The sequence below is a fragment of the Chelmon rostratus genome, chromosome 1, assembly GCF_017976325.1.
Source record: "Chelmon rostratus isolate fCheRos1 chromosome 1, fCheRos1.pri, whole genome shotgun sequence".
Lineage (NCBI taxonomy): Eukaryota > Metazoa > Chordata > Actinopteri > Chaetodontiformes > Chaetodontidae > Chelmon > Chelmon rostratus.
In genome coordinates, this window is record NC_055658.1 from 3,215,066 (window position 1) to 3,359,244 (window position 144,179).

Genomic DNA, 144,179 nt, shown 5'->3' on the forward strand with positions numbered 1-144,179 from the left:
TTCCAAAACACATGTGCTATGCTTTATATGTGAGGTACAAATAATTGTTTTTGTTGTCATTTTACATTACAAAAAAAGATAAAAAGTATTAACATGTAGAATTTCAGCAAACGCAGCATGTCTCCCAGCCAGCTCTCTGGTCTCGAGCTCCCCCATGTGGTTGCAGTCGTGTACAGCAACCTGTTGTGTGGTTGTGTTTCTCTGGGTATGTGTAGTGTGTATTGGCATTTTTTAGTGGTGACTCCCTTGTCTACTTACCTGCCGGCACATGCATATAAAATAGAAGACTGGCGGTATTATATATTTTTCTTGCCTAAACCAGCAATGACTATACTTACCAACAAAGTCTTCAGGATCTTAAAAACTATGAATTTAACCAATATTCAAATTGGATTCTCATACCAGAAAATCAACACAGTCTACTACATGTTCATAAAGAAGATAGCATGTATGCTCACACTGCTGCTACTAATCTTAAATCACTGGGTATTATTTACCACTATCATTCACGCATTACTTGAGACAGCTATCAAACTTGGCACAGTGATTTTATGAAAAGATCAGAGGTTGTCACTGACATCTCTCTTCATTTATAATGTTTTGCCATGCTGAGATATTAAACATCCTTGGTTGAGTTTAAAGTGAACAACCTTGCTTTAAAAGTTCCTCATACCACTTGTGAACTAGGACAGACTGGCTAACTGTCATAATTTGGGGCTTCCAGGACCCCCAACCTACAAAGCACACTCTGCTTTAACGGCCATTTCAATCGACATTTTGTTTTAGTGTTTGAAATTCCGAAACAAATTGGGGTTTTTGCATTGAGTCACTGGAAAACCTGGTCTAGATTTTCTTTGTAATTCTGGCCCATCTACAAGACAGGGCCTCCAGACTACATAATAATGCAGGTCCTGCCTTACTGACCCTCTCATTTCCAAATTCAGAAACAAATTAGCAGTTATTTTAAGTTAACCTGTGGAATATTTGACCACTGTAATGCTCTGATGCTGATGTGGGTGCCGAGTTTCAGGGTTCATGTACTTCGTGCCGATGGTTTCACACTATTTCACAGATGGCTGGTAGTGCTCCAAAAATGCAGCAATAATAGCAGTGAAGAACAAGACTGGTAGCTAGTAAACATGGGCGTTAACCAGGCAAGTTTCAAACCTTTAAGAAAAATCTGCTTTTGGAGATGCTTTATGAAGGACATACATTCAAATTGTTTGACAGACATCAAGAATACACACAATGATCCCTTGGGATCTGGGACCCCGGTGCAGTTCCACACTTTGGAAGCTTGGTAATGGTCCCTGGTGTGTTTTGTGACTGACAGTTGTTGTTCTGATGTTGTAAATATGCAGTTTGTTCACAGATCTTTACCTCAATGAGACTTCCTGGACTAAATTATGTTTAAGAAGTGTACACCCACTCTGCATGTTGCACTTTCACACCACTTTCAGGTGCTTGTGATTCCCATTTAGACAAATACAAACTCCCTGTGATCATGTCTTTATTGCATAAAAATGTGTGTAACGTATAGACATACCCTCCTTACATTTTTAGAGATCAAAAATGTTTGCAACTATATAATCAGAATATACCATTTCTAGTAATTAAGCACATGTCCACCAGCTGCAGCTGCTGAAGTAATGTCAACTCTAAAGCTATGGTGGTACACACTGATGAGCATAAAAGAACATATCAGGAAAAAAACAACACACTGACTGTGAATTCATCAGCCAAATCCACTGGTTATGCACCATTTACAGAAATGGCTTCATTACAAGCTTTCAATGCCAAAATATATTTACCCCTAACAGAATGACTCCTGATAATCACATTATCTTTTATGCTTAACAGGGCAACAGAACAGAGAGGTTATAGAGTAAATAGTGGAGGAAATCAAACAGGATAGCAGGTATATGCTGTTAATGATGCTAATTGATCGAAATCCATTAGAGGTATAGTGCAAGCTAAAAAACAAGCTGTTAATAAAGTGTGGCCTTGATGACATTGTCAGCTTGGTTCAGTCAGTCAGTGTGCACATCAGAATGTCAGAGGTCAAAGGTCATACAGACCAACGTCTCTGACTTTCTTTAACCTCATCCACCAGATGACGGCCCTCTCCTGCCAGGTCTCCAGGAGCAGGAGCCTCCTCCCTGTCCACTCAGGGGATTGTAGTCTGAAACACACACAGCAGAACAGAATGCAGACTTCTGGTACAGGACTCACACAGTGTTACTCTTCTATCAAGACCTCCTAACGATCCAGCTGGCAGAGGAATTACAGAGAGGGAATGTATATATACCCCATGGAAATTTATCTGAGGATAAAAGAGCTAGAAATGCAGACATGTCTTTTGAATTTTACAGTGGGTGCATCATCCGACCATTTTATTCTGAAAGCAGTTTGTCAAAATATAACAAAAGCTAAAATATGGCCAGTACTAATGGAAGGTGCACGTTACTTGACTTAAACATGCAAAACCACTGCTGAGTTCCAGTGGTTTAACTTTGCACCTTTCTGCAGGGATGTAGAATTGGATTCCAGCATTACTGTGGCATCACTGTTGGGTGTGGTTACAGACACAACAGAGCACATCCATCCACACTCAGCAGCGGTCCTGGGGTCCGTTTCACAAAGCAGGTTCAACAAACTCTGAGTGTAACCCTGAACTCTGAGTTGATCTACTCTGAGATAGGAAACTCTGAGTTTTCGATTCCACAACAGCAGATTTGAGTTAGTTTGATTAACTCAGAGTAGGTTCACCTCGAGTTAAGCGCGTGCACCGCAACTTTAAAAAGACAGCATCAATGGAACCCCGATTTAAGGATTCACCATGGCAACGGGGAAGCGGAAGGCTGCGTACTTCACGCCACTGGAATTAGACATTTTAATGCGCTCATACAGCGAATATGAACACGTTTTTAGACGGAAGTCCAACACCGCTGCAGCTGCGAAGCAGAGGGAGACGGCGTGGGAGAACATTGCTGCTCGGGTCAATGTGTGAGTATAAATGTAGTCCTTTGAAATCACAATAATATTACAGGGCAAAACTGCTTGAATGGTTGCCTATTAATTTATTCCATTTAGGTGCAATCCCGCGGGGGAGAAGCGCACTTGGCAGCAGCTTAAAATGAAATATAAAAACATGGTTGAAACAGGTAAGACCTCTGCATGATCTCATGGAGGTAGCTACCTCATTTTGATCATGTTTTACATTGTAAAGTAAATATTAAGTGGCTCCCTTTCATTGTAAAATTGGTTATATTGTGTTCATATAATGTTTTGTTTTTTGTTAACGAATGAAATAAAATTTAAAAATGAAAAAAGTGTTCTCATCTATATCATGTTATGTTAAATAATTAAGCCTATATTTAAACTAACACAGACTTTTACTCAGCCAACAGAAAGAAGGCAGATGCACGAAGAACGGGTGGTGGCCTAGAACCGATAACTGTCTGGAAAAGCAAGAACATCGTGGTCTGATAACTATCTACCGACGAATATTTAATTCTCTGCGCAGTATCGCTGCACCTTCATCCACGGGATCATGATCAAAAGACGTTAACATGCCATGTTAACGAAAAAAGTCACCACCTACTGTGCCTAATGGACTTCTCACTGACTGATATTTTTAATGATTTTTTTTAATAACAGACGGCAGAACTATGCCAAAACTCGTCTGCCGACTGAATGAATGAATGAGGAAGTGAATGCGGTGTGCGGTTGAAAGAGGGCGGAGACACAGAGAAACTCGAGGTTCCTTGAGTAAAACCTGGTCCCGACCAGGTTAGGTTCATAGAGTCAGTTACTGCGGTAACTGACTCGGAGTTTAACTTACCTCTGTCTGTGAAACAGGCTTGAGTTACCCCTCTTTCTCTGGTTTGACTTACCTTCCTATGTGAAACGGAAAACTCAGAGTTTCCCTCATTTCAGGGTTAACATACTCAGAGTTTTCAGTAAACCTGCTTTGTGAAACGGACCTCTGGCTGTATTCAGAGGTGAAACAGACCTGAAACTACCAGGGAGGATGGTGAAACACTGCTGTTCAGTCTGGTCTAAAGTGAGTCTCTAACACTGATCAAAAAGAGCACAGTTGAAGCAACAGGAAATAACTGGTGAATGTGAACAGTATGGGTGTTAAGAGGACAGACACAGAGCCATACCTCTAGTTACTGTGGTAAGACTCCTCATACTCCCAAATGAAATTTGTCTAACATACACTTATGGTGCGTGTATGTAAGCGTGTGTGTGATGTACTACTGTGTTACTTTGCATCATGCATCTTGAGAGACTCTAAATGAAGGTTAGCTTTAAGCTAACTCTGGTAGAACACATAATGGGCTGACTTTTATGATTAATATGGTACACAGTCCCTTCCAGCTACATTGTGTAGATGACAGGACATAGTACTAAAAATGAAAACAAGTTTGAAAAAAAATAAATGAACTTCCTGCTCTGCTGAATACTGGAAGTGTCAGTGAGTGTGTGCAGGCTGTTTCAGTTCCTGTGAAGTACACACCTGCACTGCGAAGAGGCTTCTTGTCCGTCTTTGGTTTCAGCACTGTCGTTGATGAGCTGGCCTCTTCGGTTGTCTGCAGTGATATGTGTGAATGTGGTTAGCCTTGGTTAACAGACTATACAACCCTTGATCAAATCACTATTTTATACTCAAGTATTCCTCTGATAGCAGATACAGAGACGCATGTCAGTGACCACAGTTGTGTAATCAATTGAACAAAATCACACTCAAGTGATCTCAGGGTCAAGAGACCAAATGGATCTTTAACCTGCTGACAGCAAACAGAGTCATTTAATGGCTACATTAGCCGAGTTTACATTAAAAGCACTGAATTGGCAAAACATGGGGTGGCTTTTATTGTTCCAGCACATCACTTTTAAACATTGCAAGGAGTACTGGAGCATTCAGCAGCAGCCACAGGAGCATCTGAAGAGCTGCAGGCAGGCAACAAGCTGCACATCTTTTACTCTTCAGCAAGCTAACCAGCTCCTTTTACTGTGTCCTGCTGCGTGGACGGACTACCAGCACTGTGTGCAGCAAGAACTCAGATCAGATTGGAACTATTTGCAAATGACTGCTTTATTAAAACGTGAGCTTGTTTTGCCACACTGTAAACAGATGAACCAGCTGCTCTTCTGCACTTACTCTACCACCAGTAACCACAGATGTCACCAAATCAACGGGAATGAAATCTTAAGAATTATCATTTTAGCTTTTTATCTTAGGAACAAATAAGGAATGTAACTGCCATGAGTCAGTCAGCCTCTCGTTCAAGATATCATGATGTACTGAACCACGATCTCTGTATCATGAATCAAACTGAAATGTGATCTACAGTAACTGTATCGATGCATCACTGGCAGTGATACACAGTTTGTTGTTTGCCAACTGACAGACTGGTCAACAGAAGGAATGTGCCTCATGTTAAAGTAACTGTGAGAAAAGACAAACTCACAGATGATTAAACTTGAAACTCACTTGGGAAAGTTTTGCAGCTCCTTTGTAACTCTTTCCCTGTTGCATACTCTCCCATATCTCTATTTTCTGCCTCCTCTTCTCTTCTTCTTGCTGTTCACAAAACACATCACATATTCAGTTTAGGTTTCACACCATGGACAGTACATCATTTTTCTTTCAAACATTTCTATTTAACTACTGCACCTGTTTCTGTTTCTCTCTGAAGATGGCTGCTTTTGCATCAAGCTCCTCTTGCATCCTTCTCCGAGCTGCTTCCATGGCCTCTTGTTTTCTCACCATGAGTGTAACATCTTAATAAAGAAAAAAAAAAAAGACATTTAGCCTTCACTAATTGAACTGAATTGCAATGAACAAACTCTTAGCTCACAGCTAATAACCAGAAATGTAACTGACATTCTGATTGCTGTGAGAACATCTATGTAGTGCAAAGGCAAATCTAGTATAATCTAAAACAGGCATCTCAAACCGGTTCCATAAAGGGCCGCGTGGCTGCAAGTTTTCATTCCAACCAAGGAGGAGCACACCAGGCTGGAATCAATTAATCAGCTGATCTCAGTGTTCAGCTGATAACTAAGTGATCCCTTGATGTTGATTGGTTGGCCTGATGTGCTCCTCCTGGGTTGGAATGAAAACCTGCAGCCACACGGCCCTTTATGGAACCGGTTTGAGATGCCTGATCTAAAATAATTTGTGGCAGTGGTGTACTTGAATGGAAATGGAATGAAAGTCAATTTAACTACTTTTGACACAAAAATTAAATGTTTGGAGTGAGCGAGTGCGGGACAAATTAAGTGTTGTGCTGTTCAGCATAAACTCATATGGTGATTGTTTTTACTGTTTTGAGAACAGAAAATATTCTTAAGCAATTCAGAAAAACCTTGATTGGGAGAAGTAATGAACTGATTATTGAATGTGAAAATAATCATCAGTTAGTAGCAACTAAGAGGCTTCAGCAGTCTGAGTTAGTGAAGCTAAAGTAAAACCGTCTCGTTGCATTTCCACAGACAGTGTCTCCTTACTAAGGCCCAGCAGAGGGATCTATGGAACATACTCACTGACTGATGCTAGCTGCAGCTCAGCTTAACTTAACTCAAGCTACAAAGTAATGTTGTTAGAGTTACAGTATCTAAAGGAAGCCTCACTGCAGTCACAGTAACTCTCTAAACATACACACTGAATGTCGGCATCATTGGAGATAACCAGACAAAAGTCCACACCTATCTGTTGACAAAGAGGCCACAGTGTCCCAGTCACTTTGGATAATGCAGGAATAATTATACTGAACTGATTCTTTCTGACTGGTGCTTCAGTAGTTAACAGCTGCATATATCTGATGAAATCGTGGATCCTTTTTTAACGACTATATAATGCAAAAAGCAAAAATGTTGTAGTGTTATTTGTTATCAGCCCCACACTGTGCTTGCATTAGACCTCTACAGTATCGAACTCTGTTTGATTCCATATTTTATTGCTATGACCTTTGTCTTGTCACTTTGTAGCAGGTATATAAACAAGTACTGGAACGCGCTGGTGCTGACCTTCCGGTGTTGGTGGCGGTGAGCTGCGGTGGCTCTGGCTGGATCTCCTCTTGCTTAGGTACTGAATGAGTAGACAGACCAGCACAGTCCCAAACAGCAGGTACCACCCATACTGGGCCAGAAGCTCTCCTGCTGTGGGGGCAGGAGCAAACACTTCGTGTTTCTCATTGTAAGACCATCCTTATTTGACAGATGCAAGATATAAATAACATATGTTAATTATCAATTAAGGGGTTAAAAACCCAGATCACCTTTCTAAAAGGAAACTGGGATGAGAGAAACATTTTGTTTAAAATAAGAAAACGAGATAAATAAAAAGTAAAATTTAGGAACAGTTTGCAGCTCTTCTACTTCCATGAATGAATATACTTACCCACAATAATGATCATATTTAACATGGCAGATACTTAAAATAAACTAGAATGTAGAGTGAAAAATAAAGCAAAGGCTTAAAGGTTACTGCATCCATGATGTTGACTGGCGTATGTTTTAGACAGCATACCAGAAAGAGAAATTTCAACCTTTTCATTTTAAAAATTACTTAGGAATAGACTTATACATTACTGACAACTGTGGTGTGCTGATGGAAAGAGAAGTGAATTAACTTGATGCACATTTAATTTTTAATTTTGGTTTGTTGAGCCTCAAGTCGTGCCAACTTCCACCTTAACTTCTTCACGTCGTCTAGCTACACACAGCAAAACAAGCTAACGCGGAAATGAACGTTAGCTAACAGAAATGTCAACTATCAACTACGTTAAGCGTCATGTTATTTAGAAACAAACTGTGCTAACTAAGCTATTAGCATGCTATAGTTTGACAATCCTAGAGAGTCAGATTTCGTTTGTTACATCTGAAGTAATACAACATTTAATGAGTTGGTCTTGTTATCATGTCAAGTTACCAGTTAGGCTCAGGCTACTTAGATCCTGGTTTTTGAGGGGCGCCTTTTCCACCTGATAAGGCAAGTCACCGTCATCGACATCTGTAATCTCCACATCATCCATTTCAGGCAAAAATAAATGCTGTCTATTCAGGACACGAAAACGAATATCTGCTCTGCAGACTATCTAACGTTATCGCCACATAAATTACTTGTCGTGATAGGGACCTCTTTCCCTGTCCACCATCTTTGCTACGAATGGCTAACGTTAGCTAAAACCACAGAGCAGCATTTAGTGTGACGTGTTAGCTTCGTGCTGCGTTTCTGTGCCGTGGGAATCCAGAAAACTGTTAAAGCGGCGAACCGGAGGTCCGTCAAACGCCCAGGTTTCAGTTGAAACTCTTACTGTTGATTAAAATTTATGATCGTTTTGGAGGATGCAGTTTTGCAGTTCATTTCAACAGGACCACAACAGTAGCATGTGAATTTTCCCATAGGGATTATCTTACTTTATCCAAAAGATAACATCACCACTGACGTGTTGACTACATTTTGAATGTTTGATCCAAATCTGTAAATAAAATCTGTGGCATATTTTACAAAACACACGATTTACACCAACGAACCAGCAAGCTTCCTCTCATTGGGTGAGATACTTACACACTAAACCTGAGGGTTTGCATCATGCAGCATTGAAAGCATTGAAGCTGATTCCTAAGTATTTCTTAGGTTTTCAGTGATCTTCAAAATAAATTTGATTAATGTTTATGAGACGTTTGACATTTTAATACATTGTGTCAGTACCAGATATGGAGGGCATTGTACTCACAATTCCAGATATCAGGTGTCTTGATTGTCATCTAGAAATTATTTTCGTTATAAAACTAAAATCTATATAAATATGAATTAAATCAACAAAATGCCACTTTACTGATTTTACACATCACATGGTGGTTATTAATATTCAACTTGTGAAAATGTATGTATACTCTCTTCTGTCCCTCTCAAGGAGCTTTGTCACTTTTAAAGTAACCCTGATGATGTTGCATCATGTTGTCAGCAGGGTCGTCTCAGCCTAGGCTTAGAGAATCAAAAGTTATTACAGGAAGCCAGCAGTGCAAAACAGGGGACATAAAGTTTAAAAGATGTGCATTTACCAGGTAGGATATGTGAAATGGAATGATGTTACCGAGTGCCTCTCAATGTTCTAAGGACCCATACTAGTGAATAAAAGTCTGGGCATCCTAGCCTTTATCGTGTCCATTTTGACCATTCATTTCATAACACAAGACATTTACAGTTGGACTATATTCAGCTGGAAATGTCAGCTGACTGCTTCAAGAAACCTGTGCCATACATAGCAATACTAGAAATCAGTTTTTATTGTGTCATTTTACAAAACAAAGCAAAATCACCCTGGTAAATGTATGTCCAAAACAAATGTACAACATGAAAAAAAAAATACAAAAACAAAACAAATTGCTTTCAGGGTACTCAGGAGCCGTTGACATGTGGCTCTACATCCATGTCTTCATCATCCTCCTCTTGATCTCCCTCATTCATCTCCTCTCCAGCACCTCCATCCGCATGTGCCTCCATCTGTGCACCCACTTCTTCTTCTTCCTCTTCCTCCTCCTCTACCATCCCAGCTGGACCTGATTTTACAAATAAATATATTCATCCATCCATCAAAATACAAGGTTATAAGATATGAGACAAATCAAGTTCAGAAGCATTTAACAGTGTTATCCTATGTTTCTACCCTGTCTGTGGCTCTCGGCCCTGAGCTCACTGGCCCCTACTGAAGGTGTTAGTCAGCTCACAAATAGGGTTAGGGTTGGGGACTATGTTCAGCAGCGGATTAAGCCAACAATATGATGCTCTACTTAGTATTTGCAGGAGCATGGCAGTATATGTGGGACTGACTCAAAATGAACTACAGTGTGTGTGTTCTTGGTAATGAAGGAACATGGTGTGTTTTTAAATGAAATATAATATTCAGAGGTATGTTTCCATTAGTGTACAATCATCTGAAAATAAGAATTGTGTTCTTGCTGGGTTAGAATGACATCTTACTCTCTACAGAGGGAGTGGGTCCTCTTGCAGAGTCTGCCATGTTTCTACAGAAGCTCTAAAGAGGGCCTGTCACATTGTTTTAAATTGTAGTGGTCACTGAATGTTCCTCTTCACGCTTCGAAAGAGAAAGTTCATTGTAATATACAACTTCACCACTAGATGTCACTAAATCCTACACACTGGACCTTTAATAGTTAGTGGACAACAACTGGAGCTGGATACTTCTACAAAGTAGGGGGAATTCATTGTTGGTTTGGTCCTTTTATTATAAAAAGGTGGTTTAAAAAAATCTGCTGCGATTGGCTTGCAAGATTGTTGATTGTGATTTTTGTCACAACTCCAGAACAACGCAATGTGAGGAACTCTGGCCAAATGAGCTTATAGAAAACATCATTCTAGAACAGAGGTTGATTAGCACTGACCTTGTCTGAGATCTCTGCCAGGGATCTGACCGGCCTGCAGCATCCCTTTCAACCTCTCCACCTCTGCCAACGATGAAGCATTGGCAATGGCATTCTGAAATACAAACACACTCATGTAAAACTCTGCTAATATGGTCTGACAAATTCTGTTCATAGAGATTACTTTACAATAGAGATCTAGAGATCTGAATCTCCATCCAGGCTAGTTTAGTACATCACTGGTGCCTCATCTCCACAGTGGTTGTATGACCATTACTTAATTCATTTGATATATGTTGATTGGAACATGTTCAAAGCTGCATTATGACCAAAATCCTGTATGTTAAGAGTAAAATATGACAAAATAGTTGAAACTTGACCATAAATGGTCATTCCTGACCTCGAAAATAGCAGTTTGTTAACTGGCTTTTTGTGGAGCTTTAAACCTCATATAAATGTTTTTCATCAGTGGGTGAAGTTCATCTCCGTCATGGAGCTGGTTCAGATATTTCAAGGTGATTGAAATCCCTGTTCTGGTTCAAGGATGCCATTTGGCTGTCTGAACACCAGACCAAAACCACTCTCAACAGCGACTGGGAAGAGGTCAAAGGTCAGTGGTGACCAGAGACAGATCAAGGACATTCATGCTTGACACACTATCTTTGCACAGAGACAGGAGTACCCATCTCCCTACTTATACAACTACCTGTTTCATACTCAGGTCACCTGATAACTGAGTAACCTCCACCCTCTGAGGAAGACTGTCAAATATCATTGAAAACTTCAGAATAAGTGATCCTTGAGTTAAGCTGTATCCATTTATGTTAGTGGTTTTTGATACAAAAATTACTGACAAGCACCCATTTCACATTTTGGATGCTTGGAGGGATGGTTATTCAAGCTCAGCTCTCTCGAGGAACCCCAACACACAGTGCCAACATTTTACAAAATCAACAAGTGAACCTTGATTGCTTCCACATCAGCTTGAGACGGCCCCGTCTTCTTCTTCTCAAGCTGCGCTGCCACTCCAGGGGTGAATCTGAAAGGAACACCCATCATTTAGACATGGACACACACAAGCTTCTCTGACCTCTCAACCAGTGTAGTCAACCTCAATGTGTAGTATCTTTTCTTGAGTCAAATAAACTGATACATGGTCCATAGACAGCAGTCCTTAGCAACACTTTGGTGAGCGTTTCTGGCCAATGAATCATTTCAAATATGTTTTAACATTTTAGAAATTTTGTCATGAACATGGCAAACACATCTATCACTTTGTGTATTCTGATGTACACAGATATACTGTATACAACTGATGGGGACAGTGTTTAATTTTGCCATTATGTAGCCCACTCCATCAGCCAGGATCCAGTGATTCTGAGGAGCTGCTGTCTAACATGGACTTTCATCTTACGTTTTCGTTCGCCTGGCAATATCCTTTGCAAGTTGAGCACCTCGTTTGCCCTTGAACATTTTCTCCGCCTCCTGCCGTTCCTATGGCGATATCACACAGTTAAAGTGAAAACCCTCATTAATTACATACCGAGCTGTCAAGTGGGGCAAGGCCAGGCAGGAAAATGCACAATTCACCCAAACTTCTTTGGATGTTGAACTGAACCTTAACTCCAGGATGGAAAAGTTTAACACATCCTTAATCACCGCTGCAATGCTGAAAGGTAAACCTGCCACTACAAAGTTCATACCATTGTTTTAGCTTCCATCCCCAAAACACGTGACGTCCATGATTCACAACTCATGCCAGGCCTTGAAATGCTACTCAGAAAATGGGACTTTAAAAAGTTGCCACAGTATACCTGCTCATTTGCACTTACCTTGAGCTTTACTTTCTGGAAGTCCAGCACACGGATCTGTGGGATTTTGTTGATGACATAGAGCCTGTAATGCTTCTTGTTTGTCACTGGGTTCCTTAAAAGGCTGGAAATTCAGTGATTACAAACATGTATGATCAGAATTCAGTAATGCACGAGACACTTCAATAACCAATTTATCTTTGAGTATTGATGATTCACACCTCAGAAGGGTCAATGTCTTCACTGTGGCCAGTGGGTCCAAGTCACCCTACACATGAAAAGAACAATAGCACAAAAAAACACACTACGGTGAAGACAGAGGTAAAGCTTCCCAAGTGTTATACCACCTATGAACACAAATTCAGAGAGGACCAGAGAAATAGACACCTGTGAAATCTAACCCAATACAACATTCCTAAAATAAAAGCCACCATTATGTAGCTGATCTTATTCCGTTTTTATCTGAAGTGGGTGGTCAACTCTACCGTCACGTTGGAGGCTGCAGTTTGTTGCACTGTACAGTTGTTTCTAAAATTTTATCCAACATGGACAAAAGTGATGACAGATTTGAACAGAATCTACAAAAATCTCCACAGAGGTAAGAATTATAGAGTATCAGACTAATGTCAATTTTTCTGGTATTTCTGTATAAACCTGTAAACTTTGGTTGCACCATATTGATCGACCTAAATTAAAACATATAACATATATATACACACGACTATATCTGTAACAATCAGATGTTTCTGTTGCACTAACTGCTGCTGGAATGCACTCACCAGCTCCTGAATGTTGTTGCTGGTCAGAACCAGTTCTGTCAAACTCGGCAGAGACTGCTCCAGATTCTCACCTATGCGACTAGACAAACATTTCATAAGGTTACAAGGATGCAGCTATATACTGGCCAAGCATACTGTGACCAACACACATATATACATATATACATATTTATTTATTTTAAAGGAACAAAACTGTGTGTTAAAAAGAGGCTGTGTTGCTGAAGGTACTGGTGAGACGATAAAATACAATTCTGAAGGCCAGTAATCATTGGCAATTAGCAAATTTCAGGCACTAACTTTCAAGCACAGAGACAGTGAGCGGTCATTTAGCAGGCTGGGCTACATCATAAAAGATGATGGCAAATTGTCTTTAATTAGTTATGTGTCCCATCTGTCACAAGTGTATGCATTTTTCAAATCCCTACAGTGTTTCTCATACACACAGTGCATCACCACACACGTACAGAAAAGTTGGGAAACAGCTGACGTGGTTGATGGACAAGAAATTTGACAAGACAGACAAAGTTTCTTATGAGTTTGAAGGTATATTACCACCTATAAAGTTACATTAACCCCATTTAGAGGGGACTCATAAGTGGGATTAATCCAGATGAGTGACATTCAAAATGAAAAGAAAAAACTTACTTCAATTATTTTCTCCAGTGCACAGACACATAAGAGGTTTCTAATGGTCAACACATTCTTAAGCCTACTATACTTAAAAACAGGTATATGAAGGCAGACTACGGTCCAGACAGAAGAGCCAGTTATTTTATAGAATTATTTTACAAGTCATCTGAAAATTGATCTGAATATTAATACATGGTGTCTGTAAGAGACTTTAAACTGGAGGACATTCTAAAGAAAACAGTGTTGAGCTGCTTCTTGGTCAATGAGTATACAACATCAACATGAGTTTTTCTTCTTCGTTGGAAAGTCATATTGTATTTTTTTTTTTACATACAGGACAATGGAGGGTGTTGCAGCCAAAACTTACCAGATCCTGTTGTTGTTCATTAGCAATGTTTTCAGTCTTTTGAGCAGAGGGAAGCCATCCAGTTTCCTGACTTCATTATCAGAGAAGTCAATAGTATCAAACTGGTCCAGAGTAGCTCCAAGATTTTCAAGCACTGGGATTTTATAACCTGCGAGATGAAAAACAAGAATGTTGAGAAGGAACTTTCTCTAGCTCCTAAAAATTATTGTCAGTATGACGAGGATGGCAAAGGTTAAGTGACTGTCACACACTCTTTATAGGCCTTCAAGAACTGTGGGTTTGCATTTTTTAAGATTTTTCCTAAAAATGTTTTAAAGGGTGGTAGAGCAGCTTTTATGGTTGATGACAACACAAAAAGCGACAACACAGCAGAGGTTTTAGGTGGGAAAAAACAGCTTTTTTTCTTGTTTTTTTTTTATTAAGGAAGGGGTTTATTTATTAACTTATTCATATAGTTTATTATGGATAAAACATGTATATATTCACTTCCTTCATCTGCACAGTAAAGGGTACAGCTGTGAGCCAAAAAACCTATGTTACTGCTTTGTGTTTTCAACTATTACGGACAGTATACTGAATTTTGTCATCATGTTTCCATGGTAGCCTCAAACCAGTTTAGAACTATACTGTAATAATTCTAACATCATAATTCAATAATAAGTAAGCCAATTTTCCAACACCAATGGTTTTCTGTCAACATACAAGGAATTTCTGAATGAATTTGGTCTCCACATTACCAGTGGGGATGCATTCCATTCAGTGATGGGTCCAACCAACCTGACCAGTGGACTACATCACTGCTTCAGCACCACAGAGTGGTACAAGTTTCAGGACAACATTGACCCACACACTGCAATTGATAAACTGTTGGAATCAAGAGGGATTAAACAAATCTGGCATTAGATGTAGAATAATGACTTACTCACTATTTGTCAACATATAGAAGTGGACATTCTACTGCACCGGCTCTGGTGGCTATGACCGACCAGTGGCTGGGAAAGATGGCAGCTGAGTTTTGTTCATTGATTTTATTGCAGAATTTCATCTGGCTGATTTGATATATTGGCAGACAAGGTTTTGGTGTCAAAGATATTGCACTAAACTGGGTGAAATATTACCTAAAACATGGAAGGCGATCTAAGTTCATTCCTGGGTTGTTTTTCTTTTCACATGTGCAGTGCAGTGTATCACAAGGGAGCTGACTTGGTACACATCACTTAATTCATAAAAATGACTTTCCACACATACTAAGCCCAGCACTACAGTCTTTGCTGATCACACTACTGTTTTTACAGCTATTTATTTATTTAGATAGCTGTTTGCCATGGATTCCCCATATCAGTCACAAGCACAGTGTGTATGGTTTTTATCACAGCAGACATTGCTTCATTCACACTGACAATGCATCATTTTCTGATGATCTCACAAGCCATCTACTGTATATATCTATGGCCAAAGGCCGACACGCCTATTAGAGACGTTTTCGCTCATAACTAGCCCACGACGCCGCCTTGCATAATGAATTGCCAGTTTTCCGTGTGCTCCACTACAAAATCTTTGTCAAACATTACGGTCAGTTTGAATTCATTTCAGTTAAATGAGCTTCCCTCCATTCCTCCAGAGGCCATGTTGGCAAGCTAACTTTACGCTAACCCTGGCTAGCCCTCTGTTGTAGCTAGCTATGAGGAACGTTACACTGACAACTTCATATAAAACGACCACTGTTCTGCTCAGTTCATTTATCGGTGATTTCCAACAACTCACCTGTGGATGCGTTTGTCTTTCTATCACTTTTATCATTAGTGCCAAAGCTGCTGATAATAATAACCTTATTAAAACACTGACTTTGGTAGTTGGGGCACTTTCGGACGTTACGTTGTAGCTAACAGCTAGCTACATGAATAGGAAACACTTCTTGCAGAAGACATTTTACTGTTTGTATCAAAAAGTACAAACACCAATTTGTCGCGGTTTTTTACATGGAGTTCGGCTTTAGGCCCGAGTAAAGCCTGAGCAAGCTAACTTAACATATCCAATATGCGATGGTGAAGAAAGTTGAACTAACCTCGTAAATCCAACTCTCTGTCTCTTACAGGGTTGGTATACTGAGCAGCCTGCTCAATCAGTTCCGCAGATAATTTCACCATGTCGAGGCCAACAACAGACGTTACGAAGTTTTATATTCTTTGTAGTAAAATGTCCCGGTTCGTCCAAGTCTGCAAACACGCCGTTTCCCGGAACAATAGCGTGGATCAGATTGAGGCGATAAAACCACTTTTATTTTTGTCCTAGCGCCCACTAGCGGATGGAGGACAATACAACGGACCACTCTTTTGTTGGCATGGCAGGCAGGGGAGCAATTTAAGATAAGATAAGATAAGATAAGATAACATACCATAACATCAGATAACATAAGATAAGACTAGTTTTGAGGGACATTTGATTTACATTGTATGCTACAATGTATCTCTCTAAAGTTCAATATATAATTCAGAGAAAAACACACTGGTTATCTTCTTTTCCTGCTTATTATTTTTTCTATATCAGGGATTTATTAGCGGGAAAATACAATGGGACCACAGCAATCTGTAATGCAGACTCCAGAAGTACGAAGATAAGGAAGGTTAGATCATGAGCAATGCATGCCAATTTCTCTGTTGTCAGCTGCAAAAGTCAACACAAAAGTCCTCATCTCCTCACACCATCCGAGCAAGTGAAGAGCCAGCTGATTATCCCTTTTAGCATCCCTTTTATTTTTGTGATACCATGATATGATACTATCATCCTAAAAAACTTCAACCAAAAAAATAAACAAAACCCATGATATAAATTTTAGGTCATATCGCCCACCTCTACTGGGTCCTACAGGTGCTGGCTTCTGGCGGCGAAGCTGCACTGATGTATGTATTATCAACCCTCTCTAGTCACCGGAAAGGGCTTAGGTTTTTCATTGTGATCATCTGAAATGGTACGCTCAATCTCTGCTCTTACAGACTGCTTCTGATACTCCTCTGTCCTGCCATAAAGAATCTACATATCACGTGGCACTTACTAAAACACCCAACACACACTCATAGTCTCACAGTCATGCACACACTGCAAACAGGGTCAGCTGAAGCTGGTTTCAGTTTTCATATTAAAGTTATTCATTTGTATTTAATTTCTTCATACTTTCAAGTGTACAAGTAAGTTAATTTAAATTAGTTACTAATGCTGCCAGATAAATGAGGTAAAGCAAAAAGGAGAATATTTCTGAATGAAATATAGTGGAATGGAAGTAAACAGTGGCATGAAAGAAAAAGACTCAAGTAAAGTACGAGGAATGTACTTAGCTACATTCCACCACTGATTACAATTTTTTTTTCAGACAAACATTGCCATACCTTTCTTTTTTGCAATTTTTCCCCAACTTTGTAACTTGCACACTAGAAGTATGGACAGTATGTTAAATTGTGGCCACATTGTTACATGGATAATGTGTGGTAGTCCTGAATTCCTGGATGTTAAATATTAATCTGCAATTTTCTCCAGTGGTCCCAATAATATTTGTTTCCAAACATCACTTGACATGGTCAAGCTATGTTTGACGCAAAATGTTATAAATGTAGTTTCAAAAGCAACACTTCACATTCATATTTTTTTAGATGTGGGGTCTCAGTTTCTTTACTTCCCCAGAGAGCAAAGGACAGTAAAGAAACAAGCTGTGGCTTCAGGCCATCTGCAGAGATGATGAAAATAGTGAGCTGTGTGACCTGGACAGTAGCCTTAGAGCACTGTGCCTATACTCATAGAATCTGGAGTTGTAGTAGGTAACAAAGGTTTACACTGGTTCCTAATTTTCTGTGGTCCAGCCAAAAAGTGACTTCAGGATTTGGTCCATCTGTACTGTCAGCCACAAAATACAACACTGATTCTATGCTCAATGACAACAGGTTTCAGCATTCTCAACCAATGTTTTTCAATTGAATGGTGAATACTAAATGGTGAATTAATTAATTTTGGGTAGAATTGTTGTCAAGGTTTGATAGTACAGAAATCCATGCTAACTGTTAATATGACACTGGAAGCAAACCGCTAGTCTCTGTCAAAAACAGATTGCACACTCATCCGCCAGCCTGACTTAAGTTTCCATTGTATTATAAGAGTGCTACACTACTTCAGGTCAGAGTTCCCTTTGGCTTTTCATTCCTCTGGTTTCTCCATGTCCAGCACCACTCCTGCTAGACAAACAACAGCACCCAGCATCGCCCAGAGCTATCAGTCTAACCTGATGCACACTGATAACAGCTCATACACCTCCACATCAGGCTTATCTCTGTCGCATGCCAAATTCAACCAAACCTGTGGCTTCTGCGTGCTGTGGACAGATAATCATCTGTTTGGTTTTCATTAGTTTCAAAAAGTCAGGCTGGTGGGGTGGATTAAAAAACACGTCTTCTTTTTATTATTTATGTGTTTCAAAACAAGCATTCTGCCTGGTAGTAAATCATAAAATACAAATTTATCTGAAGCAAACTAGTATTTGATTTGAAACTGTTCTACACATAGTTGTGTGTTCCACCATGTCACACCTCTTTAACAACTGAATTTTTGTTAACTGTATTTTATTTCAGAACAGATCAGTAATCTGTTACTCATGCAGCAACATCATGAAGCAAAGGGACAACTCCCACCCATGTGGCAGAACCAAATGGTCATAACCAGTGGTTCAAAGTAACATTACAAGTACATTTACTCAAGTATTGTACTTCACTTGACTGTTTCCAAGACATCTCACTTTGTACTTCTTGTGTCTGTTGTGATATGATAAACACCATTTACTTTTGACGCATGGAATTCGTTGCTTATTTAATTCCAGTGACTGCCTAGCATAACTTAAACTCCATAACTGTTCATTGGGGGTATCAGATGCAAATGTTTAGATTCTTTGATCATTGATTTAGGCTGAATGCTCAACTTGAGGGGGTACCAAAGGTGCAAGTGGCTAATTTAGTTAATCAGGAGCTACTCATTAAGAAATAAAAAATCATAATCTGATGATTCACTAATATAGTGTCTCCAGTCAATCTATTCTCTATGAACTCATCATTACCTAGTCATTCAGGAACTAATTATTAAGGATTCATTAACTGTCAGATTGTTCCTCATTCGTTCCTTAAAAACTACACACAATTTTCTGTACTGCGTAAAATGTTACCATCCACAGTCCTCATACTGTGCAAAAATATATTTCAAAACATCTGAAGCCACTATGAGACTTCTCAGTTAATCAAGTCAATATCTTCCAAAGTTGCAGTCTTTTTAGGAGAAATTTTGTGGGATATGTATGCATGTGTCTGTGGGACCTTTTCTTTTAATAGTCTTTATCTTAGTCTGTCTGAAAGAGACTTTGGGAATTAAAACAATTTCAGATATAAATAAGCCAGCTGCAGAAAATTACAATCCATTTTACATATTTATATATCATGAATCTATTAAATGATGGACTTGCCTCCCTATCTCCTTAATTGGCTGAATTAATTAATAAATATTAAGTTCAATCTGTTTCCTAATTTCTTTTCAAGCTATTCCTCCTCCTCCTTCTCCCATCTGATCTATTCACAAAATTTTTTATTTCTATTATTGTGATAAACAGACAATGAGAGACAGTGGGGGCAGCATGCAGCACAGGGCCTCGGGATAGAACTGAACCCAGGTTGCTGCAGTAAGGACAGTCTCAGTACATGGGGCACATACGTGACCAGGTGAGCTATCGAGGTGTACCAAAATACTAACTATTTTCATTTGGAACAGAAGGGGTCCCAGGCTAACGCTTACATGAACCAAAAGCTCCTGACTGTACTTGGTATTCTTAGGCTGCTCAGATAAGAGTGGTGATGTACTAATATTCACATTATCCTTCCGTTTTTAAAAATGGAATATTAGCTTCTCACAGCTCTGTTTACATTTTTTTTATATTCTTATACACTGAACTGCCAACAAAAAGATACACAAAATCCATTTGTTAAAAGCACAATATGTGTCTGGTCTGAGATCAGACTTCACTTGGGTATTGTTGTGTCTATAAAGGCAGAAAAGACAGACAGATACACACACATATTTGAGGGAAACTGTACATTTATTCCAGACAGAAGGGAAAGTAATTGTACTGGGTGGGATGTTCCTTCATTACCATGAACACATACTGTAGTTTATTTTGATTCAGTCCCACATACACTGTCATACACTGCTGCCCGAATAAATACTCATGAGAGCACAAAATGTGAATTCATCAGCCGTTGAAAGTAGTCTCCAACAATTGCACCATTCCCTCAGTTGTAAGTGAATTTAAGATTTGTTTTTTTGTTTGTTTGTTTGTTTGTTTTTTTAAAAGTCCTCAGTCAGAACCAATGTACTTAGAGCTGAGTGCCGCAGACAGGATAGGGAAGTCAGAGAGTAAAAATGAAAATTATTGCAAAAACAGTGACTGAATAACATAACTGCAGTGCATATGCCAGTGACGAGTCAGTGTGTCAGGCGGTTATCATTCTTTAAGCACTGACGTATCATACACTGGCACAATACTTTAGACGTCACCGCTGTTGTAGCTTTGCCAATGTTGACAAGTTATTTTGTGTTGCTAACACACAGCTGCCAGCACTCAACAATAGAGGAATCAGATTGACTGTGATTAAAGACTATTTTCACATCAGAGGAAGCGTGGGCACTATCTGCCTCTGAGTTCTACTGAATTGACCTTCTACAACAGCTGCCATAGTGGCTGGCAAAAGACAAGCTTATTTCAATCCAGTTGGTGTTACAGTAATATTAGCTGTATTTCAGTAATACTGACTGTTGAAGAAGCTAGTTACATTAAATAACATTTCTATTAAACCAGATATGTGATGTGTAAAAAATGAACAAACAGAAGAGGTACCAGTCCCAAATTTAAATTTAATCTTATTCTTTCATAAACCTCTCTGGAATTCATGGATGTTGCAAATCAATGGAGCTCACTTGGAATTGTCAGAGTTCACAAGACTGATCATTCAGCAAAGACGTGTTTCAAATTTCAATCAAGTTAATGCTTGAGAAATGGCCTTTGGGTTTACTATATCTGTTTATTAAGACTATGTGTCATAAGCTACTGTAGCTCATGGTACATTTATAATCAGCTTTTAAAACAACGGGTACTCCTCTTAAATGTAATTCTAGCCTACATGTTTGTCATTTGGTATTCCACGACCTGGCCGAGTGATGTTCATTAACAATTTGCTCATAAAACATACGTCTGGATGATATAAATGGGAGTTTCCAATGAACTTTGTATACAGTTTGTACACATGATTTAGACACGCTAGGCTTAATTTTGTCGTATCAAATATTTGCTGTGTAACCTTGCTTTGATAAAAAAAAAAAAAAAAACCTTCAGATTTCTCCAAAATAATCCAGATCAAACCTCATGTGCTGGTTTATTGTGATTGGGCCCAAACCACCAATGCCTCAGCCAAGTTATCACTGTTGGTTAAAGGAGGTGAACCCTGTCCAAACACACTTTGACCCAATGCTGTTATATTTCAAGGTGACTCAGAAAATATCAATATTGTGCAACATTTTCATATTCAAGTCAGAGCCAAAGTTACCAGTGAAGACACTAAAGTTATGCTCTCTTGGCTTTTTTCAGCGGCCCTCTCCTACTAGCGACATAGATTAGAGTATACATAGTAAACGACAAAATAAAAGTACAAAAAAAAAGATGAACAATGAAAATGTCTTAAAACTATATTGTTTGTCTCCTCAGTCATCGCAATTTGTCTCAAGTTGAGCTTCCACTTAACTCTGTTTTAAAATATCTTATTCTCATTGTCCTCTCACTTCAGACCCTGGCATTTCTCTCCAGGCCAGCAGTAGTCCTCACTCATTCCTGCTGATCTGCAGTCACCTGTCCACACACCTGCTCTTCATGTAATCAGCTCCCTTGAATAAATATCTACTTACTCATCCCCTTTGTGATCCTCCAACACAAAGTACCATAATCACATTTTTCCTAACCTTTCCCCATTAAACTAGTATTAAATCTTGTATCTTTCCCCAACCATAACCACACCATGCGGCCATGCACCGATATTGTAGAAAGCGATAATTCTGAAAACACTGGCATTTGTCATTGATTAACTTTGGCAAACATTGTGAATGACTGTAATTCATGGTTGTCCACTAGCACCATTCTTGCCAGCTCATAGGGTTGGGCCACAGAGTGTAGAGGGGGGGCTCCAGTGAACAGGCGCTGGAATAAGCAGGGTGCAATTCCAGTTGTTTTAATCACTTCAGTCACTGTACATTTTGCTCTGTGTGTGCATGGTGGGCATTAATCCCAAAAACATGACCAGTTTGAACCTCATCCTCTTCTAATCTGAGTAGTATGATTGGGACTGACAAAGCACTGACTTCAGCAGGCTCTGCTCAACATGCAGTGACTGATGACCATCAAAACCAAATGTTATATTAAACATTGTCTGAAAGGGTTAGCACAGGGTTGGTAAAAGGTTTTTAAGTTTCATGGTGACAAACTGGCAACCACGGCTGAAAACGGTGCAAACTGATGTGGGCGTGCTGATGATGATGAGGGTGTGTTATGAATATTACACTCTAACTCTGTTATCTGGAGTGGCTCTGAAAACATTACTATACTGATATTCTGGCTGAAATAAGAACAAAATACCGTAACCTCACTTTTGAGGCGCTTCAACAGAATGTATGTTACTATATGATAAACTAAAACTAAGATAACTATGGATACGATCACAAGGCACTAAAAGCATCTGTCACCTGGAAACATATGTGTACCTGAAAACAACATTTCCCCCCACTGTTGTTAACAGTATTTTTTATGCTTGAGGCACTATTATTAACAACTGTTGTGACTGATTTGTAGAACCCCCTAAGAAAACAAGAGGATTCAAACAGCATACTGAAAGCAATTGCTGAGTAGTGCTGCTGCATAGGCAGCTACACCCGTTACTATGCAGCACACAGCAGACCCACTTCTGCCAGCCACATTTGGGTGGAGGGTGAAACAATACTAATGGGTCTGTAATGAACTGGTGATTTTAAGTAAACTCTGCTTTCCATTCATGTTGAGTCACTATTGAGTCTTGCTATTGTTGAAGATGATTGCTGGTGATAAGAAAACAAAAGACAAAAGTTAATCACTCATAAATCTGAACACACCTTGAATAAGTTTAAGCTTTTATCGCTTGAGGCAAAACATGATAAAACAAAGTAAATAAAAACATTCTCGAGACTATTTAATGAAGACTTTATTTATCTAAAGCCTTATATCAACGCATAATTGGTCATAATGGTGGTCTATTATTCCCACAGGTCTAAATCAGATTTGGCTGTTGTGGGTGTTTCCTCCTTGAACACTGAATAATGCCAGAGCTGTATCCTGAAGCCCTGAGCCTGACAGAGGCTTTGCTGTCTTTCTCACTGGTCATTGCAACAGGTAGAACTGAATACAATGTTGAACAGCAGATTTTTTTACTTCCTTCTGGTTGTATGTCTCCACGCTCTTTATGCTTTATTTGGCCAGGTCTGTCTCCAGGTCAACTCACAAGCTTTTAGAGCTTTCAACCATATCTCACTGTCTTGTTGGTTGGTTCACGTCAACAGGTGGTTGTATATGGGGTGAGAGAGTAACCTGTGTCTCTGTCCTCCTCGTTCTCTCTCCGGTTGTCCACTGACTCCTGGTTGATGACCTCTGCCCTCTTTCCAACATGTTGTGAATGGTTGTGGTCTGGTATTCAGACAGGCGATGTTGTCTGTTTCCATTGTTCATTCAGTTTCTTGTCCAGGGTCCTTGCTGTTTCACTGATGTAGTGATCTAATACACCACTCCAATCTTCATCATGGGGCAGGGGACTTCCAGTCAGTTCTACGAGAGATGCTCAGGTGTTCAATGGTTTGTGGTGAGTGCTGACTCCTTGTAACATGAAGACTAGCTAGATGCTCTGATAGTCCAGCCATGTAAGTCCCCCTGGGATGATTCTGATGGTCACTGTTTAGTCAGCAGTATTCGCTCCAGTCTGAAGTTGTGGGCTTTTCATCATCCTTTTCTTGTAGCTGTCAGTCCTGAGTGATCCCAGGCCTGCTGCCCCTCCCTCTCTCTATTCTCCTCCTCACTGACACGAAGTGGTGCTGTGTGTAGAATGCTCCTCTCCACTCATCCTTTATGTTGCTAAGTACTCAGTTCAAATTAAGTTACTGGTGTGAGAGTGGGTTTGCTGTCCACAGTGGTATTTATGAATATTAAGGTACATTTACCATTAGTTACCGTACCGTTAGTTACCGTTACTAGGCTAGTTGCCTAGTAATGGTAAATGGACTGTATTTATATATATTTTCTAGTCTTCCGACTACTCAACGGCTGTACACCACGAGCCTGCATTCACCCATTCACATGGTAGCTAGGCCTCCTGCTCATTACAAGCATTAATGCAGCATCAGGAGTAGCTTGGGGTTTGACGTGTAGACTGCCGAGGGATTGAACCACTGACCTTCTGATAAGTGGATGACCACTCTACCTCCTGAGCCACAGTCGCCCACGTGGCTTGATATGCATATTAGTAGTATATTGGCTTTTTATTCGTCATTATAAGGTACTTCTTAATGCCTTATCCTGCGGGTTAGGGGGTTAGGGTAATTGAGGGTTAACGTAGGTAATTAATATCGGAATTCATGTATAACAACTTGCTTACTTACTATCAATAAGCAGTTAGTAAGAGGTTATAGAGGGAAAATTCTTAGTTAATGGCATAGTGGTTGTAGAACATGGTCATTCAGAATAAGGGTTTAATAAGTGCTTTATAATGGCTAATAAAAAGCCAATATGCATGCTGATAAGAAACCAGTTAATGGTAACTATGTACACTTAAATGTAAAGTGTTACCAACTGAACAGATTCTTTGGATACACCAATGTGAAACAGGACGACAAATGAAACTATCATTAAGCCCATATTTACATCATTTTGTAAAAAAACAAAAATAGTTTTTGAAACTGCATTTAAGTTAAAGTATTCATTAGAGTTCAAGCCCCAAAGGGGCAGAACCCTATTCTGTTTGTGGTGGTTTATTATCATTATCATTATTATTATCATTGTTATTCTGCCACAACGGCTCAAATTGCCCTTAGCTAGTGTGAGCTAGAAACATGAAATTTGGCCCCATAACTTGACATGATGTGCAAATGATTCCCATAAAAGTCAGCACTGATGGATTTTCTGCCATTGAGATTAAAAAACAAAAACAGTAAAATGAATAGAACACGGTGGATTTTGACTGTATCAACACTCAAATGATTATATACAGCATCATGGGACTGAGATGCATATTTTTATTATAAATGACCCTCGTGCAAAATAGAGTTTGCAGGGGCCAGGGCTTAGCAAGAGAACTCATTAACAATTTGTTCAGTCATCACAAATCTTCAGGTCATGATCCGGATTAGGTCTACTCAAGCATTTTGAGCCAGACTCATAGGGCACACCACAAACAACAAAAACATGTCTCTAAAATGTACCTGAATTTCACCAATTTAAGTGTACGTGTCCAGGGGATTAACCAATATCTGAAGTGCCATGATGATTGCTGCAAGTGGACGTGTGTTATCACATATTTGCTCATAACTCAAGTGGCTTTGCTCACCATTGTGAAGCCTGAAAGCTGCTTGTTGCTGCTCACAGCTTTAATTTTGGCCTATTGTGCTACTTCCTTCCTTGGAGCACAAAAGGGCTTGAACCCAGAATCACAGCTATATGTTTATTTAGTCAATTCTAGCTTGGTTATGCAATGAATTCCAAATAAGTGGTAATGTTTTAGATAACAACCTGCAACCTACAGCATGATTCTTCTAAATTTACAGTGTCATTTCTTTGTCCTGATGGGGTACCACTACAGTAAGCACAGATACAGAAGTGTAGTTACAAGGGAACAAGCTGTGAAGTGTAAGCAATAACTTACAAGGAGTTTATATTGTTGGTATTTTTGTACTAAACGTTATTTTGTTATGACAGGGTACAGTATGACCTACTCAGCAACAATCTGGCATTGGGAATAAACTGAGACTGTCTTCCATTGGGCTGTCATTACAGGATGATATAGAGAATTACTTCTACTTCATTGCTCTGTGTTATATGATATATGTTATATCAGATGAACCGAGCGAAAACACCAACACTATGCCATCACTGTGGACATGGATTCCACATCTGTGTAGGCTGTGGCCTTTAGGTGCCGGTTTGTTTCCATCACAGATGTAAGGTGAACATCTGTTTGCATGCTCTGTAACCTCGCCCTTTATATCAGGAATGTGAAGGGGACCAGGAAATAAATGGGCTGGGCAGGAGCAGCGGCCATGAATCACTGTGAAGCCATGGGAATGCCACTCCCTCACCTGCCACATTAAGACCTTGCCCCCTAGTATAAAGAGCCGGGCCTCCCTCCCCTCTTCCACAGAGTTCCAGTGGAGAAGCAAATGGCTATGGCTAATGAGTGGCTGCTATGTCTGACTCTGTCTGCCATTGTAGCTGCTTGGCACAGCGGTACATACATTATACATTTTGCTATATTATATTTACCCATGTGCTACAGCAAAGCTCAATCTTATTGTGTTTTAATGTTTTGTTTTTTTTTTTTTGAGATTTGATTATTGATTCCTTGACAAATAAATCTTACTTCTTTCAACAGAGGCAAAGTCTGCTTTGGACACGTTCTCCTTCATTTCCCAGATTCCTGAAAAAATAACAGGTGAGCTTGTAGGTTGTTGGTGGCAATTATAAAATGTTTCCTTTTGTGGACGATATGTGAACGTTCATTCATGTTGGTAAAGACCTGTGTAGTATCACCTCCTGATTGCTCTGCCTTTAGGTGTGAATCCAGTCCACAATGGCCAGATTTGCAGTACATGGGGCAACTTCCACTTCAAGACCTTTGATGGGGATATTTTCCAGTTGCACTCGACCTGCAACTACATCCTGACCTCTTCATGCAGGGGCAGTTACACAGACTTCAACATCCAGATAAGAAGACAGGAGGCTGGCGGCCATCCGACCATCAAAAACATCGTTATGAAGCTAGAGGGTTCAGTGGTGGAGCTCTCCAAAGGCTCAGTGGTCATTGATGGAAAATTGTGAGTTTACACTCAAAGTCCTAAACCCTTTCCACTATGCCTGCATTATTTATTGCTTTAGACTGGATGATTCACATGGGTCATATTTAATATACCGTATATTCATAGCTCATACCCTCATTATAAAAACACCTACAGGGATAGAGTGGATTTCAGTAATGACCTGATTAGCATGAAGAACATAGTTACAAACACTGTTGAGTTTGTTAAGCAAATTCATGTTGGAAAAGAGATTTTTAGAAGAAAACCTTTGTTCTATGCATGTTTTTTGCTTTGTTTATGATATTTTATGCAACCTGGTCTTGAGAATTGTGAAAACCTTTGCCTGGTGTGGTACTCATTAGACCAGAGTAGTCACAACCTTAAGACATCAGGCACAGAAGTAAAACTCCCTAATAGTATATTTGCAAATATTGCCACTCTGTCATGCCTCACACTTAGTTAAATTTGATCGCTCCATTTTTAATCTCCCCTTGGCTCTAAGAACAGAAGTTAGAAAGAACATAATGGCCAAAATAATGACTCCTTTTTTCCTTTTTGCAGAGCCATCCTACCACTCAGTCAAGCAGGTGTGCTCATTGAGAAAACTCCCACCTACATCAAAATCAAAGCAAAGATGGGATTGTTTGCTATCTGGAATGAGGAGGACTCTTTTCTGGTAGGTTTTTGGCTGAACTGAAAAGCCTAGCATCAGGTTAGACTGTACTAAACAAGTGATATATGATAGCCATGTTTTATAAAGTAACAAGTTCAGTAGTGAGTAGGAGCGAGGGTTGATGGTTTTGTTCACACAGGTGGAGCTAGACCTGAAATACAAGAACCAAACCTGCGGCCTTTGTGGAGACTTTAATGGGGTTCAGCTCTACAATGAGTTCTACAGTCACGGTATACTTTGACCCAACTTAACAAGTCAGTCAGTGTATGCATAGCCACACAGCTGAACTGTGGTTCTTTCATATTATCCAAACAGGTGTGAAGATGTCCACCATGGATTTTGCAAACATCTGGAAAATGGATGGTCCAACTGAGAGCTGCTCTGACTACACACCGGAATTAACACAAAGCTGCAACGACATGGTGAGTCTTCACCCACTTCTATGAAAATCAAAATGGAAAAAATCATCCTACTATGTATCGCTGTTATACCATGACCAGTACCCAGGGATGGAAAGAGTACTAGAATACTGTACTCAAGTAAAAGTACTTGAGTAAAAATGTACTTAGATGAAAGAGAAAACAGGGCAGTTAAATTGTTGTTGTTGCATTGTTTTTCAGATTACTAACATGTCTTTATGGCGTCAGTGCAGAGCTGGAATACAGCTGGTTTCAGCAACTGTGTTGTAGTAACAGTTTTTTCCTCTCTATTATGGTGGTAGAGTAACAGTTACAGGACTGACATACATACTGGCAAAATGAACATGAAGAATGAAAGCCTACCTATACTATAAATACTGGTTATGTGGCTGTACAGTATAATCCACTCCAGAATGTAATTCCAGAAAGTGACAGACAGCATGGAGGCAACCGCAGTAATAATCCTTGGTTATACCAGTTGGTTGGCCGTTAGATGGAGCACGTGAAGGACCCCATTAGTCACATATATTACTTCAATTTCTGCAAGCTTAAAGGGGCTATAGTTTTATTGGAAACAAACAAAAGCTATGTTATGGAGTTGCTCAAATGGCCACCTGAGGCTGTCTCCAAAAGTAAGTCAATCCCCATAGACCCCCACATTAAAATCGCCAACTTTACAGCAGAAATAAACATGTTTACAGCCTGGTCCAAAAAAACGGTCTCTATCATAGTCTGGTCTCTATAGCTAATTTCCCCATTCGTGACGACTGTGCAGGCGGTGAATTTTTATGCTTTATCTTGAAATGCATTTAGGATTGCACCAATGTGCTGCTGTAATGTCAGCTACAGAGGAACTGGTATTCTTTTGGGCTAGTCCTGTAGAATGCCCAAGTCTATTACAGACCACATCCTGTGTCTTAAACATTACTGGCAAACTGACCACACGTTGTCCTTGTAGCCACCAGACTTGTGGCGGTGCATGAATTAGTTTGACACTTGATTATGTTGCCTTCCTTATACTGAACATTATGGCAATGGTTTAAACCTCAGTTAAACCATGTTTGCAGCAGGTTTCATTTAAACCTCACATACAGTAAAATGAGATAGATGAGTTTAGGTGATTTCAAAAGGACTCAGCAAGTAAGTTCAGACTAAACTAGTGGTGCAGTTTAAACTGCGGTTTCTGAGGACACAGCAGAGTAGTTTAAGTAATCATGTAACTCTGATCTAGGCTACGCAGGTTTAAACCAGTCCTAAATCTTAAACCACAGCTAAGCTAGTGACAGACCAGCAGCTCCCTATAGTTAGAGTCAAAGTTCAGTGTACGAAGCTAGGTGACAGCACTGCTACTGTGAGCAGTAGGCTTCAGTGCCTGTAGCCCCACCCGGGGAAAACACCACCAGCCGCCACTGGGTCATACGTTAGTTTTCTGCAGTGGTGGAAGAGGAAGTCAGATTCTTTACTTCAATGAAAGTATCAATACCACACTGTGGAAATACTCCAGTGCAAGTAAAAGTCCTGCATTCAAAACCTGACTTAAGTAAAAGCATTGAAGTAACATCAGCAAGAAGAAAATAAAATGGTCTCTGTCAGTCTTTTACTGTTAGATATGATGTTTTTATGCTTTTGCTACATTAATGTGTATTGATCATCATATGTTTGGAGCTGTCCTGTGAGAAACACGTATCCCTAAAAAATCTACTTTTCATGAGTTTAAACAGCCCTCTTTTCAGCTTTGTGACTATGCATTTTACAGCCAATCCAAGTGCCTTTTAAATGGTTTATTTATCTTAAGAAGTAGGAAATTCAAAGTCAGAATCACTGAATTTGGACTGAACAGGAAGGGCATGGAAAATTGCTGTAACACAAATGTGGTGATATTTGCTTCTCAGATGTAGTGGCATACAAGTATAAATATGCATAAAATGGAAATACTCGAGTGCCTCACATTTGTGCTTAACTGTGCTTGAGTAAATGTACTTGGTTAGACTGCAAGTGATTATCCCCGCATACGTGTGGTCTTTGTTATTATTTTTAAAGAACTAGAGTAGACATGTTTAATATGTTGCATTTTCTCTGCTTTGCCTGTCTAATCATTTGCTCACTTTGCATTGCCTCCATTTCAATCCCTGTCTGTGTGTCCATCCATCCATGTGTCCTGTAGAAACCTCTGTGTGAGCAGATCCTTACAGGCCCGGCTTTCAACAGCTGCCACAGTCTGCTGGACGTTGCCTCCTTCACTTCTGCCTGTGTTGCAGACCTCTGCCACTGTGGCAATGGTACAAATGAACATGCAGACCCCTTCTGCCTGTGCAACACTGTGTCTGAGTTCTCTAGACAGTGTGTCCATGCTGGTGGCAAGCCCCTCAACTGGAGAACCAAAGAGCTCTGCTGTGAGTAGACACTGCTAATGAAATATTGCCTGGGTAGGAGGGGTTGTCTGCTCTGTCTTGATTCAAAACATGCAGACACACTTTTAACTGAAAGAAGAGGCAAAATTAGTTAATTTTTATCTACTTTTTGTAAATGTAACAAAAAGAGAATAAATAAATAAATATTTCATCCATTTCAGCCACGTTCTTGTGAATGAATGTTTTGTGAGAGGAAGTGAGAAACATCTGATGTATTCACAGGGAAGTCATGTCCATACAAAATGGAGTACAAGGAGTGTGGGAGTCCCTGTGCTGACACCTGCTCCAATCCGGAGGCCAGCCACACCTGTGACAATCACTGTATCGATGGATGCTTCTGCCCTGCAGGTACTGCAGAGTGACACTCACATATATGCATACAATTGCACACACACACACACACACACACACACACACACACACACACACACAATGCTTTTGAATACAGTATGCTTCAATCATTTTCAGGCACGGTGCTGGACGATCTAAACGGCAATGGATGTGTCTCACTGAGCGAGTGCTCCTGCAGCTACAACAGCAAGATCTATGGACCAGGAGAGTCCTACTCCAGTAACTGCAAAAAATGGTATGATATACAAAGTGTCAGAGCATGTAAAAGAAACATCCCATCCCAAAATTAAGGGATCAGTTTCTGGTTTGTCAGTGTGTCTCCAGTACAGAGATAACGTAGGTCCCAGAATATGTTGAGCCTTGTGTATTCTAGCTTGTAAATCAAACAGTTTTGGAGATGGTTGCACGTGAATTCATCAGATATCCACTGACAACTAAGATGGAACTGTGTGCTGGCAGTGTGTGTGAGAGTGGTCAGTGGAGGTGTACAGAGGAGAACTGTCCAGGAACCTGCTCTGTGGAGGGAGGAGCTCACGTCAACACCTTCGATGGAAAAGTCTACACCTTCCATGGGGACTGCTCCTACGTGCTGGCTAAGGTAGCACACATCATCATCACTGCTGTTATACACATACACACACAGACACACATGCATAGCACTGCTACACAAGTGTAAAGACCTCAACCTCAAACCTGTTAAAGCTAGTATTGATAGTAGGTTGCGATTAGTGTTTGAGATGATAAAAAGTAGAGGTATGCACATCATCTCTGTACCATGCCCAATGTGTCCGAAGCCCCTATCACCTCAGATCAAGGATCTGAAACCACTAACCACTGTTAGAACTTCAACCATTAATACAACTGTTAACAATTGTAATATTAGTGCTGCTGGTATAACTACAACTGATACATCCACTGTCACTTCTTCCACTGTTATTCTGTACTGTGTACACTGCTATCTGCAGGTGTGCCGCTTCAGTTCAGCAGTAGTTGAATAGCTATGTGTTTGCATGTTTAGGACTGCAGTGGAGCCCAGTTTGTGATACAGGGAGAACTGGTGCAGTGTGGAGTGACTGAGAGTGAAACCTGCCTCAAGTCTGTTACCTTGGGCTTGTCTGGAGGGGCTAATGTGAGTATGATACACACAGAGAGAAACTCTCATGCACAACACTGTTGGTTTAACTGTTTTACTGGAAAAAAAAACAGAATTTATATCTTCATTATTTTCCTTCAAGATATTCCTTGAAGCTAACAGATATTTTTTTTCTTGATGAGTCTGGATCCAAATACAATATAAAATATTTTCCCTTTCAAATCTGTTCAGCATTATTGGGAAATGAGGAAAGCTGAACAACTGTGCTTTTATTTTGCTTATTTTCAAATTCCAAACCTGTGTTTAGTACCTATATTTTCCATAGCATACGAGTTACATATTGTTCAGTACGTTCTTCTTGCATTTCAGCCTGCTGTTAGTTTCTATATTTCTTCCAGTACAATGAAAATATTTTTTCCAGTCTTGGAACTAGACTGAGTTAAGTCCATTGCAGTGAATATCATGTCCATTTTGATGTTTATGTGAAGGTGTATGCATCTTTGTATGATTGCTACAGTACAAGCAGGATTATTTAAAACACATCCAGGGTGTAATGGTTTCAATAATAACATCCTGTCTCCTTTCATATAAAGGTGATCACCATCCAGCCCAATGGCAATGTTTTTGTGAATGGCCTCTACGCTCAGTTACCCTTTTCAGTTGGTAAGAGACTCCTCTGTACAGTCTTCACCTCTGACTTTCTCTCTCACATACAGAATAAGATAGTTTTGAATGTAGCATATGCTGAATGACTGTAAAGTGTGATCTGGAACATGGTGGTTGGAGCCACTGTTTTTGGCGTATAATATAAATCCTGCTGGCTTGTTGGGTTCCACACACCTGTACTGGTTGGCAATAACATAAAACATAACTAAGGGAATGGGGTGGTGCAGGGGCAAAAACCGAGAGAGGAAATGTGTGGTTCAGTTCCTGGTGGCTGTACCTTAACCTTGATCATGAATTCCAGTGAACATAATTGCCTGTAGTGATGTGTGGGAAGCAAGTGAGAATCAACGTCCTTGTCAGTGCAACATCTACTGCTCAGCCAGGGAAGCTGCAAGGAGATGACTGGATGGGGGGGAGATAGTCTATTACTGTGTGTCCTGTGTATGAAACTCTCCTGCTGAATGTCATCGCTGACAGATGAAAATGAGAGTCTGGTGACATCATGTGTCCATGTGAGGTCACTATCTCACTTCCACAGCTCAACAATGGAGTTCACAGTGACCAGGACTGACGTATACATGGAAAACAATTACAAAAAACAATCAATTAAAGATGGAATTGATGAATGACTGAATGAGTCTTTACTGTAGATTCGGCATAACTTGATTTGTCTCAGGTCTGGAGAGGATGACAGCATTCAGAAAATTCTAGATTTCAGTTTTAATATACTTTTATGGTGAACTGTTTTCCTGACATGGGCAGACAAACCATATTTCATTCTGTCTCCTCACTTTCACCCTTTTAACAACTACCTTCCTTTCTCTTAACCTCTAGCTGGGATCTCTGCCTTCAGAGCGTCCTCGTTTTACCTGCTAGTCCAGACTTCTGTTGGTGTTCTATTGGAGGTACAGCTCCAGCCACTAATGCAGCTCTACGTCACAGTGACCACTGACTATCAGGCCAAGACCTGTGGTACGTACGCTGAAATGATCTGCATGTGCTCTCAGACTGAAAAGTCTCCACTGAAATAGTGGCAGGGTTATTGATCCCTGTTTGTTGCTGCAAACAGTGAATATGTGAACAAGAAGTAAGAACGCAGGGTTAAATAGTATCAAACATATCCATCAGAGAGAGAAAGTAGAAATACTTAGGCTGAAAAAGTTACTGGAATTTTTATTAATTTTACACAAGCTATATAAAGTTTTGATGAGTTTTATTGTTTTTAAAGATCTTATTGATGGACCTCATGTTTTGCACTATGCTGTAATGAATAAAAGAACGTACTTCCCTTGACTTTGCAAAAGCCTAGTACATACAGCTAATTTGTTTTGAATTTAGACAATAGTTGCTGTAGTTTGGAACCAAATGAGAGTGCTGTGCAAAAACTGCTCTACTGTGCATTTTCATGTATGATTTTTTCAGTCAGTTTTAGATTCAGACATAAGGAAAGACAGAAAATGATAAAGCCATAGTGATTTCAACACTGTAAAAATGACTTGTGTAGTCATGACTCTTCTACCCTGTGGGGAAAGAGTACTCACACAATCAATCCAAATAGCCTCTACAATAAAGGCTTAGGTATTGTCATTAACATGATGGTGTCTGCCTGCAGGTCTGTGTGGGAACTTCAACGGTAACCAGGCCGATGACTTTCTTAAGCTCAGTGGTGTTCCAGATGCCACAGCAGCTGGTTTTGTCAACAGCTGGAAGACACATGCTGGTTGCCCCAATCTTAAAAGCAACTTTGAGAACCCCTGTAGTCTTAGTCTGGATAATGGTAGGTCTGATTTGTTTCGATTCTCTGTTATCGCTGTGTGTTCTTCAGAATGAGTGATGTTAGTCATTGTGTGTTGATGACAGACAAGTACGCCCAGCACTGGTGCTCCATGCTTAGTGACCCTCAGGGAGTGTTCGCCTCCTGTCACTCGGAGATCAGCCCAGATTCTTACAAAGAGGTGAGTCTCATGGCTACAGCATTTAAATATGTTTGTGAGCTCTACCTGGACCAGACCTTTCACTGAAGTGTTTTTCACTACGTCTCCTCACAGAACTGCATGTATGACAGCTGTAACTGTGAGAAAAGTGAGGACTGCATGTGTGCCGCAGTCTCCTCCTATGTCCATGCATGTGCAGCTGCAGGAATCCAGATCAGCGGCTGGAGAAAGACTATTTGCGGTGAGTAGTGAGAAACTGTGAAATGGAAGAGTTTTATGTATGTGACTGGGAAGACTTGACAGCACTACGCTGTCCAAACCTGAAAACCCATATATTTCTGATGGATGGCGTGTCCTCACGTCAGATGTCAGTTTCATCAAGCATTAGATTAATCCTTCAAAAGTAAATCTTTGTGTTAAACCACAGCAACCTTTGTTTTTTCTAGGACTTTTTTAAATACTTTGACAGATTGACAAGAACATCAAGAACAACATGACTCCATTACTAGCTGTCTATAGGCAATAAAGCAATGAATGACCAACCATAATTTCTTGAAATAAAAAAAGACAAACTAAAATCTTACTACTCGGCCCTAAAACAAAAAGGAAAATGCTGTTTATTAATATGGGGGGAAATTAACTCCCTGGATTAAATATGAGATTTCAAATGCAAGATTCAAGTCCCACACCAAAGAGTGACAAAAACTTTTTTCCACCTTAGAAACATAGCCAAGGTACGACAATTTCTATATAAAACTGATGCTGAAAAACTGATTCATTTCTTTATTTCAAGCTGACTGGATTGCTGTAATGCACTATTTATTGACCTCCTGAAAAAATACTGAGTGATTTCAGCTTATACAGAACTCTGCAGCTCGGCTATTAACCAGCATCAAGAGAAGAGAGCACGTTAGTCCAGTTTTAGCTGCTCTGCATTGGCTTCCTCTAAGATTTAGAATTGATTTAAAGGCCCTCTTCCTTGTATACAAAGCCATTATTGTGTGCTGGCCAAGCTACATTGCTAATTCCTGTGTTCACATTTGCCTTCAAGAACACTGCCATCACCTGTTGTAGAGTTATTGGAGGTTTCCATCAGAAAATTAGGCATGCAGCCTTTGTCAGTTTCACCCTGTCCCTGGAATCTCTGGAACACACTGCACTGCTGCATTTCTATTTGTATTGTGCTTGCTATTTTTAACTTTAACTGCCATTCAGTTGGCTGTACTTTCCATTTTATGGTATATATTTTCTTTATAAAAGACCAGTGTCAGCTTCAGGCTGTGCCTGACACAGATAACACCCACAGTGAGCGTAGGCTGAAATATGCTTATTTCAGTTAATAGTGAATCTGTGTCCGTTGGGAAATTGGGAGACTCTGTTATGCTTGTTTATCTCAGAGGCCTAGGTGATAGTTGGTTGAGTGTGCACATGCTTTCTGAATTCTTGCCTATTTTGTCTCAAATTGCTAACTGCCACTGTAGAAATGCAATAAGGGGAGTGTGGAGAACTTTGCTTCTATTTTGATCATTTTTATCTTATTTAATTATCAAGTGGGTTTTCTTCTCCATCTTATTTTACATGAATTTCCTTTCCCAGTTTTGATGTTCATTTTATGTCTTTTTTATGTAAAGCACTTGGTGCATGTAATTGCTTTGTTGTAAACCACTCTGAGTTGCAATTATTGTATGAAAGGTGCTTTATAAACAAGTTTATTAGTATTAGTATAATTTCTGCATTAAGTGAACATCATATTTGCTGTTATTGCTGAGAACGTTATTCTACTCTCGCATGCAGGACTGAATTAAACCACTTGAGGTCCCCAGGGCAAAAAAAAACAAACACTTTTTGGCCTCCACTGAACCCGATCCTTGTGCGTTTTGTGCACTCTGTATGTACCTGTCTCCTTCAGCCATGTAAAGTGCGCATGGCAGATTCATTAGGCTATATTGGTTGGTTACTGGGGCCATGGTCCCCTGGGTGTGTTGTACCATGTAAGCATAATATCCTCTGAAATAACGGTGACCATGAAACTATTTGGACACAGGGCACCTCTAAAAGACAGGGCCTCAAGATTAGGTAATTATCACACCCTTCTCATTTCTGGTGATACTGTAATTTGGTGCTGTTAATTCTCAAACAAATTTGAATTTAGTTAAAATACTACAAACAAAGTAACACAAAGTGACCAGATTTGTTTTCACTGTCCCCAGTCGTAATTCAAAATTAGTTGTTTGGTTATCCAGTGCAGATGATTTAAAACAGTGTGCTCATAAAAAAAAATGTTGTCAAGCAATAATGTCATAAGAGTACCAAAATAAAAGCAGATGGGGACAACTTCACTCCGACAAATTTCAGGACTCAAGTTGTTTTTCATGTTGTTCTAAAATTAGCTAAACTTGCACCCACATATATGATGTCCAAGCACCTTGTTGCAATACTCAGATGACCACTGACAGGATGGGATGCATCCTTAGACCACAAGGACTGTTTAGTCTCTGTCTGTTCTAAAATGTCTCTCCAATCATTTATCATCTCGTTAATGAAGTGAAGTGATGAAGTGTCTATATATATCCACTCTGGAAAAATAGGTTGTTGGTGATAAATCGAACACAAATGCAGTCGGGCTCTAAAACTTTTGCTGCTTGGAACCCGAGCTAAAAGCAACACAACAAAACTACAAACAAACTATTGCTGTGATAATGTTGCAAATGGGCTAAATGCTGCATTAGTTCTTTAAACATCTTAATCGAGCATGAGTACAGTGCAATAGTCTTCCAGCTTTTCACTGGTTCTGTGGTCTGGCCTCCTCAGGGAAATATGCCAGCTCCTGCCCCAGCAGTACGGTCTACTCCTACAACGTCACATCCAGCAGTCGCACCTGCCACTGCATCGGCACCACAGATCTCCTCTGTCACTTCTCCTTCCCACCCGTCGACGGCTGTGTCTGTGCGGAGGGAACCTATCTGGATGACTCTGGGAAGTGTGTCCCACCTAAAGCTTGTCCCTGTTATGACAAAGGCTCAGCAGTGTCTCCTGGACAGATTGTTAACAAGGATGGGGCCCTGTGGTATGAAAATCTCTTTTTCTGTGTGTGTGTGTATATACATTATATACCAAAATTTCACTAATGTTTTAACAGTGTGCTGTAAGGTTATGTATGCATATTAATGTATTTTTTATTTTTCCCCACTAGCACCTGTAAGGAGGGCAAACTCAGCTGCATTGGAGAGTTTGTTACACAGCCATGTAAGTCGTATGTTACAGAATCACCTGATGAATAGCAGCCTTAAAGTTAGTGCTACATTACTTCCTGACCATACAGCTCAAATGACAAAGGAATGCTTTTATGTTATTTACCAACTCTACTAGAAAATTGAGGGATAGAGTAGGCCTTAATAGATTTGAGCTGCATGATCAGTTGTCAGAGACTTACAATGATCTCTACTTACCTGTGAGAGAATTTCACAGTTGTTGGAGGCCTGCATAGCTAAACTGTAGTTGTATTCTACATTATTTATTTACTGATTTTATTTTCAAAAACACTTATTTTTGGTTTGAGTTCATTCGAATCTTTTAAAGGACATTTGCTCATTTAGTTATGAGAGCCTTAATTCAGGAGATGCTTAAAGACTTGAAGCCGGAGGAGAAGCTAGCTTGGCTCTGTTCAAAAGTATACCTGCCAACACCTCTAAAGCTCATTAGTTAAATTCATACAAAAACAGCTATGCAAAAACAACGTGTGGTTTTAGTAGTGTGCTGCAACTTCAGTTGATCCACCTGTAGTAATCAGTGTCCTCTTACAAAAGAAAGCAGCGTTGTTGACATGAGGACATAAAATCAAAGTGAAAATCAATTTAAACATAATCCTTTTAAAAGATTTGTTTTATTATTATTTATTATTTATTATTAGATTTTGGGGTGGAAATTTGAATAGCTAAATAAATAAGAATGTTGAGCCCTATACCATTTCTTACTAATATTCAAGCACATCAAATAATTGCGTGGTTTTGTTTTAGGATACAAGACTGCCATCCTTGAACAGCTGTAGTGTTTCCTGCTGCAAAATAGGCCTCTGGTGTCAAGGGAATAGAAAGTGAAGAGAAAAACTGAAAGTAAAAGGAAAAACATCGGCATCCTGCATCATGTAAAAGTTAAATTAAGTTACAGAATGCTTGTTCTGCAAATACTATGTGAAATTATAATTCTCATGCTGAGAAAGGCTTAACAATATAAAGAAATCTGTGCTCCACGATCCATTATTTGGGCATGAAATGCACACTCTTGAATGTTGCATTACGTCTGGACAACAGTGGTTTAGAAGAGGTGACCAAGATTCAGATTTTAGAAAAACAGAAAAAGTAATTTTACACATCTTTTCTCAGCAGCCTGTGCTCCTCCCATGGTTTTCTTCAACTGCTCTGCTAATGGTCCAACTGCAAAAGGAACTGAGTGTGAGAAGAGCTGCAACACATTAGACATGGCCTGTGTGAGTCACCTCTTTTTTTTTTTTTTTTTAAATTTACTTTAATAATCCCAAACTGGGAAATTACTCTCCGCATTTGACCCATAACTGATTTACTGAAACACACACATGCAACGTGCAACATGCAGTGAAACACACAGGAGCAGTGGGCGGCATTCAAGTGCCCGGGGAGCATATTGGGGGGTTAAGTGCCTTGCTCAAGGGCACATCAGCCGGATAATGGAGGGGGGAGGGGATACTCCACCACACCCAAATTTTTTCTGCCAGTCTGGTGAGTGAATTGAACTGGCGGCCTTCTGATCACAAGCTGTTTCTCCAACCTCTAGGCCACAGCTGCCCCAACATAAAGAAAAAATTACATGCAAATAGAGGTTATTAGTTTATATCGGTGCAAAACCTGACATAGAGAAACTGTCTGAAGACCTAAATCTACTGACACTAAACACCAAGGAAGAGGTCAGAAACCTTGGTGTTATCATTGACTCAGACCTAAATTTTTAACATCACATTAGAAACGTGACTGAAGTGTCCTTCTACCATTTCAGGAATATTTCCAGAGTCAAACAGTTTCTCTCCCAGGCAGACATGGAAAAGTTAATACATGCTTTAGTCTCCAGCAGGCTGGACGGCAGTAACGCTCTTCTGTCTGGTGTGTCTAAGAAAGCTATTGGTCGGTTACAGCTCGTACAGAACGCAGCAGCTCGTGTTCTGATGAAGACCAGACAGACAGCCCACATTACTCCAAACTGAAAATCTTTACATTAGTTACCTGTCTGTCATAAAATTCATTTTAAAATTATTTCTTTAAACCACTGACTGGCTTTGCTCCGTCTTATCAGTCCAACATGGTTCAGACATACACTGCTCGCCTGCTGAGGCCAGAACCACGAGGCACAGAGATGCAGCCTTTGTTAAAGATGCCCCAAAACTCTGGAACTCTAAATATACTTTAAATATGTTGACACCTCTAAAGAAATTTTAAGACACATCTTTTTAACATCGCTGTCGCCTGAAGTATCTTTTCTTTCCACCTAATGGCTGTTTTATTTTCTCTCATCCTGTTGTTTTAATTCTACCTCGTTTCATTTTGTTTTGTTTTATTTTATTTTCCTTGTTTCTATTGTTTAACACATGTCTTATTATTATTTGCTTTTATGTTAAGCACTTTGTGTTGCATTTGATGCATGAATTGTTCTATAGAAATAAAGGTTGTTATATTCTTCTTCTTCTTCTTCTTCTTCTTATTATTATTATTATCATTATTATTACATAGAACAAATATTTGCATAATCTGAAGTAAAGGTACAGCATTTTCTCTGTTTCTCTGAGATATGAGTGTGAATTGCAAATTTTCATCTTTTCTCCAGGTGACCACAGGGTGCGTCTCCGGATGTGTGTGTCCATCTGGGATGGTATCTGACGGCAAAGGAGGCTGCATTGAGCCAGCAGCCTGTTCCTGTGTTCACAACGGCGTCTCCTACCAGCCTGGAGAGACAACGAAGGTGGATTGCAACACCTGGTAGGTGAATCACAAGTGGAATTAATTTTTGTAAAGACAGACATATGCAAGGTACTTCGTTCTTTTGGTTAGACCTCAATCTGAGACTGACATGTACAAACAAAAAGACAGTCTTATTATAAGCCTAATGCAATCTAATATGTATTTGTTTACAGCACTTGTAAAGACAGGAAGTGGCAGTGCACTACCAACCAGTGTGATGGAATGTGCTCTGTCTATGGGGATGGACACTACATGACTTTTGATCAGAAACGCTTCACCTTTGATGGCAGCTGTGAATATGTTCTCAGTCAAGTAAGAATGCACACAAAAACAGATGGTGAACAGAGTGATGGAACTGATGTCCATTATCAGACACACATTTTGAACTTGCACATGTTATTAATTATGACAGTCTCAACATGCTTTGTGACACTTTCAGGAATGAGCCATCCCAGACAAATAAAACCTAAACCTCTAACTCTAATCCCGTCCTACAGGTTTTGGTATGATGCACAAAATCAAGCAGAGCCACTATTGATTATTTGCTTGTGTGTATGTGTGGGTGTGCGTGCTTGTGTATCCCTCCTCAGGACTACTGTGGCAGTGCTCAGAGTAATGGAACCTTCAGAGTGATCACTGAGAATGTTCCATGTGGAACCAAAGGAACTACCTGCTCCAAGACCATCAAGATCTTCCTGGGGGTAGACAGTCAATATAAAACCTTTTCAAAAAACAACTGCATTGTCTTACTCAATGAAAACTGCTGACAAAACTGATTTGTTGTCTCTAGAAGTGTCAAGTCTGCAATATATGTTGTAGATATGTAAAATTGACCAACAATTAATTTTCGACCAACATTCAATTTCTGTTTTTTTTGTTTAGAGTGCAGAACTGATTCTAACAGAGGGAAAGTACCAGCTGCTTTCAGGTGGAAATGAAGAAACGGCTCCGTTCCGTTACAGCACTATGGGCATCTACCAGGTTATTGAAGCCAACAATGGACTCATTCTCATGTGGGACAGGACGACCAGCTTGTACATGAAGCTCAGCCCAAAATATAAGGTAACTCTGCAATATGTGAATGATGTTTTTTTTGTTGTTATTGTTGTCTTAATGGATTTATTAAGAAAACCTTGTTTTAATATTTAGTTCAACTGCATGATATACGGGGCTCTACTTTTTCAGGGTCGTGTGTGTGGGCTGTGTGGCAACTATGACGGCAATGCAAATAATGACTTCATGACAAGGTGCCATGCTGTGGTGGTCAACCCACTGGTGTTTGGAAACAGCTGGAAGGATTTGCCAAGCTGTCCAGACGCGCAGAGTATCACCAGCCCCTGCACAGCCAACCCGTACAGACAGTCATGGGCCCAGAAACAGTGCAGCATTATACAGAGTGACGTCTTCTCTGCCTGCCACTCCACTGTACGTTGTTGATTAATTAAAATTATTTGTTGAAGTTTTACTTATGTATTTACCCTAAAAGTAGCAGATCTAATGACGGTGATGTTGGTCAGGTTTTTGCCTGTCCCTCTAATACAGTTCCAGAAGAAGATGTGTCAACTGCTGGACAGACTTTGAGCAATTAGTATGGGTATCCATTGTCCATAGCTATATCAGTGTATTTCAATATCTTGTCCTTGAAATGAGCATCTCAAAGTCAAATGCATAGATTGCCATGTGATTTGCTCTGATACCCAGCAAATGAATCCAAGTATTTTGGTGAACTTCTGAATGTTTCTCGAGTGGCACCAGGTCATATTTATCACTTTCAGATAAGAAACCACAAAGTCTTTTTGGGAGTATGATCTCCTTTCATATTCAGATCCTTTACTTAAGTAAATGTAACAATGTCACACTGTAGAATTCTCTATCACAAAAAAGTGCTTACTTGTGTAAAAGTGCAGAGGAATTATCTCCAAAAAAGTCTAGTTTAGGTTTAAGAATGTTGACAAGATACACTAGAGTATATTATTTGATTATGCGTTTAACATCTATGTAGCATTTTAATGTTGTAGATACTTGAGGTGTTGGAGGTTTTTAAACTATTTTATATACTCTTGGGTAGCTTAATCTCTAAAAATGTTTCATATTCTATAGACTGTTCATAAGTTAAAAGTAATTGGTAACTGGAGCTGTCAGATAATTATAGAGTAAAAAGTACAATATTTGCCTCTTAGATGTAGTGAACTAGAAGCGCAGCAGTGTCTCTCCTCATTGCAATATTTTGTGTTCTGGAGTTGCTCTGTCATACCCATGTAACTTATTAGTGTATCATCATACACTTGTCTCTAGGTGGATCCTGCTCCATACTATGAAGCATGTGTATTTGACTCATGTGCTTGTGACACTGGTGGAGACTGCACGTGTTTCTGCAGTGCTGTGGCTGCTTATGCTGAATCCTGTAATCAAGCTGGCATTTGTATACGATGGAGAACCCCGAAGATCTGCCGTGAGTAACCAGGATGAAACATTCCATGTTGAAAAGCAAAAAATCAGATAAAGGTTCTTACATTTTCATCTGAGCTGCACATTTTTATAACAAAGTAAAGGGGTGGGTCTATCAGGACAGTTAAATACATATCACTATGTAATATTGCTGTAATATCAAACCCTGACTAAATAACTAAGAAATATCACAATTTGTCATCAAAAGCTGTAAAACTTGTAGAACTGTGATTAAGAATTAGCTTGGCATTACCAGTCCAATTTTGCATATACAAATTCCACAGATACAATGTAAGCTTGTTAGCTTGTGTGGTGTGTCTATGGAAATGAAATTTTTCGTTTTCAATTGTATGTGAAATATTTCAAATTTGCAAGTACATAGTAAATGCACAGCTGAAATGGTGAGGCTTTAGCCAGGCACGACCATATTTTTACATGATTCTTATAGTTTTGGAAATATATCAGACATATAGTGGTTGCGCTTGCAGATCCGCTCTATGCTTCCTGCTGCCCAAACTTGCCTCTGCCTGGCCTGACAAGCATCTGTCTCTGGCCTTGGTCTTGTCATACCATATGGTAGAGAACCAGCCTAAGCCTGGACAATCTCTCACTACGATCCCCATCAGAGTCCTGTGACTCAGCCTAGAGGGCTCTCCACATCCTCCTCCTTTGAACCCCCATTTACAACCGACACTCCAGTTGATGGAGTCCCACTGGAGTTCTGGAACTGCAGAGCTGTGCTACTAAAACTACAACAGAGATCCAGCAACCTGTACAGCTGGTAATGTTCCTCTCCATCAATTTCACAGTTGTTAAGGGTACCTCATTAACAAGCAGAGGCCATACGACACAACGGAGCGTGCCATGTTGATATATCCAGGCAGGCACACTGGCAAACAGGATGCTGAGGTCCTGAATGGTTGACTGAACAGCAGCTGTTGAACTGTTGAACATCTTGCCAAGGCTCTTGACTCGTTTCCCCAAGATCCAGAGACCTGCTATTTCACTGTCTTGAAGCTCATCTATGACTGGGTGATGACTTTTCTCAGGCCCATCTACTGCCTATTGTTATCATGCTTTCATCCATGGAAGCCAAGATGGGGGCTGTCATGCATTGCTCTTACTCTTGGTCTTCGTACTTAGCTGCCTTGAGAAACATGTTAACTGCAAGGAAACTGCAGTGACAGAGTTGCTGCAACCAGTCGTTGGCAATGCCAATTTGAAAACACTTTTACACAACACAAGTTATTGTAGTAGTTCAGGATTAGAACTTTGATCATTTCATTACATTACGTAACATCATATTGCAGTGCTGCAATATGCAATGCAATACAATGCAATGTCTGCTCAGTATAAAGGTAAAAATAAGGTTATGTACAACCACATAATCAAAATCATCAACATGCTGTCTGAATCTTGAACATGCCACTCCTAAATAAGTTTTATTATCTTTTCCAGCTCTCTTCTGTGATTACTACAACCCCCCAGGTGAATGTGAATGGCACTACATGCCATGTGGATCTCCATGTATGAAAACCTGTAGGAGCCCCTCAGGCAACTGTTCTTCGCAGTTACCTCCTCTAGAAGGTACAAGATAAACTTTTTTATAACTTGGCCTGATCTGCTAATCAAGTTAAAGATTTGGAATTGAACATATCAATTATCTTTTTAGCACTTTATGTATCTTTTATATTTGTGTATAACAATTTGCTTATCACTCTTTCAACCACAATGCCATGTTTTTCAATTAGGTTGCTACCCAACCTGTCCTGCTGCTCAGCCATACTTTGATGAAGACACAATGTCATGTGTTTTAAAAGAACAATGTGGCTGCTACGATGCAGAGGGGAGACACTATAATAATAGTGACATAGTGCCAACAACCGAAAACTGTCAAACATGGTAGGTCTTGTACGCATTTCATGTGCCAATCAATGTGTTGTGTTCAGATTAACTGAGAACAAATCCAAAAATGATAATGAATGCCATGTTCTTTCTCTTGAAGTACATGCAGTTCAATGACCATCCAATGCCATTACGATGCCCAAGGTATGCAGAGATTTGTCGAGATTGTGGGTTGTGAAAATACAAACTTATTTTATGCTAATATCTAAATAATACATATTCTGTCTTTACAGCCTGTACTTGCACATATCATGGAAAGAAATATCCCCTTGGAAATACCATCTATAACACAACAGACGGACATGGTAACTGCATCACAGCAGTGTGTGAGAAGAATGGTACTATTGACAAGAGGTCATACCCATGCCCCGCACCTACACCAACAGCACATATGCCCACTACAACCACTGCTACATCAAGCCAGTTTCCTTCCACCTTTGTTTTTACATCAACCACACCAGGTAGGAGAAGTTATTAATTTTGGAAACCAAATAATTTGCTGTGTGCTGCAAAACTTACCACATAACCAACACCTGTATAATGTGTGTCCACAGAGCCAGTCACAGTCACATGTAATCCTTGTACATGGTCGCCATGGTATGATACCAGCTTCCCCACACTGGGAACTCCAGGAGGAGACAATGAAACCTATGCAAAGATTAGAGAAGCAGGACACAAGATATGTGAACAACCAAGCCAGATACAGTGTAGAGCTGAGAAATTCCCCAATGTCACCATTGACAATGTAGGACAAGTGGTGCAATGTAACCTGGCTAAGGGGCTGACATGCAGAAACGAAGACCAGTCAGGACCACTGGCCTTATGCTTTAACTACCAAGTCAGAGTTTTGTGTTGTGACTATAGTGCATGCCCAACAAAGTCTACTCCTTCTACCACTCCTTCAAGCTCAACCACAAACCTCCCAGTAATACCTACAACAACAGAACATTTTACTGAAAAACCTTGTGAGGAATCATTATGCTACTGGTCACAGTGGATAAGTTCAGACTACCCTGAATATGGTCCTGGAGGTGGGGACAATGAAACTATCAAACACATCATCCAGAAAGGATATAACATCTGTGTGAATCCAGTGGCAGTGGAGTGTCAGGCTGTGTACTACCCAGGGGTTCCCCTAAGTCAACTGGGACAAGATGTAACATGTAACAATCAAGGACTCCTTTGTGAGAACATCTTACAGTATCCCCCCATATGTTTAGATTATGAAATAAAGGTAAAGTGTTGCAAGATTGTGCAATGCAGCACAACACCAAAACCTACAACCATGACAACTATACCACCTCCTGCGACAACTGCTACACATTCCACCACAATTGAAACAACTACAACTCAGCCACTAACAACTAGTAATAGGACCATGACACCTTCAACAACAACTGAAAGAACAACAACAATGCTGTCACCCACAACAACTAAAACAACCACTATGCCTTCTACCACAAGTGCAATTACAACTTCAACTGAACCAACAACTACTACTACTACGACCACAATGTCTACCACAAATGAAAAAACTACAACTCATCCAACAACAACCACTGCAACTTCTACCACAATTGAAACAACCATGACATCTCAGCCACCGACAACCAGTACACCTTTGACCACAACTGAAAAAACTACAACTCTGCCACCAACAACCACTGCATCTTCCACCACAATCGAAACAACTACAACTCAGCCACCAACAACTACGACGACTACAACAACCACTACACCTTCAACCACAACTGAAACAACTGCAACTGAGCCACCAGCAAGTACGACTACAAAAACCACAACATTGTCTGCCACAACTGAAATAGTGACAACACCTCCGGAAACTACTACGACAACCACAACACCTTCGACCACACCTGAAACAACTGCAACTCAGCCGCCAACAAGTACTACTACGACAACCACAACACCACCTACCACAACTGGAATTACTACAACACACCCAACAACAACAGCGACTTTAACAACGACCCCATTGACCACAACTGAAAAAACAACTACGTCCCAGCCACCTACAACCACGACATCTTCGACCTCGACTGAAACAACTACAACTGGGCCACCAACAACTACTACCGCAACAACCACAACACTGTCATCCACAACTGAAATAACTACAACAACTACTACGACAACCACAAGACCTTCATATACTACAACCACAGCACCTCCTACAGCAACTGAAAGAACAACTCCAATTCAGCCACAAACAACTACTACAAGTACAACAACAACACCGTCTGCAACAACTGAAATTACGACAACACCTCCAGCAACTACCACCACAACCACGGCACCTTCGACCACACCTGAAACAACAACTACATCTCAGCCACCAACAACCACTTCAACTTCTACCACAACTGAAACAACTGCAACTCAGCCGCCAACAAGTACTACTACGACAACCACAACACCACCAACCACAACTGGAATTACAACAACACATACAACAACAACAATGACTGCAACCTCTACCCCATTGACCACAACCGAAAAAGCAACTTCATCTCAGCCACCTACAACCACGACATCTTCGACCTCAACTGAAACAACTACAACTCAGACACCAACAACTACGACCACAACAACCACAACACTGTCGTCCACAACTGAAATAACTACAACTCATTCACCTACAACTACACCTTGCCCTGATGGACATGATGTGACATGTGCTTGGTCAGAATGGATCAATCTGGGAAAACCCACTCCAGGCCCTGATGGTGGAGAAGATGAATCCATCCAGAGGATAATCTCTGCTGGTTATCCTGTTTGCTCGGCTCCAGAAGAAGTCCAGTGTAGAGCTGCTCTTTACCCAGGTCTGTCCATGTCACAGGTGGGGCAAACTGTAACTTGCAATAAACAATTTGGCCTCATATGCAACAACAAGCAGCAAGGCCTTCAGCAAGAGTGTTTTGATTATGAGATTAAGTTCAAATGCTGTGGCTGCCCAACACCTTCAACGACTGCAACCACAGCACCTCCCACGACAACTGAGAGAACAACTACAACTCAGCCACAAACAACGACAACAAGGACAACCACAACTGAAACAACTACAACTCAGCCACCAACAACTACTACCACAACCACAACACCTACGACCACACCTGAAACAACAACTACTTCTCATCCACCAACAACCACAACTCAGCCACCAAGTACTACTACGACAACCACAACACCACCTACCACAACTGAAACAACTACAACTCAGCCACCAGAAACTACTACCACAACAACGACACCTTCGACCACACCTGAAACAACAACTACGTCTCAGCCACCAACAACCACTTCAACTTCTACCACAACTGAAACAACTGCAACTCAGCCACCAACAAGTACTACAACGACAACCACAACACCACCAACCACAACTGGAATTACTGCAACACATCCAACAACAACAACGACTGCAACCACGACACCTTCAACCACACCTGAAACAACAACTACATCTCAGCCACCAACAACCACTTCAACTTCTACCACACCTGAAACAACTCCAACACAGCCACCAAGTACTACTACGACAACCACAGCACCACCTACCACAACTGAAACAACTACAACTCAGCCACCAGCAACTACCACCACAACCACGACACCTTCAACCACACCTGAAACAACAACTACATCTCAGCCACCAACAACCACTTCAACTTCTACCACAACTGAAACAACTGCAACTCAGCCGCCAACAAGTACTACTACGACAACCACAACACCACCAATCACAACTGGAATTACTGCAACACATCCAACAACAACAACGCCTGCAACCACTACTCCATTGACCACAACGGAAAAAGAAACTACGTCTCAGCCACAAACAACGACTACAAGTGCAACTACAACTGAAACAACTACGTCTCAGCCACCAACAACTACAACCACAACCACTACACCTTCGACCACACCTGAAACAACAACTACGTCTCAGCCACCAACAAACACTTCAACTTCTACCACAACTGAAACAACTTCAACTCAGCCACCAAGTACTACTACAACAACCACAACAGCACCTACCACAACTGGAATTACTGCAACACATTCAACAACAACGACAACTGCAACCACGACTCCATTGACCACAACAGAAAAAGTAACTACGTCTCAGCCACAAACAACCACAACACCTTCGACCACAACTGAATCAAGTACAACGCAGCCACCAACAACCATGACACATTCAACCACAACTGAAACAACTACAACTCAGCCACCAGCAACTACTACCACAACCACGACACCTTCGACCACACCTGAAACAACAACTACATCTCAGCCACCAACAACCACTTCAACTTCTGCCACAACGGAAACAACTGCAACTCAGCCGCCAACAAGTACTACTACGACAACCACAATACCACCAACCACAACTGGAATTACTGCAACACATCCAACAACAACAACGACTGCAACCACAACTCCATTGACCACAACGGAAAAAGCAACTACGTCTCAGCCACAAACAACGACTACAAGTGCAACTACAACTGAAACAACTACAACTCAGCCACCAACAACTACTACCACAACAACCACAACACTGTCATCTACAACTGAAATAACTACAACTCATTCACCTACAACTACACCTTGCCCTGATGGACATGATGTGACATGTGCTTGGTCAGAATGGATCAATCTGGGAAAACCCACACCAGGCCCTGATGGTGGAGAAGATGAATCCATCCAGAGGATAATCTCTGCTGGTTATCCTGTTTGCTCGGCTCCAGAAGAAGTCCAGTGTAGAGCTGCTCTTTACCCAGGTCTGTCCATGTCACAGTTGGGACAAACTGTAACTTGCAATAAACAGTTTGGCCTCATATGCATCAACAAGCAGCAAGGCCTTCAGCAAGAGTGTTTTGATTATGAGATTAAGTTTAAATGCTGTGGCTGTCCAACACCTTCAACTGTGATTGCAACTACAACACCTTCAACGACTGCAACCACAGCACCTCCCACGACAACTGAGAGAACAACTACAACTCAGCCACAAACAACGACTACAAGTACAACCACAACTGAAACAACTACAACTCAGCCACCAGCAACTACTACCACAACCACAACACCTTCGACCACACCTGAAACAACAACTACATCTCAGCCACCAACAACCACTTCAACTTCTGCCACAACGGAAACAACTGCAACTCAGCTGCCAACAAGTACTACTACGACAACCACAACACCACCAACCACAACTGTAATTACTGCAACACATCCAACAACAACAACGACTGCAACCACAACTCCATTGACCACAACGGAAAAAGCAACTACGTCTCAGCCACAAAAAACCACAACACCTTCGACCACAACTGAATCAAGTACAACGCAGCCACAAACAACGACGACAAGTACAACCACAACAGAAACAACTACAACTAAGCCACCAACAACTACTACCACAATAACCACAACACTGTCATCCACAACTGAAATAACTACAACTCATTCACCTACAACTACACCTTGCCCTGATGGACATGATGTTACATGTGCTTGGTCAGAATGGATCAATCTGGGAAAGCCCACACCAGGCCCTGATGGTGGAGAAGATGAATCCATCCAGAAGATAATCTCTGCTGGTTATCCTGTTTGCTCAGCTCCAGAAGAAGTCCAGTGTAGAGCTGCTCTTTACCCAGGTCTGTCCATGTCACAGTTGGGACAAACTGTAACTTGCAGTAAACAATTTGGCCTCATATGCATCAACAAGCAGCAAGGCCTTCTGCAAGAGTGTTTTGATTATGAGATTAAGTTCAAATGCTGTGGCTGCCCAACACCTTCAACTGTGATTCCAACTACAACACCTTCAACGACTGCAACCACAGCACCTCCCACAACAACTGAGAGAACAACTACAACTCAGCCACAAACAACGACAACAAGTACAACCACAACTGAAACAACTACAACTCAGCCACCAACAACTACAACCACAACCACGACACCTTCGACCACACCTGAAAAAACAACTACATCTCAGCCACCAACAACCACTTCAACTTCTACCACAACTGAAACAACTTCAACTCAGCCACCAAGTACGACTACGACAACCACAACACCACCAACCACAACTGGAATTACTGCAACACATCCAACAACAACAACGACTGCAACCACTACTCCATTGACCACAACAGAAAAAGGAACTACGTCTCAGCCACAAACAACGACGACAAGTACAACCACAACTGAAACAACTACAACTCAGCCACCAACAACTACTACCACAACAACCACAACACTGTCATCCACAACTGAAATAACTACAACTCATTCACCTACAACTACACCTTGCCCTGATGGAAATGATGTGACATGTGCTTGGTCAGAATGGATCAATCTGGGAAAGCCCACACCAGGCCCTGATGGTGGAGAAGATGAATCCATCCAGAGAATAATCTCTGCTGGTTATCCTGTTTGCTCGGCTCCAGAAGAAGTCCAGTGTAGAGCTGCTCTTTACCCAGGTCTGTCCATGTCACAGTTGGGACAAACTGTAACTTGCAGTAAACAATTTGGCCTCATATGCATCAACAAGCAGCAAGGCCTTCTGCAAGAGTGTTTTGATTATGAGATTAAGTTCAAATGCTGTGGCTGCCCAACACCTTCAACTGTGACTGCAACTACAACACCTTCAACGACTGCAACCACAGCACCTCCTACGACAACTGAAAAAACAACTATGTCTCAGCCACCTACAACCACAACACCTTCAACCACAACTGAAATAACTACAACTCAGCCACCAACAACTACTACCACAACAACCACAACACTGTCATCTACAACTGAAATAACTACAACTCATTCACCTACAACTACACCATGCCCTGATGGACATGATGTGACATGTGCTTGGTCAGAATGGATCAATCTGGGAAAGCCCACACCAGGCCCTGATGGTGGAGAAGATGAATCCATCCAGAGGATAATCTCTGCTGGTTATCCTGTTTGCTCGGCTCCAGAAGAAGTCCAGTGTAGAGCTGCTCTTTACCCAGGTCTGTCCATGTCACAGTTGGGACAAACTGTAACTTGCAGTAAACAATTTGGCCTCATATGCATCAACAAGCAGCAAGGCCTTCAGCAAGAGTGTTTTGATTATGAGATTAAGTTCAAATGCTGTGGCTGCCCAACACCTTCAACTGTGATTGCAACTACAACACCTTCAACGACTGCAACCACAGCACCTCCTACGACAACTGAAAAAACAACTATGTCTCAGCCACCTACAACCACAACACCTTCAACCACAACTGAAATAACTACAACTCAGCCACCAACAACTACTACCACAACAACCACAACACTGTCATCTACAACTGAAATAACTACAACTCATTCACCTACAACTACACCATGCCCTGATGGACATGATGTGACATGTGCTTGGTCAGAATGGATCAATCTGGGAAAGCCCACACCAGGCCCTGATGGTGGAGAAGATGAATCCATCCAGAGGATAATCTCTGCTGGTTATCCTGTTTGCTCGGCTCCAGAAGAAGTCCAGTGTAGAGCTGCTCTTTACCCAGGTCTGTCCATGTCACAGTTGGGACAAACTGTAACTTGCAGTAAACAATTTGGCCTCATATGCATCAACAAGCAGCAAGGCCTTCAGCAAGAGTGTTTTGATTATGAGATTAAGTTCAAATGCTGTGGCTGCCCAACACCTTCAACTGTGATTGCAACTACAACACCTTCAACGACTGCAACCACAGCACCTCCCACGACAACTGAGAGAACAACTACACCTCAGCCACAAACAACGACGACAAGTACAACCACAACTGAAACAACTACAACTCAGCCACCAACAACTACAACCACAACCACGACACCTTCGACCACACCTGAAACAACAACTACGTCTCAGCCACCAACAAACACTTCAACTTCTACCACAACTGAAACAACTTCAACTCTGCCACCAAGTACTACTACGACAACCACAACACCACCTACCACAACTGGAATTACTGCAACACATTCAACAACAACGACAACTGCAACCACTACTCCATTGACCACAACAGAAAAAGCAACTACGTCTCAGCCACAAAAAACCACAACACCTTCGACCACAACTGAATCAAGTACAACGCAGCCACAAACAACGACGACAAGTACAACCACAACTGAAATAACTACAACTCAGCCACCAACAACTACTACCACAACAACCACAACACTGTCATCTACAACTGAAATAACTACAACTCATTCACCTACAACTACACCTTGCCCCGATGGACATGATGTGACATGTGCTTGGTCAGAATGGATCAATCTGGGAAAGCCCACACCAGGCCCTGATGGTGGAGAAGATGAATCCATCCAGAGGATAATCTCTGCTGGTTATCCTGTTTGCTCGGCTCCAGAAGAAGTCCAGTGTAGAGCTGCTCTTTACCCAGGTCTGTCCATGTCACAGTTGGGACAAACTGTAACTTGCAGTAAACAATTTGGCCTCATATGCATCAACAAGCAGCAAGGCCTTCAGCAAGAGTGTTTTGATTATGAGATTAAGTTCAAATGCTGTGGCTGTCCAACACCTTCAACTGTGATTCCAACTACAACACCTTCAACGACTGCAACCACAGCACCTCCCACGACAACTGAGAGAACAACTACACCTCAGCCACAAACAACGACGACAAGTACAACCACAACTGAAACAACTACAACTCAGCCACCAACAACTACAACCACAACCACGACACCTTCGACCACACCTGAAACAACAACTACGTCTCAGCCACCAACAAACACTTCAACTTCTACCACAACTGAAACAACTTCAACTCTGCCACCAAGTACTACTACGACAACCACAACACCACCTACCACAACTGGAATTACTGCAACACATTCAACAACAACGACAACTGCAACCACTACTCCATTGACCACAACAGAAAAAGCAACTACGTCTCAGCCACAAAAAACCACAACACCTTCGACCACAACTGAATCAAGTACAACGCAGCCACAAACAACGACGACAAGTACAACCACAACAGAAACAACTACAACTCAGCCACCAACAACTACTACCACAATAACCACAAGACTGTCATCCACAACTGAAATAACTACAACTCATTCACCTACAACTACACCTTGCCCTGATGGACATGATGTGACATGTGCTTGGTCAGAATGGATCAATCTGGGAAAGCCCACACCAGGCCCTGATGGTGGAGAAGATGAATCCATCCAGAAGATAATCTCTGCTGGTTATCCTGTTTGCTCGGCTCCAGAAGAAGTCCAGTGTAGAGCTGCTCTTTACCCAGGTCTGTCCATGTCACAGTTGGGACAAACTGTAACTTGCAGTAAACAATTTGGCCTCATATGCATCAACAAGCAGCAAGGCCTTCTGCAAGAGTGTTTTGATTATGAGATTAAGTTCAAATGCTGTGGCTGCCCAACACCTTCAACTGTGACTGCAACTACAACACCTTCAACGACTGCAACCACAGCACCTCCTACGACAACTGAAAAAACAACTATGTCTCAGCCACCTACAACCACAACACCTTCAACCACAACTGAAATAACTACAACTCAGCCACCAACAACTACTACCACAACAACCACAACACTGTCATCTACAACTGAAATAACTACAACTCATTCACCTACAACTACACCATGCCCTGATGGACATGATGTGACATGTGCTTGGTCAGAATGGATCAATCTGGGAAAGCCCACACCAGGCCCTGATGGTGGAGAAGATGAATCCATCCAGAGGATAATCTCTGCTGGTTATCCTGTTTGCTCGGCTCCAGAAGAAGTCCAGTGTAGAGCTGCTCTTTACCCAGGTCTGTCCATGTCACAGTTGGGACAAACTGTAACTTGCAGTAAACAATTTGGCCTCATATGCATCAACAAGCAGCAAGGCCTTCAGCAAGAGTGTTTTGATTATGAGATTAAGTTCAAATGCTGTGGCTGTCCAACACCTTCAACTGTGATTGCAACTACAACACCTTCAACGACTGCAACCACAGCACCTCCTACGACAACTGAAAAAACAACTATGTCTCAGCCACCTACAACCACAACACCTTCAACCACAACTGAAATAACTACAACTCAGCCACCAACAACTACTACCACAACAACCACAACACTGTCATCTACAACTGAAATAACTTCAACTCATTCACCTACAACTACACCTTGCCCCGATGGACATGATGTGACATGTGCTTGGTCAGAATGGATCAATCTGGGAAAGCCCACACCAGGCCCTGATGGTGGAGATGATGAATCCATCCAGAGGATAATCTCTGCTGGTTATCCTGTTTGCTCGGCTCCAGAAGAAGTCCAGTGTAGAGCTGCTCTTTACCCAGGTCTGTCCATGTCACAGTTGGGACAAACTGTAACTTGCAGTAAACAATTTGGCCTCATATGCATCAACAAGCAGCAAGGCCTTCAGCAAGAGTGTTTTGATTATGAGATTAAGTTCAAATGCTGTGGCTGTCCAACACCTTCAACTGTGATTCCAACTACAACACCTTCAACGACTGCAACCACAGCACCTCCCACGACAACTGAGAGAACAACTACACCTCAGCCACAAACAACGACGACAAGTACAACCACAACTGAAACAACTACAACTCAGCCACCAACAACTACAACCACAACCACGACACCTTCGACCACACCTGAAACAACAACTACGTCTCAGCCACCAACAAACACTTCAACTTCTACCACAACTGAAACAACTTCAACTCTGCCACCAAGTACTACTACGACAACCACAACACCACCTACCACAACTGGAATTACTGCAACACATTCAACAACAACGACAACTGCAACCACTACTCCATTGACCACAACAGAAAAAGCAACTACGTCTCAGCCACAAAAAACCACAACACCTTCGACCACAACTGAATCAAGTACAACGCAGCCACAAACAACGACGACAAGTACAACCACAACTGAAATAACTACAACTCAGCCACCAACAACTACTACCACAACAACCACAACACTGTCATCTACAACTGAAATAACTACAACTCATTCACCTACAACTACACCTTGCCCTGATGGACATGATGTGACATGTGCTTGGTCAGAATGGATCAATCTGGGAAAGCCCACACCAGGCCCTGATGGTGGAGAAGATGAATCCATCCAGAGGATAATCTCTGCTGGTTATCCTGTTTGCTCGGCTCCAGAAGAAGTCCAGTGTAGAGCTGCTCTTTACCCAGGTCTGTCCATGTCACAGTTGGGACAAACTGTAACTTGCAGTAAACAATTTGGCCTCATATGCATCAACAAGCAGCAAGGCCTTCAGCAAGAGTGTTTTGATTATGAGATTAAGTTCAAATGCTGTGGCTGTCCAACACCTTCAACTGTGATTCCAACTACAACACCTTCAACGACTGCAACCACAGCACCTCCCACGACAACTGAGAGAACAACTACACCTCAGCCACAAACGACGACGACAAGTACAACCACAACTGAAACAACTACAACTCAGCCACCAACAACTACAACCACAACCACGACACCTTCGACCACACCTGAAACAACAACTACGTCTCAGCCACCAACAAACACTTCAACTTCTACCACAACTGAAACAACTTCAACTCTGCCACCAAGTACTACTACGACAACCACAACACCACCTACCACAACTGGAATTACTGCAACACATTCAACAACAACGACAACTGCAACCACTACTCCATTGACCACAACAGAAAAAGCAACTACGTCTCAGCCACAAAAAACCACAACACCTTCGACCACAACTGAATCAAGTACAACGCAGCCACAAACAACGACGACAAGTACAACCACAACAGAAACAACTACAACTCAGCCACCAACAACTACTACCACAATAACCACAACACTGTCATCCACAACTGAAATAACTACAACTCATTCACCTACAACTACACCTTGCCCTGATGGACATGATGTGACATGTGCTTGGTCAGAATGGATCAATCTGGGAAAGCCCACACCAGGCCCTGATGGTGGAGAAGATGAATCCATCCAGAGGATAATCTCTGCTGGTTATCCTGTTTGCTCGGCTCCAGAAGAAGTCCAGTGTAGAGCTGCTCTTTACCCAGGTCTGTCCATGTCACAGTTGGGACAAACTGTAACTTGCAGTAAACAATTTGGCCTCATATGCATCAACAAGCAGCAAGGCCTTCAGCAAGAGTGTTTTGATTATGAGATTAAGTTCAAATGCTGTGGCTGCCCAACACCTTCAACTGTGATTGCAACTACAACACCTTCAACGACTGCAACCACAGCACCTCCCACGACAACTGAGAGAACAACTACAACTCAGCCACAAACAACGACAACAAGTACAACCACAACTGAAACAACTACAACTCAGCCACCAACAACTACAACCACAACCACGACACCTTCGACCACACCTGAAAAAACAACTACATCTCAGCCACCAACAACCACTTCAACTTCTACCACAACTGAAACAACTTCAACTCAGCCACCAAGTACGACTACGACAACCACAACACCACCAACCACAACTGGAATTACTGCAACACATCCAACAACAACAACGCCTGCAACCACTACTCCATTGACCACAACAGAAAAAGGAACTACGTCTCAGCCACAAACAACGACGACAAGTACAACCACACCTGAAACAACTACAACTCAGCCACCAACAACTACTACCACAACAACCACAACAGTGTCATCTACAACTGAAATAACTACAACTCATTCACCTACAACTACACCTTGCCCTGATGGACATGATGTGACATGTGCTTGGTCAGAATGGATCAATCTGGGAAAGCCCACACCAGGCCCTGATGGTGGAGAAGATGAATCCATCCAGAGGATAATCTCTGCTGGTTATCCTGTTTGCTCGGCTCCAGAAGAAGTCCAGTGTAGAGCTGCTCTTTACCCAGGTCTGTCCATGTCACAGTTGGGACAAACTGTAACTTGCAGTAAACAATTTGGCCTCATATGCAACAACAAGCAGCAAGGCCTTCAGCAAGAGTGTTTTGATTATGAGATTAAGTTCAAATGCTGTGGCTGCCCAACACCTTCAACTGTGATTGCAACTACAACACCTTCAACGACTGCAACCACTGCACCTCCCACGACAACTGAGAGAACAACTACAACTCAGCCACAAACAACGACTACAAGTACAACCACAACTGAAACAACTACAACTCAGCCACCAACAACTACAACCACAACCACGACACCTTCGACCACACCTGAAAAAACAACTACGTCTCAGCCACCAACAACCACTTCAACTTCTACCACAACTGAAACAACCTCAACTCAGCCACCAAGTACTACCAAGACAACCACAACACCACCTACCACAACTGGAATTACTGCAACACATTCAACAACAACGACAACTGCAACCACTACTCCATTGACCACAACAGAAAAAGCAACTACGTCTCAGCCACAAAAAACCACAACACCTTCGACCACAACTGATTCAAGTACAACGCAGCCACAAACAACGACGACAAGTACAACCACAACAGAAACAACTACAACTCAGCCACCAACAACTACTACCACAACAACCACAACACTGTCATCCACAACTGAAATAACTACAACTCATTCACCTACAACTACACCTTGCCCTGATGGACATGATGTGACATGTGCTTGGTCAGAATGGATCAATCTGGGAAAGCCCACACCAGGCCCTGATGGTGGAGAAGATGAATCCATCCAGAGGATAATCTCTGCTGGTTATCCTGTTTGCTCGGCTCCAGAAGAAGTCCAGTGTAGAGCTGCTCTTTACCCAGGTCTGTCCATGTCACAGTTGGGACAAACTGTAACTTGCAATAAACAGTTTGGCCTCATATGCAACAACAGGCAGCAAGGCCTTCTGCAAGAGTGTTTTGATTATGAGATTAAGTTCAAATGCTGTGGCTGCCCAACACCTTCAACTGTGATTCCAACTACAACACCTTCAACGACTGCAACCACAGCACCTCCCACGACAACTGAGAGAACAACTACAACTCAGCCACAAACAACGACAACAAGTACAACCACAACTGAAACAACTACAACTCAGCCACCAACAACTACTACCACAACCACGACACCTTCGACCACACCTGAAAAAACAACTACATCTCAGCCACCAACAACCACTTCAACTTCTACCACAACTGAAACAACCTCAACTCAGCCACCAAGTACTACTACGACAACCACAACACCACCTACCACAACTGGAATTACTACAACACATTCAACAACAACGACAACTGCAACCACTACTCCATTGACCACAACAGAAAAAGCAACTACGTCTCAGCCACAAACAACCACAACACCTTCGACCACAACTGAATCAAGTACGACGCAGCCACCAACAACCACGACACATTCAACAACAACTGAAATAACTACAACTCATTCACCAACAACTACTACCACAACAACCACAACACTGTCATCCACAACTGAAATAACTACAACTCATTCACCTACAACTACACCTTGCCCTGATGGACATGATGTGACATGTGCTTGGTCAGAATGGATCAATCTGGGAAAGCCCACACCAGGCCCTGATGGTGGAGAAGATGAATCCATCCAGAGGATAATCTCTGCTGGTTATTCTGTTTGCTCGGCTCCAGAAGAAGTCCAGTGTAGAGCTGCTCTTTACCCAGGTCTGTCCATGTCACAGTTGGGACAAACTGTAACTTGCAATAAACAATTTGGCCTCATATGCATCAACAAGCAGCAAGGCCTTCTGCAAGAGTGTTTTGATTATGAGATTAAGTTCAAATGCTGTGGCTGTCCAACATCTTCAACTGTGATTCCAACTACAACACCTTCAACGACTGCAACCACAGCACCTCCTACGACAACTGAGAGAACAACTACAACTCAGCCACAAACGACGACTACAAGTACAACCACAACTGAAACAACTACAACTCAGCCACCAACAACTACAACCACAACCACGACACCTTCGACCACACCTGAAACAACAACTACGTCTCAGCCACCAACAACCACTTCAACTTCTACCACAACTGAAACAACTTCAACTCAGCCACCAAGTACTACTACGACAACCACAACACCACCTACCACAACTGGAATTACTGCAACACATTCATCAACAACGACAGCTGCAACCACTACTCCATTGACCACAACAGAAAAAGCAACTACATCTCAGCCACAAACAACGACTACAAGTGCAACTACAACTGAAACAACTACAACTCAGCCACCAACAACTGCTACCACAACAACCACAACACTGTCATCCACAACTGAAATAACTACAACTCAGCCACCTACAACTACACCTTGCCCTGATGGACATGATGTGACATGTGCTTGGTCAGAATGGATCAATCTGGGAAAGCCCACACCAGGCCCTGATGGTGGAGAAGATGAATCCATCCAGAGGATAATCTCTGCTGGTTATCCTGTTTGCTCGGCTCCAGAAGAAGTCCAGTGTAGAGCTGCTCTTTACCCAGGTCTGTCCATGTCACAGTTGGGACAAACTGTAACTTGCAATAAACAATTTGGCCTCATATGCATCAACAAGCAGCAAGGCCTTCTGCAAGAGTGTTTTGATTATGAGATTAAGTTCAAATGCTGTGGCTGTCCAACACCTTCAACTCTGATTCCAACTACAACACCTTCAACGACTGCAACCACAGCACCTCCTACGACAACTGAGAGAACAACTACAACTCAGCCACAAACTACGACTACAAGTACAACCACAACTGAAACAACTACAACTCATTCACCTGCAACTACATCTTGCCCTGGTGGACATGATGTGACATGTGCTTGGTCAGGATGGATCAATCTTGGAAAGCCCACATCAGGTCCTAATGGTGGAGAGAATGAAACTATCCAGAGGATAATCTCTGCTGGTTATCCTGTTTGCTCAGCTCCAGAAGAAGTCCAGTGTAGAGCTGTTCTTTACCCAAGTCTTTCCATGTCACAGGTGGGACAAGCTGTGACTTGCAATAAAAATGTGGGCCTCATTTGCTACAACAAACAACAGGGTCTTCAGCAAGAGTGTTTTGATTATGAGATTAAATTCAAATGCTGTGGATGTATGACACCTTCAAGTCCTTCAACAGCTCAACCTGCAACTACGATTAAAACCACAACAGTTTCTGCAACCACCAAAACAACTCATCCCACTACAACTACCCATAAAATCACTACACCTACCACAACTTTAAATGTAGTGACTGGGGTGACCACTCAACCGGCTTCTCAGCCACAAATTTGCAGCTGCCTTCATAATGGTACCAGCTTTCCTCCTGGTAAGTTCTAATTTATAAAACAACTTGTAAGTGATTGTCCATTTCAAAATTTTATTTTCACCTACTCAGCAATGGCTGCTAAATAGTTAGAAGGATTTTTTGGCATAACTCAAAGAAGCCTGTGCCAGTCACAAATATCCGTGCTTGTACATGGCAAAATAAATGCTGGAATTTCAAATCACAAAATACACACTATGTCTGCATTCTGCATGTGCAAAAACCATCTCTGTTCAAGAGATGAAGAGAATTAGTTTAAAATAATGTTGCTGAACACATGAATAAGTTGGCTTGACACTTAAATATGCGACCAGCAGATTTTTATTGAACAATTAACGTCATAGATCAAGGAAAACTGGTATATAGTTTTGGGTTTTATTGTTATTGCTATTTTGAAGCCAGATGACAGTGGCACAACAAATTCAAGGCAGTGAACACAAGCAGTCAGACAATCACAAAGGTTGGAAACATACCTCAGAAAATTAATCTGTCATTTGGCTGGCTAACCAGCCTGGTCACAAATAGGAAACAAATTTTAAACATCTTTTCCAAGAGATATATTTGTACCATAATGTAAGTTTTATAGAGCATATGCACCAACAGGTGGGGGGATAAAATGAAAGTAGGTTATGCAACAGAGCTAAGAGACTGTGAGAGCTTCTTTGGTTTTGCACTCTCTGGTTCTCTCTGGTTCCCACAAAGTTCATTGCTGTCATTCAGGTTTGCTCTTGGTCAATGTTGTGAATGTGTTTGTCAAAGTTGACCAAAGTTAAATTCGGCATATTTCTTGATTTACTTTACCCTTGCAAGTTAATCAGCTCATCCGCTCAAAGGCACAGTTCAATTTGTTGCTGTTACATTTCGTCACAGCTGGTCATTTACAGTTGCAGTAGAATCAGCATCTTCACAAAAATAATAATCATAATGATCATAATAGTCTTGCAGAGAGAGTGTCCAGCTGCTAATTTATCTGTCAAAGAAAAACTTTAGTGACTACTCAACTAAATGTGCAAGACACTAATTGATGTTGTAAAATAATATATAAGAGTGCATAAGTCTACAAATATCTGTGGGATGTACAGCATATAATGCATACATGTATGTAATATGTAATACACTCTCTATTATATGATATCACATTTTTCAACGATATTCCCATACCTCATCTTCAGGCTCAATAGTCTACAATGAGACAGACCATGATGGCTACTGCTACATAGGGTACTGCAATGACAGCTGTCAAGTCGTACCCAAACACCACCAGTGTCATGGGAAAGAGTGTGTTAATGTAAATCCTCCAAGACAGGTACTTCTTTATTTTTGATTAAATCAGCTGTTATTAGATTTGTTATGGATTTTGCATCACTAATGTATATGATATTCTACGATAATACAAACCTTTTCTATTTTTTCTTTAATTTCAATCTATGATTCCCCCCGTAGGATGGTGAAAGTTGGAAAGAAAATAACTGTGTCGTAGGAACCTGTAATAATGGCAACGTGACCTACAACCAGACATACTGTCCAGCTCAGAAGCCTGTAGTCTGTGCAAATAACTTCCCTGCTATTGAGGTGACCGACGATGATGGATGCTGCTCTCACTATGAATGCCAATGTAAGTCTGATCCACTAAAATTATTCTTAATTGCAAAATCCTGAGGTTAAACATGCATAAACTCAATAGTAGCAATATTTTGTTTTGGACTTTAATTTTACTTTTGTTTTACTGATGTCATCTGGGCTTATATCTGCATTGTATGAAGGTATCTGCTATGGTTGGGGAGACCCCCATTATGTCACCTTCGATGGAACCTACTATGGTTTTCAAGGCAACTGTTCCTACTGGCTGGTGAAAGAGATATTGCCCATATACAACTTCAGTGTTATGATTGATAACTACTACTGTGGTGCACCTGATGGCCTGTCCTGTCCACAGTCCATCACTGTCTTCTACAAAAACTACAAGATCTTTATTACGCAGAAGAATATTAATGGCACTTTCACAAACCAGGTAATTAAATGGCACTACTAACTTTCTCCATTTTTAAATCAAGCTCAGGTCATTTCCTAGGAGCAACTCACCCTTTTTGCCTTCAGTGCAGTGGTTTTGGCTTATATACATACTTACATACATTTTACTGACGTACATGTAAAACTGTCCAATGAAGGGCTTTCATACCTACAAATAAGTAAGGCGTTGTTTGTGACATTTATATCATATTGCTTTTTGTTTTAGATTTCTGTGAATGACAAGCCTGTAAGTCCTGCATACCAGAATGGTGACTTCCGTATAACTACCACTGGTATTGATACAGTGCTTGTCATCCCCGAAATCCATGCCAAGGTTACCTTCTCTGGGCTCATATTCAGTATCTACCTGCCCTATAGTGAATTTGGCAACAACACTGAGGGACAGTGTGGTGAGTTCTGCAGTAGAAATTAATAGCACCTTATTGTATATATTAGGTTGGAGCATTTGATAAATGGCATGCATATCTACAGTAGCTGAATACTTTGTGCACCTGATACTTAACAACAGATAGAAGCTTTCTGACAAATTCTGCATTCAGCATGATTAAGTCTTGAAAAAAACAGCTTCTACATAATTCTAGCGATTCATTAGAAAACCATCAGGACAGGACTGACTTCTGACTTACTAATGATTTCTCTAGGCACATGCAACAACAACCGGACAGATGACTGCAGGTTGCCCAGTGGCAAAATTGATCCTTCATGTCCTAATATGGCACACGCGTGGCATGCTAACAACAGCTACTGTGAACATCCAGTTCAACCCACACCAACACCTGTGCCTAATATCTGCAATACAACCATCTGTGAAATCATCAAAAGCAGGTACTGTAGGAGGAAAAAGGGAAAACAAGTCAGAAATGGCACCAGCCATCTGTAACATCGGGTTCAAATATTGGTTTTAGTGTTGATTATTATGAACACTAAAACCAACAAAAAAAGTTCAAATTCTTAAATTCACATTTTTTAAATTTATTTTGTTTATTTTTATTTTACCAGTAGTCATAGACAGTCATGTGTCTAGATGTGAATAGATAGAAAACACACTTCCTTCATGTCGAAATAAAGCCATAACAAACATTTCGATAGCATTACAGCACTAAAGAATTCATCTCTGCAAAGGCCTTGTTAGACAAATTACATTCCAGTTTTGAGACACGCCTGGCAACCAACACATTACTGGTTTACTCACTTGTCTCATCTTGATAATGTGTAATGATGCATCTAGTTTGTGTTCAGGATCCATACTGACTATAAACCCCATCTTCCCCAGTGTGTTTAAAGATTGCCACAAGATCATTGACTACAGTCCATTTGTTGTGGCATGTGAGTTTGATGTTTGCCACATGCACATTAATCACATTGGCTGCACCAGCTTACAAACCTACGCTGATGCCTGTGCTGAGGCTGGAGTGTGTGTTGACTGGAGGAATGCCAGCAAAGGACTCTGTGGTAAGCGATCAAAAAGTGTAATGTCAATGTCAACTCACCGACAACATCACAGCAATGACCTGTACTAAAAAAACATGTTCATTCTTTCTTCATCTCTTAATAGAGTATGAATGTCCAAGTCCCAAGGTGTATCAGCCCTGTGGCCCTCTGGTGGAACCTACCTGTGATTCATGGTACAGCAATTTACCAACCCATTGTTGTTGCTCATCACAATCAGTTTTTTCCATCCATCTATGCTGTGACTTGCATATAGCACCAAGCTTCTTTCTATGTTGTTATTTCTACAGGTACAATGAAAAATTCATCTATTCCATCAATGAGTTCAGTGCCATGACAAATGGGAAACTGGAGGGTTGCTATTGCCCAATTGGCACCTTCCTCCTCTCTTCCAACTCAAATGAATGTGTGCCCACCTGTGGTAAGAGCAGATAGCACAACTGTATGGTAACAATTCTGTTGCATTTATGAATGTCCAGCCTGCACTTTCTGATGGTCCAAGTCAAAATCACATTTGTTGTTCTGTCATCAAAATCACAAGATAGGACACTGTAATGAATGGGTGTGACCAAGAGAATCTGTCCCTAACAAAGCTTACCACAACATTGCCATAAAGTAGCTGGCATGTGTGACTATCATAGAAATGATTTAAGAAACATTTAACATTTTATCCAATGTTTTGCAGGCTGCCATCATCCTTTTCTTTGGTTCATAGTCTGGACACATGCATAGGATTCTGCTTCAGTTTTTAGGCTCTTTTAGTCTATTTATGCAAACAAAACATATTTAGCTTTAAATGGAGTTACCCAAGCTACCCAAGCCATCAAATCTGCAGCAGGAGACTGAGTCTGTTGGCAGACTGTAGCAGTCTGAGCCAATTAAACGAAGGAACATGCAAACTATCTGCAGCCGAGCAAGTACAGCTGCCTTGGGCTACTACACAATGACGTGCCTTAGCAATCGGCCAAGGACTATTAACCTAGTTTCAATGGTAAAGCAATGCTTAAGAAAATAATTGATTAAAATATCATATAAATCATTTTGATTTCCTACAGATACATTCAGCATCTATAAGCGCTCCTGAGGCAGGGAAACCAACGCCCTCCGTACTGTATGAAAGTTACTTAATGCTTTATTGTTTTCTCCCTATAGAAATTTGTCGGCTGGCAAATGGAAAATGGACGAAGGTAATTTTTTTATCCACAGCGCCACTTCCTTTCTGCATAACCTTTTGACAAGCCAGTAATAGCTGATAGTGCCATGCTTCCTACTGTAATTCTGTGATGAACATTGTTACCTCAGGCCAATGCAACGTGGACAGAAGGCTGTGAGGAGTGTATATGTGAGGAGGACACACTGCAGGTCACCTGCCATCATGTGTCCTGTCCAACACAGCCACCCCTCAGCTGTGACCAACAAGGTCAGGTCATGGTCAATGACACTGTTGGCTGCTGTCAACAGGAGAAGTGTGGTAAGTGAGCCCCAAGTAAGTAGCAACTCCTGCTACATACTTGTCAATACACTGTATTTATAAGTGCATACTGCATTTAGATATTTATCATGTAATCCATCCATTTTTGACATCCATTTTTTGGGCTCTTTATAGTATAGCCACTGAGAATTCTCCACTCTGATATGGTGGCAGGTGTCCATTAACTTCTAGGACCAGACAGTGTGGTAGCACACCTCTGGTGCAGGTATATAAATGTGTCAGGGATGGTGGGTGCAATAGGGATTGACCCAAATGTAGACAAGACAGACAAGCACGCATAGCCTTAGTAAAGTTTTTTAACGAAAAGTAGCAAAAACATAGATAGTAACAAGGCAGACAATGATCAAAAACAAAAGGCAGTCCAACGCAAGCAAACAAATCTAAACCAGAGCAGGCGGGAGTCCAGAGTCCAATAAACAAGAGGTCAAACAGGTAATACATAAGCAGAATGTTATGTAAAGTGGGAGACATAGTGCATGGTAATTGACTTAATAACCTAACAAGGAACAAAGAAGTCGACCAGTACATATGGTGAGTGGCTGATGATGGAATGAGTTGCAGGTGAGGAAGTCCAGGCTCCTGCAGCGCAGACGAGGGAAGAGAGAACAGGTGTGTGGTTGGGTGGGGCAGTCAGGTGATGGAGAAAGGAGAGAAAGAAAGAAAGGAATGGCGAAAAGCACTGAGTGGCACGGGAAAACAAAAATGTGGCTAGAGAGGAGGGACAGGGACACAGACAGTGAAAAAATGAATGTCCCGCCATTTAACTCTTACCTGCGATCAGCTGTTTGAATCACCAATATTCTAATGTACAGGAGTTTGATCACAACTTTGATATGATATTAAGAGGACAGCTGATGTTTTTAATCAGATTTCATATGGAGGCCATAATGAAAGTGGGATAAAACCCTTTGACACTGTACATATCAATTGCAATGGATGACACAGAGGCAACCAATGAAAAATGACTACTGCGTGCTCTTTTCTTGCCTGTAGTGAAAACCTCAGGCCTGGGTATTTTGTAAGGACTTGTTTCTCAGGGAAGAGCTCGCCATTTGTGATTTGCTGGTATGAACATTCCCTCCTTCATTCATCCATCTGTCTTTGAACAGAGTGTGATGTGAAGCAGTGCTCCGATGTGGTGCCGTCCTGTCCTGTTGGTTTTACTCTGAACATCACTATGGGAGCCTGTTGTTTCAAATATGAATGTGGTGAGTGTGCTCATGTGTGTCCATTAATGTACCTGCATAGCCAGGTGTAATTTTTGCGACTGTCATTGTTGCAGCACATTTAAAATGCATTAACTGGTTTGTCCTTCACAGAGCCTAAAAAGGATGTGTGTGTTTTCAACAACTACGAATATCAGGTGAGATCTCACATCTTCCACCTCCATGTGAAACTGACGTGTTACTAGAGTACAACACAAAATATAATATAAGATAAGATAAGATAAGAGACTTTGTTATGAAATTAGGAAATGGCAGTTGGAAAAAAATAGCAACAGAAATAGAGAAATGCAAAATACAAAATAAAAGCTGACTATATTTTCACGTACATTTTATACAAAGGGCTATGTCAGGAAAAAAAGGTATGAAAAAAAGTATGAATATATATATATATATATATATATATATATATATAACTGCAAAGAACTAGAAGAAAATAGCCATAAAATAAATTTATAAAAAAAATACTAAAAAATAAAATTAATTGAAAAATAATTTAAAAAAATATTACAGGAAGACTTTAAGAGCCACTCAAAAAAACAAAAACAAAACCTTGTTAATCTTGTTAACATGTCCATATGGACTTTTGATTTGCTGCAAGACATAAATAAGAGTGAAATAATCAACCATCAACACCATGGCTGAGCATTTCTGCTCTGGAAATACAATAAACCAATGACAGTGTCACAAACGCAGATTCAGACAGATTCATGTCATAATAACGTAGTCAAGCTGAAGACTAATGCTATCAGTTACTGTTATCTTTTGACCGTTGTATTAATATAAATTGAAAAAAATACATTACCATAAAGATACATAGACCTGTAGGCAACTCTGTACAATTTGCCCTTTTTCTTCTTCTTCTTCTTTGGAATGAGTTTCCAGTACCACTTGCCAATGTGAAGCATGCATTAGTTAACAAAACAACAAAGCAAACAGCGGTTTGTGTGTTTGATGAGCAGAGTTGAAAATAAGCAGGTATACTCAAGCTGCAGTTAGGCCATGATTTTTAGATGTTAGCTAAATATTTAAGTAAGATATAAGTAACTTTTTCTATACTGTGAGTAATTCTGGTTTCATTTAAGTGACACAATGTAACGTCTGACAGAATAACACACGCTCACATTTAACAAGAGAGGTCTTTCTAATGTTTTGCTAATGTTAATAACCGTGCTGACCCTCTCACCCTGTTAAGGTTGGAGACCTTGTACCCATGCAGCCATGTGAGGAGTGCAGTTGTAGTAACCAGATGGATGCCAGCAGCCCTCTGCTCACAATAGAATGTCAGCCTATCTCATGTGACATACACTGCCCTCTGGTAAGACTAGTCTCTCTCCGTTTCCCTCTAGCTCTCACGTACTTACTTGAGCACACTGATTGCCTGTTTAATATAATATAAGTTTCACCTCCTTGTTCAATATTTGTTGTCAGCAATGGGTAAAGTTTTACATTTTTACATAAATGGAAACACATCAATTTAGCAAAACTGCAAGGTTTGAAAGAGCACAAAACAGGGATCATTTTACGAGATCTGATCTGAGTGTGTACAACAACAGATTCATGAGTGCTAACAAGGTTTTGAGATTGAGCAAGAACAGAACGGTGATTGGGGTCTGCATGTCTCTGGAGTTGATATTTCATTGGATTTGGACAAGCAGCATGGCCACCTTTATAATCATTCTTCAAAGCTTTTATCAGTCAGGTGCAACCTCAAATACAGAGCAGACCAAGTAATATCATCCTATTAGGCACCACCTTCAAGATAATATACAACTACTTTCTAACCTAACAGCTTTTCCATTTGTCTAAAAGAGTTTAAAACTGTGAAGAAGTTGCAACTTTAACTGTCAGGCGAGGCAGTGTGCTGCTCCTTCCTGTTGGTCATCACCTTCTCACATTCTCCAGAGTTGAGCCTCTGACATCTATGGGAAAAAGTGAGGGCAGGTTCAAGCTGAACATGTCCGGTCAGAACCTCAAATCCTGACCTGCAGAATGTTTAAAGCTGGAATGTGGATTGTGCTCACCCAGTATTTTGCAGGCATAGGCATAGTTTTTGAGCATTAGTGCTTGGATACAGTGCTAATTGATGGAACATTTTATGTTCTGTATTTGACTCAGCTTTAGTTTTGCCTATTTACTGCCACCAGAAATAACTGACACAGGTAATGAAAATATGTGAATGGACCCTTTTCATTTATAGTTACCCATTTGATAAAGCCACACTTTTAACACACCAGAATGCTTAGGCCAACCCTAAATGGAAATCCAGGCATTAAATAACTGGGTTTTCTATTTTGTTTGTACTGTATGCTGAATTTATCTTTGTGTTGCTGTTCAGGGTTATGAGTACCAGAACATTTCCAGCCAGTGCTGTGGGAAGTGTGTCCAAACAAGTTGTGTTGTCACACTGTCGACCAACTCCACATACACCTTAAAGGTCGGTATATGTGTGTATGCATGCAGTTTGTGTGTTTGGAGAGAGAGAATGAAAACAGGAGGAGATTACATTTTATACGTCTGTAACTTGACTAAGGTCTCCAACGTGTCTACTGTCAACAAGATCACACTTTGTTCATTTGTACAGGTGCAGCTATTTATGGCGCATATGATATAATAACTATTACAACAAATAACTTATCGTGATGTGTAGAAAATTGACTAAACCTACAAAACCTTTTAGTGTGTGTCTTTACGTTTCTTCATGTTTAATTTGCCATGTCACGAGAATCAGCACAAATTAACAGGAAGTGATGCTTTACTTTATTTCTTATCAAACAAGGCAACAGGGAGGCAAAATGGCTCTGAGTCAAAGGATTTACAAACCAGCACAAGAACAGAACGAGATGATAGTGATTCTGATGTAGCCCTGCCTGGGAGACGGTGTTCCAAAAGTCTGTTCTTTTCTGCTGTTCTTTAGCCTGGCACCATTTGGACTCCCGCTGGGAACCCCTGTGTGAAGTTTGAGTGTGTGCAGGTCGCCAATCAGTTCATCACCATTGAGGCCAAGACAGTCTGTCCTCCCTACGACCCTAATCAGTGCATACCGGTAGACTGCACAGACACACACACACACTCATACACACACACACTAACCAACACTACTGCAGCTTCTTATTCTTGGAGATTTGAGTCCTTCATGACAGAAAATAAAACACACACGGTGATCGATGACATGATGTTAATGTTTCAGGAAAAGAGGTAGCGAGACACAGTGTCAGTGGTGTGAATCTCCACAGAATGAAACACTACCCAGCTGAATACTGATGTGAATGTGTGTGTCTCCTGCAGGGAACAGAGACCATCGCTCCAGACGGATGCTGCAATGTCTGTACGTATTGCTTCCATGACTTTTTCATACCCGTATATTATTCATGCTCCACACTTTGCTCTCACTCTGGTTACACAGGGCCCCTATATGTCATCAAAGCTTCTAGCCTTTCATGCGAAATAAGCAGAACCATTGTGATCAGTTTGGATCTGATCTGGCCCTATTAACTCATACACTCATGATGCATCAGTAAATCAGGTCAAATGAGATGTTCTTCCCTCTCAACATGTTCCTCCTGCCTGCCTCAGGTATTCCGAAGGGTCAACCGTGCAATGTGTCCACCACTACTGTGTACTTGGAGAGCCAGGGCTGTCAATCCAAAGACAAGATCAATGTCACATCCTGTAGTGGAGCATGCGGTACCTTCACCTAGTAAGTCCCTCTCATGTCATTTTCATCATCATGGAAAATTCTTAATATCTTCAAAGATTTTTGTTTTGTGCTTTTTACCATGCTAAAGGGATATTTAGGTTTGGGATGTGAGATGTTTGGGAATTATAAGAGACAGATTTTTAAAAATAATGGTCAAAATCTGTGCTGCGGAGGCCATAAATAGTCTTACATTTAGTTATAATACTGTTTTTTGTTTGCTTTTTTGTAATTAAAAAAATCCTAGACTTCCCAAAACGCATCTATTTAACACAACCATAATGATGTCATCATAAAGCCACCCTCTAAGAAGAAATAGGCTGTCCCAATACAGATCTGAGTGGCAGACGGACCATGGGGGGATCAGCCCTGTCAGTGGGAATGAGTATTTTGATGCAGCAGGTTTACTCTTTTCTTGCCTTTGCATTCACGTTGAGAGTAGCAGGGGCTTTGAAATTGATGCAAACAAGCACAAATTGAGGCATAAAAATTCACCATAATGGAGAAAATTAAGTATCTGACTCTTTAAATCTCATATTTTTCCACATTGAGGGTGGCAACCCTAGCCACAGAAGACATTCAACAGCTGTTTTCACAGGCTCAGGAGCACTAACCATGAGCACTAAACTGATATTGAAACTTTGTAGCTCTGTAGTCTTAAATTTAATTTTTTCCCAATTTCCTCATTGCCCTCTCTCTTCCTCATCTCACTCCTTTCTCTGAATTCATGCTATCCTCTCTCTCTCCCTCCCTCTCAGCTACTCCACCAAAATGAGATCGCTGCAGCACACTTGCTCTTGTTGCCAGGAGCTGGCCACATCTGAGCGGCAGATCCAGCTCTCCTGCCCCGACAACACTGAGATCACCTACACCTACACTCACATTGATGCCTGCGGGTGTCTCAAGACGCAGTGTTCTGTGCCTGGCCACAGTGAAACGGCGACCACTCCCTCCAGGGTCAAGTCACGTCGACGCAGGAGATAAGGCAAAGACCTGGACTTACAAACGTATTGACCACTTGAGTAATGAACCTGAATTTATAACACCACAACTGAACAGTCATAACTGAATCAGTGTCGACTTCATCTGCATACATAATTCCTCTATTTATGTCTAATGTATTAGTGTACTTAGTTTTAGCTTGATAAATTTGTAAACCCATAAAGATCTCATGAATAAAGATCATACTGTAGCTGCAGGCTGACTATGCCTGTTTATTTCCTGGTTTCTTACTGCCTGCACAGTGTGTGTGAGTGTGTGACGATGTGTGAGTGTGTGTGCAACTAATCACCACTTGTTCTTCTAATAACAAAGTAATTTCCAGCCAATTAAAATCTAACCTCTAAATGTATACATTTAGAATACATTAATGACTGAAGGACTGTCGGCTGCTGATGTAGAGATTACTCCCAAACTGTGTGACATGCTGAGTCTCCATCTTAAACCATCAATGTAATTTTGCTATAATTACAGAGAAGGTAGCCACAGAGACAGTGACAGTTATTTGTGTTAGTTCGTACTGTCAAGTTCAAAAGCATTTTATCATTAATTTATGATCGGAAACTTTATTCATCAAGTACAGTATGTTGAAGTATGTTTAACATTATGTCATTATATTATTATATTATGATTAGCTGACCTGATGTGTTCTGACTAAAAGACCACTTTGGCTAAACAGTAAAACAGTTTTTTTACTGGCAGGCGTAGCTTACGTCAGAGCCATTTGTGCTGTTGTGAAGCGTATTGTCTCAGTGCTGCTGGGAAACTGTGAAGAAGTTTCTGGAGTGACTTCAGCAGCCACATCTTGTCAATATCAAACTAACTTTGTGTGTGTGTGTCAAGCCACATCCACCTCGACCTGTGGTAACACTTCACATTCAGCTCTAGCCCATCAATCAAGCAGCCGTGTGAAAAGCCAATCACGTCCATCCATACCTGCTGTGGCCACATCCTGCTTCCAGTTTACTTCCCAACCCTGAGTATTTGCCCAGGACATGCGAGATAAAGGCCTCACAGAAAGATCACGGCAAAGCTGTGATGACAGAGCAGCCAAACAGAGAGTTACACAGTCACAGACAAACACTCCCAGTGTGACATAGTGCTTTTGGGCAAGGCGGTACCACACAGCACATGTCCCACATCATTTCCAGGCTAATGGGTGGGGAGAACAGGTATTCATAGGAGTCTTGGTAAACAAGGATGTGTACCTTATTCAACACTTATCTAACTCAATACGTCAATGAAAGCAAATTATTGGGACTTACATCTCGACATCACCATGATTTGGAGACACAGCATTAGAATGCAGAAGTAACAGAGTGAAATTCGTAAACAGTACACATATCAACAAAAAAAAAAAATCTTGTGTTACCTGTATAGGTGTCATACAAGCAACTCAATCTGCTGAATGTGATAAATGATGAACAATATATCCTCGATCCAGTCAATCCAAAAACCTGAATTTATGTTTGTTTGCAGTCATCACTATAAGGTACATGCTGGGCCATTGGACCCACACAAAAAATATGCAGTTTCATAACAATCAGACTTCCATGACTTCAATACTGAAAAGTATTGATTAAAACATAGAAATTGTAATTGTGAAAAGGTAATTCCTCCGGAAGAGCTGGAGGAAGTGTCTGGGGAGAGGGAAGTCTGGGCTTCCCTGCTTAGACTGCTGCCCCCGGATAAGCGGAAGTGGATGGATGGATAATTTCAAGAACACCTACCAGACACAAATCCCATGTCAACCAAGAACATTTCTGAAACCGCTCCCTAATGGTGCACTATATTTACTGTCCACCGTTATATTTTGCATACAATGCATTATTAGTATGAAAATTCATGCTATACACACAGTACATATATACATACATATACATAGCATGTGTGGGGGTGTGTGTCAGGAGATGGCACTAACACTAGCCCCCACTGCAGGCACTGAGTTTTACCAACATGCAATTTCTCAGAAATGAAATGGATGAACTTTTGCTTTTAATACAATCCAACAAAGGCTACAGAGATTGCTCAGCCTTCTACTTTACCCAGGCATGGCGGAATAAGTCAGTTCCTGATCAGGCAGAAACTCCCCAAGTGTGTTTATCTCCAGAGCTGACCACTCAGTCAAACTATCACACAAGTCGGAAGATATTTGTCTCGTGGTCAATCTGATCCTTACCTGAACCCAGCCTGATCTAAGAGCCCAGCAGTCCGTCATTGCAATAGCTCTTATGATCGTAAATTCATCAGTTAGAATTGCAGCCCATATTACTTCCCAAGAGAACTCACTTCAAATGTATTGGTTGGTGTTTCCATCCCACCAAAAGTCAACATCAATACCATGCATGCAGTGAACTCTCACAACATATCTGCGATGTTGAATACTCCAACCCTGACACATCTGTCATTGTGTTAGGTGATTTTAACCAAACAAACCTGTCCCTTGAATATTACAACAATAAGCAACAGGTACATTGCTATAGCAGAGAAAACACTGGATCACTGTTACATCTCGATTCCAAATGCTTACCACACATTCCTGAGGGCTCCACTGGGGAAGTCCGAACACGCTGCAGTACTCCTCCTACGGAAATACAGACAAAAGCTTAAATCCATTACGAAAACATGTCAAGTCCAGGTCCATGGATGCCATTGAAACGCTACCAGGGTGCAGGGATTGGAATATATTCAGTGTATCTTGCTACTGCCTTGCTGAATTCACCTACACAGTAATCTCATATAATCCCTACTAGAACAGTGACATTCTGTTACAATAAAAAAAACCCAAAACACCAATAAGCAATAAGAAAAGTTAAGACCAGCTATGCAACAAAATTGCAAACAATTCTCATCCATCAACAGCAGATCAATATGGAAAAGTCTTACAAAAAATGCCCCAGCTTCCTTCCAACCATAATAATGACCAATTTGGTTTATGCAAGATTTCAAAAAGATAAATTAGCTTTATCCAAGGTTTAAAAAAGATTTCAGTTCTGCCTTTATTTCTGCCAATCCAATGAAACTGTTCACCATACGCCTGGACATCAGCACTGACCCAGTCATATACCACTGGATGTGGAGCTGCCTGTGGAACAGGCCACAGATGGTGAAGGTTAATAACCTAACCTCACACCCTGTGACCCTCAGCACAGGAGGCTCAGCCCCCTCAGGGCTCTCACTCCCCGCTGGCTCTTCTTACTGTGCACCACTCACTTTTACGTGAGTGTTACACAGAACAGGGTAACAGGAGAACCTCTCCAACCAGTCAAGACAAAACAAGGAGTGTGTATGTAAAAGAAGAGTTACTTCTGTCACATGTTGTGATTTAGGTATAAAAAGCCTGACACCATCCTGATCTGTAGCCCATTGTGATCAGAACGACCTGTATTGGTGTTTGGGATTTTGGTCACATTGCTCAGCACAGGCAGCATTTCAAAGCGGACATTTAAAAAGCAGCTACAGTTACTTATCACAGTCACATATTACTATTTGGTGGAAGTAGTCAGTAAAGTAATTTGGTTGCTTTTTAGTGAGGTAACTAGTAACTAATTACTATTTTTCAGTAACTAGCGTAATACTGATCTTTTATCTACTACATTTTGGGTCACATAGGAACAGCAATGATAAGCCTCATGGAATTCAGAATGCTGAAAGTTTCACCTGGACCCAAGCAGTAAGAGTCACACACAAAATAAATAGAAAATAAATGTGTGCTTATTTAAAGAGTCTCGGGTCACCACCTGCACAATCCTGTTTCTCCAACACTTCCAGTCTAGGCCGCTCTGTCTTTGAGCCCTGACTGTCCCTGATGTCACATCTGAGTCAACATGTACAGGTGTGGAAACAGGTTGACCTGTTCAACGGGAAGCATTGTTTCCTGACGCAAATCTCAACAGTAAGGCCTTGTCCACACACATGTATTTTCAAATGAGATTTTTCTCTCTCTTTTTAAAATGAAAAATCTGTCCACACAGCCTTCATTTTACAAAGCATCTCTGTTCGCACAAAAATGCAGAAACATTTTTGAAAACTAAAAAAACAGTTTCTGTGTATGTGTGGATATCTACATTCTACATTCGGGAAACAATGACGTCATAACCTCTACTTGTGCACACTCTATTTGTGTTTTGTCCAGTAAGCATGTGCCTGAAACAACAACAATGGCAGACCATCGCTTTGTTTGCATTTGATTAGCACTGCTAGGTCTGCTTACAAGTTTACAACTCAACTTAGTGGTGTTCTATGGTTTAGGATTATTCTATCTAAATAGAACAAGCTCACTATGCATGCTCAGAATGTGCTTCTCTACTGTTTGCATATCATTGATGTTGATTTTATTGCCACCTACCGGCGTGGTATGTTTGTTTGAGCATTTGGAATCATTTTGTGTTCTTGAACACAGATATTTTGTAAAACGCAAGTCTAGTGGACTGAAACCTTTTTTAAACAAAGTGGGAAAATGCCCGCTTAGACAAATATCTCTACACTTGTGAACAAAGAGGCAGCAGAAAGATAGATGTGCCACTCATCTTTCATATGGTCCCTTCATATGAAGGGAACAGTACTGCTACCTAGTGCTAAAACTGGATTAGCAGAAGCTAGAAAGGCATGCTGCAGGCCGAGTTAGCTGAGAAGCTAGTGATGTAGCCTGAAATGGTGACCAAGTTAATGTTTTGCTGAGTGCAGTCTTCTCTAAAGGTGGGTGAGTGAAAAAGCATGCAAGCGCATGCATGGGGATTTTATAGTGGGAGGGTGCTTCCTCCTGATTGGGCTTTAAGTGCAACATTCTTTCTCAGGTGCTGAGGTGGAGCCTCATAAATGTAAACCAATGGTGAGGTCAATTAGAGGGCAGAGTGCATATAAAACAGAAGAGGGCCCAGCATCCTCTGGTCTGTCACCAACTGACTGCTCACAGCTCAGTGTTGGGCTCTATTCATGTACATTAACAAAAAAAGGAAAGGAGTCTTTATTGACTCAACACAAATACTCTAGTTAGTAAAACAGAACAGAGTTTTTTTATTAAAGATGTACCACAGGATGCATATCCTGGATGGAAGGAGTTGAGTCACTGTGGATTATTTACGCAGGCCTCCGATATTAACACAAGCCCAACAATCCATCACCTCCTTAGAGCAACACACGATATGTTTACACCTGAACAATGCGCCATATTGTATTTCCATATCCAACTGAGTGATGGGTGGGGACTACTGCATATTGAGATGTTCTTCCCACTGAATAAGCCATTGATTAGAAATTGAAGACCAACATGTTTGGGGTTTTTTTTTTATGTTTTTATTCTTGCATGGTAGCTCTAAGCTGTAATAGTGATTTAAAGCACAGCAGAGTCTCTTTTTAGTTGCCACATATACAGTTCAAATGGAAAGTTTTCAGACCCTTGCAAGTTTTCCGCTTTTTGTTATGGTTCAGTCATCTTAAAATGGATTCAGTTTATATTTTTTCTCATTAATCTACACACAGTACTTCAAAATGACAATGCAAAAAAAGGCATTTTGCGTGTTTTGTAACATAAAAATAAAAGACTGACATATATAATTTACATAAGTATTCAGAGCCTTCACTTGGAACTTGGTTAAAGCACCTTAGGCAGCAATGAGAGTCTTAAGTCTTCTTGGAAATGATCCTGTAAGCTTGACACACCTTTCTTTTGAAAGTTTCTCCTATTCTTCTTACACCATTCGAGCTCAACCATAGGGATGGGGAGCGTCGGTGAAGCGCCAGTTTCAGAGATGAAAGGGTCTAAAAACTTTCTGTATGCACTGTATGCAAATATTCTCTGTCAGAGGATGGGCCCTTGGACACACAAGCCTCCTTTCCAACCCAATACATCCATCGACACACACACAGCTCATGTAGGTGTTATGCCGGCTTCTTTTCTGTACATCATCAAACTGAATATGGTTTTGGACTCTTTGATTCACCAACAAGAAAATATTCAATCACAGAAGCTCTGGCTGACGCTGTGCCCTGTGCGGACAATTTAGTAATCCATTCGTGTCTTCCAACTGCAGTTATTTAGTTTTCGAACTTTAATAGAAAAACATTAAATAGAAAGAGTGAGAACCTCTGCCGCACATTACTTTAATGATGGGAAGTGGTAAGAGAGCATCAAAACACACATTGGTCAACATTACATTATGATCACAGGCTGCTGGTGATGGATCTGATGTAAGTCAGTTGTACTTTTACATCTGATACCAGAGCCTGAGGCAGTGATGTTCAAATCACTGCATCTCAGCTTCAAAATGGGAAAAGACCATTTGCCTGGTGACGTTTCAGGCAGTTTGGTCTGCACTTTTAAATATATTGACTGATTTGAGATGCACATTTGCTTTCATGCAAGAGAGTTGTGGAAGTAAAGCAATGTGCTTCATTCTCACCAAATATGAAGCTGTAGGCTACATAAAGCTGATAACGTAAATTCAAGAGGTGTTTTACTTTAATAAAATATTTAACACTAGCAGCAGGCTTAAAGCACCAAGTGTACTGTTTGACTCTGGTACATGAACAATTCTTGCAAGGTCCAAAGACCAAAGGGGTCTTCCCTGCATTTTTTTGTGAGAGCGCTACAGTTTGGGATGTCAAGGGGAGGTCAAGGTATGTATGAGACCTGGTATCAACAGAAGCTCAGTACTGAGCCTGCTGACATGGTTCAGTACTTACGGAAACAAGAGAAAAGAGAGTACGTGATGGAATGCCAAAGTTTAATCCACTCATGAACTTTGCTATCGATAGACTGACAGAATGGTCAGACTGGATGCAGCATTGTCAACAACTCAGGGTCACCACAAAATCTAACAATCAAGAATCAAGAATCCTTTTATTGCCATTGAGCATGTCAACGAAATTTGCACTGCAACCCCTGTGTAGATAATAAGAAAGACAACAAAATAATGTAAAGATAGGGGAATAAAATTAATTAATATGCAGTAAAAATATGCATAAATGCAATAAAAAAGAAAATATATCAGAAATATAATATACTAAGACCATAAAAAATATACCAAAACAATAAAATAGATTCAGATTTATTGAGATTCAGCTGACAATTAGATAAGCATGTGTGTGCTTAAATGTTAAGTACACAGAAGGTGCAGGTGGAGGTGGAGGTGTAGGTGTAAAGTGCAGTGTGCAGTGGCTCATAGTCTTCATAGTCTCTCACTCCAGTGCGGGGCTGCTGGGGGTGATAGCTCTAACAGCTCTGGGGAAGAAGCTGTCCCTCAGTCTGTTAGTGGTGGTGCGGATGTTCCTGTACTGCTTTCCTGATGGAAGAGGTACAAACAGTCTGTGGCCCGGATGGCTGGGGCTGGGCGATGGATCTCGCCCTCTTCCTGATATATAGATATATATAGAGTCTAGGTCAGGAAGGGGGCGGCCCACGATGCCCTGTGCAGTTTTAACCACCCGTGCCAGTTGTTTCCTCTCCTGTGCCGTGCAGCTGCCATACCACACTGTCACACTGAGGCAGAGGATGCTTTCTATTGTGGCCCTGTAGAAGTTGACGAGCAACCGAGAGGAGAGTCCAGCCCGTTTCAGTTTCCTGAGGAAACTCTAGGATTAATAGCAACCTACTCTATGCTTGGGGTGTTAGGCACTTGGTTCTGGTTATATTCTCGGATTTGCATTAGTGTGATTGAAGTTTGATTATTCACTTACAGATCAGTTTTTGTGCATTTCAGTTACTCTTCATTGCTTTTGCCATTTGGTGACTTTGTTCTCTTCTAGGATATTTGTGGCTTGTATTATCTCCCTTTTTGTGTTCCAAGTAATGGTAGAAGTACAAATGGCACAGTTTGAGCGAGAGGGGTTTTTGAAAGTGCTCTAATGCATACACGGTAAACTAAGTTGGATAAACCTAATTATGCAGACTGATGGGGCATTTGAAGTAAGATGCCCCTGAGGATGCTAAGAAGCCAGAACTCATGCAGAGTAGATTTTCCTGTTGTTATCCTGAGGAGAGAAGGATCACGAGTGGCAGGAAAATGTGAAGAAGAGGGAGCATGAGAAAATGAATCCTGATTTTGAGAAAGCTAAGCTTGCATGTGATCAGAGACATCAGGAATGGTAAGAAATCTTTGATGTAAATAAGTATGAGGCGCAGTGGTAGTAACTTACTTAATGTTGGCCAGATCATTCAAATAGTCACAGAGAAACACAAAGCTTGTCCATTACATGCAAGAGGTGTCACTTGGGTTTATTTTTGTTCACCAACTGCTTTATTGAGTGTCAAACTGAGGAATTTTGTTTGAGATCCTGAAGAGGAGTGTTTTGTTGAGATAAGAACTCATTCACTGGTAACACTGAAAAAAGTACGTAATTCATAATTCACCCGTGCTACAAAAAATGCTACATCGTGAGAGCAGCCGAGAAGATCGTTGGTGCTTCTCTTCCCTCCCTCAACGACCTCTACACCTCCCGCCTTACTCGCAAAGCCCTCTGCATTGCGAGAGACCCCACCCACCCGCCACACAGCCTCTTCAGCCTGCTGCCATCAGGGAGGAGACTGCAGAGTCTGCGGGCCAAGATCAGCGGACAGCTTCGTCCACCAGGCTGTCAGGATGCTGAACTCTCTCCCTGCTCTGCCCCTTCTCCACACAAACACACAACCTGGACTTTAACTCCCTGTTGCCCCCCCCAAACAAACACACACACACACACACACACACACACACACACACACACACACACACACACACACACACACACACACACATACGCACACACCCTGGACTCTGAAATGTGGTTGTAAATAAATTTGGTTGTTTTGGCAGGTTATGTTTAACACACTTTACTACTGTGCACCCATATGAACATCTATACTGTCATTGGAGCAACCTGTAAAAACACATGTTGGATAAAATAAAAATACGGGATCAAAACTGTATTTTGTGAACAATGGCTTGAAATGAAATGTTCACTTTGTTCATCTTAGACACACAGAACAGGTTGTATTTGCAGGCGGGTAACTGCATATGCTTTAAAATGTAGTGTTTAACTATCTGGAGAACCCCACAGCAAACAAGCATTGGGACAGATCCAAGATAGGTGTTAGTATCAGTCATCTCATTTAATCTCAGCAAGAAAGCAATTTAGCCAATTTTCTAAAATGTGAGAAAATTCCTTGAAATCCAAATGTCAGTGTTTATGTTATTCTACTAATACATACATACATACATATATATATATATATATGTGTGTGTGTGTGTGTGTGTGTGTGTGTGTGTGTGTGTGTGTGTGTGTGTGCCATGCCATATATATATGTGCCATGCCAGGTCTCTTACAAAAACAGCTTACAAAAGCTGCCATGTAATTTAAGGCCTTAAAACAAAAAAAAAAAAATCATTCTAAGATCACTGCGAAATAGTCAACTAACAAGTTAATAACAAACAATCATACCCATTCACAGCTATACAAATAATTACATTTAAATGTAATTGCCAGATTACACCAATTTCCAAGCCTTTTTACAATCACTAGAAGACCATACATTCACTCAAGCTATATGGAAGAGGCCACAACCCAATGCTGAATAAAAGGAAAAAAAATCCCAGTTTCTACAATGTCTATCAGACAGGGTTCATGTCCTGCATGTCCTGGTTCATCAGAGGGCCTCTAGCTGCTCAGTGCAGTGATGGAAGTGATGTCAAATAAAAACTGCCCCCCCCCCCCCCCTTCTCTCTCTCTCTCTTTCTCTCTCTCTCTCTCTCTTCTCTCTCTCTCTCTCTCTCTCTCTCTCTCTCTCTCTCTCTTACCTGGAAGTGGTGTAGCTCCACCTTGACTGGAAGGTTATAAAGGGATTTGTCTTCTAGGTGATTGCTCTCATAGTGGGTCAGTCCTCCGGAGCGACATGGGGACCCCAGGACTCCAGTCCAGATTATGGGTCATCTGCCTGATGCTGCTGGTTGGTTCACTCACTCAGACTGGTGAGTGATGACCTGAACACTGCTTACAGTTTCACACTCACTGAATACACTAATGTGATTGGAACAGGTCATAGAGTGGATCACTAGATGCTGTTCTTTCAACAGAAGTTCATTTTGGTTTATTGTGATGGAAAGAAAACACGCTTAACTAATTTAGATGTTTTGTCTTGTCATGATAACTCCACATTTCCATTTCCTTTTGTATCGTAAACTCCAAAGATACCGTTTCACGTAAATTATCTACTTTGACCTCTAAACTTTGATTTGAGGCTTAAATCGCCAATGATCTTTCACTGTTACAGTCTATGCAAAGTCATGTCATTCTGCCAAGTATTGTCTGAACATATAGAAGACATTTCCAGAGATGCTATGGGTTTTGAGTTGTATCCATGAGCTTAATATATCTACAATAGTTCCTTGTCTGTAAAATAGTCTGTGGCATCTTAGGTTTGATTTCACTCAGTGAGTGTCAGAACAAGCTAATACAGAATATGTGAAACATGCTGTACATACTGTGAGAAGAGCTTTTTCTAAATTCAAAGATAATTTCTTCTCCTCTCTACAGTTAACTGAGGTTTTTTTTCCTGGAAACACGCTGATGTTTTCATATGTTCATGTTGTTGTAGCTAATGCATCTCACATCAGCCGAGTGTGCATGACTTGGGGACAAAGTCACTGGAAGACCTTTGATGGAGAATTATTCCAGCTGCCCTCCACCTGTAACCATCTCATGGTCAAGAACTGTAAGGACTCCGTAGATACTTTCAACATCAACGTGAGGCGCAACAGCCATACCACCATCGCCAGTATCATCGTAGTTCTGCAAGGTTCCAAGGTGGAGCTGTCCCGCACCGCAGTAACTGTCAATGGCAAAATGTGAGTTCAGTCCAGTAAACTACCTAATATGTAAACCTAGTACACTGTATTTTTGATGTTGCTTTAATCAAGTGTTTACATGCAGTATTGCAGTATTGCAGGATGAGTTGAGTTCTTGAGCTTATTCTTTACCTTGAAAGCAGTAGTATGGCAAAAAAAAAAAAAAAATCTCATGCTCTGCTTACTAGCCTTTTCTGAACCTTTCAACCACATCTCACAGTCTGCATCAGCAGTCATGTGGATAGCTATCTCTAGCTGGCAGCCTAGAGGTTGTGATCGGAAGGTCGATTCCCCCACAGGACTGGCAGAAAAATTTGGATGTGGTGGAGTATCCCCTCCCCCTCCATTAGCCGCCTGATGTGCCCTTGAGCAAGGCACCTAACCCCCCTATATGCTCCCCGGGCACCTGATGAGGCAGCCCACTGCTCCTGTGTGTTTCACTGCATGTTGCATGGTGCATGTGTGTGTTTCAAACAGTGATGGGTGAAATGCAGAGAAGTCATTTCCCAGTTTGGGATCAATAAAGTAAATAAAATTTCAGATTTTTTTTAAACATCTCTGAACCCTATTCACTGAGGAAGAGTGTGATATACAACTGAAAGTTTGAAAAGCTAGTAAGAGTACTATGAGGTAAGATTCTTTGTGATTACTACCAACCGTTTTTAAAGGTTTCCGTCTGCATTTTAGGCATTTTCACTTAAAGACACATGTGTAGAATTTTTAGTGATTATAACATGGTTCAAATAATTCTTGTGAGGTAGATTTTATCATCCGGTTGCTTATTTTTACTTATTGATTATCACTTTAGTTGTTTACATAAAAGTTACAATGGTTAGATCAGTGATTCCCAGCTGAGGGTGCTCAGATCCAGCGGGTGTCTCTACAATTTGCCACAGGGTGAGATGGACAGACTGTGGAATAGCCCAGGTATATGGATAAAAATAAACTATTTAGTAAAAAAGACACATCTACATATTAGTGTATAAGAGAAAAGTGAATAATATTGCAAATTGGTGGCATGCTGCCATTTCTTTTTTCATTCTTACTGTAAACAATAGACTACACGTTACAGTATGATAAGTTACAGTTTCCCACAGTCAGTGCTCCAGTTGAGAGTGCCTGAAAGGCTAATTCTAAACCTCAACAATCAGTGTGTCTGGTATGAAAAAATGTATAAAGAGCCAGTTTTCTCTAATTAATAGTGTTAAGTAACACCCTCTTTGATATCAATCCAAATGAGAACATCTGGAACATAAGAAGTCTGATGAAGTCAAGAAAAAGTGGTTGTAAATCAGTGAAATATTTCGTATTTCATTAGAACAAGAGATGTTTTTGTTGCAGCATTCTGAGTCAAAGATGACTTCCTGCAATCGTTAGTTTCCTCTCTCTTAGAAAGATGTTGTACTCTGATGCAGACTGTTTCTCTGCTGGCCATGGCTTCCTTTTTTCACTTTAAATGCAATAACACACAAGTGACACAGAAAGTCATCTTCAATGAAGACAAAGCTTCATCAATATTTTAGGCCCGAGGAGATTAGAATTAGCTGCCTCTTGCTTATTTATCAGACCTCTGGAAAATCCATTGCCCATTTTGTTGGACAGTGGCTGGATTGGGGACCAGCACCTCAGCAATGATAGATGTCAATTCTAGAAATGTTCACAACATTAGAACTGTGTGACCATTAGTATCTGTAATACTGCAACTACCTCAACTGAATGAGGCACCTTTGTGTTCTTGTCAGTCTCAGCTGTCTCAGGCTGTCTTTTATTTTGTTTTAAAACAAGAGAGAATACCGATGTTGAGGTGTCTCATCTCTGAAAGACACAGCTCCTTGACATGCCAGATTAATGCTGGCATTGGTGATATTTTAAAATCTATTTTCAACATCATAGGAGAAGACATGGGAATCTAAGAAACTTTCCCCTGGCAGTCTTAAATGAGACTCAGCAAAGCTCTTTGATGGTGGAGGAGATTCAAGATTCAAGATTCAAGAGTCTTTATTGTCATTGCACATGTCAATGAAATTTTCATTGCAACCCCCATGTTAGATGGTAAGAAAGATAAGACTAGAAAGAGTGAATAAAATTAAGATAACTACAATAAAATAAAATAAACCAACATGCAATAAAAAAAAATATTCGTGAAGCAATTAAAAATATAACAGAATGAAAATATACTTAGGCAATAAAATATACTAAACAATAAACAGGAGCAGCATTATGATAATCTTTCACTGCCAAAAGGACATGTGGATACAGAGCGAAACTGTCAAAGCTTATACAAAGCAAATACGGTGCAAGAAGGAATATTACAGTTATTTTACATCAAGACTCTTACAGCTCATTGATGAGGCAGTCTGATTGGGTTCAGGACTGTTTGTCTTTATTGGCTCAGCTGCTTTTAGTCTTTAAGCTGTCAGGGTAACATTTCAAAGTAGGACTAATCTTGTCTCTATTTAGCCTCACATCAAGGCTCTAAATAATGAAGCTCATTGATAGGGTTTGAAAATGCATGATTTCAGTGCCTCCCAGTGGAGGCAGACAGCAGCTTTCAAGTTGATTCACACTGGTGAAGTGAAATGCAAACAAGCTTAGTCACACTTTGGAGGATCAGAAGATGCCTTACTGTAAACAAATTACTCAGAACCTCTCAGTTGTTCTTTGTGTGTTGTCATAATTCAACCCTGAATTCTTCAAAATGTTTGATATTTATGAACACTGACGCAATGTCAGTCATAGGTCATGAACACCCAGCTCTGCAGCTCTGCCAAGCTTTTTAGCTCTTTTTTGTTGTTTGTTTGCTACCTGCAACAGCAAATGGCAGTAAGACAACGTCATCTAGAATTTCTACATTTTAGCCTGAACCTGTATCATTGTGGGACAGCTGGGGACTGTCTAATATGACTGCAGCTTTTAGCCACTTCCCTCAGTTGCTCTCTTCCCATTTTCCAGGTGAAGCTGAATTCCTCACAAACTTGCCTTTTGACTTCATCATTTTTGACTGTCAATCACAGAAGACACAGTTATTACTCTCGTTGGAAGAATCCTGTGTGAGCTGCTGCTTTCTGTCTCACTTTCACACTAACTGCAGGGTGTCTCTACCACACGTCACATTCGGGATGAGTGTCAAGGGGACCAACTATACTATCACAGTTGAAGCTGACCTGGGAATTAGAGCTACCTGGAACCTAGATGACGCCCTGGATGTATGAAGCACACCCACACATATGCACACATGTCTGTCCTCAGTTTTGTGTTCAGGTGTACGTCCACACATTCTTTAACACACTGATAGCAACTCAGCAGGATCTGACTTAACTGCATGAGTCTTTTTCTGCACATGCTTGTTACGTATGCATGAATCTGTGGCCATCTAACTGTTTAAACGCTGCTAAAGCTGATGTTATCTTTTCATTTTAATATTACCAACAAATCTCACAAGAAGACCAAAACCAACAATGAACTTATCTTTCGAACACGTATTTTCTGTGCTGTCATAGTCTGGCAACACAAAGTATCACTCTTTGCTACAGAACTACATTGTTGTCCAAAAGCTATTAAAACCATATTCAAGAGCCATAGTGTTGCACTTGGGTGAAATATGTTGGTAAGTGCAGTGAAAACAGTCAATGTAGTTTAGTCAGCTCATAAAGTAGTAACATCATAATTGTTTGCAAGTTGAATAATATTAGTGGTGAGTCTGACAAAAGGCAAACATAATTACCACTGATAACGACCACCTTTTAAATAAAGAGTTGAAGCTGCTTTCAGTCGTTACCAGCCCTGTGGCACTGTAATATACTCTCTGTCTGATGGTTGGACTTAATTAAATGCGACAGCTGGGACTACTGAGTTATGAGCGTTTAATTTTGTTTTTTAATTATGGCAATTTATGTAAAAACGAACTAAAACAAAAACAGACTTCCAGGGTTCAAAGACGTGTTTGTACACACGTGCTTGAATTAAATCATTAACTACTTCATTAATATTTATGGCGCTATCAGTTTTTCCTTGACTCCAGGCCCAACTTAAAATCTCACCCAGACCTGTTTTGAAGCACAAAAACTGGGCTAAAAAGAAAGATGCTCCACAGATGAGGTATCAGTCTGCAGCCTGACAAACGCATAGCAGCAGTGAGTCACTGGGTGAGTTTGGACATGTCCTGGAGAGATAAGCAAACAATTTGAATAAGCCAAGCCTGAAAACCACAATGCAAATGTTACTGCTGTAAGTAAACATGCGGCTGATTGCATTGCTCCGTGAAGCTGGTGAGGGATTTCTCATTAGAGGTAGATTGATAGAATTTCAATAGTATAATAGTATAAAATATGTGAACAGAATTATATTTGCAAATGTTGAGAGGGAGACATTTTCCATAGCTTAATTGCTCCTAATGTTACTCTGGGATGTAGTCACAATACTGGATCTTACAACTGATACTTGACGTTATAAATATCTTCTCTTATTTGCTGACTAAACAACAGGTCACGCAGCAGCTAGAAAACAAAAGCTCGACTCTCCTACAATAACTACTCAAACCAAACACTGCTAAAGCCAAGAGGTTAGCCAGAACCGGCTCCCACACAGCACGCTGCACACTGAGCTTCTCCACAGGAACACTTCCTGGAAAATGAGCCTTTGTTTAGCTTCTAAAGTTCCAGTCATCTCAGAAAGAGCACAGACAAGCTGTGATATGAATCTGAGTATGATCTGCTCATATTCCCAAATGGATTACATGGAAAGAATGACATATGTCAAACTTTTATTAATAGTGTGACAAAACCTTAAAAACCTGCTGATGATTAATTACAAAGTTGTGATTTTGCTAGTAACTACCATGTGTTTGGGACTTGTTTACAGGTTGAAATATCAGACAAATATCAGAACGACTTATGTGGACTCTGTGGAAACTTCGACGGTTTAGCCAATGAGTTCATGAAAAATGGTAAGAACCTTTTCAGCATCAGAAAGTGCAAATATGCTGTAGACTGGAGTCATGTGTCTGTTTAACACTGAAAGGTATGCAGGTATCTATCTATGTATGTTAACACTGACACCACTCAATGGGAAGTAGAAGGCCACTCGATGTGTGAACGTCTCCTTAATATTAGGCATGCTGTGTCTGGTGGCAGTGACCCAAACATGTCCTGTGTCTTCTTGAATTTTTCACAAAACACAGTGGATTTAAAAAGCCCAAACAAGGTTCAAGTTCCTGGGGCTAGTGACTATTGCAAGAATTTTTAGTAAAGGCTGGCCAAAAAAATGCTTTTGAAAATACATAAATGCTTTTGAAAATACATATTTCCCAATTACATTCCTTCAATTTGTTGCAATATTACTCAAAGAAGGAGGCGTTGCAGGTGTTTACCGAACTGCACGACACTGGGATGAATAATCCTACCATTATCGTTGCTGTGTGTTGACTGTACTGTTCCATAGGAGCGCTGTTGTCTGTGAGAGAATATGCTGAGAGCTACAAGGCAAACCAGCTGACAGAGACCTGCGAGGAGCCTGAGTTCAAACCAGTCCTGAACTGTGGTAATGAGGTAACGCTTCACTCTTTATCATACTCAAACACATTTACATTGAACATTTCATGAAGTGACGTGTGTGAAGGATCAGACGCCCTATCCTGTGCCAGGGCTGAAAAATGCACCTTCACTTAGAGCATTACTCCTCGAAAAATATATTTTTTCAATAATCAGTAATTCCCAAGCAAGGTCAGTGTGTTGTACTGACCTAGCTTCATCAACAGTCTAATAACTATATTTTGATCTTAAGGTGCAAAGCAGGTACTTAACCGGCTCTGTCTTTCATGATATACTGTGTCTAAACACATCATGATTTTTGTGCTAGTATTTTGGAGTAAGTCTGGTAGGTAACCAGGGTGTGTACAGCAACACATGCTGGTGTTTTTAAAATATGTCTGGAAAATGGAGCCATTCAAAACTGAATCATTGAACAAAAGGAATTACTCAATACACAGACATTCAGTAATCATATAAATGCAGCCGTTTCATGAATGCAGTCAGAAACCGAGCTCAGGTTTAACTTACACCCACATAGTGTGTGAGTTTAACAGTACTAATACCACATTGGAAAAATACTCTGTTACAAGTAGACTATGCGGAAAATACCGTTGTAACTGAGCATTATCGATCAAAGATGTTAAGAAGAGTTTCTTTACAAAAACTCAATCACTGGCTTTTAGTTATTTTGTCATCTCAGTCTGTGCATCCAGAAGACAAGCGAGACATTTGTTTTTCAGTGGGCTGTAGGAGATGAATATGCAGTACTCATAGCTGAGCACTGTCAGTGGGATATTTGTAACACTCAGTGTGGGGACTGGCAGAAAAAAGGAGATTCCATTCAGATCAGAGTGACAACATCATGCAATGACATTACATTTCACCACTGTCAAAGTAAAGGCCATAGTTTTGTGAAATGATTATAGCCTCTTTATGATCATTTTTAAAGTACAAGAAATCCCATGCTCTGCTCACCAAACATTTCCCGCTCTTCTACCTTAATCTTCACACACACTATACAGGTCTGCATTGCTATGCTAATACTGCATGTTCAACCACTGAAATCCTAAAACAAGCATTTGAAAAATTACAAGATGCACGTTTGAAAAGAGCCCTCAATGCAAACACGTAACAACTACATATATGCCATTCTCTAAAGCCAGAGATGTTGTGGACGCCGGTTTGCATGTTATCTCTCTGATAGGACGTAGTACTGAGAGGGTCTCAGAGTATAAACAACGTGGTATCTGACTGGATCAAAATCTCTTATTCAAATTTCACACTGACATACTTTGGATATTAGTGCAGAAACAGGGCTAATTTTCCTGTGCTCAGCAGTAAGTGGATAAATAAGGCCGTCCTCTTGTCTGTTTTGGATTATAGTGATAAAGTGTCTACAGACACGCCTCTGCCTCCATCCTTTAACCACTACCTTCAGTTTATCAGTCTGCCTGTAGATTCATTACTGGTGACAGTTATTCTACTCATTATACTCATGTCCCGTGTGCAAACACTGAATTTGAGAAAACTGCTTGTAGTTGTTGTGCTGCACACTCTTGGAACATGTTGTAACACACATTAAAACGTAACACAATTGTACCAAAGGTCAAACAAACAGACTACTGCTTTGTGAATCCAACTGTTTCACCTGTGTTCTGTTGTTATTTGTTTGTTTTCTTAAATTTTTTTGTCTGTATTTATTCTCTTTTAACTTTGCTTTCGCCTTGCTGTCAATGATTTTTTGAGATTTTGAAACAAAGGTTGAATCCACCACCAAGCTCACACTGTCCTGCACTTTGCTGTGTATGCGTTGTCAACGTCAGAAACCGTATGCAAGCGAAAAAAAATGATCTATATATCTGAAGACTGTTACGCCTTCAAACTGGATTTTTGTAACTGACAGACTGGTTTTGTTTGCTTTTTTCAGAAAGTCTGTGACCAGATCTTCTCCAGTGCTCCATTCAGCAGTTGCCAACAGCTTCTGGATGTAAATTCCTTCAGGGAGGCCTGTCGGTATGATATGTGCAACTCTAAAAACAACAGTGACTCCGTCCTCTGCCAAACCATCTCAGCGTACGCCAGACAGTGTGTCCACGCAGATAGCAAGGCCCAACAGTGGAGGAATGAAACCTTTTGCTGTGAGGATTCATTTTAATGTTATGGCCCTGAATTACAGGCTTTGCAGAATTGTTTGATTGTCACTGGTACAGCGACATTAAGTTGTTTGTCCCCACAGACAAGAAATGTCCGTACAACATGGACTTCTCAGAGTGTAGCAGTGCTTGTCCTAACAGCTGCTCCAACCTTCAGGCCAGCCAGACATGTGACAGCCACTGTAACGATGGCTGCAGCTGCCCTGACGGTATCCACACACACTTTACACTACAGTCATGAAACTTCGAGCACACACAATCTCATTCACGTCTCACGCACAGACATAGAGCATGACAGTAATAATCACTGTCTCTCCTCCCCACCTCAGGACTGGTCTTTGATGATATTAGTGAAACTGGCTGCATTAAAATGGATCAGTGTCCATGTCTGCACAACAAGAGAGTCTACAAGTCAGGAGAGTCCTTCTCTTTCAACTGTGAATCCTGGTAAGATGAGAACTTTGGTGCTTTTATTGGGATGTCGGTGTAAAGGTATTCATGAATAAGAATTACTGACATTTTTTACTTTGACATATTAAGTTTATTTGGTCCAGTTTTCAAATTACTGTTCATATCTCTCCAGTTTATATCATCATTATCATGTGTGAAGAAACTTGTCATAATCTCCAAAAATTGGATTTTATCTTGTGTGTGAATTAAGAATTAATTTACAGTCACAGTTATGTGACGACTACAAATGCAAATTAGAGTTTGTTCAGTGAATGCTTACTTTAAGATAAACGTCTTAATGTTGTTGTTACACCCCGGTGCCCACATTTCATCCCTGTTCACTGTACATTGATTTAATTAGAATAAACTCAGTGTGGATTCCTCCTTGGTATCAGTCACTTTAGCAGCCAAACCAGAAAACTGTTTTGTTTGGCAGTTCAAAAAGAGCCAAATACAGGACAGGTTGAAGAAACAAAAAATGAGCTTTAATAACAAAAGCTGATTCCAGGCAGGCAACAAAAACTGAGGGCCAGTCAGGGCAAATCCAAGAACAAGGAAAAATACAATTAACTAAACTAATAACAAACTGGTAGGGCACAAGACACACAAGCAGAAATACAGACGAGGAATACAAGCAACAACCGGAGGACAAGGGGACAAACGTAGACGACCTGACAACTGAAAGGGAAAACAGCCTGACTAAATACACAAGAGGGAAGACTAATGACACACAGGTGAAGCTAGTCTACAATCACAGGGGCGGGCCAGACACAAGGCAGGAAGTAAATCAAAACACAACACATGAAGAGAGACTCTACAACATGAAACAGGGAAAGCCTCAACTCAAATCCAAAAACCATAACAAGAACACATTAATGGCTTTAGAACATCATGATCATCTTTCTTTTTGTTTGTTTTGTTTCGTCAAACCTTTAAGTAAATTGCAATTAAATGCATTCCTCTTTAATCCACAGTGTTAGAATATTCAGCTGTGGTTGACTGAAGCGTGCTGTCATCTGGTCTAGGTCTGGACCTGAATGAAACCACTACTTTAAAACCACTGCTAAAATAAGTTGTGCAGAGCAGCAGCGGTGGAAGAAGCAGTCAAATCTAAGCAGACGTACCAATACCACAGTGTAAAAACTAAATGTACTTAGTTACGTTTCACCACTGGCCTTAAGTTCCTCCAGCCCACCCAGGAGCTTCTAACAAAGCCAAATGAAGGCCAAACAATACATTTTACCTCAGGAACTTTACTCATCTTTAGCTTTCCTGTTTTACCATCAGCTTTTTCATTCATGTTCATGTGTGTTCAGGGGGGAGCAGGGAAGGACGTGGGTCCTTCCTGGGGACTTGGTGGGGTTATTTTCTTAAGTAACAGCAGGTGGCAGGCATACAAAGACCCATGCATATTGTAATATGTCCTGAGACATAAGAAGGCGTCTTCATTTACCACGTGTTGTTACCGTTGAAAAACTGATATTAGCTTGTTGAGCAGGGAGTGAAATAGTCTGACCAGTGTTCCTCTGCCATTAGTTTGAAGTCTGCATGAAACATGCCTCTTGCTTTAAACATTCAATCAGCCTAATCTGCAAATTTATCCCTCTTCCCTCCTAGTGCACGTACAGCACACGATACAATGAGCCACGGCAAAATCATTTCTATTTATAGATTTCGGAAGTTTTATTTAAAGCATTGTAGCATAACTAATGTAGTAAAGTATTTCTCACTAGATAAATAATCAAGCTACTTAAAATGAAAAAGCAGCATACATTGAACACTGGTTACACAGCTGCAAAAAAATTGTGTGTGCGTGCGTGTGTGTGTGTGTGTGTGTGTGTGCTGGCAGTGTGTGTGAGAGTGGCCAGTGGAGGTGTACAGAGTGGGACTGTCCAGGAACCTGCTCTTTGGAGGGAGGAGCTCACGTCAGCACCTTCGATGGAAAAGCTTACACCTTCCATGGGGACTGCTCCTACGTTCTGATAAAGGTAGCACACATCATCACCCGCAACACTGTATACCACCACGTACAAACCAGAGTTCCACCATTCCAAACTAGAACCATGAAACCATCTGCATGAAGAATGAATTGTAATGAATGTGCTGTATGATGAACCCATTCAGTATTTCATGAACAGAGAAATTTGAGTGTCTCCTAAAGAGGTTCGTTTTTGTGGCGTGGTGACATGAGTGTAATGTATCAATTTTTTTTTCTACTGTCACCAGTTTTTGATCTTTCAATCATTAATTTCATGTTTTGTCCCAATGTTGCAGGACAGTAATAGCTCCTCATACTATGTGCTGGTGGACCTGGTCAGCTGTGGTAACATTGACACCAAGACCTGCCTCAAAAGTGTAACCCTGTCCTTAAACGGCGAATCTGTGGTAAGCTACACACACACACACACTCACACAGAGAGTGGCAATACAGTTTTAGCTGATAATATCAAAGTTGTGCAATCCTTACACCACACCTCACAAAGCATGTTTAAAAGTTTAACAAAATCCAAAAGCTCTTTGGAAAAACTGTTGTTTGATATAATCTAAAATGTATCTTTCCACAAACTGACAGGTTGTTCAAATTAAGGACTCTGGGGAGGTCCGTGTGCATAAAACTAAACGTAATCTTCCACTCTTCACACGTGAGTTACTTGAAATGATCATACAGAAGACACACAGAATGTAAACAATATAAAAACAATCAGTTGTCATTAGTCACAGCCATAATTCACTCAAGTCCAGAATAAAAAATGCTAATATGATTAAAGAGTTTTGATTTGTATTGATGCCGTAGATGCACATAAAAGAATAAGACCCAAACAAAGAGGAGGAGATTAAATGAGGATGGACATCTGACAGTAATGTGTATATGTCCATGACTGACAAGTTACTGAAACACTTTTTCTCTATGTTTTCAATGACTCCTGATTCTGCAGCGGACCTGAGTATCTTCAAGCCATCATCCTTCTATATCCTCATAACCACCAAAGTGGGCATAACACTGACGGTCCAGCTGTCGCCTGTGATGCAGGTCTTCATCTCAGCTAACACTACACTCAAAGGAACCACCTCTGGTATGCCTCCTTATTATTGGCAGTTTCTGGAAAAAGCCTCCTGCACATTTTTATTTGTAGCTTTATCCTAATCAAACTTTTACAGTTGTGCAAATGTGTGTCACCTCATCCAACAGGTTTGTGTGGGAACTTCAACGACATAATGAGTGATGACTTCAAGGTGATTAGTGGGCTGGTGGAGGGAACCACTGCAGCTTTCACCAACTCATGGAAAGCCAGAACCAACTGCCCTGACTTTAAGACAGACTATAGAGACCCCTGTAACCAGGATAGCAACAAGGGTACAACAAGACTCTCTCCTCCAATGTCTTGTCACAGCATATCATCTGAAGTTTGTCATATCATATTGTATGAAAGTATAACATATGAATGAAACCATACTATACCACACCACATTTTTAGTTACCCATGCCATTGTCAGGCCATATGATGCTGTGTAACCATTTCATTTCTCTATGTGTCTGTGTCTCAGGAGAACATGCCCGGTACTGGTGCTCCAAGCTCTCCGATCACAATGGAGTGTTCGCTCCTTGCCACTCTGCCGTTAACCCCGACAAATACGAAGATGTAAGTCCGCACACACAAAGCTGTAATGACAAATTAACCAACCTTGTGTTACCTGGTTAATATGTCTATGCCCACTGTATCTCCTTATAGAACTGCTTGTATGACAGCTGTAGCTGTGACAAAGGTGAGGACTGCATGTGTGCTGCGGTCTCCTCATATGTCTACGCCTGTTCGGCAGCTGGAATCCACCTCAGTGGCTGGAGGAATAATATGTGCAGTGAGTAAAACATCAAGGACCATTTTGTTCAATTGTGGCAATAGAGAGAAGCTGGCTTTGTAAGAGCTGATCACGAGCAACATCAGCAAATCAAGAGCAACATATTTCCTTTGAATTGATGAAAGTATTATTATTAATTGCAGCAGTAAAGTAAAGTACATTCAAGTGTATTAACAGTCTGAGGGCCGAGTTTTTATTTTATTACATTTTTGTCTTCATTTAGATTTCATTTTAGTTTAGTTTTAATTAGTTGTGTGTTTGCTAGTTTTAGTTTATGTTCAGATTTTCAAAAAGGTTTATTTTTAGTCTTTTTACATATACATACAAAATCCATTCATAAAATGTGCTACCAAATGCTTCAAATATTTGTATTTGTATTTTCATTTCACTTCATTGTGGACAATGTAAAATAATGAACCTGATACCTTCTGGTTAAAAAACTAAAACTGAAATTTCATTTCATCATTATCATTATCATTTCTGTTTTATCTTAATTTATTTTGTAACTAGGGAATATCATTTCTGTTTTGTTTTGTTTTGTTTTGTTTTGTTATTTTTAGTTTTGCTTAAAGGATGTGTTGTTTTAATTTTAGTTTCAGTTTTAGTTTATATAACCCGATAATAACCCTGATTATTAGTGCAAAACAGTCCCGAAAACAGCAACATCATAACAGTTGCATCAGCACCATAGAGACTAAGTTACACAACAAACAAACACGACTACATGTGCAGCTCAAGGCTCGTTTTATTCTGCTCTCACAAATCTGTTACTCAGTATTGGCAAACATACTCTGAAACAGACCCAATATTTTTAACCACCTGAAAGCTGGCAGACAATTCAGGAAAACAGCTCACACCAAGACAATAAGACGAATATGATTGTGGCCTACTTACTACACTCCAGTGGCTCAGGCTGAGCCTAATAAAGCTGCAGCCAGACAAATGGAACCTCCTCAGTGAGCCGTCGTTCCACTCTGTCTCGCATTTCTTGGTCAGGTTGTTCTCAAAAGCAGGTTGTAACAGCCAGTTTTCCAAAAATAGTTTTCACAGCCTTTTACTATAAACATTAAATCAGCGTTTGTTGACAGGGATGCTCAAAGTAGTGCACTGACATATACAGGGGTGGCATAAAGAGCGTACACACACATCAGAATAGCATCTGTTTACCATTTGTCATATCTCCTTTAATTACTAACATTACAGTATCTTCCAGTTTCTCACATTCCAGCATTTCCAGTTTTAACAGCGCCTCCAAACAAAAACTACTACTTTACATAATTAAGTTTTATATTATAATATAGATATTAATTTAATATGAATTTAAGCAATATACATTTTAATATAAAAGTATTCCACATGTACAATACTTACTTTTTAGTCCTCAAAAAAAATAAAAAAATAGCCAATCATGATTTAGGATAATGGGGTGTCACTTGCGGTGGCTAATCAGTGTGTGTGTGTGTGTGGTAGGGTGTGTGTGTGTGTGTGTGTGTGTGTGTTTGGCTGCACCTGCTGAGTGAGCACTTTCTTATCCCCACTTCCACAGAGGAATACAATTACTAGTATTTAAAGTGAGCCAGACGCAGGCTGAAGAGAACATCATAGTGACTGCTGGAAAACATGCGAAACTCTCGAGAGGTTGACATCACTCACCTTGTTACACACAAGAGTGTTGTTTGACCATATTATCAGACACAGAGCCAATTCTCTCACATCCCACATTAAAATCACAGTATTCAACAAACTATTGTTGAAATGTAATGAATACAAAAGACACATTTGGGCAAAAGGCATATATATCCATGAACAACGGAGTGATGCCTGGTGCAACAACAAACAACTAACCTGCATGAAAAAATTAGATTCAGCTGGCAGATACGCTCTCATGTTACCATTCACCTCCTATCTCTCCCACCAGGCAGCTTCAGTGAATGTCCATCGAGCATGGTGTATGGCTACAACATGACCTGCTGCGGTCGTACCTGCCGCTCCCTCAGCCAAGCCGACATCTCTTGCGAGACCACGTTCCCCATGGTGGACGGCTGCGGCTGTCCCGAAGGAACCTACATGAATGAGGCGCAGCATTGTGTGCCCAGTGCGAGCTGTCCCTGCTATTTTAAAGACACTGTTTATTCTGCTGGAAGGCATTTAAGGGAAGACGGCACCACATGGTAAATATAGAGTGTAGTATAGTGATATCAAGAGCATTACGGGGTCAGAGTTAGTTTGCTTTATAGTGAGCTGTAAATTGACATTGTGGATAGGACATTGTTATTCCATCCTATGGTATTACAGAGCATACATTTTACACTTTGAATTCAGACACTCATTAAATAAAATGAGGAAAGGAAACACTGTGTGCTAAGCAGACAACTGACAGTTTTCTCCGGAAGAGCCACAGTAATGGAGACAAGCCTTTACAGCCCCACTAGCAGCTCTGTGTAAGTATTTTGAGATGATCAGATAATGTTAGCATGGCAGCATGCTCACAATGACAGTTGAGAAGCCGAGCTGGGACTGTCACTAATGCCACAGGTATTTTTTATGTATGAAAAGGTGTTGGTGATGCTAGATTAAAAGTCAGGGAATCAGCAAAGTCTATACAATACACCTTGAATGTCTAAACAAAATTTAATGGATATCCACTGAACAGTTGAAAAGAACTACTTATGTGTCTATCAACAAACCAATGGCTTGCTGTTATTTAAATAAAATTTGATTGCACTAATACAGTCAATTTAGCTAAAATGGTGCTGTATGCAGTTTGCTTATATCTTTTGTCACTTGTTAACATGACAAAAATAACTTGTGACAAAAAAATTAAGTCATCTTATATTTTCATTTATCAAGTATGATTTTTAGTACATGTGAACACTCCCAAATTGGAATACATTTATTTTTTTTTCCCATTCTATCAATTCTGGCATGACGTGCACCAATTCCACTAGCATTTTGTCACTAAGGAACAATTGGTCAAAAAACAAGGAGACAGTCAAAAGCCAAGCTAGAGAACTTTGTAGCAAGTCTACGTCACAGAAGAGGGATGACAGAAAAAGAATGATTTCAGGATGCCAGCTGATGACGTTAACTCTATTTCTCATGTCCCATCATACCTATTCTCACAGCTCCTGCAGAGACGGAGTGTTCAGCTGCAGAGGGGGGATACAATGTAGGTTTTTACATGTGGACACATCCCTGTAATTCTGTAATGTAAACTATATGTGGTTTGAATGCTATCGTGCTTAACTGTCGAATTGAATTTGTGAATGATATAATGCTTCATTGCTAATTTGACTTTGGGAAATTTGACATGATCATAATATGATTTATCATGAATTTGTTATTTATTATCCAGCCTCAACACCATGCATTGCCCCCATGGTTTACTTTGACTGCACCAGTAGTCTATCTCAGACCACTGGGACTGAGTGTCAGAGGAGCTGCAGGACTGCGAACAAAGCTTGTGTACAGCATAGCACTCACACACTCACACTTCAATACATACATGGCAAACAAACACACATGACATGCATGCACAGTCCATGTTGTTCTCACATCCTCTTTTCACCTTCCACTTTGTTTGGATGCAGATAAGTGAGGGCTGTCAATCAGGCTGCATGTGCCCTGATGGCATGGTGTCAGATGAAGCAGGAGGCTGTGTCAATGAGACCATGTGTCCATGTTGGCACAATGATGAACTCTACAAGCCTGGAGACACAGTGACTGTAGACTGCAACATCTGGTTTGTACAGTGCTTAAGATACACACCAGTACATTATGTACGCACACACTAAACATTTCCCTCCACAATGATTTTATTTCAGATTGATCTCAAATTCACTGAACTGAAAAAACAATATTTATAACAATGCAACCAAGTTCAAAGATGGTCTTTTCTGAAAACACAAATCTGAAGATCAGCGAGAAAAGACAGGGGACTGGTCAAATATAATAAATGCAATGTATATATACAAACAAACAGACAAAATCATTTAGTTACAAACAAAACAAAAAATAACAACAAACAAAAGAGCCAATACACATTTGGTATAACGTAATAAAGCTATTATGTCTCAAGTCAAGGTTAATATGTTATTCTACTATTCACTTTCTTCATATATATGTTAATTCTAAATTCCCTCTTAAATTAAATGTGATTTGTTTAATGGTTTGAATTTTCCCTATTATATCTTTCCAGTCGTGAGTCAAATATTAAGTAAATATATATCACACAGGATTTTCATTGGCAAAACCAAAACATATTACTTCGAGGCTTGGTTTTCATCACATCCTCTCCAATATTTTAGTATAACTAATAAATTATGTTTTGCTTGTTGAATCTGTGACAGAATAGAACATCTGGATTTTTCATGCATATTCCCTCCAAAAGATGTATGTTATTGTGTGTTGTTCTGGATTAATAATATTCAGAACAATCTTTACATTAAATTGACACTAAGGATTTGTTGATGTGTTTCATAAGGACATAGGTGTGTAGAAGCCATAATCAGTTGCACAACATTTTAACTTTAAGGATATTAGATACTGTGTATGCTCAAATACACAGACAACAGCTCTTTGTACAAGTAGTTGACAAGCAGCTTTGATTTGCTTTAAACAGATCTCAACAAAACCCACTCTGGAATAACTTTATAGAAAAATACCTAAAAATAAGTAGTAAAAGGGTTTAAACAGATTTCACCAACATCTGGTGTTTTCATACATCAAAGTTATTTGATTTACCTTGACAAAAGGACAGTGAGAGAGCAAAATTACAGATTATTCTGCTAGTGATTCTCAAATAAATCAAACCACAAAAAACATGGCGTGCATTGGTATTAAAAAAATGCTATTTAATGATTTTTCTACACAGATTCACATGAATGAAAGTTTGTGTCTCGTGTGTGTGTCCCCAGCTTGTGCAAAGAAGGGAAATTCACATGCACCCCGAATGATTGTGATGCAGTTTGTGGCCTCTATGGCGATGGTCACTACAACACATTTGATGATAAGAGGTTTGACTTCAATGGACAGTGTGAATACACACTCCTACAGGTAAAGTGGCAGGTGGACAGATGTAAAGTGATTAAAGCTGTAATCCCTAAAATGTTAGCCCTGGTCAACATACCCAAAATGACCCTTGTCTTGTTTTGTTAATGCATTGTGGATGAATGGCTATGCAGGGTCGACTCTAACTAAGTTACAACATAACTCTAAGTACCAACTTTTCTTCCCTGCACACCTGAAGGCATGGACATTTTCATTAGGACATATAATATGCAAATAGATGTCTGCCTCTTGACATCTGTCCATCAGTCAATCAGTCTGGCAATCTCTAGCACTTCTTATGTCACAAACTTTGGGCTTTCTGTGATATGCAGCCCATCGAACAGTAAGCCATCCCACACTTTAAGTGCACACAGTTCAAGTGGAGATTGATCAGATAAAAAAGACTAAGGCTGCAAAGTTTCTTCTTTCTTTCTTTCCTCCTTTTTTTCATTTGTTACCGCAAGTTGGAAAATATGGCCTATGCCTTTAACCAGCCCTGTACCACGGTCACAAATGCTTTTCGTTTCTTGTGTGTTCTTCATAATAAAAGCTGCCCCTGTGTTTTGCCTGTTGAACACTTAATCTGAAGCAGCAGCAGTAGGAAATGTTGCACTAGCATTAGCAACAATTTAATAAAGCTGTGATATGGCTGTAGGAGATTGAAGAGTTAGCAGTAGGCAGATTTCAGTGAGAACGTATTGGATGGATTATATGCTGCATCGATTCCTGTGAGGGTCTCATGGTTAGGTAGGCAATCTCAATCCAGTGCGCCAATACACTGAATGGCTATTGCAGAAAACATTATTGTATCAGGGACAATAACTTCGGTGATGGTGTCATGTAATTGCATTCTGTGCCTTTGCCTTATTCAGGACTACTGTAGCACTGATCTGAGAAATGGCAGCTTCAGAATTGTCACTGAGAATGTTCCATGTGGAACCGAGGGATTCACCTGCTCTAAGACCATCAAGATCTTCCTGGGGGTAAATACGACAAATTCACACTGGCCCCATCTTCTGCCTCAAACACAAGATCACAATAACAAGATTATAATAATGATCATAATACTAGAATAAATGGATGGCCATGCATGGTGCAGTTGTATGTGTTCCTTTGCAGGGAAAGAACAGGAAATTCCAGCTACGAGGGAACCAAAGTTCCTTTTGACAATATAGCATAAATACATACCATGTAGCTAACTTTTCAGTCGAAAACTAGAGGAAACAAAGTGATCAACTGATAACTCAACCTCACTTGAATTGTACAGGAATAAAATGCATATTTAATGTTGATACCCACAGGATAATGAATTCCAACTTAAAGATGAGACCTTCATTGTGATAAAGGGCAGAAGCCAGTTTCAGGTATACAAGATAGGTTTTTACCTGGTGATGACGATCAAGCCGGGGATTTCGCTCATGTGGGACCGGAAGACCAGTCTTTCCATTCAAGCCAGCTCGAAGTACCAGGTAAAAAATCAAGTCTGCATGTCTTGACTGACAACTGGCTTTTTCACAAAGCATAGATATTAGTCAATCCACTTTACTTCAGTCTGGCTTATTGTTACACCATGAGAATCTTCACATCAGGACATTTTTATTCCACAAAACAACTTGGATTAATCAATGTTTTTGATTAATATTTTGTAATATGTAATATGATTAACATATATCATGACTATACGCAATGTAAAAGGGTTTTTCATAGTGCTGAAATCATCATCCAACTCACCAACTCTACCTTTTAGCCTCTTTTAGCTTATGGGTTTGAAAAGTTAGTGACTAGCTAGTGAACTCTGCATCAAGTTTAGGGAACAGAATATTTTCCTCAGGAGTTGGTGAAGACAAAACATGACAGCATGAAGGATTATTCAGTGACAACAATCATTGGGTTCCTCCCTCTCAGGGTCAATTCTGTGGTCTGTGTGGAAACTACGACGGCAACAGTAAAAATGACTGGACCGCACGGTCCAAGGAGACAGTGACAGAAGTTCTAGAATTTGGTAACAGTTGGAAGCTTGCACCCACCTGCTTAAATACCAAGAAAAACAAGGACCCCTGTGAGTCCAACCTCTACCGAAAGACATGGTCCGAAATACAGTGTAAAGTCATCCTCAGTGACACCTTCAGTAGGTGTCGCTTACAGGTAATTATGGAGATAGCAAACATACTCGCATGGATACACATATAAATGTAAACAGATGACATGGTATTTAGGAAATTACAGAAATGTTGCTGTTTCTCTCAATCATTGGCACTAAGTGCTGCTTACTTTGTGTGTTGATTAGTTGGGTGGTCTGTCCATATACCTGTTCCAGTCAAATATTGGCCCATCATCACTGTAAAAAACTGTTTTGCTATTGCTATTGCAAAGCCACTCCTGATTCTACAACTACCAACAAAGGACAGTATTTTTGTTTCCCTTGACCTTTCCTATTCTGCTAAACAGAACATTATTTTGTTTTCAAGGTTGATCCTTCTCCATACTATGCTGCTTGTGTGAAAGACACTTGCGCTTGTACCAATGGAGGGAACTGTGAGTGTCTCTGCACTGTGGTGGCTGCCTATGCCAAAGCTTGTAAAGATGCTGGGACCTGCATTAGATGGAGAACGCCAAAGCTGTGCCGTAAGTTCGGCCACCATCACAGCAGGGAAATCTGAGCTACAGAATTTCAGGAATGTGGGCACCCCGGGTGCTAAAACAAAATCAGAATTGTATCTTTTACATATTTTATTATATTTGTAATATTAAGTAATACCCTGACATTTTACAACAGAGCAAAGAATAACTTGTTTTGTCCCTTGCAGCAATTTTCTGTGACTACTATAATTCCCCTGGTAACTGTGAGTGGCACTACAAGCCTTGTGGAGCTGGCTGCATGAAGACATGCAAGAACCCATCAGCAAACTGTTCCAACATCGTCACCACCCTGGAAGGTTCGATAAATCTTTTCCGACGTATTTTCTCGACTAGTAGGATCTGTGTTTTAAGGCCAGGCTTTGAGTCCAACTCAGTCCAACTAAATGATTGACCTTTCCTCTGTTGAGACACACTGTAAAAGCAAACATCAATCAGATGTGCTTTTAATCCAGACATATGTGTGTTAGAGCTACCCCACTCAGTATTACTGCTGTTCCCACTTGGGCATGGAGTGGTCCCTTCTGTTTCATGTATTTTTGATGGATATGCTTGCAAAACTTTTTCTCATTTAAACCGACAAATCAGGAATAACATGCTGTATAAAGTTCTCATTTCTTTGGGTTAGTTTGTTTTGTATCTTAATTCATCTGTTTTGCAGCTGTTTTGTTAGCCATTGACCAAAACAAAAAATAAAGACACAATGTGTGACTCATCACCAGGAAAATACTAAGGAAAAAGACTTAATTCCGGCTTGCTATGTTGTTGCTCTGCTGCTAGTGCTATAAATCACAGATTCCCAACCCCTAGCCAAAGACCTGCACAAGGTTAACATTTGAGACCAACCCCAGGGAAATAATACAATTGGGGAAAAAAATGAGGGCAATCACTCTGTCATCATCATCTTTCAACATTCAGCAATCCATGAAATGTCTGAGGATAATACCTGTGTGCCACACCCTGCCACTCTTTCTCTGTCATTTTCTGTTTTGCATCAAGGCTTATTGGTGTGTTGGCAGGATAAAAGGGGAGATCATTGTCGAGTCCGCATACAAATGTGCTTGGTTTTGGAATCCAAAGGATGGGAACTGTATCTCTAAAATGTTGCAAGGACTATATTTAAAGGGGTGGCTGTTGTTTAGGAGGTGAAGAGGGTCATCCACTGATCACAGGGTTGGTGGGTCAGTATCCAGCAATTCCTGTTCACATGTCAAAATGTCGTTGGGCTAAACCCCAAATCTCAAGGGTCAGGCCTGCACCTTGCATGGTGCCTTGCTGCAATCAGTGTGTGTCAATGTGTGTGTGAATGCGTAAAGGAGGGGCAAATTGTGACCACACAGCACTTTGGACAGAAGCACAGTTTGAACACAGCACTTTAACATTTTGCCATACTCTGCCGTATTTCTACTGAGGTTAATCAAAATGTTTTAATGGTGTTGCAGGCTGCTATCCACAGTGTCCTCAAGCCCAGCCCTACTTTAATGAAGACACCATGAAATGTGTCGCCTTGGACCAGTGTGGCTGCTATGATGACAACGGCACCCATTACAGCATAGGAGATAAGGTTCCATCAAACAACTGTTCCATTTGGTATGTCTCACACAGATTCATCGTCACACTAAAGGCGTAGCATACAGTAGGCATTGATCCTCAATAATGTGCATTTGAACATGCACATTATTGAGGTAATACACTGTAACTGAGTAGAACCTGTTTCATTTTTAGAGTAATTATATCAGACCAATGAAATAGCCACTGATCACTGAATCATTGGGCAGTATGCAATGCATGGATGAAACCATTAATGCATGAGCCACAAGTGCAATGGCCGGATAATTCTAATCTCCTGCCCTACCCCCTTTGTAGTATTTGTACAATGGAAGCAGGCCCATAGGTGTGAAAGTTAGCCATTAATAGACTGCATACAATCACCCTTAAAAGGTCTTGTCTCTCAGGGGGGAGAAATTAATAATACTTAAATTATGTTTTGCCAAAATGTACATACATCTGCTAACAACCCTTCAAAGGGATAGATGGTGGATTCAGACTGTCCAATATCTTCGGAAAGGTTACAGTTAGCTGTTACAAATATAAATATAAATAAAAGTAAAGCACTCTGATGTGGTATATCATCTGAATTCTTGCTGCACTTCCGGGATGTTCATACAGTCTGCCAGTCTACCAAAAAATATTTGTTTAATTTCTCTATCGACCAGAAAAAGTAAGAATCTCACAATCTCAAAATTCTTTTGAAATTTTGTTTGTGGAGAAATGTATTAATATGGTCACTTTTCTGTATTTGAATCCCTCTGCTAGGGTCTCTATGAACGGTTTTCACTCCTTTCCCTGTTTTTCCTTGGACCCAGCCGCTGTTGCCCTATCCCAGCCTTGTTCATACTGTGAATTAAACTGTTAACTCCAGGGTTCAGACAGACATTAAATTATGTCTCCCATTTTGATAAATACATTTGTCCATCCTATGTTGTTATGAGTGGATGACATAATTCTATGCATGCTGGGTATTGAAAAGTTCATCTTGAAGAATCTCATATGTTAGCATTGTTCAAAGCCTACAAACCTAGACAAAAACTACATTACTGTTATTGTTGCCCTGATAAACATTGTTTATCATTGCAAGAACTCATGTCCCCAAGTCACTACAATGGAGGACATTAGGATGGCATATAGAACCACAATAGCTACACTTATGGGAAATATACCAGGTTGAAATAAATCTGAATTATCCTGTGACAATCATGCAAAACAGGCTTCTGTTTCGTCACTCATTCTAATAAAAAGTCAGTTGAATGATATGGGCATAAATATGCTAGCCTCCTTGCATAGTATTGTTCATATTATACTTAATTGCTGAACTTAAAGGATAATTTTCGTTTTTTACAACCTGGACCTTATTTCTAGGATTAAATACGACCATTTACTCACCCAGACAACTTTGGTGGCATTTGGAGTCGTTTTGAAGAAATTAGCCCCAGAGGAGCGGCGCGTATATCCGTATAATGCGAGTAATCGGGGCATCCATGCGCAGCCTCTATATAACGCATAATCTGCAGCGAAACTCGTTCATATTCCAATATTTTGTTATGATATGCTGGTGCTATTCCCCTCTGAGCAAGCGGTTGGCTAGTTTAGCTGTAGTTTGACACAGCTACGGTTCGTTATTGCATATTCGTAGCCGACTGCCGCAGAGTCAGTCGTGGCCGCAGGCTGTGGCGCTTCTCGGTGTGGATGGCTCCCATAGGTGTTTCCTCACATGGTTCCTCAGTGCCCTGCCATGGCTCAGCACCGTGTGTGCGCATGTGTGTATATATCTGGGAGTGGGATATTGTCCGTCATACTCTTTTATTCTTTCTGTTGTTGTATTCTTTAATTTTGTGAAGCACTTTGTGTTGCATTTTAAATGGATGAAAAGTGCTATATAAATAAATAAAGTATCTCAAATTAGGTGACCAATAGGTTATGTGGCCATATTCCAAGTGAATTAATCAGTAAATTGGATTTTTGGACTAAGGGGAACTGAACCCAAACGCAGACACACAAGGGGGCGCTAGGTTCAATTAATAAATTTATTAAACACGGGGAAAACACAAGACAACCAAAACTCAGGGGACTAACGACCAACGATACACAAGGGTAACAGAATTCACACAACGACGCAACACAGGGAAAGACAACACATTAACACAATACACATTAGAGCTAGGGACAAGACAATGAATAACTATCAAAGAATAAGATAACGAATAGAAAACGCTCCCGAAGGAGGAAAACACAAAGGGCTATGGAAAATGGAACTGACTACTGAAAGAACTAGATAAGAAAAACTCACAACTCAAAATACATGAGAAACAAGAAACAAGAATCAAACTGGGCAATCAAAATAAAAACAAAAATAAACAGAAAATCACTCTTTATCGAGGAGAACAAATCGGCAAGGCTATGAACTAAGAAAAGAAAACAGAAACTAAGTTATTAATGTAACAAACAAATAACACGCACAATAAAACTATGGCCTGGGAAACTCAAAAGCTAGGGAACGGCAGACAACACTAAGGACAGGTATACTACATAAAACAAGACATGAACACGAACGAAGACCAGAACAAGACGATAAACTAACTAGAACTGTGGCAAACTAAAGACAAAGACAAACCAAGGAACAACTCAGACCTGAACAGAAACACGGACATGAACAAAGGCAACGCAACAAGAAACACAACTCGGACAGGACAAAGGAATCACAATGACAAACACTCACTTACTGGCTAGGACTATGGCAAGGAATCATGGGCAACAAGGATTCATGGACTTGGCTAGGAAACACAGACAACGACCCGACAAAGACTGGGGGAAAGACACGGATTGAAATACACAAAGGGGGGAACACTAATGACACACAGGTGGAAACAATCAGACAATCACACGGGAGGGAAAACACAGGAAGTAAAGCAACACAAAGACACATGACATGAACCTTCAAAATAAAACAGGAAGTAACCAAAACCAGGCAAAGACAAGACACAATGGGAAGCTTAACCAAATACAAACAAGACAGGGCAAGGGTAGAGACTAATACAAAAACATGGCATGACTGAGACAACACTAACTAAATGAGGCAATGATGAGGATCGAACAAAAGGAACACTAAACAGACCGGCGTGCCTGGCACGGGTCATGACAGATACAATGATACAAATCCTCTAAATATGGTGGCCCTGAGAGCTCAACACACTGCAACTTGGGAAATACATGCAAATAAAGAAAAAACAACCAAGTACAGAAGAGCACTGCAAACACACATAATATTTTGAGATTCACTTCACATCATGATGTATAATTGTGGATGCTCATGGCAAAATGGCTGTTGTATTCGGGCTAAATACAGAGATGGTAATGACAAAATGTCATGTATATGTGTGTGTGTGTGTGTGTTTGTGTGTGTGTGTGTGTGTGTAATTTTTATTTTGTGGATCTCAAAGAGCAATGACATGACCAAAACTTCTTTGTGTTTCAAAGCTCCTGTACAGTCTCTGGAATAAAATGCAGTGACAATTTGAACAGTAAGTCCACATGTACACAGTGTATTTATTTATCTATTTATTTATGTAAGTAGTACACACACATAAATACACTGAACAAATACATAAATGCAATACTTTTGTTTATGCTGGTATAAAAAATCTAAGAAGGCTGCTTTTTTACATTTATTTTGTTCACATATTTCTTTAAATCCATTTGGCAAGAACTTGTCCTTTGCCAATATAATCCCTTCAGCTGACAGGTGTAGCATATCAAGATGCTGATTAAACAACATTATTATTACACAGGTAGGCCTTGGGCTGGTGTCAATAAAAGGAAACCCTAAAATGTGCAGTTTTATGTTGAAAAGGCCACTTAAGTAAAAAGACACTGAACAATGGATTTCATATGACTAGGGCTACAGACAACACAACAGCAACACAGTTCCTTGGCACAAAGTTGATCAAGTTGTTGATTGTGGCCTATGTTATGTTGGCCCAGTTTTCTTCAATAGTTGTGTGAAATTGGTGGATACTGGCAGGAACTGGAACATGCTCTCTAATCCAGAGCATACCAAACATGCTCAATGGGTGACATGTCTGATGAGTATGCAGGTCATGCAAGAACCGGGGTGTTTTCAGCTTCCAGGAATTGTGTACAGCAACATGGGGCCATTCATTGTCATGTTGGAATATAAGGTGATGATGGTGGATGACTGGCATGACAGGGGGCCTTATGGATGGCTCTTGTCACGATATCATCATGCATTCAAATTGCAACCAATAAAACTGCACCTATGTTCATTGTCCGTAGCTTATCCCTGTCCATATCATAAGTCTACCACCACTATGGTACACTCTGTTCACAACACTGACATTTGCAAACCTCTTGCCCACACGACACTGTATGCTGTCTGCCATCTGCCCATTACAGTGAGCATTAGGATTAATCCATGAAGAGAACACTTCTCCAAAGTGCCAATTACATTGAGGGTGAGGATTTGCATTTGAAAAAATGAAATTCACAGGCAACAGCTCTGGTGGACATTCCTGCAGTCAGCACGGCAAATAAACCCTCAAAGGCTCAAAACTTGCAATATCTGTAGCATTGCGTTGTCTGATAAAACTGCACATTTTAGAGGGGCCTTTTGTTGCAGCCAGACCAAGACATACATATAGAATAATACTAATGCCGTTGAATAACCGTCTTGATGTACCACACCTGAAAAAAGAAGGATTATTTTAGCAAAGAAGTGCTCCCAAAAATGGATTTAAGGATATTAAGATTTAAGGATACTCAAAATATGATACTCTCAATCTGCAGATTGTACATGCTACATTAACGGAAAAATCTACAAATATGGGGAAACCATCTACAGCACCACGGATGGCCTTGGCACCTGCATCATAGCTGTGTGTGCGGCCAATGGGATTGTAAACAGAACTACTATTCCATGCATAACAACCACTGTAGGTCCTACTACAAGGCCGTTTACGTTCAGCACAGTTGGAAAAATAACATCAGGTACGAAAATCAAGACATGAAAACCTGTGATCCTGCTGTTTTTTCTCTATAATGATGAAAAAAAAACTGTACAAAAACACAAAAGATACTTTGACGCATTACACTGCTCACAAAATGTCTGAAATGACCACATTTGTTCTTATAGTGTCACCGTCAACAACCACAAATGGAACAACAACAGTTGTAACATCAAAAACATTTGTAAGTACGACAACGACGAAAGTACAAACAGCAATAACCAAGGGAACCACAGAAAAATCTGCTGAAACCACAAAAGAAGCAACAAGTGTCAGGGTTCAAACAACCACTCCACGAGCAGTAAGTACGATCCCAGTGACAGCCTCGACCACAGCTGTTGTTGAAACGACAACGTCAGTGCCAGCTGTCACAACAACAGGCCCAGAAACAACAGTTGTCACATCAAAACCGTCTGTGAGTACTACAACGACTGAAGTGCAAACAACAACAACCAAACAAACCACAGCTGGACCTGCTGAAACAACATCAGAAGCAACAAGTGTCAGTGGTGCGACAGCAACGCCACCTGCAGTCACCACTGGCCCAGTGACAGCCTCTACCACAACTGTTGTTGAAACGACAACGTCAGTGCCAGCTGTCACAACAACAGGCCCAGAAACAACAGTTGTCACATCAAAACCGTCTGTGAGTACTACAACGACTGAAGTGCAAACAACAACAACCAAACAAACCACAGCTGGACCTGCTGAAACAACATCAGAAGCAACAAGTGTCAGTGGTGCGACAACAACGCCACCTGCAGTCACCACTGGCCCAGTGACAGCCTCTACCACAACTGTTGTTGAAACGACAACGTCAGTGCCAGCTGTCACAACAACAGGCCCAGAAACAACAGTTGTCACATCAAAACCGTCTGTGAGTACGACAACGACTGAAGTGCAAACAACAACAACCAAACAAACCACAGCTGGACCTGCTGAAACAACATCAGAAGCAACCAGTGTCAGTGGTGAGACAACAACGCCACCTGCAGTCACCACTGGCCCAGTGACAGCCTCTACCACAACTGTTGTTGAAACGACAACGTCAGTGCCAGCTGTCACAACAACAGGCCCAGAAACAACAGTTGTCACATCCAAACCGTCTGTGAGTACTACAACGACTGAAGTGCAAACAACAACAACAGAACAAACCACAGCTGGACCTGCTGAAACAACATCAGAAGCAACAAGTGTCAGTGGTGCGACAACAACGCCACCTGCAGTCACCACTGGCCCAGTGACAGCCTCTACCACAACTGTTGTTGAAACCACAACGTCAGTGCCAGCTGTCACAACAACAGGCCCAGAAACAACAGTTGTCACATCAAAACCGTCTGTGAGTACGACAACGACTGAAGTGCAAACAACAACAACCAAACAAACCACAGCTGGACCTGCTGAAACAACATCAGAAGCAACCAGTGTCAGTGGTGAGACAACAACGCCACCTGCAGTCACCACTGGCCCAGTGACAGCCTCGACCACAGCTGTTGTTGAAACGACAACGTCAGTGCCAGCTGTCACAACAACAGGCCCAGAAACAACAGTTGTCACATCAAAACCGTCTGTGAGTACTACAACGACTGAAGTGCAAACAACAACAACCAAACAAACCACAGCTGGACCTGCTGAAACAACATCAGAAGTAATCAGTGTCAGTGGTGCGACAACAACGCCATCTGCAGTCACCACTGGCCCAGTGACAGCCTCTACCACAACTGTTGTTGAAACGACAACGTCAGTGCCAGCTGTCACAACAACAGGCCCAGAAACAACAGTTGTCACATCAAAACCATCTGTGAGTACGACAACGACTGAAGTGCAAACAACAACAACAGAACAAACCACAGCTGGACCTGCTGAAACAACATCAGAAGCAACAAGTGTCAGTGGTGCGACAGCAACGCCACCTGCAGTCACCACTGGCCCAGTGACAGCCTCTACCACAACTGTTGTTGAAACGACAACGTCAGTGCCAGCTGTCACAACAACAGGCCCAGAAACAACAGTTGTAACATCCAAGCCTTCTGCTAGCACCATAACTACTAAGGTACCATCAACATCAACAGAAGGCACCACAGCAACAACTGCTGAATCAACTTTTGAAGTAACCAGTGTCAGTGGTGCGAGAACAACACCACCTGCAGTCACCACTGGCCCAGTGACAACCTCGACCACAGCTGTTATTGAAACGACAACATCAGTGCCACCTGTGACAACAACAGGCCCAGAAAAAACAGTTGTAACATCCAAACCTTCTGTTAGCACCACAACTATTAAGGTACCATCAACGTCAACAGAAGGTACTACAGCTACACCTGCTGAAACCACATCAGAAAAAACAACTGTAAGGATTGGGACAACAACACCAATTGCTGTCACCACTGGCCCAGTGACAACCTCTACCACAGCTGCGACCTCAATAATAGCACTCACAACAACAGGCCCAGAAACAACAGTTGTTGTTGTCACAGGGAAGCGACAGACTACAACTGCCGCGACACAACCCTCCGTTTTAAATGAAACAACTGTTGTGACTGCAACTGTGTCTACAGGAAAAACAGCTGAAGCTACAACTACAATTGGCCCTCTCACACAGACACTTTCAGGCAGCACAACAGTTGTAACATCAAAACCGTCTGTGAGTACGACAACGACTGAAGTGCAAACAACAACAACCAAACAAACCACAGCTGGACCTGCTGAAACAACATCAGAAGCAACAAGTGTAAGTGGTGCGACAACAACGCCACCTGCAGTCACCACTGGCCCAGTGACAGCCTCTACCACAACTGTTGTTGAAACGACAACGTCAGTGCCAGCTGTCACAACAACAGGCCCAGAAACAACAGTTGTCACATCAAAACCGTCTGTCAGTACGACAACGACTGAAGTGCAAACAACAACAACCAAACAAACCACAGCTGGACCTGCTGAAACAACATCAGAAGCAACAAGTGTAAGTGGTGCGACAACAACGCCACCTGCATTCACCACTGGCCCAGTGACAGCCTCTACCACAACTGTTGTTGAAACCACAACGTCAGTGCCAGCTGTCACAACAAAAGGCCCAGAAACAACAGTTGTCACATCAAAACCGTCTGTCAGGACTACAACGACTGAAGTGCAAACAACAACAACCAAACAAACCACAGCTGGACCTGCTGAAACAACATCAGAAGCAACAAGTGTCAGTGGTGCGACAACAACGCCACCTGCAGTCACCACTGGCCCAGTGACAGCCTCTACCACAACTGTTGTTGAAACGACAACGTCAGTGCCAGCTGTCACAACAACAGGCCCAGAAACAACAGTTGTCACATCAAAACCGTCTGTCAGTACTACAACGACTGAAGTGCAAACAACAACAACCAAACAAACCACAGCTGGACCTGCTGAAACAACATCAGAAGCAACAAGTGTCAGTGGTGCGACAACAACGCCACCTGCAGTCACCACTGGCCCAGTGACAGCCTCTACCACAACTGTTGTTGAAACGACAACGTCAGTGCCAGCTGTCACAACAACAGGCCCAGAAACAACAGTTGTCACATCAAAACCGTCTGTCAGTACGACAACGACTGAAGTGCAAACAACAACAACCAAACAAACCACAGCTGGACCTGCTGAAACAACATCAGAAGCAACAAGTGTCAGTGGTGCGACAACAACGCCAACTGCAGTCACCACTGGCCCAGAAACAACAGTTGTCACGTCAAAACCGTCTGTCAGTACTACAACGACTGAAGTGCAAACAACAACAACCAAACAAACCACAGCTGGACCTGCTGAAACAACATCAGAAGCAACAAGTGTCAGTGGTGCGACAACAACGCCACCTGCAGTCACCACTGGCCCAGTGACAGCCTCTACCACAACTGTTGTTGAAACGACAACGTCAGTGCCAGCTGTCACAACAACAGGCCCAGAAACAACAGTTGTCACATCAAAACCGTCTGTGAGTACTACAACGACTGAAGTGCAAACAACAACAACCAAACAAACTACAGCTGGACCTGCTGAAACAACATCAGAAGCAACCAGTGTCAGTGGTGCGACAACAACGCCACCTGCAGTCACCACTGGCCCAGTGACAGCCTCTACCACAACTGTTGTTGAAACGACAACGTCAGTGCCAGCTGTCACAACAACAGGCCCAGAAACAACAGTTGTCACATCAAAACCGTCTGTGAGTACTACAACGACTGAAGTGCAAACAACAACAACCAAACAAACCACAGCTGGACCTGCTGAAACAACATCAGAAGCAACAAGTGTCAGTGGTGCGACAACAACGCCAACTGCAGTCACCACTGGCCCAGTGACAGCCTCTACCACAACTGTTGTTGAAACGACAACGTCAGTGCCAGCTGTCACAACAACAGGCCCAGAAACAACAGTTGTCACATCAAAACCGTCTGTGAGTACTACAACGACTGAAGTGCAAACAACAACAACCAAACAAACCACAGCTGGACCTACTGAAACAACATCAGAAGCAACAAGTGTCAGTGGTGCGACAACAACACCACCTGCAGTCACCACTGGCCCAGTGACAGCCTCTACCACAACTGTTGTTGAAACGACAACGTCAGTGCCAGCTGTCACAACAACAGGCCCAGAAACAACAGTTGTCACATCAAAACCGTCTGTGAGTACTACAACGACTGAAGTGCAAACAACAACAACCAAACAAACTACAGCTGGACCTGCTGAAACAACATCAGAAGCAACAAGTGTCAGTGGTGCGACAACAACGCCACCTGCAGTCACCACTGGCCCAGTGACAGCCTCTACCACAACTGTTGTTGAAACGACAACGTCAGTGCCAGCTGTCACAACAACAGGCCCAGAAACAACAGTTGTCACATCAAAACCGTCTGTCAGTACTACAACGACTGAAGTGCAAACAACAACAACCAATCAAACCACAGCTGGACCTGCTGAAACAACATCAGAAGCAACAAGTGTCAGTGGTGCGACAACAACGCCACCTGCAGTCACCACTGGCCCAGTGACAGCCTCTACCACAACTGTTGTTGAAACGACAACGTCAGTGCCAGCTGTCACAACAACAGGCCCAGAAACAACAGTTGTCACATCAAAACCGTCTGTCAGTACGACAACGACTGAAGTGCAAACAACAACAACCAAACAAACCACAGCTGGACCTGCTGAAACAACATCAGAAGCAACAAGTGTCAGTGGTGCGACAACAACACCACCTGCAGTCACCACTGGCCCAGTGACAGCCTCTACCACAACTGTTGTTGAAACGACAACGTCAGTGCCAGCTGTCACAACAACAGGCCCAGAAACAACAGTTGTCACATCAAAACCGTCTGTGAGTACGACAACGACTGAAGTGCAAACAACAACAACCAAACAAACCACAGCTGGACCTGCTGAAACAACATCAGAAGCAACCAGTGTCAGTGGTGCGACAACAACGCCACCTGCAGTCACCACTGGCCCAGTGACAGCCTCTACCACAACTGTTGTTGAAACGACAACGTCAGTGCCAGCTGTCACAACAACAGGCCCAGAAACAACAGTTGTCACATCAAAACCGTCTGTGAGCACGACAACGACTGAAGTGCAAACAACAACAACCAAACAAACCACAGCTGGACCTGCTGAAACAACATCCGAAGCAACCAGTGTCAGTGGTGCGACAACAACGCCACCTGCAGTCACCACTGGCCCAGTGACAGCCTCTACCACAACTGTTGTTGAAACGACAACGTCAGTGCCAGCTGTCACAACAACAGGCCCAGAAACAACAGTTGTCACATCAAAACCGTCTGTGAGTACTACAACGACTGAAGTGCAAACAACAACAACCAAACAAACCACAGCTGGACCTGCTGAAACAACATCAGAAGCAACAAGTGTAAGTGGTGCTACAACAACGCCACCTGCAGTCACCACTGGCCCAGTGACAGCCTCTACCACAACTGTTGTTGAAACGACAACGTCAGTGCCAGCTGTCACAACAACAGGCCCAGAAACAACAGTTGTCACATCAAAACCGTCTGTGAGTACTACAACGACTGAAGTGCAAACAACAACAACCAAACAAACCACAGCTGGACCTGCTGAAACAACATCAGAAGCAACAAGTGTAAGTGGTGCGACAACAACGCCACCTGCAGTCACCACTGGCCCAGTGACAGCCTCTACCACAACTGTTGTTGAAACGACAACGTCAGTGCCAGCTGTCACAACAACAGGCCCAGAAACAACAGTTGTCACATCAAAACCGTCTGTGAGTACTACAACGACTGAAGTGCAAACAACAACAACCAATCAAACCACAGCTGGACCTGCTGAAACAACATCAGAAGCAACAAGTGTCAGTGGTGCGACAACAACGCCACCTGCAGTCACCACTGGCCCAGTGACAGCCTCTACCACAACTGTTGTTGAAACGACAACGTCAGTGCCAGCTGTCACAACAACAGGCCCAGAAACAACAGTTGTCACATCAAAACCGTCTGTGAGTACTACAACGACTGAAGTGCAAACAACAACAACCAAACAAACCACAGCTGGACCTGCTGAAACAACATCAGAAGCAACAAGTGTCAGTGGTGCGACAACAACGCCACCTGCAGTCACCACTGGCCCAGTGACAGCCTCTACCACAACTGTTGTTGAAACGACAACGTCAGTGCCAGCTGTCACAACAACAGGCCCAGAAACAACAGTTGTCACATCAAAACCGTCTGTCAGTACGACAACGACTGAAGTGCAAACAACAACAACCAAACAAACCACAGCTGGACCTGCTGAAACAACATCAGAAGCGACAAGTGTAAGTGGTGCGACAACAACGCCACCTGCATTCACCACTGGCCCAGTGACAGCCTCTACCACAACTGTTGTTGAAACCACAACGTCAGTGCCAGCTGTCACAACAACAGGCCCAGAAACAACAGTTGTCACATCAAAACCGTCTGTCAGGACTACAACGACTGAAGTGCAAACAACAACAACCAAACAAACCACAGCTGGACCTGCTGAAACAACATCAGAAGCAACAAGTGTCAGTGGTGCGACAACAACGCCACCTGCAGTCACCACTGGCCCAGTGACAGCCTCTACCACAACTGTTGTTGAAACGACAACGTCAGTGCCAGCTGTCACAACAACAGGCCCAGAAACAACAGTTGTCACATCAAAACCGTCTGTCAGTACTACAACGACTGAAGTGCAAACAACAACAACCAAACAAACCACAGCTGGACCTGCTGAAACAACATCAGAAGCAACAAGTGTCAGTGGTGCGACAACAACGCCACCTGCAGTCACCACTGGCCCAGTGACAGCCTCTACCACAACTGTTGTTGAAACGACAACGTCAGTGCCAGCTGTCACAACAACAGGCCCAGAAACAACAGTTGTCACATCAAAACCGTCTGTCAGTACGACAACGACTGAAGTGCAAACAACAACAACCAAACAAACCACAGCTGGACCTGCTGAAACAACATCAGAAGCAACAAGTGTCAGTGGTGCGACAACAACGCCAACTGCAGTAACCACTGGCCCAGAAACAACAGTTGTCACGTCAAAACCGTCTGTCAGTACTACAACGACTGAAGTGCAAACAACAACAACCAAACAAACCACAGCTGGACCTGCTGAAACAACATCAGAAGCAACAAGTGTAAGTGGTGCGACAACAACGCCACCTGCAGTCACCACTGGCCCAGTGACAGCCTCTACCACAACTGTTGTTGAAACGACAACGTCAGTGCCAGCTGTCACAACAACAGGCCCAGAAACAACAGTTGTCACATCCAAACCGTCTGTGAGTACTACAACGACTGAAGTGCAAACAACAACAACAGAACAAACCACAGCTGGACCTGCTGAAACAACATCAGAAGCAACAAGTGTCAGTGGTGCGACAACAACGCCACCTGCAGTCACCACTGGCCCAGTGACAGCCTCTACCACAACTGTTGTTGAAACCACAACGTCAGTGCCAGCTGTCACAACAACAGGCCCAGAAACAACAGTTGTCACATCAAAACCGTCTGTGAGTACGACAACGACTGAAGTGCAAACAACAACAACCAAACAAACCACAGCTGGACCTGCTGAAACAACATCCGAAGCAACCAGTGTCAGTGGTGCGACAACAACGCCACCTGCAGTCACCACTGGCCCAGTGACAGCCTCTACCACAACTGTTGTTGAAACGACAACGTCAGTGCCAGCTGTCACAACAACAGGCCCAGAAACAACAGTTGTCACATCAAAACCGTCTGTGAGTACTACAACGACTGAAGTGCAAACAACAACAACCAAACAAACCACAGCTGGACCTGCTGAAACAACATCAGAAGCAACAAGTGTAAGTGGTGCGACAACAACGCCACCTGCAGTCACCACTGGCCCAGTGACAGCCTCTACCACAACTGTTGTTGAAACGACAACGTCAGTGCCAGCTGTCACAACAACAGGCCCAGAAACAACAGTTGTCACATCAAAACCGTCTGTGAGTACTACAACGACTGAAGTGCAAACAACAACAACCAAACAAACCACAGCTGGACCTGCTGAAACAACATCAGAAGCAACAAGTGTAAGTGGTGCGACAACAACGCCACCTGCAGTCACCACTGGCCCAGTGACAGCCTCTACCACAACTGTTGTTGAAACGACAACGTCAGTGCCAGCTGTCACAACAACAGGCCCAGAAACAACAGTTGTCACATCAAAACCGTCTGTGAGTACTACAACGACTGAAGTGCAAACAACAACAACCAATCAAACCACAGCTGGACCTGCTGAAACAACATCAGAAGCAACAAGTGTCAGTGGTGCGACAACAACGCCACCTGCAGTCACCACTGGCCCAGTGACAGCCTCTACCACAGCTGTTGTTGAAACGACAACGTCAGTGCCAGCTGTCACAACAACAGGCCCAGAAACAACAGTTGTCACATCAAAACCGTCTGTGAGTACTACAACGACTGAAGTGCAAACAACAACAACCAAACAAACCACAGCTGGACCTGCTGAAACAACATCAGAAGCAACAAGTGTCAGTGGTGCGACAACAACGCCACCTGCAGTCACCACTGGCCCAGTGACAGCCTCTACCACAACTGTTGTTGAAACGACAACGTCAGTGCCAGCTGTCACAACAACAGGCCCAGAAACAACAGTTGTCACATCAAAACCGTCTGTCAGTACGACAACGACTGAAGTGCAAACAACAACAACCAAACAAACCACAGCTGGACCTGCTGAAACAACATCAGAAGCGACAAGTGTAAGTGGTGCGACAACAACGCCACCTGCATTCACCACTGGCCCAGTGACAGCCTCTACCACAACTGTTGTTGAAACCACAACGTCAGTGCCAGCTGTCACAACAACAGGCCCAGAAACAACAGTTGTCACATCAAAACCGTCTGTCAGGACTACAACGACTGAAGTGCAAACAACAACAACCAAACAAACCACAGCTGGACCTGCTGAAACAACATCAGAAGCAACAAGTGTCAGTGGTGCGACAACAACGCCACCTGCAGTCACCACTGGCCCAGTGACAGCCTCTACCACAACTGTTGTTGAAACGACAACGTCAGTGCCAGCTGTCACAACAACAGGCCCAGAAACAACAGTTGTCACATCAAAACCGTCTGTCAGTACTACAACGACTGAAGTGCAAACAACAACAACCAAACAAACCACAGCTGGACCTGCTGAAACAACATCAGAAGCAACAAGTGTCAGTGGTGCGACAACAACGCCACCTGCAGTCACCACTGGCCCAGTGACAGCCTCTACCACAACTGTTGTTGAAACGACAACGTCAGTGCCAGCTGTCACAACAACAGGCCCAGAAACAACAGTTGTCACATCAAAACCGTCTGTCAGTACGACAACGACTGAAGTGCAAACAACAACAACCAAACAAACCACAGCTGGACCTGCTGAAACAACATCAGAAGCAACAAGTGTCAGTGGTGCGACAACAACGCCAACTGCAGTAACCACTGGCCCAGAAACAACAGTTGTCACGTCAAAACCGTCTGTCAGTACTACAACGACTGAAGTGCAAACAACAACAACCAAACAAACCACAGCTGGACCTGCTGAAACAACATCAGAAGCAACAAGTGTAAGTGGTGCGACAACAACGCCACCTGCAGTCACCACTGGCCCAGTGACAGCCTCTACCACAACTGTTGTTGAAACGACAACGTCAGTGCCAGCTGTCACAACAACAGGCCCAGAAACAACAGTTGTCACATCCAAACCGTCTGTGAGTACTACAACGACTGAAGTGCAAACAACAACAACAGAACAAACCACAGCTGGACCTGCTGAAACAACATCAGAAGCAACAAGTGTCAGTGGTGCGACAACAACGCCACCTGCAGTCACCACTGGCCCAGTGACAGCCTCTACCACAACTGTTGTTGAAACCACAACGTCAGTGCCAGCTGTCACAACAACAGGCCCAGAAACAACAGTTGTCACATCAAAACCGTCTGTGAGTACGACAACGACTGAAGTGCAAACAACAACAACCAAACAAACCACAGCTGGACCTGCTGAAACAACATCAGAAGCAACCAGTGTCAGTGGTGAGACAACAACGCCACCTGCAGTCACCACTGGCCCAGTGACAGCCTCGACCACAGCTGTTGTTGAAACGACAACGTCAGTGCCAGCTGTCACAACAACAGGCCCAGAAACAACAGTTGTCACATCAAAACCGTCTGTGAGTACTACAACGACTGAAGTGCAAACAACAACAACCAAACAAACCACAGCTGGACCTGCTGAAACAACATCAGAAGTAATCAGTGTCAGTGGTGCGACAACAACGCCATCTGCAGTCACCACTGGCCCAGTGACAGCCTCTACCACAACTGTTGTTGAAACGACAACGTCAGTGCCAGCTGTCACAACAACAGGCCCAGAAACAACAGTTGTCACATCAAAACCATCTGTGAGTACGACAACGACTGAAGTGCAAACAACAACAACAGAACAAACCACAGCTGGACCTGCTGAAACAACATCAGAAGCAACAAGTGTCAGTGGTGCGACAGCAACGCCACCTGCAGTCACCACTGGCCCAGTGACAGCCTCTACCACAACTGTTGTTGAAACGACAACGTCAGTGCCAGCTGTCACAACAACAGGCCCAGAAACAACAGTTGTAACATCCAAGCCTTCTGCTAGCACCATAACTACTAAGGTACCATCAACATCAACAGAAGGCACCACAGCAACAACTGCTGAATCAACTTTTGAAGTAACCAGTGTCAGTGGTGCGAGAACAACACCACCTGCAGTCACCACTGGCCCAGTGACAACCTCGACCACAGCTGTTATTGAAACGACAACATCAGTGCCACCTGTGACAACAACAGGCCCAGAAAAAACAGTTGTAACATCCAAACCTTCTGTTAGCACCACAACTATTAAGGTACCATCAACGTCAACAGAAGGTACTACAGCTACACCTGCTGAAACCACATCAGAAAAAACAACTGTAAGGATTGGGACAACAACACCAATTGCTGTCACCACTGGCCCAGTGACAACCTCTACCACAGCTGCGACCTCAATAATAGCACTCACAACAACAGGCCCAGAAACAACAGTTGTTGTTGTCACAGGGAAGCGACAGACTACAACTGCCGCGACACAACCCTCCGTTTTAAATGAAACAACTGTTGTGACTGCAACTGTGTCTACAGGAAAAACAGCTGAAGCTACAACTACAATTGGCCCTCTCACACAGACACTTTCAGGCAGCACAACAGTTGTAACATCAAAACCGTCTGTGAGTACTACAACGACTGAAGTGCAAACAACAACAACCAAACAAACCACAGCTGGACCTGCTGAAACAACATCAGAAGCAACAAGTGTAAGTGGTGCGACAACAACGCCACCTGCAGTCACCACTGGCCCAGTGACAGCCTCTACCACAACTGTTGTTGAAACGACAACGTCAGTGCCAGCTGTCACAACAACAGGCCCAGAAACAACAGTTGTCACATCAAAACCGTCTGTGAGTACGACAACGACTGAAGTGCAAACAACAACAACCAAACAAACCACAGCTGGACCTGCTGAAACAACATCAGAAGCAACCAGTGTCAGTGGTGCGACAACAACGCCACCTGCAGTCACCACTGGCCCAGTGACAGCCTCTACCACAACTGTTGTTGAAACGACAATGTCAGTGCCAGCTGTCACAACAACAGGCCCAGAAACAACAGTTGTCACATCAAAACCGTCTGTGAGCACGACAACGACTGAAGTGCAAACAACAACAACCAAACAAACCACAGCTGGACCTGCTGAAACAACATCAGAAGCAACCAGTGTCAGTGGTGCGACAACAACGCCACCTGCAGTCACCACTGGCCCAGTGACAGCCTCTACCACAACTGTTGTTGAAACGACAACGTCAGTGCCAGCTGTCACAACAACAGGCCCAGAAACAACAGTTGTCACATCAAAACCGTCTGTGAGTACTACAACGACTGAAGTGCAAACAACAACAACCAAACAAACCACAGCTGGACCTGCTGAAACAACATCAGAAGCAACAAGTGTAAGTGGTGCGACAACAACGCCACCTGCAGTCACCACTGGCCCAGTGACAGCCTCTACCACAACTGTTGTTGAAACGACAACGTCAGTGCCAGCTGTCACAACAACAGGCCCAGAAACAACAGTTGTCACATCAAAACCGTCTGTGAGTACTACAACGACTGAAGTGCAAACAACAACAACCAAACAAACCACAGCTGGACCTGCTGAAACAACATCAGAAGCGACAAGTGTAAGTGGTGCGACAACAACGCCACCTGCAGTCACCACTGGCCCAGTGACAGCCTCTACCACAACTGTTGTTGAAACGACAACGTCAGTGCCAGCTGTCACAACAACAGGCCCAGAAACAACAGTTGTCACATCAAAACCGTCTGTCAGGACTACAACGACTGAAGTGCAAACAACAACAACCAATCAAACCACAGCTGGACCTGCTGAAACAACATCAGAAGCAACAAGTGTCAGTGGTGCGACAACAACGCCACCTGCAGTCACCACTGGCCCAGTGACAGCCTCTACCACAACTGTTGTTGAAACGACAACGTCAGTGCCAGCTGTCACAACAACAGGCCCAGAAACAACAGTTGTCACATCAAAACCGTCTGTGAGTACTACAACTACTGAAGTGCAAACAACAACAACCAAACAAACCACAGCTGGACCTGCTGAAACAACATCAGAAGCAACAAGTGTCAGTGGTGCGACAACAACGCCACCTGCAGTCACCACTGGCCCAGTGACAGCCTCTACCACAACTGTTGTTGAAACGACAACGTCAGTGCCAGCTGTCACAACAACAGGCCCAGAAACAACAGTTGTCACATCAAAACCGTCTGTCAGTACTACAACGACTGAAGTGCAAACAACAACAACCAAACAAACCACAGCTGGACCTGCTGAAACAACATCAGAAGCAACAAGTGTCAGTGGTGCGACAACAACGCCACCTGCAGTCACCACTGGCCCAGTGACAGCCTCTACCACAACTGTTGTTGAAACGACAACGTCAGTGCCAGCTGTCACAACAACAGGCCCAGAAACAACAGTTGTCACATCAAAACCGTCTGTCAGTACGACAACGACTGAAGTGCAAACAACAACAACCAAACAAACCACAGCTGGACCTGCTGAAACAACATCAGAAGCAACAAGTGTCAGTGGTGCGACAACAACGCCAACTGCAGTCACCACTGGCCCAGAAACAACAGTTGTCACGTCAAAACCGTCTGTCAGTACTACAACGACTGAAGTGCAAACAACAACAACCAAACAAACCACAGCTGGACCTGCTGAAACAACATCAGAAGCAACAAGTGTAAGTGGTGCGACAACAACGCCACCTGCAGTCACCACTGGCCCAGTGACAGCCTCTACCACAACTGTTGTTGAAACGACAACGTCAGTGCCAGCTGTCACAACAACAGGCCCAGAAACAACAGTTGTCACATCAAAACCGTCTGTGAGTACTACAACGACTGAAGTGCAAACAACAACAACCAAACAAACTACAGCTGGACCTGCTGAAACAACATCAGAAGCAACCAGTGTCAGTGGTGCGACAACAACGCCACCTGCAGTCACCACTGGCCCAGTGACAGTCTCTACCACAACTGTTGTTGAAACGACAACGTCAGTGCCAGCTGTCACAACAACAGGCCCAGAAACAACAGTTGTCACATCAAAACCGTCTGTGAGTACTACAACGACTGAAGTGCAAACAACAACAACCAAACAAACCACAGCTGGACCTGCTGAAACAACATCAGAAGCAACAAGTGTCAGTGGTGCGACAACAACGCCAACTGCAGTCACCACTGGCCCAGTGACAGCCTCTACCACAACTGTTGTTGAAACGACAACGTCAGTGCCAGCTGTCACAACAACAGGCCCAGAAACAACAGTTGTCACATCAAAACCGTCTGTGAGTACTACAACGACTGAAGTGCAAACAACAACAACCAAACAAACCACAGCTGGACCTACTGAAACAACATCAGAAGCAACAAGTGTCAGTGGTGCGACAACAACACCACCTGCAGTCACCACTGGCCCAGTGACAGCCTCTACCACAACTGTTGTTGAAACGACAACGTCAGTGCCAGCTGTCACAACAACAGGCCCAGAAACAACAGTTGTCACATCAAAACCGTCTGTGAGTACTACAACGACTGAAGTGCAAACAACAACAACCAAACAAACTACAGCTGGACCTGCTGAAACAACATCAGAAGCAACAAGTGTCAGTGGTGCGACAACAACGCCACCTGCAGTCACCACTGGCCCAGTGACAGCCTCTACCACAACTGTTGTTGAAACGACAACGTCAGTGCCAGCTGTCACAACAACAGGCCCAGAAACAACAGTTGTCACATCAAAACCGTCTGTCAGTACTACAACGACTGAAGTGCAAACAACAACAACCAAACAAACCACAGCTGGACCTGCTGAAACAACATCAGAAGCAACAAGTGTCAGTGGTGCGACAACAACGCCACCTGCAGTCACCACTGGCCCAGTGACAGCCTCTACCACAACTGTTGTTGAAACGACAACGTCAGTGCCAGCTGTCACAACAACAGGCCCAGAAACAACAGTTGTCACATCAAAACCGTCTGTCAGTACGACAACGACTGAAGTGCAAACAACAACAACCAAACAAACCACAGCTGGACCTGCTGAAACAACATCAGAAGCAACAAGTGTCAGTGGTGCGACAACAACGCCAACTGCAGTCACCACTGGCCCAGAAACAACAGTTGTCACGTCAAAACCGTCTGTCAGTACTACAACGACTGAAGTGCAAACAACAACAACCAAACAAACCACAGCTGGACCTGCTGAAACAACATCAGAAGCAACAAGTGTAAGTGGTGCGACAACAACGCCACCTGCAGTCACCACTGGCCCAGTGACAGCCTCTACCACAACTGTTGTTGAAACGACAACGTCAGTGCCAGCTGTCACAACAACAGGCCCAGAAACAACAGTTGTCACATCAAAACCGTCTGTGAGCACGACAACGACTGAAGTGCAAACAACAACAACCAAACAAACCACAGCTGGACCTGCTGAAACAACATCAGAAGCAACCAGTGTCAGTGGTGCGACAACAACGCCACCTGCAGTCACCACTGGCCCAGTGACAGCCTCTACCACAACTGTTGTTGAAACGACAACGTCAGTGCCAGCTGTCACAACAACAGGCCCAGAAACAACAGTTGTCACATCAAAACCGTCTGTCAGTACTACAACGACTGAAGTGCAAACAACAACAACCAAACAAACCACAGCTGGACCTGCTGAAACAACATCAGAAGCAACAAGTGTCAGTGGTGCGACAACAACGCCACCTGCAGTCACCACTGGCCCAGTGACAGCCTCTACCACAACTGTTGTTGAAACGACAACGTCAGTGCCAGCTGTAACAACAACAGGCCCAGAAACAACAGTTGTCACATCAAAACCGTCTGTGAGTACTACAACGACTGAAGTGCAAACAACAACAACCAAACAAACCACAGCTGGACCTGCTGAAACAACATCAGAAGCAACAAGTGTCAGTGGTGCGACAACAACGCCACCTGCAGTCACCACTGGCCCAGTGACAGCCTCTACCACAACTGTTGTTGAAACCACAACGTCAGTGCCAGCTGTCACAACAACAGGCCCAGAAACAACAGTTGTCACATCAAAACCGTCTGTGAGTACTACAACGACTGAAGTGCAAACAACAACAACCAAACAAACCACAGCTGGACCTGCTGAAACAACATCAGAAGCAACAAGTGTCAGTGGTGCGACAACAACGCCACCTGCAGTCACCACTGGCCCAGTGACAGCCTCTACCACAACTGTTGTTGAAACGACAACGTCAGTGCCAGCTGTCACAACAACAGGCCCAGAAACAACAGTTGTCACATCAAAACCGTCTGTCAGTACTACAACGACTGAAGTGCAAACAACAACAACCAAACAAACCACAGCTGGACCTGCTGAAACAACATCAGAAGCAACAAGTGTCAGTGGTGCGACAACAACGCCACCTGCAGTCACCACTGGCCCAGTGACAGCCTCTACCACAACTGTTGTTGAAACGACAACGTCAGTGCCAGCTGTCACAACAACAGGCCCAGAAACAACAGTTGTCACATCAAAACCGTCTGTGAGTACTACAACGACTGAAGTGCAAACAACAACAACCAAACAAACCACAGCTGGACCTGCTGAAACAACATCAGAAGCAACCAGTGTCAGTGGTGCGACAACAACGCCACCTGCAGTCACCACTGGCCCAGTGACAGCCTCTACCACAACTGTTGTTGAAACGACAACGTCAGTGCCAGCTGTCACAACAACAGGCCCAGAAACAACAGTTGTCACATCAAAACCGTCTGTGAGGACTTCAACGACTGAAGTGCAAACAACAACAACCAAACAAACCACAGCTGGACCTGCTGAAACAACATCAGAAGCAACAAGTGTCAGTGGTGCGACAACAACGCCACCTGCAGTCACCACTGGCCCAGTGACAGCCTCTACCACAACTGTTGTTGAAACGACAACGTCAGTGCCAGCTGTCACAACAACAGGCCCAGAAACAACAGTTGTCACATCAAAACCGTCTGTGAGTACTACAACGACTGAAGTGCAAACAACAACAACCAAACAAACCACAGCTGGACCTGCTGAAACAACATCAGAAGCAACAAGTGTCAGTGGTGCGACAACAACGCCACCTGCAGTCACCACTGGCCCAGTGACAGCCTCTACCACAACTGTTGTTGAAACGACAACGTCAGTGCCAGCTGTCACAACAACAGGCCCAGAAACAACAGTTGTCACATCAAAACCGTCTGTGAGTACTACAACGACTGAAGTGCAAACAACAACAACCAAACAAACTACAGCTGGACCTGCTGAAACAACATCAGAAGCAACCAGTGTCAGTGGTGCGACAACAACGCCACCTGCAGTCACCACTGGCCCAGTGACAGCCTCTACCACAACTGTTGTTGAAACGACGACGTCAGTGCCAGCTGTCACAACAACAGGCCCAGAAACAACAGTTGTCACATCAAAACCGTCTGTGAGTACTACAACGACTGAAGTGCAAACAACAACAACCAAACAAACCACAGCTGGACCTGCTGAAACAACATCAGAAGCAACAAGTGTCAGTGGTGCGACAACAACGCCACCTGCAGTCACCACTGGCCCAGTGACAGCCTCTACCACAACTGTTGTTGAAACGACAACGTCAGTGCCAGCTGTCACAACAACAGGCCCAGAAACAACAGTTGTCACATCAAAACCGTCTGTCAGTACTACAACGACTGAAGTGCAAACAACAACAACCAAACAAACCACAGCTGGACCTGCTGAAACAACATCAGAAGCAACAAGTGTCAGTGGTGCGACAACAACGCCACCTGCAGTCACCACTGGCCCAGTGACAGCCTCTACCACAACTGTTGTTGAAACGACAACGTCAGTGCCAGCTGTCACAACAACAGGCCCAGAAACAACAGTTGTCACATCAAAACCGTCTGTCAGTACAACAACGACTGAAGTGCAAACAACAACAACCAAACAAACCACAGCTGGACCTGCTGAAACAACATCAGAAGCAACAAGTGTCAGTGGTGCGACAACAACGCCACCTGCAGTCACCACTGGCCCAGTGACAGCCTCTACCACAACTGTTGTTGAAACGACAACGTCAGTGCCAGCTGTCACAACAACAGGCCCAGAAACAACAGTTGTCACATCAAAACCGTCTGTGAGTACTACAACGACTGAAGTGCAAACAACAACAACCAAACAAACCACAGCTGGACCTGCTGAAACAACATCAGAAGCAGCAAGTGTCAGTGGTGCGACAACAACGCCACCTGCAGTCACCACTGGCCCAGTGACAGCCTCTACCACAACTGTTGTTGAAACGACAACGTCAGTGCCAGCTGTCACAACAACAGGCCCAGAAACAACAGTTGTCACATCAAAACCGTCTGTGAGTACTACAACGACTGAAGTGCAAACAACAACAACCAAACAAACTACAGCTGGACCTGCTGAAACAACATCAGAAGCAACCAGTGTCAGTGGTGCGACAACAACGCCACCTGCAGTCACCACTGGCCCAGTGACAGCCTCTACCACAACTGTTGTTGAAACGACAACGTCAGTGCCAGCTGTCACAACAACAGGCCCAGAAACAACAGTTGTCACATCAAAACCGTCTGTGAGTACTACAACGACTGAAGTGCAAACAACAACAACCAAACAAACCACAGCTGGACCTGCTGAAACAACATCAGAAGCAACAAGTGTCAGTGGTGCGACAACAACGCCACCTGCAGTCACCACTGGCCCAGTGACAGCCTCTACCACAACTGTTGTTGAAACGACAACGTCAGTGCCAGCTGTCACAACAACAGGCCCAGAAACAACAGTTGTCACATCAAAACCGTCTGTCAGTACTACAACGACTGAAGTGCAAACAACAACAACCAAACAAACCACAGCTGGACCTGCTGAAACAACATCAGAAGCAACAAGTGTCAGTGGTGCTACAACAACGCCACCTGCAGTCACCACTGGCCCAGTGACAGCCTCTACCACAACTGTTGTTGAAACGACAACGTCAGTGCCAGCTGTCACAACAACAGGCCCAGAAACAACAGTTGTCACATCAAAACCGTCTGTCAGTACAACAACGACTGAAGTGCAAACAACAACAACCAAACAAACCACAGCTGGACCTGCTAAAACAACATCAGAAGCAACAAGTGTCAGTGGTGCGACAACAACGCCACCTGCAGTCACCACTGGCCCAGTGACAGCCTCTACCACAACTGTTGTTGAAACGACAACGTCAGTGCCAGCTGTCACAACAACAGGCCCAGAAACAACAGTTGTCACATCAAAACCGTCTGTGAGTACTACAACGACTGAAGTGCAAACAACAACAACCAAACAAACCACAGCTGGACCTGCTGAAACAACATCAGAAGCAGCAAGTGTCAGTGGTGCGACAACAACGCCACCTGCAGTCACCACTGGCCCAGTGACAGCCTCTACCACAACTGTTGTTGAAACGACAACGTCAGTGCCAGCTGTCACAACAACAGGCCCAGAAACAACAGTTGTCACATCAAAACCGTCTGTGAGTACTACAACGACTGAAGTGCAAACAACAACAACCAAACAAACTACAACTGGACCTGCTGAAACAACATCAGAAGCAACCAGTGTCAGTGGTGCGACAACAACGCCACCTGCAGTCACCACTGGCCCAGTGACAGCCTCTACCACAACTGTTGTTGAAACGACAACGTCAGTGCCAGCTGTCACAACAACAGGCCCAGAAACAACAGTTGTCACATCAAAACCGTCTGTGAGTACTACAACGACTGAAGTGCAAACAACAACAACCAAACAAACCACAGCTGGACCTGCTGAAACAACATCAGAAGCAACAAGTGTCAGTGGTGCGACAACAACGCCACCTGCAGTCACCACTGGCCCAGTGACAGCCTCTACCACAACTGTTGTTGAAACGACAACGTCAGTGCCAGCTGTCACAACAACAGGCCCAGAAACAACAGTTGTCACATCAAAACCGTCTGTCAGTACTACAACGACTGAAGTGCAAACAACAACAACCAAACAAACCACAGCTGGACCTGCTGAAACAACATCAGAAGCAACAAGTGTCAGTGGTGCGACAACAACGCCACCTGCAGTCACCACTGGCCCAGTGACAGCCTCTACCACAACTGTTGTTGAAACGACAACGTCAGTGCCAGCTGTCACAACAACAGGCCCAGAAACAACAGTTGTCACATCAAAACCGTCTGTCAGGACTACAACGACTGAAGTGAAAACAACAACAACCAAACAAACCACAGCTGGACCTGCTGAAACAACATCAGAAGCAACAAGTGTCAGTGGTGCTACAACAACGCCACCTGCAGTCACCACTGGCCCAGTGACAGCCTCTACCACAACTGTTGTTGAAACGACAACGTCAGTGCCAACTGTCACAACAACAGGCCCAGAAACAACAGTTGTCACATCAAAACCGTCTGTCAGTACTACAACGACTGAAGTGCAAACAACAACAACCAATCAAACCACAGCTGGACCTGCTGAAACAACATCAGAAGCAACAAGTGTCAGTGGTGCGACAACAACGCCACCTGCAGTCACCACTGGCCCAGTGACAGCCTCTACCACAACTGTTGTTGAAACGACAACGTCAGTGCCAGCTGTCACAACAACAGGCCCAGAAACAACAGTTGTCACATCAAAACCGTCTGTCAGTACGACAACGACTGAAGTGCAAACAACAACAACCAAACAAACCACAGCTGGACCTGCTGAAACAACATCAGAAGCAACAAGTGTCAGTGGTGCGACAACAACACCACCTGCAGTCACCACTGGCCCAGTGACAGCCTCTACCACAACTGTTGTTGAAACGACAACGTCAGTGCCAGCTGTCACAACAACAGGCCCAGAAACAACAGTTGTCACATCAAAACCGTCTGTGAGTACTACAACGACTGAAGTGCAAACAACAACAACCAAACAAACTACAGCTGGACCTGCTGAAACAACATCAGAAGCAACCAGTGTCAGTGGTGCGACAACAACGCCACCTGCAGTCACCACTGGCCCAGTGACAGCCTCTACCACAACTGTTGTTGAAACGACAACGTCAGTGCCAGCTGTCACAACAACAGGCCCAGAAACAACAGTTGTCACATCAAAACCGTCTGTGAGTACTACAACGACTGAAGTGCAAACAACAACAACCAAACAAACCACAGCTGGACCTGCTGAAACAACATCAGAAGCAACCAGTGTCAGTGGTGCGACAACAACGCCACCTGCAGTCACCACTGGCCCAGTGACAGCCTCTACCACAACTGTTGTTGAAACGACAACGTCAGTGCCAGCTGTCACAACAACAGGCCCAGAAACAACAGTTGTCACATCAAAACCGTCTGTGAGTACTACAACGACTGAAGTGCAAACAACAACAACCAATCAAACCACAGCTGGACCTGCTGAAACAACATCAGAAGCAACAAGTGTCAGTGGTGCGACAACAACGCCACCTGCAGTCACCACTGGCCCAGTGACAGCCTCTACCACAACTGTTGTTGAAACGACAACGTCAGTGCCAGCTGTCACAACAACAGGCCCAGAAACAACAGTTGTCACATCAAAACCGTCTGTGAGTACTACAACGACTGAAGTGCAAACAACAACAACCAAACAAACTACAGCTGGACCTGCTGAAACAACATCAGAAGCAACCAGTGTCAGTGGTGCGACAACAACGCCACCTGCAGTCACCACTGGCCCAGTGACAGCCTCTACCACAACTGTTGTTGAAACGACAACGTCAGTGCCAGCTGTCACAACAACAGGCCCAGAAACAACAGTTGTCACATCAAAACCGTCTGTGAGTACTACAACGACTGAAGTGCAAACAACAACAACCAAACAAACTACAGCTGGACCTGCTGAAACAACATCAGAAGCAACCAGTGTCAGTGGTGCGACAACAACGCCACCTGCAGTCACCACTGGCCCAGTGACAGCCTCTACCACAACTGTTGTTGAAACGACAACGTCAGTGCCAGCTGTCACAACAACAGGCCCAGAAACAACAGTTGTCACATCAAAACCGTCTGTGAGTACTACAACGACTGAAGTGCAAACAACAACAACCAAACAAACCACAGCTGGACCTGCTGAAACAACATCAGAAGCAACAAGTGTCAGTGGTGCGACAACAACGCCAACTGCAGTCACCACTGGCCCAGTGACAGCCTCTACCACAACTGTTGTTGAAACGACAACGTCAGTGCCAGCTGTCACAACAACAGGCCCAGAAACAACAGTTGTCACATCAAAACCGTCTGTGAGTACTACAACGACTGAAGTGCAAACAACAACAACCAAACAAACCACAGCTGGACCTACTGAAACAACATCAGAAGCAACAAGTGTCAGTGGTGCGACAACAACACCACCTGCAGTCACCACTGGCCCAGTGACAGCCTCTACCACAACTGTTGTTGAAACGACAACGTCAGTGCCAGCTGTCACAACAACAGGCCCAGAAACAACAGTTGTCACATCAAAACCGTCTGTGAGTACTACAACGACTGAAGTGCAAACAACAACAACCAAACAAACTACAGCTGGACCTGCTGAAACAACATCAGAAGCAACCAGTGTCAGTGGTGCGACAACAACGCCACCTGCAGTCACCACTGGCCCAGTGACAGCCTCTACCACAACTGTTGTTGAAACGACAACGTCAGTGCCAGCTGTCACAACAACAGGCCCAGAAACAACAGTTGTCACATCAAAACCGTCTGTGAGTACTACAACGACTGAAGTGCAAACAACAACAACCAAACAAACTACAGCTGGACCTGCTGAAACAACATCAGAAGCAACCAGTGTCAGTGGTGCGACAACAACGCCACCTGCAGTCACCACTGGCCCAGTGACAGCCTCTACCACAACTGTTGTTGAAACGACAACGTCAGTGCCAGCTGTCACAACAACAGGCCCAGAAACAACAGTTGTCACATCAAAACCGTCTGTGAGTACTACAACGACTGAAGTGCAAACAACAACAACCAAACAAACCACAGCTGGACCTGCTGAAACAACATCAGAAGCAACAAGTGTCAGTGGTGCGACAACAACGCCAACTGCAGTCACCACTGGCCCAGTGACAGCCTCTACCACAACTGTTGTTGAAACGACAACGTCAGTGCCAGCTGTCACAACAACAGGCCCAGAAACAACAGTTGTCACATCAAAACCGTCTGTGAGTACTACAACGACTGAAGTGCAAACAACAACAACCAAACAAACCACAGCTGGACCTGCTGAAACAACATCAGAAGCAACAAGTGTCAGTGGTGCGACAACAACGCCACCTGCAGTCACCACTGGCCCAGTGACAGCCTCTACCACAACTGTTGTTGAAACGACAACGTCAGTGCCAGCTGTCACAACAACAGGCCCAGAAACAACAGTTGTCACATCAAAACCGTCTGTCAGTACTACAACGACTGAAGTGCAAACAACAACAACCAAACAAACCACAGCTGGACCTGCTGAAACAACATCAGAAGCAACAAGTGTCAGTAGTGCGACAACAACGCCACCTGCAGTCACCACTGGCCCAGTGACAGCCTCTACCACAACTGTTGTTGAAACCACAACGTCAGTGCCAGCTGTCACAACAACAGGCCCAGAAACAACAGTTGTCACATCAAAACCGTCTGTGAGTACTACAACGACTGAAGTGCAAACAACAACAACCAAACAAACTACAGCTGGACCTGCTGAAACAACATCAGAAGCAACCAGTGTCAGTGGTGCGACAACAACGCCACCTGCAGTCACCACTGGCCCAGTGACAGCCTCTACCACAACTGTTGTTGAAACGACAACGTCAGTGCCAGCTGTCACAACAACAGGCCCAGAAACAACAGTTGTCACATCAAAACCGTCTGTGAGGACTACAACGACTGAAGTGCAAACAACAACAACCAAACAAACCACAGCTGGACCTGCTGAAACAACATCAGAAGCAACAAGTGTCAGTGGTGCGACAACAACGCCACCTGCAGTCACCACTGGCCCAGTGACAGCCTCTACCACAACTGTTGTTGAAACGACAACGTCAGTGCCAGCTGTCACAACAACAGGCCCAGAAACAACAGTTGTCACATCAAAACCGTCTGTGAGTACTACAACGACTGAAGTGCAAACAACAACAACCAAACAAACCACAGCTGGACCTGCTGAAACAACATCAGAAGCAACAAGTGTCAGTGGTGCGACAACAACGCCACCTGCAGTCACCACTGGCCCAGTGACAGCCTCTACCACAACTGTTGTTGAAACGACAACATCAGTGCCAGCTGTCACAACAACAGGCCCAGAAACAACAGTTGTCACATCAAAACCGTCTGTCAGTACTACAACGACTGAAGTGCAAACAACAACAACCAAACAAACCACAGCTGGACCTGCTGAAACAACATCAGAAGCAACAAGTGTCAGTGGTGCGACAACAACGCCACCTGCAGTCACCACTGGCCCAGTGACAGCCTCTACCACAACTGTTGTTGAAACGACAACGTCAGTGCCAGCTGTCACAACAACAGGCCCAGAAACAACAGTTGTCACATCAAAACCGTCTGTCAGTACGACAACGACTGAAGTGCAAACAACAACAACCAAACAAACCACAGCTGGACCTGCTGAAACAACATCAGAAGCAACAAGTGTCAGTGGTGCGACAACAACGCCACCTGCAGTCACCACTGGCCCAGTGACAGCCTCTACCACAACTGTTGTTGAAACGACAACGTCAGTGCCAGCTGTCACAACAACAGGCCCAGAAACAACAGTTGTCACATCAAAACCGTCTGTGAGTACTACAACGACTGAAGTGCAAACAACAACAACCAAACAAACCACAGCTGGACCTGCTGAAACAACATCAGAAGCAACAAGTGTCAGTGGTGCGACAACAACGCCACCTGCAGTCACCACTGGCCCAGTGACAGCCTCTACCACAACTGTTGTTGAAACGACAACGTCAGTGCCAGCTGTCACAACAACAGGCCCAGAAACAACAGTTGTCACATCAAAACCGTCTGTGAGTACTACAACGACTGAAGTGCAAACAACAACAACCAAACAAACCACAGCTGGACCTGCTGAAACAACATCAGAAGCAACAAGTGTCAGTGGTGCGACAACAACGCCAACTGCAGTCACCACTGGCCCAGTGACAGCCTCTACCACAACTGTTGTTGAAACCACAACGTCAGTGCCAGCTGTCACAACAACAGGCCCAGAAACAACAGTTGTCACATCAAAACCATCTGTGAGTACTACAACGACTGAAGTGCAAACAACAACAACCAAACAAACCACAGCTGGACCTGCTGAAACAACATCAGAAGCAACAAGTGTCAGTGGTGCGACAACAACGCCACCTGCAGTCACCACTGGCCCAGTGACAGCCTCTACCACAACTGTTGTTGAAACGACAACGTCAGTGCCAGCTGTCACAACAACAGGCCCAGAAACAACAGCTGTCACATCAAAACCGTCTGTGAGTACTACAACGACTGAAGTGCAAACAACAACAACCAAACAAACTACAGCTGGACCTGCTGAAACAACATCAGAAGCAACCAGTGTAAGTGGTGCGACAACAACGCCACCTGCAGTCACCACTGGCCCAGTGACAGCCTCTACCACAACTGTTGTTGAAACGACAACGTCAGTGCCAGCTGTCACAACAACAGGCCCAGAAACAACAGTTGTCACATCAAAACCGTCTGTGAGTACTACAACGACTGAAGTGCAAACAACAACAACCAAACAAACCACAGCTGGACCTGCTGAAACAACATCAGAAGCAACCAGTGTCAGTGGTGCGACAACAACGCCACCTGCAGTCACCACTGGCCCAGTGACAGCCTCTACCACAACTGTTGTTGAAACCACAACGTCAGTGCCAGCTGTCACAACAACAGGCCCAGAAACAACAGTTGTCACATCAAAACCGTCTGTCAGTACTACAACGACTGAAGTGCAAACAACAACAACCAAACAAACCACAGCTGGACCTGCTGAAACAACATCAGAAGCAACAAGTGTCAGTGGTGCGACAACAACGCCACCTGCAGTCACCACTGGCCCAGTGACAGCCTCTACCACAACTGTTGTTGAAACGACAACGTCAGTGCCAGCTGTCACAACAACAGGCCCAGAAACAACAGTTGTCACATCAAAACCGTCTGTCAGGACTACAACGACTGAAGTGCAAACAACAACAACCAAACAAACCACAGCTGGACCTGCTGAAACAACATCAGAAGCAACAAGTGTCAGTGGTGCTACAACAACGCCACCTGCAGTCACCACTGGCCCAGTGACAGCCTCTACCACAACTGTTGTTGAAACGACAACGTCAGTGCCAGCTGTCACAACAACAGGCCCAGAAACAACAGTTGTCACATCAAAACCGTCTGTGAGTACTACAACGACTGAAGTGCAAACAACAACAACCAAACAAACCACAGCTGGACCTGCTGAAACAACATCAGAAGCAACAAGTGTCAGTGGTGCGACAACAACGCCAACTGCAGTCACCACTGGCCCAGTGACAGCCTCTACCACAACTGTTGTTGAAACGACAACGTCAGTGCCAGCTGTCACAACAACAGGCCCAGAAACAACAGTTGTCACATCAAAACCGTCTGTCAGTACTACAACGACTGAAGTGCAAACAACAACAACCAATCAAACCACAGCTGGACCTGCTGAAACAACATCAGAAGCAACAAGTGTCAGTGGTGCGACAACAACGCCACCTGCAGTCACCACTGGCCCAGTGACAGCCTCTACCACAACTGTTGTTGAAACGACAACGTCAGTGCCAGCTGTCACAACAACAGGCCCAGAAACAACAGTTGTCACATCAAAACCGTCTGTCAGTACGACAACGACTGAAGTGCAAACAACAACAACCAAACAAACCACAGCTGGACCTGCTGAAACAACATCAGAAGCAACAAGTGTCAGTGGTGCGACAACAACGCCACCTGCAGTCACCACTGGCCCAGTGACAGCCTCTACCACAACTGTTGTTGAAACGACAACGTCAGTGCCAGCTGTCACAACAACAGGCCCAGAAACAACAGTTGTCACATCAAAACCGTCTGTCAGTACTACAACGACTGAAGTGCAAACAACAACAACCAAACAAACCACAGCTGGACCTGCTGAAACAACATCAGAAGCAACAAGTGTCAGTGGTGCGACAACAACGCCACCTGCAGTCACCACTGGCCCAGTGACAGCCTCTACCACAACTGTTGTTGAAACGACAACGTCAGTGCCAGCTGTCACAACAACAGGCCCAGAAACAACAGTTGTCACATCAAAACCGTCTGTCAGGACTACAACGACTGAAGTGCAAACAACAACAACCAAACAAACCACAGCTGGACCTGCTGAAACAACATCAGAAGCAACAAGTGTCAGTGGTGCTACAACAACGCCACCTGCAATCACCACTGGCCCAGTGACAGCCTCTACCACAACTGTTGTTGAAACGACAACGTCAGTGCCAGCTGTCACAACAACAGGCCCAGAAACAACAGTTGTCACATCAAAACCGTCTGTCAGTACGACAACGACTGAAGTGCAAACAACAACAACCAAACAAACCACAGCTGGACCTGCTGAAACAACATCAGAAGCAACAAGTGTCAGTGGTGCGACAACAACGCCACCTGCAGTCACCACTGGCCCAGTGACAGCCTCTACCACAACTGTTGTTGAAACGACAACGTCAGTGCCAGCTGTCACAACAACAGGCCCAGAAACAACAGTTGTCACATCAAAACCGTCTGTCAGTACTACAACGACTGAAGTGCAAACAACAACAACCAAACAAACCACAGCTGGACCTGCTGAAACAACATCAGAAGCAACAAGTGTCAGTGGTGCGACAACAACACCACCTGCAGTCACCACTGGCCCAGTGACAGCCTCTACCACAACTGTTGTTGAAACGACAACGTCAGTGCCAGCTGTCACAACAACAGGCCCAGAAACAACAGTTGTCACATCAAAACCGTCTGTGAGTACTACAACGACTGAAGTGCAAACAACAACAACCAATCAAACCACAGCTGGACCTGCTGAAACAACATCAGAAGCAACAAGTGTCAGTGGTGCGACAACAACGCCACCTGCAGTCACCACTGGCCCAGTGACAGCCTCTACCACAACTGTTGTTGAAACGACAACGTCAGTGCCAGCTGTCACAACAACAGGCCCAGAAACAACAGTTGTCACATCAAAACCGTCTGTGAGTACTACAACGACTGAAGTGCAAACAACAACAACCAAACAACCCACAGCTGGACCTGCTGAAACAACATCAGAAGCAACAAGTGTCAGTGGTGCGACAACAACACCACCTGCAGTCACCACTGGCCCAGTGACAGCCTCTACCACAACTGTTGTTGAAACGACAACGTCAGTGCCAGCTGTCACAACAACAGGCCCAGAAACAACAGTTGTCACATCAAAACCTTCTGCTAGCACCACAACTACTCAGGTACCATCAACGTCAACAGAAGGTACTACAGCTACACCTGCTGAAACCACATCAGAAAAAACAACTGTCAGGGTTGGAACAACAACACCATTTGCTGTCACCACTGGCCCAGTGACAACCCCTACCACAGCTGCGACCTCAATAAAAGCACTCACAACAACAGGCCCAGAAACAACAGTTGGTGTTGTCACAGGGAAGCCACAAACTACAAGTTCCGCTACTCAGCCCTCCATTTTGAATGCAACAACTGTTGTGACTGCAACTGTGTCTACAGGAAAAACAGCTGAAGCTACAACTACAATTGGCCCTCTCACACAGACACTTCAAGGCAGTACAAATGTTTACACAACTGGCGCAACCACTACCCGACCAACCAGAGCCACGGTTGTTTCAACAGTATCATTGTTCATCCCAACTCCAACATTATGTGTCTGCATTTTCAATGGAACTTCACATCATCCTGGTAAGTCATTGTCCATTTTCCAATTTCACATCAATCTTGCTTTTTTATTTTGTGTTCAGGTTAGTTTCTAATGATTCAGCAGTATACCTTACTGTACATTATATCTTCCAGTCTTCTCCAATATATATTATCATATTGTACAACATATTTTCTTTTAGAATTCATTATATTATTATTTTATGCAACATAAATCACTTGGTCATGTTGGATTCCTTGATGATGTAATGTAAATTATTCTTAATTACTGTCTCCCCATGTTTTTATTCTCATGCTAATTGTATCTTTGGCCACATATTTTGGCCCCACTGATGGCAGCTTGTGCTCTATTAAGTTTCATGAACACATACACTCATACAGGACAAGTAAAATTACCTACCTATGCATGAGACATTTTCAAATATACATCTGCCTTCAACGAACTCCCACAAAATAAATTCAAATACAGTCCATTTATACAGACCATTACATCATGCCATATTCTGTAGTACAGAGCCTGTAAGGTGTCATTGAGAAAAAAAAATCATATCACCATAATATCTCAGTTTAGTAATTTGGGCGCATTGTGCATGTATTATTTAATACTCTTGATATAGTATTGTTTTTGGTTATGAGACATCCCATCTCTTTGCTCCTGGCACTACATTGAAGCACAGCTGGTTGTTTGTTTTTTGGTTTATGGGGATAAAATCTCTTTTTTGTCCTTATGTCTATCCCACATCTCCCTCTCAATTTCACAACTTGTCATCGAGACTGCATGTATCTCTGCAGGGACTGTCATTTCTTGTTGCATTGACTTGCACTCAGACATCAGAGTTTTGCTCTTGTAAATTTCTGACCAGCCAAAGCTTTTCATCTATCATCATCAATTGTAGCTGGGGTCAAACAACAGCTTGGTCCTAAAGAGATGTAAGTGTGTATGTGTGTGTGTGCGTGTGTGTGTGTGTGTGTTTGTGTGTGTGTGTGTGTGTCAAAAATAGGAAATATAAAAATGCAGCTGTATAAATTAAAATGAGAGTGAATCTGTTGCATGAGACATGCAAATAGGAAAAACGTGTCTGCCACCAAAAACAAAGCTTGTTGAGAATCAGAAGGTGAGCTAACATTGCAATAGAGACCAGGTTATCCTGAGGCTATAGCAGGGATAGCATTACTACAAACTGGAATGTAACCGTAATATACAACTAAATATAACACTAGTCATACTTCTGCTGTTGTTTTGGTGAAAGCAACAAAAACTAGTGTAATCAGTTACTTGTTACTCTACAAAGATAGTGATGTTGTAAAGTAACTAATTACTTATACCACTTTTTCCAAATAAAAGTAACTACTATTCTATATTACAATTTGGAAGTAAGTTGCCCAACATTGAACGATATTAGGAAGTGGGTGAAGGTGAATTATATGACTTATCCACACATACAGTATAGAGTAAATGATTCCCATAAAATTGAGCCGAGGAATCATTGGTGTGAAAAATTGAGATCTCCTCAGTCAGTAATTCTTTGACAGGTGTTTGGGGGTTGGACACAAACAAGGTATGTAATATCAACCAACGTAGAGGCATTGTCAGAGACAGGAATTTACACCTGGCAATAAACAATTATCTAAAAACTAGGAACTAGGAGTGACATGACATGTGGAAAAAAAGAAAAAGTTTTGTTGTAGGGGAATTGAGCTCTTCAAGGGAGCTCTCACACAACTGACTTTAGGAGGCTTGGCTCACATAAAAGCATCCAGGTGAACATGCTTCCTCTTCCTGCTAGAATGCTTCAGTTTGTTCGGAATGACAAGAGATGGTGACAGTCATCTATCAGTCTCGGAGATCCATAGTTATAGTCATAACTTCCAATCTATTTCAATCACACCAACGTCCTTACCTTGGATGACTTGTACCATCTGTGTTGCAAGGAACAGACGACTCCACTGAAGCCTCAACATTAAAGTATACAGAAAAGCCATGCACACAGATCAATATTTGCTCTTTGATTCTCACCACCAACTGGAGCATAAACTGGGGATTATCAGAACCCTACACCAGCGGGCTCAGAACGTGTCCAAATGGACAGAAGGCAAGGATATCACAAGCGCATGGCACAATACAGGAGAGCAAACACCTCAGGCCAAGAATCAGCAGTCCACCTACATCTGAAGGACAAGGGACACTCATTTGAGGACAATAATGTACATATTTTAGCTGGTGAAGGAAGCTATCCATGTCAAACTGGAAAGACCATCACTGAACAGAGGAAGTGGTCTATGACCACTTATCAGCCACTTACAGTGCTGTCATCAGATCCCTTCCCAGGCAGCTTAACAGCCATTCACACCAGGACTTGTGTGACCCTGGTGACTCATATGATGGTGGGGTGGGTAAATGACCCACCCATTCACACCAGGACTCACCCATTCTAGCCCATTGACCCATTAACACAATGTGACGCTAACGACTCACATGATAGCTAGGTGGGTCTATGATCCCGCAAGAGGATAAATACCTGAGACTTCCCACCAGTCAGTTAGAACTAAGGAGCCTTTTGGATGAGAGGCGAAACGTCTTCTAGAACCACAAACAAGTCCAGTTGCCTTTGGAAGGTCTTAGAATTTCACCTGTATGCTTTTATGGGCAGTGTCAGAGTCAAAACTCCCAAGGTCAGTCACATGACTTTGTTGATATATGGTCTAGATATGATCTTGACTAAGATTTATTGAATGTTCTTAACTGATCATGTATAAGAAATGTATGCGTTACAATATACCATGATTTCAGGTGAGTACATGTTCCTCATTAATTCTTCAGCAACTACACACAACTTACCATATTTTAAAGCCTTTACAGTACAAAAAAATGATCCTACTTTTTTTTAACACAAGGCTATTTTTGGCCAGAATACCCATCAGATCTCTCCATTATTAAACACAGTTGTTAATGAATCAGTAGGCCTAATCCTAACTTTGTGCACTAAACCTCTATCTCCACTCTGATTTTTACAGGGGCTTTGGTGTACAATGTCACTGATGGCTTAGGGTGGTGTTATGTTGGATTTTGCAATGCATCTTGCAAAGTTGAGGTACAATCCAGTTTATGTTCCACAACACCGATACCCAGCACAGCCAGCACAACTTCAGGCTCAGCTCCTCCTATCACAACTATTCCTACATCGACTTCCACCCTTCCAACAACCCCATCTACAACTACTCTGGACTGCTATGATGTGTCTCCACCCAGAAAGGTGTGAATAAAAATGTAAAATGTATTTATTTATGATTGTGTTTCCAAAAGACTTTGTTTCCAATAGATTCTACCAGTAGCAGCTTTGTGTCGAGGGACACAACTGTGGGGACTCCATGGGCTTGATGTTGGTGTTGTCGTGGAGCACAGCTCTACAGCCATGAATTGGTATATTCCTGAGGCACACAGAGGTTATCTCCTCAACTGTGGCAGTTTCGTATCTTGGTGACACCAGTTGGAGGAGAGGTGCAGTGGCTGGTGCCAAACCAGCAATGTACTGCAATCTTGGTTCACATCAAATTTGTCGATTAAGACAAATTATTCTCTACTGTTTTAAATTGGAAACCTTGTGCAGGTGTTTCTTTCCAAAATACTGGATAACCGGGGCAACTGAGCGTATAATCGTTTTATGTACAGCCAAAGTAGTGCCTGGAGATTCATAATTTTAATTACAATAGAGACAGATATGTGGTGATGAGCAACAACAATTTTACTTTTATTTGATATATGCCATTATGGTGACAGGTATCTGCAGATGATTATTATATGGATTGCTGTGATGTGATATTCCACACAGAACACAGTGACGGCTGGATGACATGTCTAAACAAACAAAACAATTTTAACTATTGGTTTCCCAAACAGCCAGTGTAACATGACAAGGAAGGCAGTTTTGAAAGGGGGGTGGGAATGTGACTGGTCTTGATTGTCACAGCCCCAACACAGCTGCCTATAACTGCATGATAATATATTTTTTCTGGTCCAACCTTGTACCCAAGTATGCCACAGCCTGGCCACAAAAATACCAAAAGTGCATTTGGCACGTCCCCAACACACTGGGCATGATGCAGAGGACGTTGCGTTGCATCTCAAAAATCTGTTGAATTTCACTCTACTGTTTCATACACTTGTGGTTTCCAGTATGACTTGCTGCTTCTTATTCCCCATTCAGAATGGAGACTCCTGGAAGGTGAGCAATTGCACCACTGCCACTTGTATTAATGGCAACGTCACAGAGATACCGACTCCCTGTCCCACAGCACAACCCATCTGTGTTAATGGACGCCAAGCTGTCAAGGTCTATGATGATAACGGATGCTGTCCCCGCAATGAATGTCAATGTAGGTTGAAAATGTAACACATTTTTCAACACATTTTACAATATTGATTTTTATGTGCAGCAGAGGATCATGTCAGTGTGCAAAAAGTTTGTGCTGGGGTTTTCATTGAATTTGCAGATGCAGTCTGTGTGTACTCAGTGCAGGATTTACTTCAGCAGTAGCCCATGACACAGTGAGCTCCTGGACTGATTCAGCCCAGTGTCAGTGGCCAACATGTGATAGACCCACTGATCCTCTAGAGGATAGCATCAGTGTCGTGTTTTGCCATGCTTAGGTGCAAAAAGTACATGCGCGTTTGAGGGTACAGTACCAGGGGTGATAATGACGTAAGCAAAGGACAAAGGCAGTGTATTTTCTGCTTGTTCCAGTTCATACTTATAACTTCCAATACATGGGTTTTCTTTTCCTGCAGGTGTATGCAGTGCCTGGGGTGGATCCCACCACATGACATTTGATGGAAAATACTACAGTTTCAACGAGACATGCTCTTACTACCTGGTCAAAGAGATAATTACTAAATATAACCTAACCATTATAGTAAATAAAGCTGCCTGTGATCCTTCAGACAGCTCATTCTGTACACAGGCTCTCACTGTTATGTACCAATCCCACAAGGTCCTTTTGACTCAGTCAAGAACTTCAGGAACAGCAGCTTTTGTGGTAAGGAATGATTCAAATCTTCAAAGACATTTGTAGTTTCAGTGTCAGTATAGATTATTTTAAGAGAACTGACTTAACGGTTTATCTGTCAATCAAAGAGGTGTGATGCCCCACTGCTATAGTTGGAGTTTGAAATGATGCTGTGCTTGGTTCACAGTCTTCTCTAATGTGTTTTGTGGCCGTATCTTACAGGTGTATGTGAATGAAAAACGGATCTATACTGCCTACAAAGATTCTGTCCTGCACCTCACTGGCACAGATATGGTGATCACATTGGAGATACCGATGATCAACACAAAAGTGGTTTATACGAACTCTTCTTTCACCATTGACATTCCTTATTCCCTCTTCCATGATAACACTGAGGGGCAGTGTGGTAAGTTACCAGGCTACTTAACCCCTGTTTCTTACATTGACCCTATTCAGTGACCCTTAGCAGGCCAAATGATGGCGTGAAAGAAATTACAGTTTCTCTCAATCGCTCAAAAGCTTTGGTGCTTTTCTCACATCACTCTTAAAATTTGCACAACAGTTT

At 42.3% G+C, this 144,179-nt stretch overlaps 5 protein-coding genes across 6 annotated transcripts in view; 3 read left to right on the plus strand and 2 right to left on the minus strand.

The window, feature by feature from the left end:
- Window positions 1–1,493: 1,493 nt before the first annotated feature.
- On the minus strand, window positions 1,494–8,198 carry selenos (selenoprotein S). 2 transcript variants are annotated; one of them, XM_041935611.1, is made up of 6 exons: window positions 7,946–8,198; window positions 7,042–7,221; window positions 5,687–5,793; window positions 5,504–5,593; window positions 4,526–4,598; window positions 1,494–2,182 (listed from the first exon to the last, which is right to left on the minus strand). In XM_041935611.1, exons 1-6 carry the CDS (start codon window positions 8,046–8,048, stop codon window positions 2,103–2,105), a joined length of 633 nt encoding a protein of 210 aa, XP_041791545.1. In that variant the 5' UTR covers window positions 8,049–8,198; the 3' UTR covers window positions 1,494–2,102. The 2 variants fall into 2 exon arrangements, with proteins under 2 accessions (XP_041791545.1, XP_041791553.1); XM_041935619.1 differs by having other exon boundaries at window positions 7,042–7,173; window positions 7,946–8,196.
- Window positions 8,199–9,288: 1,090 nt separating this feature from the next.
- Window positions 9,289–16,230, minus strand: snrpa1 (small nuclear ribonucleoprotein polypeptide A'). Its single transcript, XM_041935697.1, has 9 exons — window positions 16,054–16,230; window positions 13,989–14,136; window positions 12,992–13,070; window positions 12,434–12,480; window positions 12,234–12,336; window positions 11,816–11,895; window positions 11,365–11,440; window positions 10,423–10,516; window positions 9,289–9,579 (listed from the first exon to the last, which is right to left on the minus strand). Exons 1-9 carry the CDS (start codon window positions 16,133–16,135, stop codon window positions 9,419–9,421), a joined length of 870 nt encoding a protein of 289 aa, XP_041791631.1. The 5' UTR covers window positions 16,136–16,230; the 3' UTR covers window positions 9,289–9,418.
- A 10,280-nt stretch (window positions 16,231–26,510) lies between these two features.
- LOC121608148 (mucin-5AC-like) lies at window positions 26,511–65,318 on the plus strand. Its single transcript, XM_041939313.1, has 51 exons — window positions 26,511–26,571; window positions 26,897–27,158; window positions 27,702–27,816; window positions 27,953–28,043; window positions 28,129–28,235; window positions 30,397–30,625; window positions 30,866–30,991; window positions 31,112–31,229; window positions 31,454–31,592; window positions 32,013–32,123; window positions 32,681–32,750; window positions 33,588–33,725; window positions 34,366–34,530; window positions 34,614–34,708; window positions 34,802–34,928; window positions 37,499–37,754; window positions 37,881–37,933; window positions 39,070–39,173; window positions 40,538–40,689; window positions 40,845–40,983; window positions 41,262–41,372; window positions 41,554–41,733; window positions 41,857–42,096; window positions 42,967–43,123; window positions 44,578–44,706; window positions 44,871–45,021; window positions 45,634–45,769; window positions 45,889–45,949; window positions 47,429–47,545; window positions 47,733–47,867; window positions 48,746–48,898; window positions 49,046–49,159; window positions 49,343–49,546; window positions 50,174–50,341; window positions 50,580–50,714; window positions 51,107–51,254; window positions 54,934–56,864; window positions 57,048–57,182; window positions 57,684–58,409; window positions 58,755–58,889; window positions 59,282–59,395; window positions 59,634–59,768; window positions 60,161–60,310; window positions 62,576–62,709; window positions 62,847–63,018; window positions 63,167–63,414; window positions 63,640–63,823; window positions 64,076–64,259; window positions 64,708–64,886; window positions 64,990–65,059; window positions 65,174–65,318. The coding sequence occupies exons 1-51, from the start codon at window positions 26,511–26,513 to the stop codon at window positions 65,316–65,318; spliced, it is 9,639 nt and encodes a 3,212-aa protein (XP_041795247.1).
- Window positions 65,319–87,351: 22,033 nt separating this feature from the next.
- LOC121608164 (mucin-2-like) lies at window positions 87,352–105,205 on the plus strand. Its single transcript, XM_041939336.1, has 21 exons — window positions 87,352–87,382; window positions 88,554–88,660; window positions 90,570–90,780; window positions 90,879–91,004; window positions 91,125–91,242; window positions 93,095–93,233; window positions 93,520–93,630; window positions 93,818–93,887; window positions 94,182–94,319; window positions 94,436–94,600; window positions 94,792–94,886; window positions 94,977–95,103; window positions 97,022–97,274; window positions 100,020–100,158; window positions 101,025–101,135; window positions 101,454–101,621; window positions 102,058–102,297; window positions 102,621–102,777; window positions 102,960–103,088; window positions 104,232–104,379; window positions 105,106–105,205. Exons 1-21 carry the CDS (start codon window positions 87,352–87,354, stop codon window positions 105,203–105,205), a joined length of 2,883 nt encoding a protein of 960 aa, XP_041795270.1.
- A 4,074-nt stretch (window positions 105,206–109,279) lies between these two features.
- The window catches only part of LOC121608173 (intestinal mucin-like protein), a 45,075-nt gene continuing 10,175 nt past the window's right edge, over window positions 109,280–144,179 (plus strand). The window contains exons 1-7 of the mRNA XM_041939348.1: window positions 109,280–109,350; window positions 109,496–109,572; window positions 138,029–138,634; window positions 141,626–141,864; window positions 142,816–142,984; window positions 143,397–143,644; window positions 143,837–144,020. Coding sequence (XP_041795282.1) covers window positions 109,280–109,350; window positions 109,496–109,572; window positions 138,029–138,634; window positions 141,626–141,864; window positions 142,816–142,984; window positions 143,397–143,644; window positions 143,837–144,020 — 1,594 coding nt within the window. The remainder of the gene's footprint in view (window positions 109,351–109,495; window positions 109,573–138,028; window positions 138,635–141,625; window positions 141,865–142,815; window positions 142,985–143,396; window positions 143,645–143,836; window positions 144,021–144,179) is intronic.

Bases quoted from the DNA above. Each gene is read 5' to 3' on its own strand.
- selenos (XM_041935611.1), bottom strand. From the start codon at position 8,048: ATGGATGATGTGGAGATTACAGATGTCGATGACGGTGACTTGCCTTAT. The intron at 7,222-7,945 runs GTAACTTGACAT...CTGTCAAATAAG, and splicing joins AAGTAGCCTGAGCCTAACTG to GATGGTCTTACAATGAGAAA. The intron at 2,183-4,525 runs GTGTGTACTTCA...TGTGTGTTTCAG, and splicing joins GAAGCCTCTTCGCAGTGCAG to ACTACAATCCCCTGAGTGGA.
- snrpa1 (XM_041935697.1), bottom strand. From the start codon at position 16,135: ATGGTGAAATTATCTGCGGAACTGATTGAGCAGGCTGCTCAGTATACC. The intron at 12,481-12,991 runs GTGAGTGCATTC...TTTCATGTGTAG, and splicing joins GCAACAACATTCAGGAGCTG to GGTGACTTGGACCCACTGGC. The intron at 11,896-12,233 runs GTAAGTGCAAAT...ATATCGCCATAG, and splicing joins TCCAGAAAGTAAAGCTCAAG to GAACGGCAGGAGGCGGAGAA.
- LOC121608148 (XM_041939313.1), top strand. From the start codon at position 26,511: ATGGCTAATGAGTGGCTGCTATGTCTGACTCTGTCTGCCATTGTAGCT. The intron at 39,174-40,537 runs GTGAGTCACCTC...TCTTTTCTCCAG, and splicing joins ACACATTAGACATGGCCTGT to GTGACCACAGGGTGCGTCTC. The intron at 40,984-41,261 runs GTAAGAATGCAC...ATCCCTCCTCAG, and splicing joins GTGAATATGTTCTCAGTCAA to GACTACTGTGGCAGTGCTCA.
- LOC121608164 (XM_041939336.1), top strand. From the start codon at position 87,352: ATGCGGCTGATTGCATTGCTCCGTGAAGCTG. The intron at 93,234-93,519 runs GTAGCACACATC...CCAATGTTGCAG, and splicing joins GCTCCTACGTTCTGATAAAG to GACAGTAATAGCTCCTCATA. The intron at 94,601-94,791 runs GTACAACAAGAC...TCTGTGTCTCAG, and splicing joins TAACCAGGATAGCAACAAGG to GAGAACATGCCCGGTACTGG.